This window comes from Columba livia, chromosome 1, assembly GCF_036013475.1.
Source record: "Columba livia isolate bColLiv1 breed racing homer chromosome 1, bColLiv1.pat.W.v2, whole genome shotgun sequence".
NCBI lineage: Eukaryota > Metazoa > Chordata > Aves > Columbiformes > Columbidae > Columba > Columba livia.
Window position 1 is genome coordinate 158,189,029 of NC_088602.1, and position 144,179 is coordinate 158,333,207.

Consider the following 144,179-nt stretch of genomic DNA (forward strand, 5'->3'; position numbering starts at 1 on the left):
GTGGAAAATGGATTGTTTGTGCACTGATTCTATTTCTCTTTTTCTGTACTTCCAACAGGCAAGGGAAGCAGAAAGTAGCCTAGAATCAGGTTGGACTGTTTGAGTCTTAAACTTTCATATTTTCAAATGTGGAGAACTGGAAAGGGACTCTGAACTTTTAGCTACTAGCAAAGGTTATCTGGCTAGAATTTGATTGGAGCTGGAACTAGACGTGTTGGAAGGAGGGTGTTGCCAGCAAGGCAGGAGAGTATCCTTTGAGCTGGACAGTCTTTGGACTAGGTTTTGGGTGAACACTAGGGTAGACTACTTAGATGAATTTAAGTCACAGACTGGCAGGGTATGATGGCCTAAGGTGAAGTTGGAGTTTATTATTTCACTTTTACACATTGAAGGCCAAAGGCTGTGGCTGTAGATAGAAGGAGAGAGTAAACTAGCTCTGAGCTGGCTTAATTTCACTGGGTAGGGTCCGTATACTTTACTGTTAAAACATAGGTTTGCAGAGGGCTCTAGTAGGAAGTTTTCCTGACCCCAAATGACCAGTGAGGTGATTGGAGAAGGGATACAGGCCCTGGGTCAGGCATAGGGATGGTGCAGTAGTCCCTACATTGATCATGAGACCAGGCCAGGGTTTTGGGACCAAAGCACAAATCTCCCACTCTCTTGCCAGGCTTCTGGGAGTGCTGCAGCTCTGGGGTCTGGCCTTGAACAGGAAAGCAAGCGACAAATGAGGGAGAGCAATTTCTTGTATATGTCCCTAAATTTTTGCTCCTTATTCCTGATATCCTCTATTATAGGGGATATTTGGCAGTGGCATGGCCAGGGATGGACAGAGAGAAAGGTCTGTGGATCCAGTTTCTCAGATATGCAGTAGATTTGACACAACTAGAGGTAGGTCAGGACCACAATCTGACAGACTTCTTGGGTTGCTCTGGTTGCCGTATCTTGCTCACATTCCAATGGCTAAAGTAATTGCCAGATCTGGGGTTTAGTTAAGGATTAAGTTTTTCTTTTGTGTCAGATTGGCAGAGGCTGAGCAGCTTTTGCTTTCCTGCAGGGCATGGTGTAGGGTCCATCTGCTAAAAATTTTCCAGGGATGTTTCAGCTAATGGCAGTGTTGTGTGTCTCTTCTGTTCTCTTTTAAAGTGATGCCGTGGTGTAATTTTTGAGGCTTTTTGCCTTTTGGACCAGTGGCCTTGCAATTGTTACACGGTCTCAGAGACTGCTTTATAGTATAAGATATAGGTGGGGGTGCAGGTACTCTGAGAATCCATCTGAGTCTACTGTCAATGCCATCACAGTGTGATCACAGGGAATTGGATTCAATGACCCAGAGGCTCCTTTGCAGTCCCACCTTCTGCCTCACCCCCTGCGAGCTCGGACAACTCATGTGTCCCCCTTTCCATCTAATTTTCCTGTTTCTCTGCTGCTCTTAAATCTTCTTATCTTTAGATATGTTTCTTTATCTGCTTATGAGACTACCTTAAAGTCTAAACAGAATCTTTCCAAAATAAGTGAATACAGTTAATAATACCATCTTTTGAAATTATACTATTCTGATAATGCTCACTCATATCTTCCTATTCATGCATTAGCTTTGGACCCAACATTTCCACAAACTGCTGGAGCTGGAGATGAATCCTTCATATAGCTTGGAAGTTGTGATTATATGTTTTCAGATGAAACATGGCATTGTTTCAAACATAAACCACTTGAAGGCAACGGCCATTTAAGTTGGGTCAGAACCACTGAGGCAAAGTGAGGAGAGAGGATGTTAGTGAAAATAATGTGTTTTTAATCTTCAAAATCTCATGAAACACTGAGCCTAGAAGGCAAACTGCTGTGTATCTTTGCAAAGCTAGACTGGATGACTAGCCTTCTAGTGGCATATGGCATTGATTTCTGTTCTTAGTGATCCTGAGTCATCAATAGTCAATGGTTTTTCAAATCCAGCAAACACACAGGCCTTTTTCTGGACAGGACAGGATGTTTTCTGCATCTCAAGTATCTTTAACCACTTACTGGATGTCATCCAGCCTTGGTGAAACAAGGACTAGCCAGTAGGAATACACAGAACTTTAAATAAAAAGGGTTTGTTCTCCTGCTGTGGGAGAGTAAGAAATGCAGACATAGCTATATAAGAGGAATTGTCTGCATGAGGCTTTCTTCTCAAAGGCTTACATGGGGAGCGTAAAGCTCCTCTTAAACACTCACTTCTTAGGCAATGGCACTAATGGCACACTGTGCACAGAGTCTTCAGTTTTAATAGCAGCTGCTTGGGTAACAAGAAGGTTCTGTTGCCTGATTTTCTAATCCTGCCTGCATTGTTTTTGGAAATGTCCTTTCTGTGCAAAGCCCTGGGGAAGAAAGTAAATTCTTTTCCATTTTTGAGTGCCTGGGATTTGTGAATACTAGAAACAGGCCAAAGCCTCGATACTATTCTTGACATTTCAAAGTCGACTAAGCTGAAAATCAAATACTGCTTAATGACAGAGAAAGAAAAGATTATGGCTAGTATTTCCCTCCAGATGCATGAGACTCTGTGGCTTCCTTGTTCCCTTGCCCAGCCCGCAGGCTGTATACATCTGGTGGGAGAAGATTTAGTGCAACTCGAAAACTGAAGAGCTGTGACTTTGTGATTAACAAACACTTGACAAAAAAGAAAAAAATGTTTCAAGAGATGATGGGTGAGAAATGCCCCTATTCTTTCCCCAGCCACCTCTCTTTTTCTCCTCTAGTACCCTCCTTTCTCTGTGTTTTACTGCCCATTTTAATTGTTTCTTTGTCATTTTCTCTCCTCTTTATTGACTCAGATTCTTTTCTTTCCATGCACGGGTCTTTTTTCTGGTTTCTCATGTAACCCCCACCACCCCGTAATCTACCCCTTCATTTTGTGCCTTGTCTTAGTCTGTTCCTCTTTTCATTTCTCAACCTATTTGTTAAGATTTCTGCCAACTTAAGACAAGGCTACTGGCATAGAGAAGGACCTGGCTTCACTCCTTAGATGAGCTCTGCAAGCAACAAACAATCTGGGACATCAACAGGCTACGGTAATCTTCATGCCTTTGGAGACCGTGTTGGGCTTTATTATTGTCCAATGTAATAAGCACAAACACAGAGTGATAATGTGTCACTGCAGCAAAAGGGAAGGGCAGATTCCCATATCAGAACATTGACTGACCAAGTCTTAAGTAATTCCATCTGTATTCATGGAATCATACTGTCTACATCAGTGTTTGCAAAGATATCCACTGCCCCTTTCTATTAAGAGGTGGCTCCTGCAAATACTGGACCTGATTCACTGCTAATATTGCGGAAGTTTTGCACCAGCAGAACTTCACTGGTCTCTGTGGAGGGAGGCCAAGTTTAGGGATATATATGAGAGCAAGAGTAGCAAATCTAGCCTTTGTATTTTCTCTGAGTGCTTTCCAAATCTTCAGTTGTATTTTGAGAGTTTCTGCATTTTTATTAAAATTCAATTATTCATGTTCGATAGAACTTGCTCTGGTGCTATTGTGCTTTAAAAACTGGAAACTCCTTCAATGTACAGTACAGAAAAAACAAAAGCTGCTATTGTCCTTGAGGGGAACACTACAAGGCTGCTGGTTCTGTTCTTTCAAGCAGACTGACAGTTTTTTGTCCTATTCTGTCAGTACATGGTTGCTGAATGTATTCTAAAACATCTCAATTACTTTCTGTTTTACAGACATTTTTATTAGATCTCTAATCTCATGCCTCATATCCTCAGAGTGTCCTCAGTGCTCTGCCATGGCTAAACAATTATCAGAAGGATGTATTTTCTCCCTGATGGATTCTAAGCTTTTCTTCCAGTGGCTAGACTTTATAGCAGATTTTATGTCAGGACAGCAGAGGTTCATTGTTTCTTCTTAATTGTTCCCACTAGAAGTAAAAAACATAAATACAGAAAGAAGAGCTGGAGTGATAATCCAGGCAAGAGAGAGACCAGGTTTTGATGTCCAGCATTCTCATAAAAATTCATTTCACATTTCTGCTGACCTCCTTCTTGTTGATTCATGATAGATAAGCAGAACACCTCTCTCTTTTTTAGTCTGTTTTGATGCATCAGAGAGGCCAGGCTCATCTCTTACACAACCTCTTTACTGCAGAAAAACAGGCTACAGGACAGCAGATAGTTTTGCAAGCTTTCATATTTTGGCTGTTCTTTCTGCGCAGGCTTATTATCTTGTCCTCTTCATATATTGAAACACATTACCCACCCTAGGTGGTTTTAATCCCACAACAAATCACAAATAATAAAGCATATTAATGCTGTCCCCAGAATATGATAGTTCATATCCATCTCTTGTGCTCTGCCATTTTCCACAGCAAAAAACCCCCACAGGAATATATTCCCAGCTTTCAGATAAAGGTGTAAAATTCATTAATCAAGTCTAACCTTCCAGGCCAGCCTTCGTTTTCTATTCTTAAGAATTCTTAAGTGTATATGAAAATAGAGATACTGAAAACATGGCAGGAAAAAGGTTTCTTTCCTCCAGTCATTGCAGTAGCAGTGTCATAGCTATATGAGACTTCTTAGAAGCACATGACATATTTCATTCATATAGTGGACGTTTTCAAATGGATGTTTTAAGAATTACTTCTATAAATGAATTAAATGCACAGCACATGAAGGAATGAGGCTAGACTTCTCAGTTTCAGTATTTGGGAGATGTCCTACCAGCTGGCTGCTACGAAGTAGCCAACTTGCCAAGACTACAGACTGCTGACATACTTTAGGATCAAAGGAGAAATGGAGAACCTGGAAGACAATAACAGTTTGAGAAATTAAATGGCAGGACTGTCACAATAAACTTTCTTAGCATAATTCCAGTGGGTCCTTACTCAAGCATGTAAGAGAGTAGCATTAGGTTTTCCACTAAAAGGCTAACCACTACAATGATTTTTTTTTCTGATTTTGGTGAAAAAATATTGAGTTTATGCCAGTAAAAGTCCCACAATTTGAGGCTATTGCTACCAAGTTTGTTTCGTGTATTGATTCTGTCATTCTGAATGCCTTTTTTCTGCATGCATTTGACAAGCACTTGAAATACTGCTACAAAACAAACTCACATGAATTCAAGCCAGCATCCTTTGCACAAATATATGATCTCCAGAAACGCCTACATTATTTTGGAGCCAGGGCAATTTTTTAAAATGCCACTCAGAAGAGTGAGAGGATGGAGTGATATCCTTCCCTGGGGGAGTGACATGGGCAGAAGCCTCTGTTGGAGCCACTCACACACTCTCACATCCCAATGCTGTGCCTGTTGAGCTGACGTCTGCACGGTGCAACACCTGTCACAGGGAGGATGTTGTAGGGTCTTTCCCACCAGCCAGAGAAACTGTCTTGTGTCCGCTTGCGGTGCATGAAAGAAGTTGAGCAGGATCCTCCATTAACCACCTGTCTCCCTGATAAAACACTGAGAGGCTTCATTCTTGCCAGGTAACAACAAATTTAAAAAGGAGACAAGTATTTGTGGTCAATAGTAAAATATTTCATGTTTCAAATTCACTGGGGTTTTTTTGCACTCAATTTCTTGCAAGAGTTGGCAACTTCCTGCTTCCCAATTCTGGCAGCTGCCTGTGTGTAGGTGTCCTGGTTTCAGCTGAGGAACTTCGGTACAAATTGGAGTAAAAGACAGCCAAGAGGAATGCCTTATGTTGTCAGTCCAAATCCATCTGGGCTGCCGCATTGTAGTAAGGTAGTGCTGCCCAGCTAGAGAACCTGGTTGTAAAAGTACATTGTGTAAAGCCTCACATACCCAAGAGTCAGGACACTGAAGAACATCGAAACAATGAGCAGGTGGATCAGGCTGCTAAGACTGAAGTGGCTTAGGTAGATTTGGACTGGCAACATAAGGGTGAATTATTTATAGCTTGGTGGGCCCCTGACACTTCAGGTCGTCAAGGAAGAGATACAACATAAAAATGGGTTTGTGATCCAGGGGTGGACTTGACCATGGACACTATTGCACAGGTTATCCATGAATGTGAAACGTGCTGCAGTCAAGCAAGCCAAGTGGTTAAAGCCTATCTTGTAAGGAGGACAATGGCTAAAATATAAATATGGGGAGGCCTGGCAGATTGATTATATCATACTCCCACAAACTTGCCAAGGCAAGGGCTGTCTGCTTACGACAGTGGAAGCAACCACTGAATGGCTGGAAACATACAGAATGCCCTGTGTCACCACCCAGATCACTATCCTGGGCCTTGAAAAGTAAGTCCTATGGTACCCCACAAAGAACTGAGTCAGGCAATGGGACTAATTTTCAAAACAACCTCATAGACACCTGAGCCAAAGAGCATGGCATTGAGTGGGTATGTCACATCACCTGTCATGCACCTGCCTCCGAGTAAATCAAATGATACAATGGATTGTTAGAGACTACACTGAAAGCGATGAGTGGTAGAACATTCAAACATTTAGATATACTTTTAGCAAAAGCCATCTGGTTAGTCAACACTAGGGGATCTACCAATTGAGTTGGCCCTGCCCGGTCAAAAGTTTTATGTACTGTAGAAGCAGATAAAGTCACTGTAGTGTGTACAAAAATATGCTAGAGAGGACAGTTTGGGTTATTCCTGCCTTGGGTAAAGGCAAACCCATCCATGGGGTTGTTTTTGCTCAAGGACCTGAGTCCACTTGGTCGATAATGTGGGAGGATGGGGAAGTCCAATGTGTACCTCAAGGAGATTCGATTTTGGTAGAGAATAGCCAATAAATTTAATTGTATTATGTTAATTGCTATATAATACTGTATATCAGCACTACTATGGTTGCTATACGCCATATCAACAATCTTACAGCAAGAACCATCCAGATTAATGAAGAATGAACTTTGATGGAACCAGAGAAGTGCAGCCATGTTGGAATCAGAACTGACATCCAGCAACTTCCTCAAGATCAGAATCTTCAACCTGCAGATCATTGGCGTGTGTCTCACCAGATACACCAGCTATGAGCTTTGGATGCAGCATGCAACAATCCAACACCACACACCATCTCTTCTTCCCTGAAAGACTGTTATGACAGACAGACCCTAAAGTCATGGACTAAATGAACTCAATGGACATTTTAGAGGGATGACCCACAGGCTAAGGGAATTATATTTCTGTATTATATCAGAGGATAGGAAGGATGTTGGTGGGTCATGAGAATGTATTGGAAAGTATAGGATCTGAGCATGACACCATTTGTATAGAACAACGGGTAGATATTGTCCTGGTTTCATGTGGGATAGAGTTCATTTTCTTCCTAGTAGCTGGTATAGTACTGCATTTTGGATTTAGAATGAGAATAAAGCTGATGATATATTGATGTTTCAGTTGTTTCTAAGTAGCCAAGGACTGTTCAACTTCTCACACCGTGCCAGGTGCACAAGAAGCTGGGAGCGAGCACAGTCAGAACAGCTGACCCAACTGACTAAAGGGATATTCCACACCAGTATATATTTTAGGGGAAGCTGGCTGGGGGAACCACTGCTCAGAACCTGGCTGAGTATCAGTTGATGGGTGGTGAAAAATTGCCTTTTGCATTACTTGTTTTAGATGGTCTATTATTATTATTATTATTATTATTATTATTTTCCCTTTCTATTCTATTTAAATGTCTTTATCTTAACCCAGGAGGTTTTGGTTTTCTTGTTTTTTTTTTTTTTTATTCTCTCCCCATCCCACTGCAGTGAGCAAAAGGCTGTGCATGGTGTTTAGCTGCCTGCCAGGTTAAACCACGACAGTAGGAAAACCCATATCTTGGTAAGAGAGAAGCTCATCAATCACAGATTTGAAGTGCTCAAGCCTGATGAGAGCTAGCCTTCAGATGACTGCAATAATATTGTGGGCTTCTTTTAAAGAGTAACACAGATGCAGCTGACTCCATTTGCTGTGTTTAACATTTCAGCTCTGCCTTCTGTCTTCAGGGTTTAGGATAGGAACTGAATGCCTACAAAGGGCAAACAATGAGCACTGAGTGAGTTTCCAACCAAACAGCATAGTGCTTATAAGACATAGGTTGCTGTGAGTTGTGCTTCTGTGTGGCGGCTCTGCATTTAAGTCTCTGAAGTCTTGTCTTTTCCTCCTTTATGTTACAGACCTGTTTTGAGTTGTTTTCTCTCTCTTAAGTAATCTTGCAAAACCAATACTGTAAAAGTCCTTGGAGCTTGGTTGTGACATGCATCTCTGCTCATGTGTGAAGCTGGCTCTGCGTGGTCCTGTCCCCCAGATGGGTTTGTGTGAACTAACTCTGCTAACCCTGGAGCTGGCAGCTTAAGGTATTGGCATAATCCAGCTTGCATCTGCGGAAATGCTGTGGAGCGCTCCCACTCGGTCACTGCTTCTGCCACTGAACCAACGCGGCAGATCCATGCTGCACCGGAGGGCTGCACTGGATTTCAGGACAGCCTGTGCCTGGGCTCTCTGCACTCTGCTTTATCCTGAAGAGCATCTCCTGTGCCTTCTTGCCACAGTAACAGATAGAGAGGATTTTAGGCAGGTTTTTATTTTTGTTTGGTTCTCTCTTTTTTTTTTTTTTTTTTTAATATTATGTGAGAGGCAGAACCCAACCTTGTGATGACTGATAATTGTCTGCAGAAGGTGCAGATTGTCATTTAAATTGTGTATCTATTTTCTGATCTGCTCCAGTAGACTGCCTTGGGCAGGAATGGTAGGACAATATTTGCCACGCAATTGTGAAGGAAAAGGAACCATGAAGTGAGAAGAGAGGATTTAATAGATCTGTTCAGTAGATCAAGGCAGCACCAGCCCAGACTGTCCCCGAACCTTTCTTGGGGCTTCCCCCATGCTGTCCATGGCCCAAGACCCCATGATCAGCCCCACGGGGCCATCAGCCGGTGCCCCAGTAATGCCACAGCAGGGCTGGTCTCCATCTTCTCACAGCCCTGCCCTGCTCATCCCATCCCCAGCGTGCTGCCCAATGCCAGGGTTAGGGCTGCCCTGGTGTCCCCCCCAGCAGCCACCCCCCACCCTGGCCTGCTAGGTGCCCAGGCAGCAGCAGCTCTGCTCCTTCATCTGGAGATGTGGGAACTATGGGGAACGGTGCTAGGAACAATTATTGGGTTAAAAACTGAGAATGCCAGAAACAGGCTGTCAGGAAAAATAAAGACATTCATAAGACACTAAGCGTATGGCTCCTAGGTCTGTATTACGTTTCATTTCACCTTCATGGAATCAGCCCCTCTCCCTCTGAGACTGGCAGGGACTGGGTTAGTGTTACACAGGGGAGCTCACATCTCTGTAACAGCCAGAATATTCTCAGTTGCAATATGCCAGCCTGCAACTTTGCAGATGAAACTGATTATTTTTGCTGTCAGCCCCCTTCTGCTCTATTAAAATTTAATTTTATGGTGCAATATTCCCTACAGACTTGTTTTGTCATTTTTTTCCAAGACATACTGGAAGCATGCATGTGCTTCTAGCAAATGCTGAAGCCTATGAGAAATAGCTTATAAATTAGCAGCAGCAGGTTATAGTATAAAAAACTGCTTACTTTTTTGTTACCGTACGATATGTGACCATTTGTAACAGTTTTAAAGCCCAGCTATATACTCATTTATTAAATACTATTCTGTGTACCAAACCTTTTAGTTCCACTGTATTAAAGTGCGAATGAGACTTTTTTCTTATTTTTTGGGATTGCTAAATGTATCAGCAGTAAATGAAGCCCAGGGTGACCAAGGTCCTGATCCTAGAACTTTCCAAGTGTTCCCATTTCCCATTCCCATCAAGATGTGCAGTTAGAATGCTGTGAAATCTCTCAAGTGCTGGCACTTTTGAGAACTGGGGCTTAAAGAGTCTTAAACTTTGCAGCAACTCAAGGGAAGTCTGTCTTATCAAGCTGTAGGAATCATCAATGCTATTTTGACTGTGTTACCTCAGCATATGAAGGAAGATAACAGAGTCATTGCATTTAATATGTCTTAGCATTTAGAGACTTTTTTTCAGAAAAGAATTGTGAAAGAGGGTTACAGCACTCACCTATTTCTGGAATTATCTATGTGGCCCTATGTGGCCTATGTTTTGTGATGTTTCTGATCAGACATGGGTTTTGATTTTCATCTTCAAGCTCAGAAAGGCAGACTTGGAATAGTCCATCTGTAGATTTCTGTCCACTCCTAACAGTGATCTTTGCACAGCAGATTGGAGCTGTGTAACAGGGCTGCCAGCTTTAATGTGACAGCTCAGTTCTCCTGCACTTATTCCAAAAATGGTGCCACTGGTTCATTTCCTACAACTCCTTGACCTGATTATACTGCCTATACACTTCCCATGCATTTCAATGTCTTCAGTGATTCCCATCTAAACATAAAACTATGTGAACCCCAGTTTTCTTTTTAAAATATTTAAATTTTCATCATGCAGCATCATGTTTAACATCTTGTACTTAATATTATTGAATGTGTATTTAAGTTTGCAGTTCAGATTGACCATTTTCATCCAAGCCTTCTGAATGCTATATTTTAGTTACTTTTATTATTTTAAAGCCTAATTGTGGGGATTATATCTTCGTTTAGTAGCTTCATTATTCTGGCAGTCGTTATATGAATCTAATAAAGGAAATCCAACCCTAAAACCATGTTCAATCTAATAAAGGAAATCCAACCCTAAAACCATGTTCATTTTTCTCCAGCTGTATCAATGGGTCAGTGAAAGAGATTGCTGCTACCTGTATATCTTTTCTTAGTCAAGGGCAGATAACTGTTGGTGCTACCACACTTTCTCCTTGAAGGACAGCCTAGTTTACATCAGCACCTATGCATAGAGTACTTGCCTGTGTGCAGTGGTTATTAATTCATCATAAATTCAGCAGAATCCTAAATAATATGGTAATTCATGCGGCATTTTCCATCACAATTTTGAAAGCTTATAATGAGTGATGTTGGCTTATTTTGTCTGTCTTTAATTCCAATAATATCATAAATCTAAAGCACCTGCATAACACGATTTAAATACTTCAAACAGCTGACTGTTTTCTACAAAACAAAATGCCATAGAGAAATAAAACGTGTCCCATGAAAAGCAAATGGTCAGCCCTGAAGTGGTGAGGCAGTTGGACTAGATTATTGTTCTAGGCCCCTTCCAAGTGAACTATTCTATTCTATTCTATTCTATTCTATTCTATTCTATTCTATTCTATTCTATTCTATTCTATTCTATTCTATTTCTATGTATAAGAAGCTTTCTGGTTTTAATCTCTTATTTTCTTTCTTATTATTTTGGTGAAAATTTCCTTATTTTATATTTTTTTCCTGTGCTATTCTTTTTTTTTTCTCTCCTCTTACACGAATACAAACAACCTTTCATGCTCAATGAATGAGCAGGGGCACCTCTGGCAATGTGCTGTCCCTGACATGGTCCCTAGATATCCACAATCACGCCGCTAATGACTACAGTTCCTGAAGAGGATTGTAACACCGAGTATTCCATCACCATGCTATTTACAAGAGTGTATTATTATCGTATGTTTAGGCACCACCTCAATCACTGAAAATTATTTGAATCCAGCTATCAAAATGTGATTTATAAAGGGGAAATTTGTTAAACTACCATGTTCCTCTGAGCTTGATTTAGAGCTGAGCAGGGAAAATATTTACTTAATTTAAAATAAAGTACTAAAAATAGTTCATTTATTGGCTTTTATCCAAAGATGGTTACTTAAACTCCTAACTGTGATTTTTTTTTCTTTATTTTATCATACAACCCACTTCAACCTCAGTTCCTGAGGAGGCAATATTTCATTAAAGGGCCACCGTAGTTAAATATAAACTGCTTCATTCTCATTATTTTTAAAGTAGTGGAATGGCTTTTAATTTTACTTTATTGGTTTGTTATTGGTTTTCAGTTTGGCAATGAGCTCCTACTTCAGCAGCTACTTGTGTTTCAGAAGTCTGTTTTTGGACATGTTCTGCAACTTCTCCAAAGTCAGCTGGAATAATCAATGCAATAGATGTAAAGAGAGGTCTGGGAGAACAAATTTGCAATAAAACCAAAACCAACAAAGAATAAAAGTTCATAAAATATAATTCAGTTTTCAGTTTCAAGTCTGTTCACTTTCCTTTATAAATATCAAGCATAATCCAGTATCAGCTGTTGTACAGGGCTGCATCACTGGAGTCCCAGGTTTGCACCAAAGAATGAGTTCAGGTGGATGTGTTTACAGAACAAACAGGTACACATGGCATGTTCCCAGATGTGCTTCATAAAGCACTTTAGGGGGAAACTCAAAGGAGAATAACAGACCGAGATTTAAAAATATTTTGGTAGACCTATTAGACATATTCAGTCTAAATAGAGGTAACACCAAGCAATAGCAACTTTGACTATAATGAACAAAGAAAGAAGAGATGGTGCTTTGACATTAAAGACAGAAGCAAAGCCATGAACATGATATGCTATGGTATCAAGAACAGACATTCAAAATACAATGAGTAAGAAATACACACACATTATCTTAAAGGAAAACAAGTGGGCATAAAAAGTCAACTTACACGAAACCACTCATTTTCCGTACTTTTAACTCTATGAATCAGTGCAGAATTTGTCAGCATGTGGAATTGCATCAGCAAAGGTAATCACCTTGGGAAAGAATCTGATTGTTTTATGTCATTCAGGGACTCTACATATGTGCTATTAGTAAGATTATTTTGGCAGACAAGAAATACACAATAAAATAACAAACCCACAAAAATCTAAGAGCATGGGTGCTATGCTTAATAACAGACTACATTTAGTGCTCTCGTCTCTGACTGTGTTCAAATACTAAATCACAATTCCATAAAAAACTGTATGAAAGAAGAGCAAGTGACTGAAAGAAGCTATCCAGAAAAAGATGTTGTCTTAACTGGCTGAATTTCTTACTGTTTTGAAATCCAAACTTTAATTAAGCCATTTAGGATTCCACAACTACAACTTTTTTTTAATTAAATACATATTTAGCATCTTGCAGTTTCTCACTGTTTTCTATATATGTTTATTTCATCAGCACTATATTTTAATAACTTTACAGGAAAAGCTCCCTGCGTTTGATATAATGTAGAGATTTGGGGTCCAATTATGCTGCTGAAACCTACCTGTAGAAAAGGTTCTCTTTGAATGAAATGAATGACATCTTTCTCTGCTGCAAGGGCATTTCCAGCTTCCAATGGCCAAATGTAGAGAAATAGTAAAGGATGGTATAAATAGACACAGTGTCTGGCTTTCCTCTCTTCACAAGAATGTAAATCAAGATGACCAACATGGAAATTCAGAAGCACATCGCTATAAAACTGGTGTAAGAGCACTGCCAGGCTCTCTGGCATGATCCACAGAAACAACCTACCTAATGTAGCCACTCTGACTCTTCCCTTTTGCCAGATGTGTAGGGAAGAGGAGCCTGACCATGCTCAGTAGCGAGACAAATCACATCACCTGCTGCTCATTGTACTAACAGCATTGACTGACGTGTGGCAGCACATTACACAGCCACACAGTCAAGTCGCTGCCGTCCCCAGCGATCCTGGCTGACAGATGCTGCCATCTCCCAGGAATGACACCCAATCCCCTCTTGAGCCCTCTCCTGAACTGCCATGGCTTTCAGCCAGGAGGCTGAAGACTCTTGTTGCCTCAGAAGAGAGGGCTGGACCCTGCAGTGGTTCAGGGTCTGACCCACAGCGGGATCTGACAGCTCTGCCTTCCAGCATAGAGACCTCTCTCAAGAGGATGAGGCAAGTGTTTGGGAGCAAAAGCAGGTTTAGTCACTCAGGTTTTATTCATGTCCACACAGCTGTCAGAGCCCTGAAATATTATCACAGAAGCAGTGACTGCAGCTACAGGAGGCACTGTATCAACCAGATTCACTATCTTTGATTTCTGGTATCAATGCTGCAAATTTAATATCCTCCTAATGCACTTGCTTTGAGAGCATTTTCAGCTGGATTTTATTTTTAAAGACAAATTCCACTGAGCTGTTTGGGCAGAATGACACAAAATAAACTATGACTTTCACTGAGAAATGACTTTGATTGTCCTTATAAAAACTGGTTGTAGTGTCACTTCAGGTATCATTCCCTGCATGGCATAGGGGAAGAGCTGTTTGTCATCAGTTTAAATATATTCTTGAAGTGGTTAAACTGTGAATTTTGGGGCATCACAGCCTATCTTAACCATAAGAAGGTACGAAAGGAAAACCAGCAATGGTGTCATGACCTCGTTTCAGCTACAGTCATACACAATAGAGACACCTATCTTCAAAAAGAAAAATTGTCATACCAACATAGTTTATTGTCCACATTTTTGTTCACACTGGATGGAAAATGGTCATTTGCAAACCTTTCCCTGTTATTGGAAGTGGATCACTTGTTTCACCTCAGTTTTCCCTCTGGTTATTTCCTGTTATGCTGAGAGAAGACCTAGTGAGAGTTTCTAAAAAATGCTGAGGGCCCTACATCATGGGATTAAAATGAAATTGCTGAAGCAGGTCTCACTGTTTCTGCTAGGCTTGCCTTCCAATAACCAAACCAGAAATATTGATGGAAGTGCAGTATATGAGGTGGGCAATCACAACTTAGAGAGTGAGCTTCAACCAGGCAGAGGTTGGGACAATGAGAAGATGCTGGCCCCCACAGAGAAGAAAAACCTACACGGCTGGTAAATGAAGGTATGTTTCCGAGCCTGATGCATACTTAAACACTCAAGAATATGGTAATGCTGAAGTACTTTGCGCTGCAGAAACACATTATGGAAATGCTTCCAATAATCAGCAGCAGGAGCAGGCTGGAGGGAAGGCCACCTGGGGGGTTTCAGTCCCCCAGACTCATGGGCTTTCAGTCACCCAAACTGATCCAGACTGTGTGAGAAGTACTCTCCATCTAGGAGTGAATGCAGAGAGAAAGCACAGACTTGGATAAACTCAAGCGGAATGACACATTTTATACATTCATTCTGGCATACACAGCTAGATGGATGGATGTAATTTCCAATACGAAAACCACGAGGCTCAAACAACAACATGACTAGAAAATGCAGAGTAGGTAGCAAATAATAAAGATAATTGCTCATTCTGATCATAGCCCCTCTGCACACATACCCAGAGAACAGGAATGTGATATGGCTTTCTCAGATATTTTTGTCCCTGTCAGTGAAGCAACTTTTTGGGTGACTGTGTAAGGGAAAATTTCAGAGAGGCTTCAGTATGGTGGCAAATCCATCTCACGATGCTTTAACTAGACAAGGATTAATGAAAACTGAAGAAAAATCACAGCTCCTTTAAATATATTCATTCTTGTAGGGTTAGGTGGGGTATTTTTGACCTAGCACCTATTTTTGTGCTAAGACATTCCAATATTTTCAGTTTAAGTTTTGGCCTGCCATGAGTGCAAATACTTAGCTTTAATTGCAATATTTTAATATTTTACCTTTGCAATCTTTTCACTGCAAAGGTAAACATTGTTCAGCTGCATTTTTAGCTGGTTTAAGTGGTAACACCACAATACAAAACTATCACGAAAACAAGTATATTAAATGGGTTTTATTTCACTGTCACATTTCACAGCTTAGTGGAAGATTGGAACTAAAATAGCTGCACAGTCATCCCTAGCACTGAACTGTGTGTATGGATGTGTACTCTATAAATGGCTTGTCTCTGCTGAAGTAGTTTTCTTTTTTTCTTCATTAAAAAAGGTAAAATTCATGCTGCAGAATAGTGAATCATTAAACTTTGTGATATTTACTTCCCAGTTAGGCTGTGTTTTGGTTTACCTGAAAATTAAAAGGTGTCTAGACCTCATGTCCTTTTTCAGTGATTAATGCAAAGCAAAACAAAGGAAAGAAAATCAGTGTGTCTGTGGTATTGGTAAATTGTGTTTGTCTTTTGTCTGACTAGAATCTAAAATAATTTTCTGGTGCATGCCATGTTTAGTCAATACTATAGACCTGTCCCTCTTGCACATCTAGTAGGTAACCAGATAGAACCTCTTCAGTCAATATGGAAAACATTTCACACATCAGCTATTGACCATTCAATGTGACCATGCAGAAGAGCATTTTCTGCCATTGATCAGCAATAATTCCTGGCATTTACAAGGTATCTTTAATCTGAGAGCCTTAAATTGCTCTGCAATTATGAGTTCTCAGAGTACCCCTCTGAACTGGGTGACATAGTGTTTGATTTAGAAATGAGCAAAGTAAAACATAGAGAGCAAGATAATTGTTCAAGGTCAGATAGTGACATTGTTGCAGAGTTCAGAAAAATGTGCAACTTTACAGCCTTTTAGATGGTGGAAAGTAGGCACAAAATTTGTTACCCAAGCAGATTATTAGTTTTGTATTTGCAGTACGCTTTGCACAGATGTTAATTTGTCTGTAACGACAATATAGGACAGTGAAGAACCGTATTTGTGTTACAGATCCCAAAACAGGGAATGTCTGAACTGTGGAAAACTTTTTTAACTTCTGAATCACTGCTACCTTTTGAATGAAGAACTCTAATGCAGACACACCTCGGCACGCTCCCTTATTCTAGTTCTGCTCTTACATGGTGGTAAAAGGGACACTCAGCTCTGAAGGATATAATGGGCTGCACATGAACTACATAAATGGACGAAGCCTCAAGTTTAATGGCAAAAATTCTCTGCGCAGATGTCTCTGAGAACAGAAGTGGTTTCAAAATGCATCTACCTGTGAAGAACAGGGTATAAATACCTAGGGAGATGTCAGAATGTGCCTTTACAATCCAGTTCAGAGCCAGGGGATGAAGCATAACTTCTTCAGACTTGCAAGGAAAAATAGTCTGCATAGTAAAAACACCATAAAAATTTTTGGTTATTTTATAACCCTCACTTTTATTACAATGATGAGTGAAGTACTGTAGTGATTGATAAGTCTATTTCTGGGGCTTGCAGGGGGTTGAAAGCACTCTTTTCTGGCAAATCAGATTGCAAATGATGTCCAAACTCAGGTACATTTAGTAATATACACAGTTAAAAAAAATCCCCTCTCCTGTGTACTCTGTGTCTTCTTCTGCTCTTTTAGTACTTCAGTACCTTATGGTTTCAAGTCTGTACTTTTAAACCTGTTTCACACCCCCAGTTCCTAAATGCGATGTCATTCTTCTTGTCAATTTTAAATTTAAATATATTCATAAAGTGAAAAGATATTTATGGTTTAACATTTTAATAATGCTGTAGGCAGATTTTATTAGTGCTTTTGTGCTACATTTTGTATGACACAGGAAAGAGTAATGAAGAGAATATCATTGTGGGTTTTTAGGCTTATGAGCTTAATGTATTATGATACAATAAAATGTATTATCTAAAGGTCCCTTTCTCATAAAGGCAAATGAGAGCACCATAGATATGGCAATATAAAGCAGTAGTCAAACCAGTGATAACACTCTGTAATTGCCAAAAACATTTTTGTTGCACAAAAACGTAATTTATAAAAGAAACCAAAGTTTGAAATAAAGAGATTTAGGATACCTAGTCTTGGTTGTATGTGTATTACACAGCTTTCAAGAACAGAAAACAAGAACAAAACCAAACCCATTTTCCTGTAAGATGTAATTTCACCCCTGAATCTGCAGCCAATAGCTTGGCCATCTGGACAGTGTGTGGCAGGAGGTAAGAAATCACCAGTTGGGTACAAGTGGTTGGAAAGAAACCTTTCCAGACGTCCTCAGAACTGTTAGGGTGTTTCAAACATGCTTGCAGTTGAGAGCAAAAACCTTATCAAAACTCTCTTTGATTTCTTCTTAGTGGGCATGAAGGTAACATATTAGAAAACTGGACAGACATTCCGTAGTCTGGAACCGAACCAACATTCAATGCGCAAAGCAGCTCTCCTTTTGCTTTCATTCCAAATTGTAATGAGCTTAATTAAGCTGAAATATCTCCCAAACCCCAAATTATACTAAATATTCATTTCAGAAGCCGATACTGTTTATCTCCAGAAAGTAACATGCTTCTCCAGACAACTCGGTTGCTTGCAAAAAAAAGTTGCTTTCCCTTTTGGTGTCTGCTGGCTCCAGAGCCGCTTCTGTGGAGCTCTGGGGAGGCCGTAGGTCCCCAGCCCACAAGAGACAAGCCCCCCTGGGGCAGCGAGCATGGGCCGGCTGTGTGAAGGCAGTGGGGCAAAGGGGCAGAGGACCAGGGACCTCTCCCCTGGAGATGTACAAACCAGCCCCCTGTGGGAGGATGGCGGCTGCCCTGCTGAGCCGGCTCCCTGTGGGGAAGCAAAGACATGGGAAAGCAAGATGTGCGGTTCCAGCCACCTGGATGATAAAGGGAGATCAATAGTAACATGGCCATCTGGACGGTCAAAGAAGAAATAGTACTAACATAATTAGATCATAGCAACTATTCAAAATATAAAGGGCCTTGGACAGGTTGTGCTGAAGTACGTTTCTCGTAATTGTAAAGAGTGATAACCCAGACTCGTGGGAATGGTATCTCTGCCCTGAGTACCTGTGATGAGTGAATGTCGTTGGGCCTGGTCTGTGAATGAGTGGGAACGTAACTGAAACAGCCATGAGCATGGTGTGTTTTTAATAACAATTATTGATAAAACATCATCGTCCAGGTCCGTATCTGTAAATCCTATAAACCGTCAGCGGTTAATAAAGAGGGTCTCAGCCTGGCTCGGCTCTCTGTTATGCCCGGCGCTGCACTCCCTCCCGAACAAGATCTGTGTGTGCATCTTTGCGTCCCGGTGCGTGTCGCTCCTCATCGCCGCCGCTCCCCGCCCCGGCGGCCTCGCCTCCCGCAGGCTCATTCCGGAGGCCCATTAAGGCCCGTTGTGTCGCCGCCGGGCGCTCCCGGCGCAGGCGTCTCCCCGGCCCCGCCCGCGCCGAAGCGGCCGGGGAGCGCGGGGCGGAGGCGGTGCCGGTGCCGGGGCGGGGCGGGGCGGGCGGGGGCGGGGGCACCGAACCCCTCCCCGAGCCCCCGGGCCGCCCCGCGGGTCCGCGCGCGTGAGCGAGCGCGGAGCGTGAGGAGCCGGAGGGGGTGTGGGGGGGAAGGCGCGGCGGGCGCGCGCGCATTACCCGGCATGCAGCGGGCGGCGGGCTCGCACCAAGATGGCGGCGCCTCTGGAGGAGTACGAGAAAGAAGCGGGCTGCGTCCCCATCCTGCACCCGGAGGTCGGTGCGCCCCAAGGGCGGCGGGCAGGGCGCGGGCTCGGGGCGCGGCTGGGACGGCGTCCCGTCCGCGGGAGGGGCGGAGGCGAGGCGAGCGGGCGGGCGGGCGGGGTGCGCGGAGGGCGGGAGGTTGCGCCGCCGCCCCCCGCTGCCGGCCTGGGTGTGCGCGGCGGGCCGGGCAGGGCCGGGCGGGGTGGAGGATGCGGGTGCCGGTGGCGCGGAGGAGGGCAGGCTCCGCCGCGGGCCCTCCTGTGGCGCCGTCCCTGGTGGTCCCGCCCGGCAGCGGGCCGGGGGGCGAGGCAGCCGGAGGTCTGGCCCGCCGCGACCTCCGCCGCTCCGCCGCGGGCAGAGCGGCCCCAGGGCGGCACCGGTGTCCCCGAGCGGCAACGCTCTGTGCCCGGCCGGACTTGGCGCCCGCCCCCTCCGCCCCGGGGGGGCTGCGGCCCGGCAGCCCTGGGGGGGCACGGTTCGGGGGAGGAGGAACAAATGTCTCCTCTGGCGTTTGGCTGGCACTGGCCTGCGGGCTCTCTGCAGGTCGGGCCTGGTCCGATCCGGCCCCGCGCTCCCTGGGTGGCGTGGGGTTTATTTTGAAAGCAAACGATCTGTCTTTTGCAATGTACTGGCCAGGAGGTGGGAGGAATGTTTACAGGTAACATGTAGAGGTCGTTTTGTGTCGTATTTTTACCCTTCTTTTGTGCCACCCACCTTTGTCAGCAGCAGGCGCACATTCTTGAGGACTAGTATGATTGTTTTGAAATGTATTTTAAATAGTTTAGAAAACCTTTTAAATGTGGACTTGTCACCTGATACATTAAGGATTGTAAAAATTGATTTTTCAGCCTACGTAAAACATCAGTGCATATGCCAGGCGGCAGTTTTTGCTGAACAGATGGTACGCTTTTTCCTTAAACAACATTTTAAAGATGCTTTTAGTTTTCTTGATGGCTGAAGAGCCTCTATAGGCCTCTATATGCAATTGTGTATCCTACCCACTCTTCTCTACCTCTCCCAAACTGTGCTCTCTTACGGCTTTAAAATATACCCGTCTGTTCTGAAGGTTGAGTAGCAAAGTGCACTCCAAATAAGTGTTTTGATTTTTTTTTTTTTGTTTAGAAACTGTTGTGCGAAGACCAATGTTACGTGTTTCTTCAGACTAACTTGAGAAGTACCTTTATTTGCAGTGTCTGATGTTTTTCAGAAGTGATGAAGTTTTCAGTAATGGTCCTGACCGTGGGATGTTGATGTTCTTTGCAAGAAAATGTTCTTGACTTGTGGAAACCTTAAATGGGCAGTCTGAAACTATGAAATGGAATAAAAAGCATTTACAGGCTGCTAGAAAACCATTGTGTTTTAAAGATTGAAAATTAGCATTTTTTTATATTACCTTTGAGTAATTACTCAATAGTGAACAAAAACATCCCAGTTTAAATTGATGATTTTTCACTAGTTAAGCAATCTAGTAGAATTTTTTACTGTTCCTTTGGTGTGTAAAGTTGGGTGCATGTACAGAAGATGGGGAAGCAAGTTAATATGTATTGTGTGTTGTAACACCAACCTGAATCTTTTAATATGCAATAAATATCACTTGTCTGACTAGTCTTGAGGGTTTTTAATTTGTTTTTTCTGGAAATATGGAGTATCTGACTAGATCTTATTCACAGGGTAGTATTTACATGGATTTCAGCGGGTGTTCTGTTAGTCCTTAAAATCCCTTTGTGCAGATAAGATTTAGAAGAAAAGAATGTTTTTGATGTTGATGGTGAGACTGACTGTTATAAGAGCATTTCTGGAGTGTTTGTTAAAAGCTTGAGGATTCTGTACCATAGCAGAGCTTTATTGTTCAGTGGGCAGGTCTGTGACAATGTAGTGCATCTGCGTTCAGTCATTTTTGAAGGTCAAGGCCCTTAACACTCAGTGATTTACATTTTTTAAGAAAATAGCACCATGTCCTTATGTAAGTGGTGACACTGGAGCATATAAGCAGTTCTTACATTTGTATACATGTAAAACAGATGCTTTTTATAGGTCTGTCAAAATCTTTCCTGATTTCTTATATTTCAGGCTACTGTTAACCTGTCATGCCTCTTAAAAAATATTTTTCCTGTGCTGCCTTTTTTTTCTTTATAGAATTGAGGCATTTGCCTCTTGCTGTTTTTTCGTTTTGGTTTACTTGGATTACTGTTGAAGTATTTTTAAAGGGCTTTTTTTTTTTTAAGATAAGTGTTTACTTTTATAAGGGCGCTATGGCTTTGCATTTTGCCATGAGATATTATGAACACAGTATTAATGTTGTAGGAAAGATGGTCTTGGGCGTAGTGGAAAATTACTTAAATACTGGAGTGCTGGAAGATCTTTTGAATTATTTTAAGCTGAGCCTTTCACAAATAAATAAAGTTATTTTGGTAAGAAGAGGTAGAAACACTGCTGAAAATGTGAATGCTCTAGAAAATGGATGATGGGACTGCTTTGGGTGGGTTTTGTGTAGTATCTTGCTGACTGAGTTCATGGGTCTCCCTCCCTGCCGCATGAATGCAAGCTGAACTTATATCACAGACTCTTGTTTCAAAGGATATTTATGCTTCTTATCACAAGTTCAGTTTAGTGTGTCAGTGTAGATCTCACTGTTTTCTACTAGCATTGTTGTTAAGGTTTCTAGTGGAACAGAGCAGTGTATAAATATCATTTTAGTGGTGAAGTACAACAAATAACATTAATTGCTCATGTAATACTCAAAGAATGTGCTTATAGTATATGATAAATGGATGGAGAGCTGCTGGCTAGCTGATATATCTTGGAAATAGTTGCTAGAGCAAATTATTAGTGAGTGTCATTGTTCCTGAAAGTCTTAGAAGAGTTAATATACTAGACTTGAGACTCTTTTAATGAATGATTTGGAAGTAATAACAAAATTGTCATGAGTGAAACTTAGAGATGGACAAGATGGGTAGGCACTAAGCAGGAAGGATGGAACAACTGTAGAAAAACATCTAGAATTCAAGGATGCTAGTAAAACAAAGTGCACCTCAGCGCAGTCCTATTTGAAGTAATGTGTTGAAGATAAGGAACACAAGCATGAGATTGTATCCTAAAATTTATTGTCTGGTAGGATTTAAATATGAACAAGCAGTTCAGCATAAGCTCTCAGTATAATGCTTTAGTTGAAAAATATGTAATATATTCCTTGATTTATTTTTTTTAAGGTGGTTTACTGATTAGGAAAAAGATAACGATTTTTGGCTGAGTATGTGGTAGTAATAATGATGAATTTTTGTCTTTAGTAGTGATTGAATGAAGAATGTGGAAGTGAAGAATGAAGAGTGTGGAAGGGAGTTAAGAGTTATTTTAATAATGCCTTACAGTGAAAGGCTTGAAAAAACGCTGTTCACGTTATCAGAAAGAGTGAGAAACACCTTTTTTGTCCCGTGTAAATACTTCCTTACTGAGGTGCAGTCCTTTATTCAGTTTATACCTAGTAAAATCCAGCAGCTGGAAAGTGAAGCTGAATCAAATTGAAGGGCAAAAGTGGTAAATGGTGAGGGTGAATAATCATTGTGACAGAGAAGGGAGGGCAATGGTGATTGTCCACCTCTTGGAGTTTTCAGCTTGAATTTGGATGTCTTTCTAGAGAACAAATGCAAGCTTTTGAGTTCCAAACATGGATGACAGGGTGGTGCTTCAAATCCATTAATACAATAGAGTATAGATGACGTTGGGGTGACTGACTGTGTGAGTGATGTGCCATCTCTTTAATATACATGCATTTCTTCAGCAGGATTGTGAAGTGCACGGATGAGCAAAGAGTGAGAGTCCTGTGGGTGTAGATCTCGGGGTGGACATGGCATTGGCTGCCCTACAGTGTGGTGTGATAGCTCCATTATAGCAGATGCAGAACACACCAGGATGGCCCAGTTACACTGGACTTTCTGGTGAGACTCCACCTGAAGTCCTGCATCCAGCTCTGGAGCCCTCAGCACAGGAAAGACATGGACCTGTTGGAGAGGGGCCAGAGGAGGCCACAGAAATGGTAAGAGGGCTGGAACAGCTCTGCTGTGAGGACAGGCTGAGAGAGTTGGGGTTGTTCAGCCTGGAGAAGAGGAGGTTCTGGGGAGACTGTATTGCAGCCTTTCAGTACTTAAAGGGGGCCTACAGGAAAAGATGAGGACAGACTTTTTAGAGGCGCATGTTATGACAGGACAAGGGGTAATGGTTTTAAACTAGAAGAGGGAGATTCAGGCTAGATGTGAGGAAGAAATTTTTACAATGAGGCTGGTGAAACGCTGGCCCAGGTTGCCCAGAGAGGTGGTAGATGCCCCATCCCTGGAAGCATTCAAGGCCAGGCTGGACAGGGTTCTGAGCAACCTGATCTAGTTGAAGATGTCCCTGGTCATTGCAGGGGGGTTGGACTAGATGACCTTTGAAGGTCCCTTCCAACCCAAACTGTTTTATGATTCTTTGACTGAGGAGTCTCTGTTAGTTTGTTTCCTTCTGCCAGTGTTCAGGCTTCTGGTGACAGAGTGGCAAGCTCTGCTTCCTTTTGTACAGTGTAGCCCTAGTATGGGAATGCTGCTCCTGCTGTTTACTTGTACTTGGACCAAATGATTTTAATAGGCCTTCTAACTTCAAATTCCTTGGATCCTCTAAACAAGAACAACTTCCTCACTGTTCTGTGGTAGGTGATGGTAAGCTTGGATGTTTTATTCTGAAATCCAAGAATGGGAATGGGTATCTTTAGGAAATGGATTTTGTTTGTATTGCTCCTTTACGTTTGGAAAATGTTGTTTGTGTGTGGCCCTAATGTGGCCTGAACTGTCAAATGTATTTCAGCTGTTCAGGGCTGCATCTCTTCTTAAATGGTCAGAAATATTACTGAGGGGGAAGCTCTCTTTTGTTACTGCTATCTAGTACATTCACCAGTGTGGTTAGGTTGTATGGGATATGTTTGAGAGAGATGAAAGTTTTTGATTGTTACAGATTTCTTTTGGCGTTAGAAAATCTTGGCTGTGGAAGTGTTAACTTTGTTTCTCTCCCTGTGGTTCAATTTGTAACTACCCGAGAAGTTAGAAACACCCTATTTCCTTGCATTCCTTGGTGGCAGGGTGAAGAAAATAGGTAAACCTATTGTAGACAGAATCATAGAATGATTCTATGAATCACAGGGTGATAGTTTTTGCTCTAATTTCTTCTGTTTAAGAGATCAGTGAAGGCCTGATTTTGCAGTCTGACTCTATTACTTGTGGGATTCTGTTGATATTGTTGGGGCTGTATTCCAGTGCAGATTGTTCTTAATTGTCCTGCAAAGGTATGAGACTTACTCTATAGTTTAGTCAGGATCACTCCAGGGGCTAAGCTTACATTTGTGAGCTCATTCGAAGATAGGTTATTGTTGTTACTTAAAAAAGACGGAACCATGAAGTCTCAGACAAATTAGCGTGCTTAATATTGAAAGTTGAGTCTTACTTAGGAAATCATGGTTACCTTCAGAGTTTGAGGCCAGAGGAGGCTGCAGATATAATCCAACCGTCTAATGCAGGCATTGAGTGGGTTTTAATGAACTAATTCTTTTTATAGCCAGCATACTACTTGTAAAGTAAAAGAAGAAATTAAGCAAAATCCTACAGTAACAGATAATTTTGTATAGCTGGGCAAGTTGCCCCCAAATTTGATTAGTCTGCTTAAAACTTAAACCTGTTTCTAGTCTAAATTTAATTTGTTTCTGCTCATTACATCCTGAGAGTTATCTATCCACATATAAGTCTGTCTATATTTATTTAATATGTTGATGATTGTCAGATCCCTGCACTGGTGTTACCGTCTACAATCAGGCTGACCCTTTTGAGTCTCTCATTAAGATGGGTTCTTTCATTATTTCAGTGTTTTCGTGACATTGCTCTGAGTGCAATAGCTGTTGTACTAGTGAACTTGAGAACAGAGCACTATTCTTACAGTCACACCAGGGCCAGCTGTAGAAGTAAAGCAGTTTTTACATTCTTACTCAGCATTCCTCATTTGTATGGAGGAATTGCACTAGCTTTGTTGGGAACTGCATCACACTGGAAGCTTGTGCCCAGATGACTTTCCACCTCTAAGTCTCTTTAGTGCTTTCTAGATAGTCTTCTGGATGGGTTTTCCTTTTAGATGTGACTTTGCTTCTTTATTTTATTTATTTTTTTTTAAAAAAAGAACCCTTATTTTGACTTGTCTTAACCTTCCCCAAGTAATATAGGCTACATTGTATCAGAAATAGTATTTTTTTAATCTCTCTTTTTTCCCTCACTCTAAACCTTCTAACTGCTGTTTGCTCTAAGGTTGCAGGGCAGCCGTGGAGTAGAGTGGGGTCAAAATACAAGAGCAAGAGCCTTTTTTGGCCAGCTTAGTCTTTAACTAGGACAGTATGTATAATAGTCACAAATTGAATCATAAGAATAAAGCTTGTACATCTCTAGTTTTTAATACATGCAAGATAGGCCACATTAACTTTCTTTATATTCTGTTTCCTTAGTCAAAATATCAGACAATATTAAATCAAACACTTTTTACATTAACTGTGTTTGACCATTACTACTACTTTATCAACTGAAAGTGCTGGGCTTATTTTACTGTGAAGCCCTGGTAATTAGCATTACTAGTCTTTGTTTTGCTTGTTTGTTAATTCTATATCAAATCTAGAAAAGTCTGCAATAACTTAAAGTGGTAACCATTTATAACCCATGTTATCTTTTATCTAGATCACTGAAGTGTCTTCAATCTTAATGAAGAACAGTGTTTACATGTTTTGAACTATATAGTTCACCTAAACAACCTGTACTTTAAATAAGTTTAGTAATATTTGTTGTCATATTAGAAAGCATTTTATCATGGCAACAGGACGTGATTTACATTTTCTGGCTTCTTCCTCAACTGTTTTTGTTCTGGACTTTTTGAATGTTTTCTGATTTTGTTGTGTTCTTATTGACAGCTCTATCATTTTTTATGTTGTAATCTTGACAAATTTTGTCCTTTTTTTTTCTGTTGTTAGGATGTTGCTTTCCTTTCTATAGATAAGGATTACTTGTATCCTTTTGCTTGTCTTTCAGTTCTCTATATTTTTCTAATTTGTCATGATCATTGTCAATGCTTCTCTTGACATTTCTATTTTTTTTCTTTTTTTTTTTCGTTTTGCAGTTGTTCTCACTTCCCTTGTAAACTGTGCAGTTTTTTCACCACTCTGGGCTTTTTTTCAGTGGTAACATTATGGCTTCTCAGGCATCTAGTAAAACACTTAAATAGTTGCAGTCTTTTTTTTTTCTTCTATACATTTTCTCTTGATTTGGGCAGTAATTGATGTTTGACTTTCTGGACCAGGCCCTCTTAAAGCATCAGTCATAAATATCTGGCTTGACCTATATTTGTGTTGTCTCAGTTTGCCGTTACTTGTGAAGCACAGATGCTTTCTCAGATTTCACAGAATTTTAGTCTTTGAACAGCATTTGTTTCACTGTGTTTACCTTTTTGCTCAGGAAAGTAATGAGGCAGTATAAATCTGGAAGAGGTTTACATTTTAATTTTGCAGATTTGGTTTACAGAATTAAAGAATGTTTGCTGTCTGCTTGAAAATTGGATAATATTGTCATTGATACTGACATGTTTAGATGGGAGCAGCCTCAGTAATTGCTGTTTCAGCATGCACACTGTCCTCTGCTGCTTTTCAAAGACATAAGAGATAAAGATTTGACTTTCACAGCATCCCTAGAGTTAAGAGAAACACTGGAATCTGTTATAAATGAGACTGTAGAATGAAGTCCGAAGCTTTTTCTGTAGTCAGAGGGAATCTGGCTGAATTGAACCCTCAGGCCTGTCATGTCCAGTACGTGGTGTAACATTAGACTACAATTTGTCTTGTGCAATTTTGAAATCTAGCAATTTCTTCCTACCCTTGTAGGATGTTATGAGGGCTTTAGAAGTGTTTTCTTGATTGTCACTCTAAGGGAGGAGGTATCAAAAATAGAGGGTAGTGGGAATGCCCTGTTCAGAGCTGGGAAGGCTGCCCAAGGCCAGGGGAAGATGAAGATGACTCAGTGAGGAGAGAGCACAGTAGTAAGAGTGGAAGAACATGAGAGTGTGTTTTGAAAACACTTCTATTGCTGACTTTGAAGGATGTGGTTTTGCAGCTGAGTTTAATTAAGCTGCCCTAAAGCCATGGTGGAACCCATACACAGTCCCCATTCTGCTTCTTGGGGTCAGCTCTTGCAATTGTGTGGCCAATAGGTGAACTGGGATAATACTTGCTTTGTGAGTCTGTGACCTGACCTAACTGAAGAAAGCACTGTTGTGAGAACTGGTAAAAGGTAATGGAGAATGTGCAGCCAGGACCATGAGTGTGACCACTGCTTCTGATGGCAGGGCAGTTTGAGTTTGCCTTAAGCTAGTTGTGAAACCTGCCTTTAAGCACTTGCAGATGCACACGTTTGCCAGTGATGCTTGTCTGGTCCCAGGATGAGCCAGTTCAGGGAAGGAAATCAGTAGAAAATTCATCCCATACAAAAAAAAAAAAAAAAAAAGTGGTGAATAACTTTCTGCCAGTTCACTAAACCTACTTATTGTAGGATCAAGTACACTACAGTACTGACAAAAGGTACTTGTGTGAGCTGGTGTGACCAGTTTGGAACATTGGGAGATGGATAGACTGTGACTGTTCGTAGCTCTCAGACCACAAATTTTGTAAGTGCTCTCTCATATGCTGCAAAAAATTGACTGTCAGCATGCCTAGAAGCACCTTGCATTCACTTCCTCATTGTGGTAGATGAACCACCCTGTGTTTATCATAAGTGGGAATGAGAGTTTGCTTAGTTAGCTATGGATTTGAAGCTCCATTTGCTGGTTCAGGGCTGTGGTGGGAACAGTGAATTCAAGTTTTCCATGAGGACTGAGTGCAGCTTGCACTAAGTGCTAAGGAGAAGAGAGGGTCCGTAGGTGGACTGACTCTTCATTCTGTCATGTACACTTGCCAGTGCTCTAATTCTTGATTTAATTTTTTCACTGTTCCTCAGAGATGACTTAATTGTAGATTCACTAAGCAGCATAATTTACATTTGAGTGTGACTTTGGCAAATACTTAACCGAATAAAGTGGAACCTTCAGTGTACAATTTTTTTAACATGCAAGGTTACAAAGTTTGAAAATTGAATTAAAAGTCTTGATATATAAAAAAGAATTTTCAGATAATCCTTCTCTGGCAATTTTGAAGAGAGTATTGTGTTCTTTTTAAATTTTGGTTTGGTTTTGTGTTTGTTTTTTTTCCTTTCTTTTCTTTCTATTTTCTTCAAATAGTTGAGAATCAGGATTGAACTAGATACATATTTATGTGCTTTTTTGAAGTTTAGCATTTTAAGAGTGAAATGCATAATCAGTTTTGAGTTACTCTTGTGTTGACTGACTACTAAGGCTAATTCTCAGGGATTTTTTATGTTGAGAGGTCTGCAAGCTCAAATACTCTGAGACCTGTTTAAATCCCTTGGAAAAAAGTACAGTTTTGTGTTGAAATCGTAAGATTTTGGCTGAGAACACAATGAAAAGAAAGCCAGAAAATGTGTGTACATTTTAATGCAAGTTACTAAATTAAACAAAACTTTAAGCTTTAAACCATAGTATTTTAAACTTTTAATTTTTTTAACCTTTACAAATGCTAGTAAACACAGCTGTTTTAAATAGCGCTTGCTGGTAATGCTATGTGTGCAAATACAAGGTCTTCTGAAAAGCCTACTTGTGAAGCTATTACTTCCTAAAGTGTAACACTGTTTAATTTAGGAGCATCTGTAACTAAATGACTAGAAAGCAGCAGTCAGTTGTTTAGGGACACTTGCTTTAAAGGAACAAAATTTACTAGTTACCAGCTGTGCCTTAAATCACATGATCTCTGACCTCTGCATAAAGTGGTTGGATTAAGGACACTAGTTGAGCATCTCTAACTCGTTGTTATGTAAAAAAAATCAGATCTACGTTGGAGAGTACATGTGGGATTATTCTCTGTGTGTGTTGGTTGACTTGCTTGTGGGTGAAACTATATCAGCAGAAGGATTACTTTATTAATTTAAGGACTACTTTTCTTAATTTATTTTGCTGCTTTTTACATAAAACATTGTCAACTTAAACTATAACTTGCCTAAAAAAAAGAATCAGTGTTAGGTTCAGATTTTTTTCCATTGTCTATGTATTCTTTAATTAGCCTCTCCAGGGATCTTCATAAATGTCTTTTCTATTATTGTGTCAAGAAATGGTGCAAAGAGGCCAAAAATTTAGGAGGGAAACCAAACAGACTTCACAAGATGCTGTTGAATGTGAAAAGTAATGAAAAATGGTGACAGCATTGGCACTGAATGGAAGGAGTTTTTTGTCATGTCATACTCATTTTGTATAATTTAATGCTATAGTAGGGGGCAGGGAGAATCACAGCATAGATTGTAAAGGTCAAAGTAAGGCAAGTCCAACAGTATGTATGTGCAGGCCAAACACTGAATGGTGGTGTTATATTTTGTTTTTTGTTTGTCGTTGTTGTTGTTGGTGCTTGTTTGTTTGTGTGGTTTTTTTTGTGGGTTTTTTTTTGTTGTTGTTGTTTTTTGTGTATTTTTTTTAATTTTTGTTTTGTTTTTGTGTGTGTATTTTTTTGTTTGTTTTTTTTAATATGCAATATGACCAGTTAAGATGGGATTTACTGTGTTGCAGAATTAGGTGAATTGATAGGTAAGAAATAAACTTCAGAAGCGCAAATTCCATTTAAAAAAACACCAACAGTATCTTTTTTAGGAATGCAATTAATTGATTTGCTTGTACTTTGTGAGTGTTTTTTCTATTAATGCTAACACATGAGTGGCTAGTATTTATGTGTATACAAACTAATGTGGGTGTTTACAATATGCAAATTACTATACATAAATTTGTCTGTATAGTTTCTTACACTTTTTTAAAAGTAGGAGGAAAACTGGGAAAGCTTACTAAAAAGGACTATATTCTAACATATTAAGAACAGATAAATTACAGACACAAATACAGGGGAAGGAATTATTCAATATTAACTTCCAGTAGTCTCTATAAAAATATAACACACACACACACACACACGAGGATTATTTTATTATTTAGCTTTCCTAAAATAGTATGCCTAGCTGCAGTCACTTCTAATTTTATCATGATTCTGCAGCCAGATATGGAAATAGTATAGTCATCAATTACAGAAAATAATTATGATTTCTTCGATTTTCATTAAGAAAGGCAAGAGTATGCAGTATTTTATGGAAGGTAATGCTTTTATTTCTACATTTTAATTTTAGGACTTGTTAGTATTTTCTTGGTTACCATTCAGAATTTGACTGTCTTAACTTTGGTCATGGTATCACTTCCTTTCAGCAATATTGCATAATGTTAAAGGAAAGGCAGTTCTAGCCATCTGTCAGTGCCTACCAGAGCCATGTGTAGCAGCTGTAAGCAGCAGTATTTTCCTCCCTCCCTTATGTCCAAGCGGGCATATTGACCTATTCTTATCCTTCTGCTATATAGAATTGCAAATTATGAAATTGCTGTCTTAGAATAATTCAGTCTTTGGCATTCTATTCTTTCATGCGTAACATTTTTTTCTATGAACACTGCTCTTAGAATTGATCTTGAGCTTATTTCAGTTAGGCTTTTTTTATTGGAAAAGATTAAAAGATTTGAGTATTGAGGGGAAATAAGCATAACTTTACTTGTGCATTTGGTTATGAGGAGAACTGATTCGGAATGCAGGTATTGCTAGTGCTCATTCTTCAGAGCAGTGCAAACTTTTTTCTCCTCTGCACTTCTTCCTTTTTCCTTTGGAGTTATCTTTCATATTTTGCTTTATCTTTTGTCTCCCCTTCTTGTTGGTCCTATTTTCCAGAGGAGGTTCCCTTTTTCTCTGGTACCATGTTGCCATGTTGTTTCTTTTTTTCCAAAACTTTTTTTTTCCCCCAGCCTTAATCTCATTTTTCTGATTTTTTTTCCTACCCTGCATTACTTATGCATCCATGCCAGCAATCTACACATTTCGTGACTAATGAGTAATGACGAACTAGTCACAGATGCATATGAGTGATTAGGGCACTGTCAAAGGATAGACGCTGAAGTGGGAAGCTCATCTAGAAGAGTGACCCTTGTCAGTAATTGAAGAACCCAATTTGGTTTTTATAAATAAGAAAAATCTGTCACTCTTGCAACCTTCCAAGCCAACTGACTCTACAGTTCCTAAAAGTAGCATCATTTTCTTCATCCTGTGAGTCTGACTGCTTTGAATATTTAAAAGCTGAAGTGTGTTGTTCCATGATTACTTAGTCAAATTAAAACCGACAGGTACCAAAATGTTCTTGCTGCTTTCTCTTTACTTGCTCTCCCTCTACCAGTGGTTCTGGAGCCTGTCCTTTCACAGGAGAAACAGATTCAACTTGCTGTCCTAGTAAAAGAAATATTTCTTTCTGTTTCCTCTTCATTTTTTTTTTTCCCTCTAATGAGTTGAGTGGGCTTGATGTGACCACAGCTCCAAGTACCAAAGCTATAGCTTGGGTTAGGCAGCAGGAGCACAGAGCCAAGAGCAGTAGGGGAGAGTGGGCAGAGAAATGACCTTTCTCTTTTAGCAATGGTAAACTGCTAATTTGGCTCAAGTCACACTTGGAAATGGTTCCTTGAAGCAGGATGAAGTGAGTAGAGATTTAGCATTTGCAACCTGCCTGTTGTAAATCAGTGGAATCTGGCCTCTGCTCTACTGCCTTCTGTTTAGTTTTCCTGACTTTCAGCTGGGAGGGAGCCATTGTCAGTAGAGATCAAAATGTCAACAAATAAATGCATTTGGGTTTGAGTTTTTCATCTTTGAATGAGCTGTTAGTGGCTTTTAACAGTGGATTGTCATTGTAAAATTAAACTCCTGGAGTAAATATTTTCATCATAGAAGGAAAAATATTTTAACATGTAGGAATATTGTTGAAGCCATTTGTGAATATGTTAAATGTTCTAGGCTCAAAATGTTAATTGTTACTTTATTATCAATCTTTCATATGTTTAAAAAAATTGTAGTAGTTTCAAGAATTTTAACTATTTTTGTAAAATTTGTGTGAGGGTGTATGATTTTGGAGAAGGCTTATTCTATCCTGTTTTAGGTGAGAACCTAAAAGCCAAATGATGACAATGAAATTGGCAACACACAAAGTTCTATGAAAGGTGTGATCTAAACATTCTGTACATTGTTTTTCACGTTTTTAATGCTTATGCCTATTACTTTAGTAATAGTGGGCAAGTAATTTAGATCAGTATAGGATTTTTAAGCAGAACTTTCTCTTCTGTCCAAGAGGTTGGTGGAAGTAATCTGTATTTTTGTGCGTTTTAATCTTCTGTTAAACTCTAAAAATAGATGTCGTCTGAACGTCATACTTATGATTTTTTTTCTAGCTTAGCTGCTCAGGCAGAATGACTAAGATTGGGCAAATTCACCCCAGATGTCACAGGACTGTGCTTAGTCCTGCTGGGGCTGAACAGGAGCTGAGATGCCCGGGCACAGATGGCTTTGGTCTGTGAGCTACATCTGCGCATGTTACAGCAGCGCTTGGTGGTGTGGCTGCCTTGAAGCCCTTATATTTGGTAGCCATGCACCTGGAGAGATTGTGTTTGACATCCACAGCTTTTTAAATAGCAGTCTTTAAAACTGCTATGCTAAGCATTTAAAAATATAAAACTTGCCAAAGAAGGAGGTGGGAAGGTGTGTTTGTACATTCTTTGGCATGGTTTTGTTCTAAGCCATGTCTTTGACGTAACTTACAACAGGTGAATATGCACAAGCATGTATAGGCTCATGAGGAGTTTTATTTATACAAGATGAGCTTTTTTTTTTAAGTGAGTGAGTTGGAATCCTTGCATATTTAGGCTTAGCTTTTTGACTTTCAAATGTTCAGTTGTCTTACTGCTGGGTCCTTGTTGCAAACTTAATAGTTTAAATATACTGTTGCAGTCCTTAAAATGTATTAATTATCATAGTGTTCTTTGAAGATCCTGACTGCTTTCAGGTTATGTTTTCAACAGTGTAGTGCAGTCAGATGAAACAGTCACCACACTGGATTTTTCTGACTTTCCAAGTAACTGCAGAGACACATGACAGAACTTAACCACTGGCTGGATAGATAGAAAGAATGATTTACATTTACTCTTTTTTTTCGTTTGAGAGATTATTGTAGTTTAGCCCCAGCCGGCAGCTACAACCATATCCTGCTCGCTCACCTCTCCCCTGCCCAAGGTGGGATGGGGACGAGAATCAGAAAACAAAGGCAAAACTCGATGGTTGGGGTAAGAACAGGTTAATGGAACAGCGAAAGGAAAAAAAAAAAAGAAAAAGAAGAAAAATCCCACAAAATCCAAAACACAAACGCACACACAAAACCAAAACAAGCAAAGGAAAAAAAACAGGAAAAAACCCACAACAAACAACACCCACAACAAACCCCCAAATCCACACCAACCAGAAAAACCCCCAAACGAACAAGCATTAAGAACAATACTGAAAGAACCTACAAAAGCGATGGGCCCGCAGCACATCCCGATCCGCCTCCCCCCGTTCCCCCCGGAGCGCTGAGCAGCTCCCACGCTGAAACTCTCCTGTCGCCCCGGCCACAGCTCACGCTGAAACTGCCCCCGCCCCTGCCCCGAGCGGGGACTTGCGCCCGAAATACAAAAGCAGCGGTCAAGAGGGAATCGAGCCGACCCGCTCCTCCCTCTGCCTCCCTGCCCTTATAACTGAGCGTGACCTCACATGGTACCGAATACCCGCATGTCCTGACAGTGAGGAAATTAACCCCATCTTTACCGACCCAGAACAAGATGCAGCAGAAAGCGTGTATTTGTCTGTACTGTAGTATTAGAAATTACAGGTTTCGATTACAGAATTGTTTTTAAGGAAAAAGAAAAATAATATAATTTGAACTTCCTTGTGAGTTTTAAGAATGTGCTTTTGGCTTTCAGCGCTGTATGTTGAACAACTAAGGAGAGCTTTGCACTTCAGTTTGAAGTGAATGTATGGATAGGACCAAATACATGTCAGGCATCAGGTTGTACTAGTCTGGCTGAAATAATTAGAAATCTGATATTGGTATATCACAAGTCAGGACATCTGGGATGGTTAATTCCATTGAATACAACAATTTGTTTCCTGTGAAGTCAGTGTTTAATTAAACTAGTGGGCTTCATAAGCTGAGACATAAATAACCAAATTGTTTTTTGCACACTCATGTTGTGTCAGGAAGTCATATTTGTCATCACCTCAATTTTGACTTTTCAATCACTTTGGCTATTTTGCATTAATATAACAAAATGTGAACATTTCACCTTAAAGAAAGTAGTTCAGAGACAGTACAAAAGGAGATTATTTTTTTTTATTTTTTTTTTTTTTTAGTTAAGGGTATTGTCATTGCCATCCAGTTCTTAGTATATGTAGTAGATAACGTGTAGGTAGGGCTTACAAGAAATAGCCTCTCTCACTTTTTCAAACTTATGTGGTAATAGTTAAGATTTTGCTGTATTCCTGTAAATCCTTTTGTGAAAGCATTAATATCATAAGGTTGTGGTTTCATGGTCACTTCAGGCTGATGGAAGTTTACACTGCTTGTTACTGGGCAGCTCTGTTGACTGGCCAGTGGGGGCTCAAGGTAACAGAAGCCTGGTTTGTGTGCTGAAAGTGATCAGGAAAATGCAGCTCAAGAGAAGTAGTGTTCCCTGATAAATTAATATCTGCCTGAAAAATAACCCAAGTTTCTCAGTTTGCTTTTAATGATTAGATAACAGGAATTGAGAACTTTTTTGCTTCCAGCAGCTGTGGAAGGCTAAGAAATACATTTAGTTACATCTCCTCATTGGGATGCTCCAGGACAGTGACTTTCTTTTGTTCTGGCCTCTGCCTACTTGATTTACCCTTCAGCTTTTCAGGGTCAGATCATTCCAGTTTGACATGTAAAGTCTTAACTGCAGTTGTGTGGTGTAATAGTTGGGGAACAGGGGTGGTATAGATCCTGCTTTTTTTCCTAGTATGATGGAGAAGAGAGAATCATGTGGCACAAAATAAGAGAAGACTGAATTCGTTATATTTTACTTTACATTTACCAAAAAAAAAAAAATAAAAGTACTTTGATATCTTTTCAGGCATCTTTAATCCAGATAACACCCTGGCTTATCTAGCAGCGGGGGGAGGGAAAAAGGTTTGGTTAAGCTGTTGCCTTCTTCAAATACAAAGTGAAGCAAAGTTTCTTGATAGTAAGAGAATTGGTTATAACATGTGGTTTAGAGACAGCAGATGCGCTGTTACTCCTTTTGGTTGTCTCTTCTGTAGAGATGGCAACAGAGCAGCCTCCTGCTGCACTGGCAATGCTTAAGTGGTTAATCTAGTTAGTTTTTCAGGTTTAGAACAAAAAAAAAAATGAGTGTCATAAAATAACATTACAGTCAAGAAAATATGTACTCTGCTGATCATTTAGGTACTGCATGAAATAGAAAAATATATTTTTCTGAAGAAAAGTATGCGTAAGAATAAATCTATTTTGAAATGAAGACTTGTTGCACTAGGTCTCAGTGTTACTCTGTTATGGTTTTAAAGCTCTAAACACTTAAATTTATCAAAAGGTTTTTTTAATGTAGAAAATATCATAAATGTTCTAACTATAAAAATGACTATATTAATTTTGTAAAATTTAGCCCTACAAAATGTACTTAATGCAGTAGAATGTATCTTCTTTCGATTTTTTTTTTTTTTTTTCTTTTTTCCCTCTATGAAACAGCTACGTTGAATGTAATAAATACAAACCTGCTCTACTGAAGTTAGTCTGGAAATGAATACTGAGAGTTTTGGGGATTTGCAACTAAGCTACCTTCTTGATAGTTTACCCAAGGTTATAACTGGTATAAGTTTTTAGACTTCTGCTTAAGTAGGACTTCAGTATTTTGAAATCTGGAAATAGATATTTTAGAAGTAGTTTTCAGTTTTCAATCTTTTTTTTACCTCTCTATAAGAGATACATTATGCATGTAATAATTTAGGCTAGAAATACTTTGTGTACACATACACAGGCATGTCGCAAGAAGAGCCAGAGGCCACGAATGCATTGCAAAGAGCAAGTTTTATTTTAGTTAACTCTCTACTGGGGGATCTCTGAAGCCACACCTGAACTCCCAGTCAGAGGTGACACAAGCGGGGATGCAGGCTCTTGTGAATTCAGCCCTGATGGAAGATCACTGGGCCTGCAGAGCTCGCCTGTATTTCAAGGCTTCAGGCAGGCGCAGCCTCCCGCTCTTTATCACAACAAAGCAGGAATCTCAGACATAGTGATAAGGTGCCTAGAGTTTCTCACAGGCCTATGTTATCTAACACAGAGGTTGTACTCGTCAAGCATATGTGGTCAGTCAAACAATTAGTATGATGTATGTGCTTTTTCTACAGACAGGTGCAAGTCATTTGAGCATATTTCAATTTAACTAATCTCGCCAAATCTTTCACTATATCCCCATACATGCCTTAAAAGTAACTTTAATGAGAAAAAATTGTGATGACTGATTTGATTACTAGCATACAATTACAGGGAAGACATTGTCTTTACACAAGTGAAAGGAGTAAGGGTCAGATTAAGAGCATCAGAGAGCAGAGTTTACTTACCTCCATGCAGCTCGGTATTTAAACTCCCATTGCAGTCAACAGAGAGTCCCTATTGTTGCAGGAAGCTAGAAAACACTTGGGGTGGCCATCCACAACTGGACACAACTTCTGATTGTGACCAACGGCTCCCTTTGCAGATGCTGTTGCACAGCTGAGAGAATGTGAGAAATGGGAGACCTGCTCAAATTGCACTAGGAAGTCTCCCTGGCCATAGTATTGTCTCTTAGTCACTTAAGGTAGGGCGCAACATATGCCGCTTGGGAGAGAAGGTGGTGGAGATCTGTGTCTGCAAATCCTTGTTAAGGTTACATGTATTATGGCATGGTTGTCTTGACTAAAGATACCTTTACTAAAAACCAAACAAATAAACAAACAAACCTGTCTTGTATAATAACAAAAAAAATTTATCACTCATTTTAATAGCCAAGTGGAAGTTGGAACCTTAATTAAATGCCTTTTGCAAGGTGTTCAAAAGTGTTTCTAGGTGTAGATTGAAGAAACAAAATTTCTGCTTGTTGATCTATATGTTGGGGAAAACTGAGTAGAAGTAAATAAACACACATTTTAATAAAATCAATTGAAATGCATTTTCAGAACTTTCAGGGAGCTTACTTCTTTTTTTTTTTTTTGCTTTAGTATTCCAGTTCTCATACTTTTTTATGTAGGTGGCCAAATTGCATGGTTGATACACAGAGGCAATCACCTGTAGTATTTGTAACAAACAGAAAATTGTCTAGAAGCTGTGTAACATTCATCATTTGATTTCAACTTGCTGAACTGACTTTCACATGCATCAGTATGTGAAGAAAAATAGTATGTTGCTGCCCTAGTGATCTGTCAATGCAGTGTTTTAATATAAATTCTGCCACAGGAAGCATTCAGAGTTGAAGTGTTGCCCTTCATCAAAAGAATTAAGTTCGTAGGGAGCTATATCTGATGAAGAACATGCCACAGTCATGACATTTATTTCTGAGACTCATAGGTTAAACATGCAAAGGTCACTTCTGAAGCTGGGACTGGAGCTGAAGAATCAATAAAGTGTCAGTAGATTCTAGTCATTCGTATTAATCATTCTCAATTATTTATTTTCTAGAAGGTATTTGGCTTTGATATTTGAAGTGTAACATTAATTTGTAGTAGCGGAATGAGATGATGTCAGTTTATGGCCAGGAGCTTTCTTTAGCTATGCTATGTTGCATTTTTTAAAAAAAAAAAAAACAAACCAAAAACAAAAACAGAAAACCCACTGAAAAACAAATGAACAAAAAAAGTTGTTACTTTCTATTAGCATTCTAAAAAAATAACCCAGCATAGGATTTGGCAGAACTCTGCTATTACAAGTGGTGTTTTCTGGAAGGTGTTTTAAATCTATATTAGGGAATACACTGGCCTGATTTGCAAAATGTGACCAGTCAGCTTACCACTTACCACCCTCCGATTTAGGTAGCTTTAGCGTATATTGAAGTGGGTACTGCTTTAGTTTTGCTTATAGCAATATCAGAAACTTCAGTGATGCTGATTTTGATGTTCTAATAGCAAGTTTGTCTTTTTTAGGAAATAAAGCCTCAAAGCCATTACAACCATGGATATAGTGAATCTCTTGGACGAAAAAGCCACATTGATGATTACAGCACTTGGGACATAGTCAAAGCCACACAGTAAGTTTCACTGTTAAACTTGTCTGCGTCTGTATTAGTTAAAAACAGTGAAGTGGATTTTTTTCATTTGCGTAAAGTGGAAGGTGAACAGTATTAGTAAATACAGCAGTGGAAGATTTCAGATGTGAACTCTACAAAAATACTGTTAAGACAAATTTATGAGCTTTGTATGAAAATATGTGGGAGGAATTATGGTAAGTTGTAAATACAGGTGGTTGCTGGACAGCTTGCTTGAAGAGAATGTATGGTTTTCTTCCTGTTGGTACTGATGTTTATATTCTGTAGGTGATGATTAAGAGATAAGTGGGCAACATTTATATACAAAAATGAGGGTTTCCTTGATTGTTGGTGTTATTTATAGGTTAGAAGGAATGCGTGTCTGTGTAATTTCCTTGGTTGTCTCTAACTGTGCAGTTTTAGTGCTGCCATGAAACTGAGTTTATTGCTGAGAAAGGGTTGCAGGAGTAAACTGTGTAAATTTCATAATTGTGTCCTTAATGTAGAAATGTAGATAAATTCTACAAATTTGTTTTCTACCCAATCCTGTAGTATGTACAAACTCATGAGACTTTCTGAAGAATTGTAATGACACTACTTTTCAGCTTGTTTACCATTCAGAAACCACCACCCTGTCACCTTTCTTCAAGGGGCTGAGAGGATAGAGAGTTCTGTAAGATTTTTCTTTTTTTTTTTTTTTTCTGTATTGTTGATTTGAATGATTAAACTATTGTATATGTTGCTGAGCTATTTGCCTTTTTCTTCTTAAAATATTTTTTCCTTTACTTTTTGTTTTGAGTGTGAGGAGGTAAACTTCCTGAAATAGATGTTGACTAACTCTCCAATTGTTGCTGTAAATGCTTTAATAGTAATGCCACAACTTGTAGTTCTCATGTCAGGGCATTTTTAGAAATGAAAATATTGGCATAGCATCAAACTATCTGCCTCTTGAAAGTGTGGAAATATGACAGCAGAAGTGGTTTTGCAGGTTACTTGCTTCCATTCTGGTATATTCCTTGCATGTTGGAAACCCTGAAACACATTTGTTGCTGTTGGCCCTCAAATTTAGGTTGATCTGTCCTTTCAGCTGAGTTGCTGTTATTCTCTTCTGATCTCCTCCACCAAGAATCAAAAGGGTTGTCAGTTATCTGTTGTGTTCCTTCCCAGTCGTGGTGAGTTGTGACTTACAGAGAGTGTGACATCTCACCAAAGAGGACTGTAGTTTCACATCATACTCACATCACCGGGAAGGAGGATTATCAACGTGGGTATATGATCAAATTGTGGTATCCAGACAGCACTTCCCTCTCGAGGGAGAATTCACCCCTAAGTATTTACTAGGATTTGAAGGCCACAGCCGTCTTAAAGTGAAACATCTCTGAAGTTTAAGGCAGAAAATAAACTCATCAAATACCATAAGGCTTGCAATAAAATGAATACAGGGTGTTTAAACAAGATGGACCCAGTTTCAAAGATATAGTGATTTCAAATTGGGTCCATCTTTTTGAAACACCTTGTAGTGCTGCTAATATATTAATTCAGTGTTATTTAAAGTATATACAGTTCCTGTGAAAATGATGTAGTGATTAACTTTTGTAGAAATATAACTTCTGTTTTATATGTATGAAAAATAGGTGATCTTATCCTCTACTACTTGTCCTCATAAATCAATATTCACTTATATTGAAATATCTGCTGATTTTGTTTACTTTTAAGTTCTATGCTAATGTAAGACAGATGTCACAGAACGTTTTTTTAAGAGCCACTCCTCTGTCTCCCAGAACTCCCTTCCCCAAGCAGTTCAGTAAGATTAAGCAAAACACAGCAAAATAGAATAAGAATTATTTTTGTTGTCTTGATTCTGGTATGTCTTTTTCCCAAGTCTGGGGATGTAGCATTCAGCAGGGGATTGGCAGCACAGTTCTTTTTTTGCGGAACACTTCAAAACTGCCTCCAAAGAATATAGCAGGTTTTTTAGTGTGATATGGTCAAATGGTAGGTGGAGAGCTTACCATTAGTCAAATGAAATTCTGTTGATCTTGAGAATGGTCTGATAGCTAATTATAATAATAAAGTTGTATATCTTTCGCTGTTTAAAAAAAAAAAGTGATCAAACTGATCTGTCATCCAAAATGGTTTGGCGTTTCATGTAAGACCACTTAAATTGTAGGCTTCTTGACAGGTAGAAGGTGCATTTCACTGTAGCATAGAATTGTTTGCTATTAGAATTGTGATAATCCAAGCAGGAAGCAATTAGTCACTTAATGTTAGTAGCTAATCAGTCTTTTTTTCAATCGTTGTTCTTACAGTATGCAATGTGCTGCATTATTAAAAGTTTCTCCTGTGAAAGTAACTAGTTATATGATTGTTGCAACATACCTGAAAATGGGGAACATAGTTCCTTGGAGATGATGATGAAAAACCAAATGAAAAGGTTTAAAACTCATTTATACTTCATATATGCTGTTTGACTGTAGAATTCTGAGCTGTTGAGTTTATTGGCACTCGATTGCAGAGAAATACAGGGTGTTTCAAAAAGATGGACCAATTTCAAAGCAATATAATTTTACTCTGTAATGTTAGTAAAATAATGCATTTGCTTTTATGTTTTTCAGCAAGGGAAAATAAGAGCTTGCAAGCTCCACACATTTTTTCCAGAAGTATTTGTTCATTGTTTCATATTTTGTTGAACTGTTTGTATGGTTTGTCGTCTTAGTCTGTAAATAGACACTTATTAGATTAACGTGCTCATACACTGTGTGGTACAACTCTAATAAGCTCTTACAATCAAATTAAGACTTTGTACAGAAAAGAGTTCAGCTGATGTTCTCATTGCAGAGTTCATTTGTGCTTTTTCCCCATTACATTTGTGATTAAATTCTCCCACAGACATGGGGGCCTAGGCTTGTTTTATACCAAAAATAGTCTTTCTTTATGTTAACTTTGCAGAAACTTGTGTTGCAGAAAAAATGATATTATTCGATTTTAATATTTATTGATATAAAAGACACTTTCACTGACTCTGTCATAAACATGTCCAAGGCATCTAGGTGGTGTTAAAAGTAGTAGTGTCTTAGCTCTTCATCTTGCAGATGTTACAATGTGAGTGTGATTTCTGGCATTTTCTATTTGGTTATGGCAAAATTCAGTTTATTTAATATAAAGTTTCCACTGTGTTTCTGAAAGCAGAAGCAGGTCACTTGTGTATTTGAAAAGCTGTTTTTAAAGCGGTAGTTAAAAAACATCCTCCATTCTTGCCTTTGCTATTGTAATGGAGGAAGACTGCTTACTAATACTTAGTAAGTACTTCACTTACAACTGCATAGAAAATATTTTAATTTCTTCTACCTCTACGAAATCGGAGGGTGTGCTTTTTTCTCTCTTCTTCTAATCATAAAATCGTAAATAATTTAAAAGTGAAATTTAATGGAGGTGTATTGAGTATGTTTATTTCCATCTCTTCTGGCATCGGCAGCCCTGCATCATCCAAGGCTGAAGTCATAACTCTTAAGATAATGTCTTGAAAAGAGAACTGTGTTAACCTAACTTAAAGTCGCTGCCTTTGTTTAGTTCTAAATCTTTCAAGTCATGAATCTAAGGAAAAGTAGCTAACGTTCACAGGTAGTGAAGTATATGATGGGTTATGACCATGTGAACAAAATCCGAGACATGGTAATCCTTGCTTGATGATTTTCAGTTCTGTTGAGAGTGAATAGCAACCTTCTGCTTGTAGTGAACTTGAGCAAATTCCATCTATTCTGGAAGTGTGTTAAATAACCCTTATGACCATGGATATTAAACATTGATAATAGTAACAAGTGCTTTTGTGGCTTCTAGAAGATTGATTCCTTATACTTGAGTGTTATGATTTCATTATTGCAACATTAACTTTTCTGTTAGTTTTGTTCACCGAGATGATTCAAAATGTAGTCGTGTACATTGTGAAATAGTGCAGCACAAAATACAAAATATGCTGAATCTTGCTTGGGAAAAAAAAGGGTGTTGGATACATTTAAGAACATATTTTTTTTCTTCACTGTTCTCATCATTCATGACATCTAAGAAAAAGAATAGGATGCATATGGAATAATTCAAATTTATGAGGGTTGGGCAAAGTGATAATTACCCCTGACTTTTTTCACCTATCTGGAGAAGAGGATGGGCAGACTGTGACACAGGTAGACGTTCTTTATGTCTAGTCATTTGTGCCCATGGAGTTTAATTATATTCCTGAAAGCAAAATGTATCTGAAGTTCACATGGGAGGGTGGAATTTTTTTTAATAATATAGCCACAACAGTCTAGACTGTTTGAGGCATTGGAATGTATGCAAGAGCTGAATTTCTCTTGTCTCTCAACATCACTGATAACAGTTCATTATGCAGCTATTGAGTTATTATCCCTTTGCTGTTGAAAACAAAAGTGTATTGCTGTTTAACAGAAACATGGGAACATTATGAAAGGCTTCGTTAGTATTTAAGCATCGTTCATGGGAATGAGACTTCAAAAGATAAAAAAGATCATTTTTATTCCGATTGCATTTCCAGTGGAAACAGCTTTGACTGGGGTTACAATGACAGCAAGATGAGGGAGCGAGCTCCTGGTTTGCCTACTGTTTGTTGGCATGGTGATGTGCTCACTGAAGAGATTCCTTCCTAGTATTGTGGCCAAATTTTATGTTAATCATGTAGCAAAGATGGCAAGGTCTATTTCCAAGAGTCGATGTGATTGCAGACAAAAGATTAAAAAATAAACTACATATTTAAAATGCAAAAGGATTCTAGGATACTATTTTTGACATTATTTAACTCAGAATATCTTTACCCTGCGATGACAAAATGTTACAGATTGGTTGTTGAAATGGCTTAGAGACTGTGACAGTGAAATGAACTTGCACAATGTTATTTTTTGCCCTGGAAGAACTAGTCCCATTTCTTTCAGAACAAGACAAGCTTAATAGTATGGTTTAATTGTATTCCATATTGATGTTTACAGCATCACCCTCTAGAATTCATCCAGATGCTGAAAAATTGTCAATACATCAGTGTCTTGTGAGGATTTGAATCTTTTCCTACATTCTTGAAGGACACAGAGCCCTTTATAACAACATTGTAAGCACGATTATGCTGAGTGTCTGAAATATGTGACTTTATTAAGAGTCTGTCATGAACATTTGGAGAAGGCAAGATGAATTCAGCTGCAGCAAATTGTGGGGAGAAGACTGTAGGTGGTATGTAGGAGAAGAGTGATGCATTTCTAGGACAGAGCTCAAGAAGCCATGACTGCATCATATTCAGTGTTTTATTTAATTGTGGAGACCCTATTCTTTTCAGGAAGAGGAACAAATAGTTTTAAATTCCTATTTTTTTTTTTTTCTTTGGCCAGGCACATTTTGTCTGTCTAGTTCCCCGAGTCCTCTTGTGACAATTGAAGAAATTGAAGGGTTATTAAGTTATACCTTGTGTGTTACATCTTTTGTAATCAGTTATGACTGAGTTCAAGGTACCAAAATAAATTGCTAGGAACAGGCAAACCAACGGTAAATAAAAAATTGTTACATACCTCTTTCTCAGTTTATCTTTTGGGAAGCATTTTGTTCCTGGGAAGCCTCTTCTGATGTATTGCAGACTTCATGATTTGTTCCATGGCCAAGCTGTAGGAAATGTCTATGACTTGCAGCTTGTCTTCCAACGGGAAGGAGAAGTCTGTGATGTGTGAAGTCCCAAGAAGAAATCCATTCCTACTACAGGATTCTGCCTCACCAGCCTGCAGAGTTGATTCACATGCTTGCCACAGCTCTCCCTCTTTTTCCTCTGTCTTGAGCAAAGTTCTTCAGAAATAAAGCACCATGGCATTTTCTGTAAGAGATTTGCTTTAAATAAAAACTAAACAATAAACACCACCACCACCCCCACAAACCACAGACACACCCCTTCCCCCCCGCCATGCCTTGCTGTGATAGTGCTGCATGGTTATACCTATTGGTAGTATTGTATAACAAAATCCTGGCTTTCATTTTATTGTTGTGTGGCTAACTTGGTCAGATACTAATCTAAATAAGTTGTATGATTTACCACAGATGACCAATAGTAATGTGGTGGCTTAACTCTAGTAGGCAGCTGAGCCCCATGCAGCTGCTTGCTCATCTCCCTTCCTTCCCCCCAGTGGGATGGGGAAGAGAATCAGCAGGGTAAAAATGAGAAAACTTGTGGGTTGACATAAAGACAGTTTAATGGGTGAAGCAGCAGCTGCACACACCAGCAAAGCAAAACAAGGAATTAATTCACTGCTTCCTATGGGCAGGCAGGTGTTCAGTCATCTCCAGGAAAACTGGGCTCCATCATGCATAGCAGCAGTTATTTGGGAAGACAAACACCTTGACTTCAGATGTACCCTTTCCTCTTCATGCTCAGCAATAAAAGCTGTGGGGAGAATGTCATATGGTGTGGAATATCCCTTTGGTCAGTTGGACTCCACTGTTGTAGCTGTGTCCCCTCCCACCTTCTTGTGCACCTCTTTTTCAATAATGCCCAACTAATTTAGATGCTTAAAAGCTGCAATAGGCTTGGAAAGCCTTCACGAGGTTTTTTAGTTTGAGTCATCTGGGGCTTTGCTATGGGAGCGCTGTCCAGATTGAAGATCCGTTCAAATACATGAAAGAAAAAGTAAGAATGGTAACAACCCTGGAAAAAAGGTCTCAGCATTGGTTACACAAGTGTAGCAAAGGGGCCTTAAGGTGTCCAAGGCTGTCTCTTCTGCAGAAAATAGAACATAGAAGCAGCATAAGGAAAACTTCATTCCAGCTTTGAGAGGATGTTAAAATTCTGCTTTAGCAGAAGTTAGATGTCCCAAGGCATTGATCTTGATTTCAAGGTATGCCTACATGTCAGTCTCCTTCTTGAGACTCGAGAAATCCCTGTGAGTTGTACAGACATTGAAATGTAATCTTTACTTACCTTTCTGCATTGCTTTTTTGACACTAAAAATAGGTGGTAAAACAGCATAAGCATCAAGACAAACATTATTTAATGTTAGAGTTATTCCTACCTTAGATTCCTAAGGGATGTCTATACTGAATTGTTTCAAGTTTCAAAATGCATGCAGAATTTTTTTTCCGATGGCGGTAGCTCACATTTAGTGGTTAGCTTTAATGAAAGAATTAATTTCTTACTGAAGAGTAGAATTTTGAAGTGGTATGAAAAAGAAAATGGTACTAACTTATATCAGGAAAATTGCTATTTGTTGTCTGAGAAGAAAAGTGGGAAGTGTTTGAGCTCTGTGTTCGTAAATGACATGATGATTTTGTTGTCTGAATTTTAGGAAGATACTGTCGAATCAGTTGGCTAAGTTCTTTGGGTTTTGAGGAGATGGAAAGGTGGGAGAAACAAGTGTAGTGGAGTTTCTGAGAAGATTATACTTGATATAATACTGATCTATATTATGCCTTGCTCTGCTCTATAGTTTGCTACAGAGAAAAGTTTTCTGTAAAATCTTAAATTGATAAATATATCTTTTGCCAGTAGAAAATTCTTGTTGCAATAGATCTGTAATCAAATAGAAACAAACTCTCTGCTTCATTTCTGTTGAAGCTTTTGTATCTGTAGTGGTAAGTATGGTGTTTGCTGAATGCTTTTTTTTCCTGAGATAACAGCTTAGCTTATTTCCTTCTTCAAGGTATGGAATATACGAACGATGTAGAGAGTTGGTGGAAGCAGGTTATGATGTACGACAACCAGACAAAGAAAATGTAACACTTCTCCACTGGGCTGCAATCAACAACAGGATAGATCTGGTGAAGTATGTATTACACTTTAAGTTAAAGATAAACTAATCATGTCCTTAAAAATGTTAATTTCTTTTTTTAAGATGTTAAATATTCTTAATTCTCTTAAGAACTCATTTTTGGTCTTGAAATTTGGAGGAAGGGGGAGTAGTCAAAAGACCTAATTTGCATTTTGGCAGCAATATTTTTTTGACACAATTATCAGAAATAAAACCTGTTAAGTGTCCAGAAGTCAAGACACTTCTCAAAGGAGATAAACCTTCCAGAACAGCTGTTCAGCTGTATGTGCAGTTTCTTTATACTGTGGTATACTTGTTGAAATACTCAATTTCTTTTTTTGAGGGGAAATTTTATGCTAGTGAATATTTTCAATAAGCAATATTAATAAGATGCAAGGGAAATTTCTATTTCATTCAGCATTTTAAGAAGTTCTAATTTAAATAACTTATTTACATTTTAAAAACACAGATGTTACAGCAGGTAAGATTGCAGCACCTCTCCTGTCAAGTAATAACAATCTTTAATAGCAGGATCTGTGGGATTTGCAGTATTTTTTTGCTTTTAGGTTTATAAAACCTTGAACATAATATTTGAGACTATCTTTTAAGACATATTATTGTCTTTCAGAACATGGAGAGCTTAAATTCTGAAGGGATAATTCTTAGTACTTGCTGTTTTACAAATCATGAGTGTATATAGTAGATGTTTTATTTTTTTTCCTCTACCAGTAACAAAACAATGAATTAAGTATATGCAGTTAAATCTAAATACGCAAACTATTATTGAATCAGCAAGTTTTAGAATATTTGATGTAAACTCCACATCTTTAATCAGCCCACTCTTCAAAACAGTTCTTATTAATGAATGTGAGTAGTTACACATGAAACCAAATGTAAAACATCTTAATTTAAGCACATTCTCCCCATGTGTGTCCATCATTAGCACCTTCATCAGACCAGATCTTGAGTTTGTAGATCTCAGGTTCACATTTGCCATCTCGTTTTTAAAGGACTTCCCATGTCCTGATGCAGTTCTCTTAAAAGAAGGTTGAATAGGTAAATATAGGCAAATAGATAAAGATTTAGATCTGATGAGAAGGACCTCGGGGTCCTGATGGACAGGAAGCTGTGAACCAGGAATGCAGCCTTGTGGCAAATAAGCTCAATAGTATTTGGGCTTCTTAAACAAAAACATTGCCAGCATGTTGAGGGAAGTGATCCTTTCTCTCTACTCAACTGTTGCAGCTGAACATCTGTGTGAAGTTGTGGGATACCCTTTGTAAGAAACATATGGACTTATTGGGGTGAGTCCAGTGCCAGGTTGCAAAGACAATTGAAGGACTACAACATCTGACATGGGGAGAGGCTGCAAGACCTTGGACTTCTTAGCCTAGAGAAGAAAAGGCTTATCTTGTGAATGTATATGAGATCCTCGTGGAGGATCTTACTAATGTATAAAAGTACCTGGGATACCTGATAATGTAATATGTGGTAATATATATTACCTGGAATCTTATCAATGTGTGTAAATACCTGATGGGAAGGAGTAAAGGAGCTGGAAACAGACTTTTCCTGTTAGTGCCCAGGGGCAAGACAAGAGGCAGAGGGCACAAATTAAGACACACATGAAATTCCATCTGAACATCAATAAACACTTAACTTTACTGTGCTGGTGATGGAGCACAGGTGCAGGTTGCCCAAGAGAGGCTGTGAACTCTCCATACTTGGAGATATTAAAAATCCAGCAAGACATGGCCTAGATAGCATGATCTAGATGCTTTGACCAGGGATGGTTAGACTTGATGATCTCCAAAAGTCCCTTCCAAACAAAAAACTTATTTGAAATAATTCAGTGTTTCTGAAATATATATATTTTAAAATTACAAACAATAGGTAGCACAACATGTTTTATGTCTTTTTTGTGCGTAGAAGCTTATAATAGAAACAATAATTCTGCATTTGGTATCTTTTTTTCATTACAAGATAAGTAAACCAATGTTATTTCTGGCATGCTGAAGCAGACACTCTTGCAAAAGCGACGCTGGACCCTGCTTTACCTGAATAACTTTTTTTATGAGAGTACATTTTAGACTGTTTTTTTTCTTCCTTTTCATTTCATTTTCCTTCTAGGTTGTTTTGGGTCCTTATGGCTAGCATCTTACAACTTGCTGTGAAATAACTGAAATGTATAAAATTTTTTAGATAGCCACTTTAAGAAAAGTACAGCATCTGTAATAAAAGTTGTATTTTGAGCTCACTTTTTATCCATCTTGTATGCATCATGAATTATTTGCAGTGAATTGTTCATCTTATTTGAGCTGTTGGAAGACAGTTGTATTGCAGATATTCCGTCTCATTTGATATGCTTGTATAAGGTCTAAAAAGTGTCACTGAGACAACTAGCATCATTTAAGAACATCAGTATGACATGAAGCATTTGAAAAAATAGGCCTGTATTGTGGATAATGTTTCTATATTAACTTAATCTGTAGATTCTGTATTAGCTTTGCAGTGCAGTGAATCTACCTGTGTGATATTTCATTATGACTTAATGCTTTAGTTCCCTAACATTTTCTGTATTCAACAGCTTTTTCTTTAAAAATCAAAGCAAATTCTGTCCCCAAAAATTTGTTTGGAGACCTTCTGTCATTCACGGAGTAAAATCAGACCACATTTTAAATTCCACATTAGTCCTCTTTTTTCTTTTTTTTTTTTTTTGGTGAAAGAAGTACTTTAGCATGTAAGTATTTCAGGTTGTGTTTTACCTTTTTTTTCCCCTCCAAGCATGTTGCTGACAATTTGCTGCTATAGCAATTGTATTGGGCATAGAGGTAGTTCAAAATCAAAATGTCATACTCAGATAAATGGAAGTCCGTGCTTAAATCTCTTTCTGAATTTTTAGTTAGCTCTTTATTATGTGTTAGGGAGATCTCTCCACCTACATTTGAGTGCTAGAAACTTGTTCTGAGAATATTAATTCAACATAACTTTAATTGTATCAGCCGTATCTTTTTGAAGTTATTTTAGTATGAGCCCTGACAACTGAATGTTCTTAAATCTAATGTGTCTAATTCTTCCTTTTTCCTCAACAGTATGTCAAAGCTTTTGTCCCTTCTTGATGCATCTCTACCACTGTGACATGCTGCATTGCATTTTCTTCCTGCTGTTTACTGGAGTGCATATGACTACTAATGTCTTTAACTGCATCTGAAATTAATTCCTCCTGATGTAGTTCTTATACTCAAAGTTCCTCTGTCTCTAGGGGTTCTTGGCTTATTTTAGTTTATCCAGCATATCATACTCTCTCTTTTGTGAAACAGTGGATTATTCTGTTTCCTTAGAATGAAATTATTCAGTGTTTTTGTTTTTTTTCCTACCACATCTTTTCCCAAGTCCCCACTGTTTATCCCCATTATTTGCAATGCATAATTGCATTAAATATGTTGGTTAGTGAGTTTAGCATCACAGAAATAGATTCTAAGTGTAAGTGGTCTGCTGTCATGATACTAGATCTCAGAGTCTTGAGTACTGGGTGTTTACTATATAAGATCTTGCCAATGAAGTAGCTTAGCAAGCTCATCTGTGGAGAGTGCAGGCTTAGAATTAGACTCTTTTTTTTTAAAAGTGTTTCCTCATCCTGTCTATTGTAAGACTTCAGATTCAGCCTAGATACCAGTGAAGCCTATTGATTTTTTTATTAAGGAAAACTACAGAACCTTTTCTTATTTCTGTAGGATCAGGGATAAGTGTCAGACATCCATAATATAGTTCTCTTTTCATCATGACACTGATCTATTGGTCTGTCTTCAACTCAGTCTTGTAAAAATAAAAAAAAATTGCCTTCTGTCTCTACTGTTACCTATTGACTGCATTTCTCCATTCCCAGTGTCAGACTTTCTCTAGACAAGGATTTCTATTCTATTTTTTCTAGCAACAGTGACTGCATGCATTTTGATTCCATAAGCACTGAACACAAAGTAGGACAGTTTTGAAACGCCTGGCAAAGGCTTAGTGATCCTAATGTGGAGATCAGTGGAAGTATTTTCTTAAGGCAACCTCTTACCAGATCTGCTTGCTTTGAATGTAAGTAGATTGCTTAAATAGGACTTGCAGACCTGGCAGCTTGTGGTGTGAAAGCTTAGTTGAGTCACTGAGAGTAGAGTCACCCAGTTCCCCCTGTTCTCCAGGGACATTCTCAGCAAGCACAAAATTGCTTCCACAAGATCTACCTGACAAGGAGATTAAGTCCTCAGTTTGGTTTTGCAGAAAAATCTCACCATTTATGTGTACTGAAACTGAAATGCAGCAATAAATCTTAACTTAGTCGAAGAACATCCTTAAGCAAACATAAAATGATATTTTAGTGCGCCATCTGGCAGGAGATCTCCGCCTTGTCTTTTCCCAGTTGTCAAACTGCAAGTTCTTCCTTCTAAATAAAATGTACTAACCAGTAAGCCTTACTGCTGCTCAGTAGGATCTGAACATATTCTGTGTTTCTGTGGGGACCAGTGTTTGAATGAAGACAATCTGTTTAATGTTCACCTCCCCGTGAGTCGCTGTCACATCAGCAAGATGGATCCAAGCTTTCACTGTGAATTTCTCTGTGCTGTCTTTTATCTAGACAAAATTTCCTTGAGAACTCCTTCTCAAGATAGACTAAATATCTTCTCAGTACCTTTTTCAAATCTGTTCTTTGATAGTTGGGACTTCGCTTCACAATAACAAAATTACGTTGTCCCTTTACCTTATATACACCTTGTCTTTTTACCAACACAGGATCAATACTTTTCCAAAATCTTTGGTTGTTCTCATTGAGAAATCCAAAAGCTTTACCTTAGCAGAGGGATGTTGCAATTTTGTTCCTTTGGTGTTGGAGGCCAGTGGAGTGGACTGTCCTGTCCTGCATCAATTAGAGCAGAGCTTGTTTGTCATACAAACCAGAGTTTCTATGATTTGGCAAGTCTCCAGAAGTACTTCATTATGTCTGATGGCTCTAAGCAACTGTATAAAGGGATTTTTCCTTTAGATGTTTTTAGTGTGGACATGGATAGCTAATGCATTTTTCAGGTTCCATCCCTGAGTATAACTTCCGGGCTGTTTTTGAAGGTTCACTCTCTGAATCAATAAGCACTGAAGAAAAAGAAGGTAGTTACTTGAAGTTTTTCAAATTGTTTGGCTTGTTGCCTTTCTTCTTGCCCCATCTTGAAATACTTAGGGGAAACTGAGGTGCCAGAAACTCAATGCTAAGGATTTGATGGACAGTTTTGTGTGGGTGAGAGGGCAAGATTCATCTACACCTGGCAGGTATTTTGAAGGTTAAAAAGTCTGTAGGCACAGGTACTTGGAATGTGCAAGCACTTAGGAATCTATAGCTGAATAATGCTTTTCAAAGGTCTGTTAGTAATAACTTTGTTTTCCATTGGCTTAATACAGTAATGAATGAAGAAGTAGAAGCCTTCTGGGAAGGCCTTTTTTAAAAAAAAAAACACATTGATTTTTTTTGTAAGGTGTGCATTTTCTTTCGCTAAGGAAAACCAATATTGCCAGTTAGGCATCTCATATAAAACATCAAGGAAAACAGTTCACAGAAACAGTACATATTCCTATAGTTATGAACTGCTGCCATTAAATATGGGTAACTTGTTTTCTTCCTACAGATAGCTCGTCACTTTGTAAATATCCTTGAGGGAAAAATATCTTCTAACCCATCATTTAGAGTTATATTTTAAATATCCTCATGTTTTTGTCCTTTCATTTATAACAGTTGTGAAGTATGTGAAGATCTTAGTACTTGGCAAAATGCATAACTTAAACACAAGCTCTTAGAACAGTTACTTTAGCAAGGCCATGCCAGTGGTGATACGTGCTGCAGGTTGAAATCACTTTGCCATTTTAACAAAAATTCTCTAAATATGGTAGTTTTCTAGCAGCATATTATTTTACCATGAATTCAGAATTCTTTTTAATGCAGCAGCCCCTAAATATTTTAGCAGAGTCCATTTTGTTAAATACTTCTGTGGTAGCACAGCTTGTACTAATGTATATAGCACTTATTCTGTTTTACCTTGGAATGAAATTAGAAAATAGCATCAAGCTTAAAACTCAGTAAAAAGCATCTCTACTCTCCCAACGCATATCAAAAAGGCAAAAAATTGAATGCATGTGCATGACCTATAAAAAAGGAGGTTATATGAAGGCAAGGAAAGTTTCTGGTCTTCTGATCTGTAACTGCTGGTTTTGCATAACATAGAACATGTTTACTGTGTATCCTTTACATTTAACGAAGACAAGCAGTAACGTATTATTTTTGTTATTCCAGATACTATATATCGAAAGGTGCTATCGTTGATCAGCTTGGAGGAGATTTAAATTCTACCCCACTTCACTGGGCAACAAGGTGGGGAAGAGTCTTCTGGAATTGTATTTTCCTGTGGTGGTGGTGGTTTTTTTTTGCTTAGCTTGGGATCTGCTACTGATTGGTGTATGAAATTGCTGTATTTTGGGAGAATTCTTTGTACGGTAATTAATTCAGTCGTTGATAACGGGGCACACTGTGAATGTGGTATGTTTGAGCTACAGGAGCTTTCAGCATATAGTTTTGTTTTTGTGTTCTCTTTCTGATGTAAAGGAAGGTGGTTGCTATGATAGGAAAAAGAGTAAAGTAAAAGTAGAGTCTATAGTCACCTTGACTTATTCTTATTTTGGAGGTCTTATTTTTGTCATTCTTTCAAAGCCCAGTAACACTTGTGCAGGTGGGGCTTGGGATAATTTTGTGTGAAATTGTCCTTGCAGTGTTCTACTATGTGTGTGGATTTTTTTACGATGTGCTTGAAGTCAGATTTATGGTGTAGAACATGGTCTGAAAGTGATGAATGACTGGGAAAACTGAAGACAGCCTTTGAGTTGTAGCTGCTTCTTCAGACAAATGCTTAGAAGTAGGTGGGAAAGGAACACTGTCCATATTAATAAGGAGACTTAGAAAATAAACTTTTAGAACATTTAATGTATCAACACAATTTTGTACTAAAGATGAGGACTTCCTTGTTAGACTCAGTTAGCTTGTAGCTTGTATGTTTCTTTTTGTTACAGATCACACTCTACGTTCTATGTTAACAGCACAAAAGCTTGATTAAATTTCCTAGTGTTCATAGCTGTAATCTGTCATTCTGTGAAGCATTGTCCAGAGCTGCTTCTGAAAAACTGAAGAAGTCTTTTTGCTCATGTCAGAAACTGTGGGCTGACAGTTAGGCACCATATCAACAAGAAAGATATGCCTACACTCATTATGCTAAAAATATGTTTAAGCTTTTAATATAGTGTGAAGGAAGTATAGGCCTTCAGTTTTCCCTTTTTCACTCCTATTTTTGTTTCACTACTATTTTTAATACTAGAAAGATAAACTGTATGCCCCACTAAAAGTGAGAATATATAGCCAGTTTGACATCTGTTAAAATAGCAGGTTTCATGTGGGGACTGGTAGAAGTTGCAGTAGACTAGACTTCTAAACTAATAACTTGTATTTTTCGTTGACTGGCATTTTGCTATTCAACACACTTAAGTCAATGCATGCAATGCATGCATTGGCTGCATAAAATTTGTTCATATGAATGAGTTTGCATACTCAGTTGCAGAATTAGATTGTGACAGTTGTTGTTTTTGAGGTATGAGTCGAAGTGCGGAAGCTCCAGTAGTGTAATTAACGACTAAACATATTTGTTGTATTCAAATATTCAGATTTTAATAGCTTTTCTGTATATAGTTATTCAGTTGTCTGTTTATACTTATTCAGTTGTCTGTTTTTTGTGTGTTACATTTAGACAGGGTCACTTATCCATGGTTGTGCAGCTGATGAAATATGGGGCAGATCCGTCACTAATTGATGGAGAAGGATGTAGCTGTATTCATTTGGCTGCCCAGTTTGGACATACTTCGATTGTTGCTTACCTGATAGCAAAGGGACAGGTAAATTTTAATTTAATATAATATTTAAATAAATTCTACTCAAAATTAAAATATGAAAACAGTTGTAACCCACACCTATCATTCAGGAAATGCAAAATATTTGCCTGACTAAACATAAAAATAATTCAGTGTCTTTTATTGTAGACTACAGTATTGATGTGCCACCTGCTAACTTCATTTCTTCTGACAGTGGTCTGAGTACTTTGGCTTTAATTCATACCTGTCTAATGTAGTATATGGATATTCTGGCAGTTACTCTTTTACCATTCTTTATTTGTAATTAATGTGATCTTTAAATATTAACAATGACAATGATGACAAATATTTTAGAATTCTTCACAGAATCATCAGTTTATACACAGGTAAAAAATCTAATGCCAAAGAATTGTTATAGGTCATCTCTTTTTTTTTTACACCTCAGTCCACAACTTGTATTTATTGCTGTTACTAATTGCATGCATGTGTAAATAAAGAAAAAACAAACCAACTCCAAACCTTGCTAGCCTCTTATATTACTGCTAGATCTGTAAAGTGTGTATATAGCTTGTGTATTCATTAGTGTTCTCATTGCCTTCCATCCTTCATTCTGTATGCTCAGAAACATGTTCACCTTTTTGCTACTCACCCTGCATTATAATTTGTAGATTTACTCACGCACAGATCCGTGAAGCACAAATTTTATTTACATATAGAAAAGTCAAGGCCCTCCTTATTTTTACAGTCTTGCTACTGCTGTTCAGACTGCTATATTCTCTTTATTCTTTCAAACAACAAGTAAGATACAATCCAATGAGTCAAGTAGAATATGACTATGAAATCAGTAGGTTGGGTCTGTGTAAAACAAACATTAAATTTGCTGTAGAAAAGTATTTGTGCCTGTAAAAATATAAACTATTGCTCCATGCAGTATTCAGTTTATATCTAAGAACTGTTTGGTTAAACAGCATTTACTGTATGATAGAGAGCAGGCAGGCACAAGAAGGGGCTGATCATATATAATCACTATTTTGTAGGAGATAATGATTGGAGAGAAGTGCTTTTTCATCAGGAACAAGTTTTGGATTTTGTTCACAAATTATGTATAATTGTATGTGGGTTTTATGTTACTAGAAAAATCTTGCAGCTGTTATGCATGTGCCAACTTTTTTAAAGCATAGCATTAATGAAGGATAAATGGCCTTTAAAATGTTCTACTGTGATTATGAAATCTCCCTGTAAATGTTTGTTTGCTCTCTTTATCTGAGCATATACTACTTCAGTCCAAAAGAAGCTGTGTGTTTATATGTGTAATATATGTATATACATATATACACACACATATATATACATAAGCACAAAACTTGCTTTAAAATTTAAAACCTTTTATGTTGGAAACAGCTGTTGTTATTAATAACTTCTTTTAAAAGGATAATTCTTATTTAATCCCCAAATGTTGTTAAAGTATGATTTTGGTATCCTATCCATGCTGTAGGTTTGAATTAATTGTAGCAGTTATTTTTGGAAGCACTTCAAAAAATTCAACTTGAAAATTATGGATTGATTTGCATGCTTAATGTATAGTATGTTTAAAATATAGCAATATCAATAGCATTGTAAATAATAATCCCTAAACTCATAGTTCTCTAGCTATACTCCATACAGTTACAGAAACTACATGATTTCTGTAGAAGTTATGGGAAATGCATGATTCTACTTTTTATTCTATTTACTAAGTACATATGAGGGTGTTAATCCCTCCTCCCCAATTTTTTTTTTCCTTTATGGTGCCATGGTCTGGTTTTGGAAACTTGAACTGCTTTTGCCTATGTGAGCTTGCTGTGTATACTACCTGCAAAGTTGTTCTCTTATATTCTAAAAGTAGGTTTGACCTTGTTCTGAATCTAATTGTAGTACCTGTGTGGTAAACAACAACTAAATAAACGTCAAAATAAAGGTCAGTGTAGGCTGTTGTGATTTGTTAGTTCTGATGCCGATGCTTTTGTGGACCTGCATGGTCAGAGGAGAGCCAGTTTTTATAACTGTAGAGAACTGACAGGTGGATTATGAAGTTGCTCCTAATTGCTGCTTGTGCCTTTTTGAGACAGAACTGGAACCTAATTTGGCTGTTGTTGCTTCACGCTCTTCCTGGGCTGCAGCAGCCAATGGTGACATTTCCCATCTGAGGCTCAAGTCACATCCTCCAGCTTCTGGAGCGAAGTGTAAGGGAAGATGTCTTGGTCAGATGCCCTCTGGCCTTGGCTGAAAGTGAACACACGTTCATGCCAGCTAGTGCTACGCAGCCAAGAGGCAGCAGTGGCTGGTAGCTGTTGGTTTTTATTTAGTTGTGCCTCTTCCTGAATTTTGAGAGACTAATACCTGGCTGTATCATAACTTGCTCATGTTGTTTGTGTCAATATGTTGCCTGGGCCAAAATGAAACCTGGCACAAGAACACGATAAAAATATAACCAGGTAGCAAGTAGCAGACAGAATCTGTAGCACAGTACAAGTTTAGGAAAGATCATTATTAAAAAAAAATGTTGTATTAGTGTCCTGGGATTCAGTCTGGTTATCTTTGCATATGCAAAGTTGTTCTTTTTCAGAAAGAAGTGAAAAATTTGCTAGTTGTGGTTCAAGGAGTTCACACTTGAAATGCATACACAGGGCAGCAATTTGTGTGATTTTTTTTTTTTTTTTTTTTATCATTGCATCACTTACTGTTGAAATATTTTGTTCTTGCAGTGCTCATATTGTTGTGCTAACAGCATAGGTACACCTCTCCATGGGCATTATCAGATTGACCTGTCACCAAGAGTTAAACAAGAAATTAATGTTAAAATTGGTATACATCAGAATAGAACAGTCTTCCAATATGTACCTGCTGCTGAAAGGGTCATATTTTTGCTTCAGCCCTTTGGTAAAACGCAGCAACAGAGCTTCCTTTCTGAAATGTCCCACTTGTGTGGCTGTAGTAATGATCTGGCAGAATAACAAAGAATTTTTGATGGGGAGTTTTTTTAGGGCACGGGTCTGCTATCCATCTTTGCTTTATCTATAAAACAGCATGCTAAGGAATCTGAGATCCTTTTCCTATAGTTACAGTTCCTTTGAAAAGGGATCTACCTCAGCTCATGCTGGACCTTAATATGCGTAATAGCTGTAGCCTGCCTAGGTAATTTATGTGCAGAGAACAGTCTGGAGCTCATGTGTTGTGGGTTTTTTTGTTTTGTTTTTCTTTTTCCCTTTAGCTGAGTGTCACCTAGTGTGCAAAGTGCAGTTTTGATTTGTCAGGTGCAATCACTGAAGCAATCATTTTACCTGCCCCTGCTGTTGGTCATGAAGAATTGCTTTTCTATGTGGAATCCAAGGATGAAAGTGTGATTGCTCATGTTGTAGAATCTTCAAAATATGTTGTTCACCCAGTGTGATCTGTGAATCAAAGTCATGCTTCTCAAAGATGAATGACCTTCAGTTTAGGCTTCAGTTCTAATGTCCTTCATGATCTCAACAAGAGGAGGTTAAAAGGAGTGCAAACAGGCTGAGGAGGATGTAGTCTTTACAAGAACTGAGGGCAAACATACTTGGATCCTGGTGTCAATGCACGTAACTCTTTTCTGAACAAACCACAATAAAGTAATGGTTCTCTCTTTCCATCAATCGTGTATTTTTGTTTGGTTTTGGTCTTTTTTTTTTTTTTTTTTTTTTGGGGGGGGGGGGGGTGCTTATTATTATTCAGAGTAAAAACTCAGATATGTAAAGGTATTTGCAGGCTAGAGATGTTTTAACAGCTATTATTTGCAAGAACTGAGTTGGATTTCCTGAAAAACATCTGCCTGAGTCAGGCTAGCAGCACTACAAGTAGGGATCCCAGGGTTCTGGGTGTTTGACAGGCTAATGGAGTGGAAAAGAAGGTTCTAGGTGTGTTTTTCCTGCTTTTGAGTGCAGTATTACACCATCTATTTATATTTTTGATGTTGAAGATTAATAATAACATAGAAACGATTGGTGTTTTACAGCACGCCTGTTCCAAAATATATTGGAATGGTTATATTTTTGCAATAGTGGTATTAATGTCTGTTTTCATTTTTAATACTATTTTATTATGTACTGAAAGCTTACCAGGATTTCTCCAGTTCAGTTGCTTAGTTTTAAAATACTGCATCTCATTGCAAACCTTGTATTTACTGGAACTTAAACATGCTTATTTGTCTCACCAACATTTTTTTTGTTCTCTTTTCCTTTTTTTAGGATGTAGATATGATGGATCAAAATGGAATGACACCTTTAATGTGGGCAGCCTACAGAACACATAGGTAATATCTCACTGCAGTATTGACTTTCTCTTGATGTTAACTAAATGGCGTAGGCTAGTGACTGGTTTTGATTTTTTGGAAATTCTTTTTGACAGTTGCCAAATTATCTTTCTTCATTTGTGATTGTTGTGACTTAACCCCAGCCAGCAGCTGAGGCCCACGCAGCCCCTCACTCACTCTCCGTCATTGGGATGGGGAGGAGAATGGGAAGGGTAAAAGTGAGAAAACTCATGGGTTAAGATGAAGACAGTTTAATGGATGAAGCAAAAGCTGCATGCCCACGCAGAGCAAAACAATGGATTCATTCACTGCTTCCCATGGGCAGGCAAATGTTTGGCCATTTCCAGGAAATGGCTCCATCACATGTAAGAGTTACTTGGGAAGGTCATAATTCCAAAGGTCTTCCCTTCCTCCTTCTTTCCCCCAGCTTCATATGCTGAGCACAAGTCATACAGTATGGAATATCCCTGTGGTCATTTGGTTCTGCTGTCCCAGCTGTGTCCCCTCCAACTTCTTGTTCACCCCCTGCCTACTTGCTAGTGGAGTGGGGTGAGAAGCAGAAAAGGCCTTGATGCTGTGTAAGCACTGCTCAGCAGTAACAAAAGTATCTCTGTATTATAAGCACTGTTTCGGTCACAGATCCAAAACATAGCACCATACATGCTACTATGAAGAAAATTAACTCTTTCCCAGCCAAAACCAGTACAATGACCTATTCAAGAGAGAGGACATTATGCACAAGTACTTACTAATACAAGTTTGCAAAGTAAATCTTCCTGTGGAGTTGATTTGAAAAAGCTGGTGTAAAATGACACTTCTCCCAAGAGCAAATTTGTCTGAATTAGATTCCTGCTCAGAAGAGCCTGTCTCCATCGATTGTTGAGAGGAACATAGGCTAACTTTTATAAATACCTGCCGTCACCAACATTATCATCCTATTGTGTTTTCATCTTTTGGAATATGAAGTAGAAACATAATATGTTTTGAACTTTGGTTGTTATCTGGCAAGTATATAATCGTGTGTGCTTTTACAAACCTGTTTGTTAGTACTGTTAGGTTTTGGTAAACATAAATACAGAATTGTATACCAAATGTGCTTCATGACATCTCAGAACAAGCTGTCTTACCAGCTCCTTTAAAGTCAACAGAATTGTGGTTGCTCTCTGGTGGGAAGGGACTTTGAGCCACTCATAATTGTCAGCAAAAGTCACTTTGCTATTACATAGTGTACCTGATCAATGTCCTCTATAGAAATTGAACACATTAACAATAAGTTGGTATGTATTTGAGTTCGTCTTCTGTAAATCTAATGAGAATTTTCTTTTCTAGTGTGGATCCAACCCGATTACTACTTACATTTAATGTTTCTGTTAATCTTGGAGACAAATATCACAAAAACACAGCGTTGCACTGGGCTGTGCTAGCAGGAAATACGACAGTCATTAGTCTTCTGTTAGAAGCTGGAGCTAATGTTGATGCTCAAAATATAAAGGTAAACACTCAGTCTTTTATTTATTGTGGGTGGTTTGAGGCAGAAGTAGCATTGCCTCTCGAGAATAGTTTATTATTGTGGGTATGGTGGGACATGGAGATGGAGCAAAAGCTGTGCCACTAATGTTTGATTTGGGAATAAGTTTTCCGAACAGTGTTGCATAACCACTAAATCTGCACCTTCAAAATACTGATATAAATAATTTACCAACGGTTATGTGCAAATATATGTCAGTGGGATGTGCAATTATACCGCATGTGTGAAGACCCATGCATTTGGATGCAAAATTGAAAATCTGACCAAATGTCTTCTAGTGAAGTTCTGGGGTGACTGTCTATTTGTTGGAGTGAGAAGTGAGATGTGAGACATCTATTGTATCTCCCAGTGGCAGTAAGGAAGTTGGAGGCTTAAAAACACCAATATGAGTAAAATATTAAAATGGGCTCTTTTTTTTGCATCAGAACTTTAAGTTGCCTGATTATTCTACCAGAACCTCTTAATGATGCAGCTAAATTCCGCACTATCAGAGCCCATCCCCAGCATACATTAGACCAGCCAAGCAGCTGTTTGAATTTATGCCAGAGACTTGAAGTCTATAAGAACTTCTCCAGCAGTGGACGGTGCGCCTATTGAACATGGTTTTGTCCATTGCCTCCAGACTAATCTGTGTATTAAATTAGAAGCACTTCATCACCCAAGGTGTTTCTTCTGTGCTGTCAGAGAAGAATTTACTTTTAGAAAAAAGAATTCTCAATTTCTCTTCAAATATTTCTGTTTTCCACTTAGCATTACATATGGAGCAATTGCACTGGAAAATAGAGCTGTAAATCTACATTTATAAAATACTAAATACTTGATAAAATTTATTTGACCTGTCACCATTTTCCCTGATGATTAAGACGGCCAGGGCCTATTTTGCTTGGCCACAAGTGATAGAAATATGCTAAAAATATATCTATATATATTCACATCTGTTTACTTGAACAGCATGGAACAGTCTTTTTAAGGGTGCAGTCAAATTTTACTAGTAGCTTTTCTAGGTCCTAGATCCACTTTAGAATATCAGAAATACTGATGATCATGACTGAAAACTCATTAGAAAAATCACATGGCTTTTCACGTGTTTAAAACAAATCAACTAGTTTTTTACATGTACTGATGTGATTTTATAACAATTATTCCTGGTCTGTAAGGTCAGTCGTGTGGATGAATTATGCTTCTAGTCTCATTTCTTGTAAACTGTTGAAAAGCTTTTTTTCTATGACACCTAATGGTAAAATTAAGGCATTTTTGTGGAAAAAAATTCAGTGTCGTACCTTGCTTCCCTTGGCAGTCTGACTAGTGTGATGAGAGTTTTAAAGTCATTGCCTTACCTACGTTTCTGGACTCTTATGAAATCTGTAATAAAAATTCCTATGTTTGGCCAAATTAAAAAGTATCTGCTAGCCTGAAGCAGTTCATAGTCTCTCCTTCTTCATTGACAGACAGCAGCAGTCAGTAGAAAAAAAGGTTTTTGGACCTGCTGGATCATGATTATCTTTCCAGTCATGCCAGAAGACATGTGCCTGGTTTCATTAACATGCCTGCCTTCTACAGTGGAGTCTGGGTTTCTTGCATGCCTTCCCACGTGTCTAGGATCTTCAAAGGATCAGAAATCATTCTAACAGTGGCAGTTCTGTCATCCTGCCAGTGACTTTGTAACATGCTGATTTGGGTGATAGTAAACATATAGGAAACATAAGAATTTGGTTTGTTTTTTTGTAGGTATATAGAAACTCAGTTTAGTGCTTCTCCTTTGACTGCTCAGAAAAAAAGTTTTCTTTGAACCAAAAACCGGTTGTGAAGTGTCTGGCTTATGTTCCCCCAGAAATAAAAGGAATCGTGAAAGCCTCCTTTCTGATGCAGTCACTTGGAGATTTCTGCAGCACTATCTAGGAAAGTCCTTTTCTCAGGTAGCTCGTGGAATTGACCAAGAATGATGGTAAGACAGGTCAGGTTAAAGAAATACACTGGCTGAAATCCCTTCATCTTTTTTAAATTCTGATGTGGCCGAAATATAAGGTGCGAGCTTTGACTGTGTTAGAGGCACATGCTGCTGGCCACTGAGGTGTGGGACAAACTGGAACCAATAAGGTGCTCTTTTTACTTTGCCTGACAGTTTGAGGAGTATATGAACAGTAGCACTCTTATTCCAGAATAAAACTTGTAACAAGCAGCGGGTTTGTCCTGTTTGTGTTATTTATCTTCTTTACGTTATGCTATACAAGAGAACAATACTTTTCTTTTGGTAGTAAGATACTTTCTTCTTCCTTTTTGAGAACTGGATTACAACTTGGAGTTGGAAGCTGCTTTTCCGCAGTTGAAGTAAAGTGTGTTGTTTTTTTGGTTTGTTTTGTTTTTTATTTGATTGATTTTTTGTTAAGGAAATTATCTTGCCACACTTGTAGACAGATTGGGCATATGAGGACAGAATTTCACAGGGAGTCAGCTTATTGCTGGGCACTAGGGGGGGAAACCTGTATATTTTGTTTAAATATAAGCAGAAGCTCCTTTTTCACTAGAGAGTGATGGAGACTAGAAAGAGCTTTTGTGATTTAAGGAAGATATATTAAAAAAACCACCCAAATCTGTTAATAAATCATTGAATGGACTTTAGATGTAGTTTCTTGATTTTGCAGTGTATCTGTAGGCTTGTCTGTGGAAGTCTACATGGAAAGTTGCTTATCGTAATGACACTTCAGGTGATTCAGATATATGCTATTTTTGTTTGCTTGCTGACAAACAAGTGTGTAACTAGATTAAGTACTCTGTTTTGTTTTGGTTTCTTTTGTTTTTCTGTCTAACCAAGTCAGCCATCCACCACCCCTGTGAATACAAGGAAAATATTAAAATGGCCAGATGATGAGAAGCATAGTCAAAGACTTCTTTAAAGCTCCCTCAATCTTTTTATCTAGGCAGTTCCTAGGTGTCTCATGGCCCTCTAGTGGAAGGGATGCTCAGCTGGACCCCAAGACAACTTCAGGATTTACTTGGGAGATCAACTCCCAGAGGGGATTGCTTGTCCACAGGTAATCTTTACAGACTGGATATATAAGGGGATATTAAAACAACAGCATCTCTGGAGTTTTCCAGCTACTAGCAGTTCAAGGTGCTATTAAATTTATGATGAAGCAGGCACCATAGTTTGATTTCAGGCATTTCTGTTGAGGATGGAGTTAATTTGTTTCTTAAACATCTGGCTCTAAATAACTTTGTTAGCCAAGTTAAGTCAAAAGGTTATTGTTTTTTAACTGATTTTGCTAGTTAAACTTCTCCCACAGAAGAAGTGCAAGGTCCTGTTAAACAGCAAAAAGCTTCACCTGATAATCTATAGTCTGTGCTGTTTACCCTCCTTTTAGAGATACCAAGAAAGGTTTTAAAGGCAAAACTGGCAGTTAAGTACTCAGTTCCCGTTGTTTTTCTATGGGATATAGGTAGCTGACTGTACTTTAATCTTTGAAATCCCTTCTGTCTATAGTAATTATTGCCCTTTCTGGGTAATTTCAGTTTCTGGTACCTGTCTCACTTTTTTTTTAGGAGGGGGCCGTGCGATGGAGGATTCAGCCATTTTTCAAGCCTCCATGAATGGTTTGTTTAGGAGGGGAGTTAACTCCAGTAGAAGAGAGGAGGAGTCATATGCAAAACTGGAGCTGGAGGTACCTGCAATTGGTTGTCTCTTGCCTCCTCTATAATTTTAGATTCAGTCAGTAACTTTCATTTAGCTCTCTTCCTAAATGTTTAAAAAGCAATAAAATCAAATCAGTTTGATAGGCACCTTTGGCCCCTGTATCTCTCTCTGTCTCTATTTTGCTTTGTCTGTCAGTCCTCTCTGAAAGCAGGGAAAGAGAAAACATGGACCATGCTTAGCACCCCAAAGTATGCGAAGCATAAGCTAAGCGTGAAAGTTCAGAGTTTTGGAGTAAGTTGGACATGAGATATCAGTTTATCCTTTCCTGTTTTCTTCCTAGGACTTCAGTAACAGATGAATATAAGAATACTAAGCTTGTGGAAAAAAATCGTCATAGAAATATTTTAGTAACTTCACTCTGCTGAAAAGGCAGAGAGTTAACTGAGAAGTCAGACTTTAAACTGGGAGAGTTTCCATGATCCAGTGGGTCACGAGTTCTTATTCTTTGCTTGATTTCTGCTGCCTGTCAATAGCTGAGGGGGAAGCACAGCCCTTCGTTTACGGACTAGTAGACTGTGTGTAGAACAGTGAAACACAGATGTGTTATGCCAAAGGCAAGAATTATTGCTATGTCAGGACATACATATTGTCAGGACATACATATTGTCAGGATCACACATTTAATCTACTTGTCCACGCATGTATAGTTATGAGAGTGAAAAAGACCAGAAGGAATGATTGATGTTTGGTGTCAAGTAAGCTGCAGAGCCAAAAGTGTGCCAGAATGTAGCTTGAACTAATTTAAAATGTATCATTTTTACCTGCCAATCTTCTGTTGCAAAAGTGCTCTGAATGCATTTTATTTTTAAATCGGATGTTTCCCACTTTTATACTTCTGTCAGGGAGAATCGCCACTTGATTTAGCAAAACAGAGGAAAAACGTTTGGATGATCAATCACCTACAGGAAGCAAGACAGGCAAAGGGATATGACAGCCCATCCTTTTTGAGAAAACTAAAAGCTGATAAGGTAAGAAGTAGCATCACACTTACATAAATCAACATTACTGCTGCTGTTGGTTTGGGGGTGTGTGTGTTTGTTTAAGGTAAGCAGTTCAGTACTGTGGTTTCCCCACATTTCAGTTTTGGGAACCATCGTTTTGTTAAGGCAAAAGTAATTGCAAAAGACAAAAAGAAAAAAAACAAACAACTCTTTATTCAAAGCAAGAGGAAAGAAAACTCTAAACTTCCACACAGTTACCTTTAGTTTTTGTACTAAATAAACATTAGGAAAGTACTAAATGGCCTGGTATTGTTGAGGATAGCAATGACTTTCACAAAGCTGACTTTCAAGGGACTAACAGGGAGCGTCTGCCACGGTTTATTGCCGCCTTGCCTTAAACCTTGACACAAGTATCTAAAGAAAGAAGCATTTTAGATATTCTGAACTCTGAACTCCTCTCTGATCCTTAGTGTTTTGTGTTGAACAAAAGCAGCAGTAATCTCGGCAGTATAACGTAATATATGAATTTGTGATGTGGAGGCCTTTTTCTTCTCATGTTGTTATTTAATACTTTAGATAGGAGGAGGCAAGAAATGAGGGTATGAAGGGTGACATTGCTCTAGCTTGAAAAACTATCTACCTGCCTGTGGTTTGATAACTTATATAGAGTTGATATTTTCTTACTAGGCTGACTGTTGTGCTGGATATTAAGTATTGCTGTCACTGATTTGTTAAAAGTTCTTGATTTAAAGATACATTGCATGTTGATGGTTAAAGCACTGGCCACAGCCTGTGCTTTTAACCGTGTGGTAATATAGTAGTGCAGTGATTATTGACTTTCAGTGATTTGTGCATTACATTATGTGTACATGTGCATTGTGAATGTGCTTTGAATATCTGATAAGAGTTCAATGCCTTCATCAAGAATTGTACCCACATAGTAGAAAACAAAAAAGGTCCTGTCTTTCTTCATAGATGCTTCAGTATGAATTTATCTATTCGTTACATAACTTCAGTCTTTAAACTTCACCGAGATTGCCATGTGCTGTGTAGTAGTTTATACACTTTGGCAGGTTCTTAAAAAAGATAGGCTGTTACCTTTATTCTGGATTAAGAGTAAAGTCTTTAGAAGACAGTTCTTCTAAAATAAAGGAATCAGTTGATTTGCTATGAAGTTTTAAGGTTTTTGTTTCTTGCCCATACATTGGAGGTACGTAAATATAGGAAATGACAAAAATTTATGAAGATTCCTCCTCCTCTGTCAGTCTTCCTGAAAATTTATTTAAGCTTTTGTGACTGTCCTATTTATTCGAGAATATTACTTACTGATATTTGTTTCTATACAGGAATTCCGTCAGAAGGTGATGCTGGGAACTCCTTTCCTAGTAATTTGGCTGGTTGGGTTTATAGCAGACCTAGACATTGATTCTTGGCTCATTAAAGGGCTGATGTATGGTGGCGTTTGGGCTATGGTGCAGTTTCTTTCAAAGTAAGTTTTTTACCAGGATTCTGTCTGTTTCGTGTGCACACAAGAGGTGTTTCGCTGGGATCTTTATTGGATAAATAATCTTAAATTTCTTTTTTTGTGTGTTGTTTTTCAACATGCAGCATTTATTTTCTTGTTGGAATTTCTAAAATTATATTTCTGGGAAATACCTTGTGCAACTTTTTCTCTTGTAATGCTCTGTTTTCTTGCAAATAGCCGTGGAATTACCTTGAGTGAATACCACTGAGCTGAGAGAAGCTAACAGCAGAACAGAAATTCAGTCATTCTCCAGAGGAGGGTGCTGAATGTCTGTGTACAAAGTTATCAGAATGAATTTTGAATAAAGCAGTCAAGGGAAAAATTACTAGAAAGGAACAGAAAAAAATAAATGTGCAAGCTTGCTTTTTAAACCCAATCATTTAGAATTTAAATACCCAAAGGCATCTGAAGAGATTTATATAGAGAAATGAAGTCAGAGTCAGGTTTTATAGCTTCTGTTGTTGTGGAAAAGGATAACTAAAGAAAAAGGCTGCTTTCTGATAATGTTTTTAATTTGTTACCTCATCATAAAGAGTTTTAGTTGTGTTTGATTATTTTAATTATCTGTAAATGCACATGCATACACACACACACACAGAGGCACGCTCCAATAGATTTTCAGTATCTGTAGACTGCTTCATTTATCCTTTACTTTTCATTTCCATGTGTAGCATGTATAGAAGAACTTATATCTTCATACTTAAGAGTTTTCTGCTTTTCTGGCATCAAATATTATGTTTATTAGAACCACTTGCTTTTCCTTCCTTTCTGTTTAAAGAGGAAAATAAAATATATCTGTTCCTTAAACCAATTTAATAGAATATTAGTGAACTTGGTGCACTTGGAGGGGGGTGGGAGGTCACCAAGCCTTTGTCTCTGCAGGATCTTGGAGATGATTTGTTCAGTCTTTTTGTCATCTCTGAGACTGTGCCATTTGCTGACCTCCTCCCACAAGTAATTTATTTGGCAATGCAAATCCTCAACCATGTATCCTGCAGGAGGCACAGACAAGATTTCTTCAGGTTTCTGAAGACCTACGTTTCATTGAGTTTTATGTTTTTGACCTGCCTGACATGTATTCAGGATTAATAGTATTACTTTCTCCTATCCTTTGCTTACTGTTTGGTATAAATAGTTTTTGAAGCGTTTTTCACAAAGCCCTGTTTTGAATAAAACTTTTTCTGTTATTCTAGTAGTATTTCCTTTCCCTATTGAATTTTAGCTAATCTGCTTAGCTGGGTTTTCCTCCCTGCTCTTTTCACACGCACAAAAAAAAGGTAACTATTGTGTATCCAAATGTATATTCAGTTAGTACTTACACTCTTAGCTCATCTTCCTTGATTTTCTTAAAAGACCTAAGAAACTTCTGTTAGAGAAGAAACAGTTACTGAAAGGGAGTAAAGGAGTGAAATAGAAACTATTCGGTGCTCACATTTGTTTGTTACAGCCCTTGAAGGCACCACCAAAACGAAAAGCCAAATGCATCAATGAAAGGATGTTTAGGCAGATGATGGAAGAAATTCTGTTTCAAGGAATTTATCAGTTAAGAGTGGGACTTTTGATATGTTTAGCAATTTTTTTCTTGAAAATGGAGTTACTTAGTCACTCACCTAGTTTGTCTCAACTAAATTCAATTTTATTCAGAATATACTTTAAAATGCAAGAATATAAGAAGGTAAAAATAATTCTGATTAGCTTATTTTTTAAAAAATTGAAGTACAAGCATTCTGTCTTAGAACTTGGCAAATCTAGTAATACAGGAAATAAATTAATCTGCTTTTTCCCCGACTGTCTATTGGTAACTTCTTGAAGCAATAGATTCAAGAATCTGAAATATTTCAAGTATGTAGAATGGTAACACCAAAGTCTCTCTTAAGCTTTTTTCTTACTTAAGTAATTTTAACATATTATTTTCATTGTGTGAGTTTCTAAAATATCTTTAGTACTGAAATCTCATTAAGTAAATGTAGTTTGCAACCATTATCCATGCTGTAGGCTAGGAATCTCACAGAGTTCGAACTACTTTCACAGTGTAGTCATAGCATGAGTATGTACTCATTCTGCCTTTCTTGTCCAGTTCTTGACATTCACTTCAAAGGTGGATCTATAAATTTTAATTAAATACATATCAGTCATGACCCTTCACCTGGACAGGTTGAAAAATGGGAATTTCTCGTGAACTTTGAAGGTAAATGTGAGGAAAATGGTTTTCATGGTGTATTTTGCGTTATACCATATAATATATATTTTAACGGGAAGTGTTTTTCAGAAACATTAGTTCAGGATTTCCATTTTATAAGTCGAAACTTACCGTGTGACATTGCTTCTACTTTACAGGTCATTCTTTGATCACTCCATGCACAGTGCTCTGCCTCTTGGAATATACCTGGCAACGAAATTCTGGATGTATGTGACGTGGTTCTTCTGGTTTTGGAATGATATCCTTTTCTGTGTAAAACAATAAGTAATATTTTTTTTTATCTTAGTAGTATGGGGTAATACCCAGAGTTATCCTGCATATGAAAGTGAATAAAGTAATTACAATTTTTAAATGCCTATTTCCATTAAATATTGTTTTGGTTTTATGGCAGTTACTTTCTTGCTTTAAAAAAGTGCACATTATTGCTTTGCTTCAGTGAATGAAAGATTTTCCTCAAAACTGGCTTATAGTAGTCTGTGAAACTTCCTGTGCTTTACCAATTTCTTAAGCAACTCTATAAAATATGCTGTGACTTTGAGGTGACAAAGTGTAATTGACATTTTAGACACTGCTTTTCTGAAAAGCAGTGAGTAATTTCATGGTTCCAGCTTTATAGTTAGTTCTTTGAAAAATTTTAATTGCATTTCATTTCATACAAACTGTAAATATATTCACTGTATTTTCAGTTTTTGAGGATGTGTGTATTAACAACACTAATGATAGACATTCTGCATATGCCCATCTTTTTATGGTTTTTGACTGTCTACCTAGATATGAACTTTTCGTACTCACAGGGGTACAAATTTATTCAGAGTTCACTGAAGAATGTCAGTTATCCACCTTAAGGAAATAGATTAAATTTTTTAGGCAACTTTCTTGGGTGTTGTAATACAATACCCAAGAAAATGAAATAGAAAATTAATGTTTTATTATATGTTTGATACAGTTCTTCCAGTTGTAGATAGTTGAAATGAACTTAATATTTATGATGGATGTTGGTTTGACTTTTCTAAAACCCGTTTTTCTTTTCATCCTCAAAGGAATTACCATGAACTAGGAAAGTAGCAATGCAACCCTTTTTTCATCTTATTAAGCTGTTCTCCGACCTTAGCTAAAAGAGCCTGATGTTTTTGGGTTGAGAACAGAGATGAGACCCTGCTTCCATGCTGCCTTTGTCTTCCATGCTGACAGTCTTTGCAAAGGTGCTGCTGTGAGTAATACCAGTCCCACGTGGCTGGAGATGACTGCTATTTCAAACTAAAACAAACAAAACAAACTTAAAAATCTAGCAGCTGTTAAGTAAAAAAAAAATAAAATAATATCAATGTTAGCATGAATATGTCTTGAAAGAGTTACTTAGAAATGCTGGTCCTGCTACCCATCTCTGACCTGATTTCCTGTCTTTTTACTCAATTAAATTTACTAGTAACTGCAGAATGAGGAAAGCGCGTACAAAATGAATATGAAAAGCATTTTAGAAAGCAGTAGTTTAAAACGGAAGTGTATTTTCCAGCTTTTATGCAAGGGAGTGGAGCTGCATAAACATGTCCTACCACTAGACTAAAATTGCTTTTCTGTTCTTTTCATTAAGAAAAGCGAACTTTTGGCAAATAGTAAAATACAAATTTCTGTGGCGGTTATAACTGCGTGATATCCCTTTTGAATCTCATCTCTCTGTACCTTGGAGGTTTTCTTTAGAAAATCACATTTGCTAATGCTGCCCCATGTTTTGGGTTGTGAATGTTGAGCTACTGTGGAATGCTTTTTCATGCTAATGTAACATCAGCTTGAGACACATCTAGGAATGTGCACAGCTTTAAATCAGAGTCCTTGACCATATTAAAATGTCTGCCCAGCCAACACAATTGATGACGATCTCTATTTTGATGTAGAAAGCTGTCCCTTAAGGCTGCCGAATTGTTAGATTTTAATCCTGAAGCTTGTATTTTTCTTCATATTTGTACCGTGTTGCTTAGATTTTTATGTCTGGTAGCCGTTCTGCTTAATGTAACTTGAAGTTAGTTTCTTTTGTTTTTTGGGGCTTTTTCTTGGTTTACAGAATAATGTTCATTGTCCACTGGAAGTAGTAACCATAGACAGTTATTTACCCTAATAAAGCCTAACTTCAGAATGTCAATAAAATAATGTACTGCTTCTGTATTTTAAGGTAGGTACCTCAAAACCTTTTCAACAGCCTTTTTGTACACAGAAGTAGTAGTCTAAAAACTTTGGTTACTAATTGCTTTCATTAGAGCTGACACAATTCTCTGTGACAAGCAGTTTCAGAGACTTACTGCTTGAGGCCATCTTCCTTTAATTGATGATTTTTAATTGGAAGTCTTTGTAATAAGATTCTAAATTCATTCTTCTTCTGGAAAATTGCCCTGTAGCTTTATTGGGGGAAAAAAAAAAAAAAGGAATCGCATGCCTGCTCTATTTTTATAGCATGAGGCACAGCATTGTGGTTGGAGAAAGGGTTCTTTTATTTTTACAGCTTTATATGATTACTTGTGATAGACCAGAGTACTACTTTATACTCTGTAATATTCAAGTGGTGAAACTTGGCCTGGTAGTTTTTACGAATTCTGACCATCTTCTGCTCCGGAAAAAAAGTTTCTAAGCTTAAATAGCTATCACTAATTGCATTATTGAAACTTTGTATTGTAAGTAATACAAAAGTCTTAATTGCTGCAAGTGTTACTTTAGTATTCAGGTGTTTGGTAAGAATTTTCTTGCAGATATTCTGAAGGTGTCTGGAAGAACATCTGGTCTTCCGAGATTAATCCTAATGAGACAGAAAAGGGCAGTTGAAACAATGTGTCATAAAGAACAAACAAAACCAAAGATTAGCAGTGTGGTTTCTTGAATTTCAGGGTGATCATATGAAAACTAAGTATAAATTCTAAGGCTAATGATATGTCTTCTAAAAGACCAAGCTTGAGAGTAAATTCAAACAGTTTAGATAGTTCTAGTGTACTGACTTTTCGTAAATGTTTCCATTCTGTTTGATTTTTCTCAGCAGCTTCTGACTCTGGTATATTTGTTAAAATAGAAATCCTATTCTTGCTGGGAATGAGGAAGTTATGATCTGTGAATTTATAGGTATATGAGTCTATGGTCTAAACCTTCCCTGCCACTGTTGTGCTGCTGTATTATTGCTTCCCCTTTATCTGTATTTTACCCATAAGAAAGGACAGTTATGTGTTGCCCTGTTAGTGTATTCTAATCTTCTGCGGTTTGCAGAATGGGGGGGGAACCCTCAAAAATCCTGCACACTAAATCACCATATCTTAATTTAGTTTTATTTTTCAAGTAAACAAAAAGATTTGAAATTACACTTTTAATAACATGAGACTAGAATTTCACATTTCATTATCTTTCATTAGCCTTTATAGGTAGAATTCTCTCTTGTGTCCTGTAAAAGTCCAGGGCACAAGTACCGAGTTCATATCTCAGTTGTTCACACAGTCTTTTCAGTTCCAGCTGAACAAATAGTGCCTGTTGTGTCAGATGGTTCTTATACTGCTCTGTTTTTGTAAGATGTCAGGGTTTGCTGTAACTCAAAATATTCACAGTAGGGTTGGTTTTTTTTTGTTGTTCTACCATTTCCATTTGGTGCAAATGGGAGTGTGCAGCTTTCATTAATTAAACTTTTTTGATACCGCATACTACTTGCAGTACTGATGTAATGAGATGGTGCAAACCAGCTTATATTTTTAAATAATTTGTTATTGACTAATACTTGATTATCTTATTTCAAATATACTTCATGTATTGATGGCTTTTAGATGAAGGAAAACAAACACTACACACTTTTTCAATTCGGGATCATTGTAAAAATTGGGTGTAAGAGAATTCATGATGATTTTCATGCTGTCACACAGGTGTTACAATAACGTAGTGTTTCAAAAATTGTAACAAGCCAATTGGTACAATTAAGCAGTTAAAAACAAACAAAAAAAACAAAACACATTCATATTACAAAAACTAGATTCATAAACTTTTTCTAAACTAAAAAAGAAAAGCAAAACCAAATATAAGAGGTGGAGGAGGTGGCAGTGAATTATTATTTTTTGCAAGTTAAGGAATTTTCTTTGATAGATTGAAAATGGAGGTAGAGAGCTTTTGCAGAGGTTCAATGGGTGGAAAATGGCTTTTGTCTAATAAATACCTAGTCAAATGAGGCTGCTTCTGTAGTTATCTGCTCTTATCTACCTGGACTCCTGGATCCAGATGTGCAGCTGTGGTGAACTGGTAGGTTCCTTAGTATGTATTGATCTTTGACAGCTTACACTGGATGCAGATTTTTCTCTCTAGGAGAAAAGGACTTAATTACTGGATCTGTAGTTAGTGGAAAGGAGCATCTTTGTATATCATGTGCACTTTGGCTTGGTTTCAGATTCTTGTATGATTGTGTAGCTGTGATAGCAGCAATTTGCATGTGTCTGAGCTGTTCTAAATAGGCTGCAGTTCAGGATGAAAAATTCATTTATCACATGTTTACCTCACTCATGGGTTGTGGAGTGCTTGCTGGGGTTTAATTTTCTTTTTAATGAAATGGTCTTTTTGTTTCCAAGTGGTTTCCTGGAATAATTTTCAGCCTGTTGCACTTGTTATAATAATTAAAGGATACTGATTTGGACTAAAAGTAGAAAGTGTTCCATGGACTTTGCCTCTCACAATGAAAACTGGGGAAATCTCCTAAAAGACAGCAAACTGGTGACAGGGCAGAAGCTGAATGCCTGCTCTATCACGTGTTTTTCAGCTCTTAATAATATGGTAATGTACTTTTCTTTATGTAGTTGTAAATGAGGATGTTAGGACAAAATGAGGGACTCTCTGTGGAGAACTGATTCCCTACTCTCTAACTACTGCAAACCTACAACGATTTCTTGCAAATGAAGAGTTTTGAGAGGTGTCTGGGATACAAGTTGCTAAGATCTCTTTGGAAGTCAACTTCAGAGGCGAGTTCAGCCTAACTTCCGATAGGTCGGGTGTGGAGTTGGTTGTTTAATTCTTCATAGCTGGCGGAGAAAAATAGGCACTTGTAGGGCGTTGCTTCTAAGACTTAAATTAATGTCTTGATATTGAAGATAGACTGGACATACCTTTTTCCTTTCTGTTGTATGTGAAGGCATACTGAGTGATTTAAGGTAGGTGAGATGAATCGCACAGTTGGAGTTGTTTATCTACATCAGATGCCAGAAATATCCTGGAGAGGACAATTCTAACTTTCCGTTCTCCTTCAAAGTCAATTTTTGAAGATACTAATGAAGAATACTGCTGACTTTGCCTTTCTCCATTTACATAGTTAATTCTCATCTGTACTTAACTCTGCTTTCTCATATAGTGTCCTGACATCTTCCATCCTCATCACAGAAGTACCTTATCTGCCACCTTTTACACTGTAAGAATTATACTCGTCTGACATGATTGTGGTAAAAGCAAAACACAGACTTTGCGAGGAGTCTCTTATGCTCTCTTTGTATTTTATAGATAAAATGGGGGAAGGGTAAGTTCAGAAAAATTCTGCATACTGAACTTCTACTAGTGCTGCTTGAATCCATGGACAGCTTCTTTCTCACACAGGTTGTACAAATTTTATTCAGTCAAAAACAATTCCAAAACTTTAAGGTCATAACAACCCCTTTAATGGATAGAAAAGAGTCTTTCCCCCTATCTTGTTTAACAGTCTAGACGTGACGTTTGGTAATCAGGAATGGGTCATATAATTTTTTTCAATTGTACCTTTATTGTTTGTAACAGATATCAGATTAAGATATTTTTAATGAAAAAGCAGTTTTCACTGTTGTGGCAAAAAGCCCGTGATACTTTCAGTATTCTAAAGAAAATGAATCTCTTTCTAGTTACACAAGTAAGTTGAACTATCTTATTCTTGGCAGCAGGTAATTTTAGAAGACAAATATGAAGAAATTAGATTGTATAAATATTAAAGTCAGAGCTTTTCATCTGTGTTGTATCAAATAGAACTGTGAGTGTTTAGGTTATAGTATAGCTGGTAGTTTTTTCCCCCTGTTATAAACTTGCTGGAAACAGCTTTTAGAGGAAAGATTAATTAGCCTTTAGTGAGTTGATATTAACATTCTACTATATAAGGTACATGATTAAAAGTTTTACTTAACTTGCCAATATTTTTTAATTAGAAATTCATAGCAAACTCCTCCCCCCAACAGAAGGAAAACAAAAGTTATTCAGGATACAGTTCACATGAACAATGAGACTTTGTTAGCGTTTCAGAAGTCAAAAAGAGGCCATACTTGTATTTATTCATATTTCATGGTTCTTACATATCACAAGAGCAGTGTAGAAGGATTTGAGATACTTACTGTCATTCTATAGACATTCTGGATTCTTCATTTAATATTGGCCTGCATCTGTACCACGTAGACTTGTTTATCAATGGTTTATGTATTTTTTTCTGAATACTGCCTTCTTAATAATGCCTTTAATTAAAGATTTTTCCAATAGAGTCAAACAGAACAGAATATACATGTAGATATGTAGTAGAATACTATATATTATATATAAATACCAATTTTATGTGTATATATATATATGAGCATCTATTCTAACTTGAAAATCTGATTTTTGAAAGCATGCAAAAACTTTTCTTGTTGTTGTCTTTAAAGTTTTATAAACCAATTCAGTACAGATTGCCACATAATGCTTGTTTGTAGTCTTATATGCAGAGTTTTCTAATGCAAACACACAATATATTGAAATTTAATTACAGTAGACATTCAAATGACTACCGAAGTAGAGAGAAATTTTCATCTAAGTTACTCAGAAGATAGTGTATTTTGGGAGTGCAGTGGTTTGTGCCTGAGTAATAAATGTCCTTTTTGCCTGGATAATGATGTAGAGGCTTCTGTCACTACAGCTTTGTCAAATATAGGATCTCCTCACGGTTATGACTGACAGCTGATGGGTATCTTTAGTCAGGTTGGTCAAGTCTTTTGTAGATTTATCAGAGTAAATAATTTTCCATCTCTTGTGGAAGAGGCATGTCTGAAGTATTTGGTTTTTCAACATCATTGCCAAGAAATGTTTTAGTTCTGTGAAGAAACGTCAAGTGTTGTAAGACTGGGCATGTTATACAGCAAGTCATTCAATACAGGAAGTAATATTTTAAAACTCATGCTTACTTTCTGTTTTTATACAGTAATTGATTTTATAAACACTTCCAGAGAATGCTAAATCCTCTATTTTTTAAGTATTGGATTAATTTCTATGTTAAAAATAACTTCCATTGCTGTGTAAAATATGAGTATTGCCTTATAATACGACCAGTTTTCAGACAGTACCTTTCTTGGAGATAAGTGGTCTTGAGACATGATTGCCACGCAGCCGTAGTCACTACAGCACAATTCCTTCTATGGCCAGAAACAGTCCTTGCTGTCATCTAATGGGAATGTCAAGCCACTGAAGACATGGGCAGTCAAATGTCTATCTTATAAATAGAGCTCTGAAATGTTTATTGTGAAAACAGGAAATACTTCAAAGAAGATAAATTTCATGTGATTTATTTAAAAGGGAAAATAATTACAAAAACTGAACTATCATTGTTCATTCTTTAGAAGGATAAGTGCTTTAGAAATGCCACTTTAAGAACAGCATTATAAAAAGTAAGTTTTTAAGTTTGAGCAACAGAAAATACTGAGTACCAAGCGATGTCTTAAAGCAGTGCTGAATTTAGTTAATCCAGAAACAGTGATTCAAGGGTATTCGTAAAAATTAAATTTTATTTCAACATTATCAGTGGGTATTTTCAAGAGGAAATTTGGTTTTAAAAGTTTAGATTCCTTGACTTTAAACACATCTCAATTTTTTCTTTATACATCTTCCGTTCCTTGCTAATAGCGTTGCACTTTTCTACAATTTTGGAAAATCCTGGAAATCTGATCCAGGAATCATCAAAGCCACGGAAGAACAAAAGAAAAAGGTAAAGTCATGAGATATCTGAAACTTGTTCTTCAACAGCCTTTCACCAGTTGATCAGAGTAGTTTGCTGTTCAATACATGAAATGTCAATAAATTGTTGTGTAACAGAAGGGCTTGTCTTCCAGGTTTCTTTTTTCACATTTGGAACATGCGTTCAAGTTGTACTGGTTACATTTCAGCCATTTTGAGAAACAAAATAAATTGCAACTTAAATTTTCAAGATAAAAAGTTTAAAAAGCAATAGAATGAAAATTAAAATGTGAAGTTTTTCAGAGTTTTGCCTCCTGAAACAAATAACCCATTGTAGGAAAAGTATTAGTTAATCAGATTTCATGAAAGCTTTCCAGACTTCAAAGCACCTCTAATTTTACTTACCTTTTGTGTCTAAAAGTGTTGGACTGACAAACATTTTGAGCCTAACACAACGAAAACCCCTAGGTTTTTGTTTTGGTATAAATATCAGAGAAAATATAGATGGTTAAATGATATCTTTCTAAGACATTATAACACTACTTTTAGTATTTCTGCTTTCTTTTAATTTAAGTGCATTGTTCTCAGCAGCCCAACTGAACATCAAATATACCAAAATTATACAAGCAGCAGAAATATTTTGCCTGTCTCATTTTGGTTGTTTCCTAGAAGCTCACATTCCACCAAAAGTGAGTTTTGAGCTTCTCTTTCATGATTATTTGTGAAAACCCCTGTGTGGATCAACATCGGACCACTTGGAATTATGGCCTTATGTACGAATGAAAAGCTAAGAGCCTGTAAAAGGATGGTTGTGATAGCTTAAATGATTTTTGTGTTGTTACTCAATGTACAGATTTACTCTGCAAATTTCCTTTTTGTATTCCTTCAAGTGGACTAAATTAAATAGAATAGTCAGCAGCCACACTTTGATTTGGATTCAGCAAATTGCACAAATATGCTATTCATTTAATCAACTTCCTGAAGTAGTTAAGTGTTGTTACAAAAGCCTGGCTGAACTGGGTAGAATTGTAAAATGCAGCTTCTTCAGGCAGATGCACATGTCTCTGAATATTTTGGGTTTCTTCCATTTTAGGTAACCAAACTGTAAAATTATCTGTTAGCAGGTGTGTAAACCACTGTAGGGCACGTGTCTTACCTTGGTGCAGTGTAGGGCTTTCTCATGTTTTCATATTTGGTCTCCAGATGTTTAATGTTGAGTTAGACTTCAGCTTTGGAATAAGCAACCAAGCAAATTCTTTGAATTCCAGATGACCAAGTAAAGTATGTTTGGAAATGTGTAGTAAGCAACAATTTCAGGTGTTTATCCTTCTCATATGTCATATCCTTTCTTCTGTGTTACAAAATAATGCAAGTCACTCTTAAAATAAGTAAATAAAATAATCAATAGAATTTTCCAGTAATTCAAAAGTGTGGAAAATAGACCCAAGATTTACAAAGCACAATAACTTGAGTGCTTCTGGGTCTCTGTGTTAGAAACTGACGAGAGTTATATTTAAAAGTGATTTGTCTGCTCTTGTTCAGTTCTGTTCTCCTGAATGTTGGCATCTTGCTTGTGGACAACACTGAACTCCAGTGTTGAACATCACACCACGTACATTCCTTTGTGCATCCTTTTGTTAGACTGTGGTGTAGCGTATACTCCCACTGAAATCAGAGGAACTATTTTTGAAGTCACCCAATATGTATTGTATGAAATTGCCCAAGATATCAAAAGCCACACCAGCAGCATTGAAATCATGGTAGATAGTTGGGGGATTTTGCTTTCTGTTCATCTAGTTTATTTGCAAAAGTTATTCTTGTGAGGGAGGCCCTTCAATTTCACATCCTGTGGTGGGAAATGTTGCTAGAGCTGTGAGGGATGGCAGAGGGGGACGTGAAGAGAATGCAGAGTTTTGGAGTTGGCAACCTGCAGGAGCAACGTGGAGGGGCCTGTGCATGGTGGTGGTTGGCTGGAGTGGGGGTCTGAAGGGTTGCGGTGGTGGGGACAAGAACACTGGGCCAGGAGCAAATGGGAATACAACAGACAGGGAGAAAAAATAGTTTGACTTTCAGAGCTTAGAAGTGTTAGAAAGCTGTAAATATTGTTCTCCATTTACCTGAAACCAGCAGGGAAAGCTTTAAGACACCAATTTACCCCCCTCTTGACTGTAGGTTTTACTAGTTACTTTGAGGAAAAGTTTCCATAAATTTTTCCAAACCAGTTATTATGTGGAGTATTTGCGAGGGAAACTTCTGTGGCTTAAGTGAAGATACCCACTTTAGTGGTCATCATCTAATTAAGGAAGTTGTTTATATTGCTATGATGAGAAAATAGTTGTAAGGACTTCTGTTGCTTCTGCAGTTATAGAAACCACCTTGATACATACGATACATGTGGTTTGAAAGAGAGCAGGCAATTAATCTATTTGCCATTAGATCATCTACGCTGAGTGAATTCCTTCTGATTCAAGGAAGGCTTATTCTGGCAAAAGATGTTTTGAGGATATTTTCCATATGTTGCAAAAGTCATTTAAGCCTCACCTGGCATGATTTCAGCTGCTGAGTTTTTAAAATTGTTGGAAACCATTTAATAGAATAATAGGTTCCTTCTATTCCAACAATGAAGTGGGTACTGAAGGATTGTACAAAATAAAAAAAGCTTTATTTTAATGTGAAGATATAGGCATGCTTTAGCTGATACCTACTTCTGTGTATCACTTGACCCATAAATCTAGCATTAACTCTAAGAGGAGGTTTGGTTTGCATTATTTCTTTTCTTTCTTGAAGCATCAACATCTGAGGAAAGAGTTGAATATAGATTTAAAGGTTTTGATGGGCTACGTCTAGAGAGATAGTCTGGATTTTAGACTAGCTGATCCTGCTAGCTAGTTTTATTTATGTTCGTGTTTGGAGATTCAGCTGTGTTAATTTTAATAGGTTTAACAACATTTTAGTCAAACTGATGCTAATCACTGTGTGGATGTATCAAAATTAATATAAGCTTGCTTTTTCTGTAATTAACTTACACTAAGAATAAGCTAGAATTAATTTAGAGGTAAATGTGCATATTGGTTTAATAAAGTAGGTTTAAAATCAGATTCAGCTGAATTTAAGTTGTTCCTGTGTGTAGAAAGTAGAGTTCACAGCCTTGAGTCTGAGAAGCAGCTATTACAGTGGTTGTCAGCACTTGTTTATAAGCTAATTCTATTTTTGTCTTCTTTACTCTTTTTTTCTGCAGACAATAGTAGAACTTGCAGAGACAGGAAGTCTGGACCTCAGTATATTCTGCAGCACCTGCTTGGTACTATATTTTTTAATCAATTGTAGCACGTTTTTCATTTGGTGGGACTTTTTTTGTTGGTTGTGGTGGGGTTTTGGTTGTGGGTTTTTTGTGTTTGTTTTGGTTTGTTTGTTTGTTGTTGGTTGGTTGGTTTTTGTTTGGTTGGTTTTTGTTGGTTGGTTGGTTGTGGTTTTTGGTTTTTTTCAAGCTAGGCGAAAATTAGATGTTTCTATATCAAACACATTTCAAGGGCTGGATTTATCTGCAGTTTCTAATTTAGGCAGTGTTTTCATTAAATAATATATCTGTACACAAAACTCTCTGTAACAGTAAGAGGAAAAAAAGTTATCACTGTGGAAATAACTTGCCAGTGTCAAAATCCAGGTATCCGATATATTTACCAAGGAGGTTGGTTATATACCTAAAAAGTTATGAAAATCCCGGGTGCCATTGTACCACCTTTGTAACTCCTAGCAAAGTTATGTAGTGCTTCTAGAAATATATTTTTTTCAAAAATCGAAGTATATTTCTCAATTTGACAGTAATTGGGAGGGGAAAAAAACCCCTGAATTTTTGTAAAGCTTGCAAAATTGTGAGCAAATACTTTTCTTGGACTTGTTAATACTTAATTTCACCACAGAAAATCTAAAAGGAAATAACTGCTTAAGGAAAGACATTTACATTGTAAATGTAATATAGTCCTTTTTTAGAAAGTTAACTAGTAAATATAAAATTATCAGGGTTATCAGTGTTACACTATAATGCTCTGACCTGTGTAGAACATGAATGATGTTAATATTCCCAAAACTGAATCTGTAAAATTTTGTACAGATGTGGCACCTTAAAAATTCTGTATGTGTATGTACATATATATCTCAGAACACTTTATGATCAGTTCTTTTTTATTGCCATTTGGTATTTCTTTCAAAAAAATAACCCTCTTAAAAAAAGGTTGAGAGTAATTTAGCATGTTAAGTTCCACTGAGTTCCACTTTTTGGGTCATATTCCTGTATTTAGAAAATAAGCTGGAAGAGTTTATGTTGGAACTCAGTTACGAATGATACTGACAGAACTGTGGAACCCAAACTCATTCTGTATTTTCATTGTTAAAAAGCTGAAATGAAACTGGTTACTGTATAAAGGTCAATAGCTGGAGGCGATAGGCGAACTTCGTATGGAAATAAAAAATCCTTTATATAACAAAAATAGTGTGATAATAATTTCTGTGTGGTTGTATAGATGTTGTGCTAAATAATGTACAGAATAAGCTTAATAGCTAAGATTGCTTTAAAAATTAGCATCAAGCTGAAATTCTCTAAGGGGTTAACAATAGCAAAATCAATTTACATTTAAATTGAGGAGGTTTTTTTTCTATTTAAAATATATCAGGGTTTGTTGCTTTTGTAAACAAGCATTAATCACGGTTACAGATACGGAAGCCAGTGAGGTCCAAACACTGTGGTGTGTGCAATCGGTGTATAGCGAAGTTCGATCACCACTGCCCGTGGGTGGGAAACTGCGTAGGTGAGTAATTTGCTAAGATACAGTGTTGTGGTAGAAGAAAAAGCATTTTCAATATTGAGCTTAATCTTTTTTCTACATGCATTTCTTGGCATTATTCTCATTTGTATTGTTTATTATATACTCATCCTGAAAGTTGTTCTGCATCTAATTCAATTGCCTATGTATATATTTCATTAACCTAAATTCTAGTGACGAAAAGATGAAAAGTTTAACTGCCTTTTAGTGTCTGTAGAGAGCACACATACCGATTCCACAACAGACTATTATCCATTACATGAGATAAAAATTTTCATCTTTACCAATAATTTTTAGTAATTTAATGGGAAAATATACATATTGAAAAATGTAATGGTTATAGCAGTTAGGTATGCAATGACCTCCTGCTGAGGTATTCTCTTTTTCACCCTCCACATAGTCATTTCTTCTCTCCAGTGGTGATGAAAGGAACAGATATAGAACAGGAGCAAAGTCTCTAAATGCTACTATTCCCTGTCATATTTTTTGTGAAACATATTTGAAAACCATTATCATGCAGGGAGCACTGAAGACTTGATAGCTAGGAAATGAGGGCAGCTTGCTTTGCTGGTTTATTTTTTCAGGACGCAAGCAGAGGTAACTTTAGTCTTGGGGAGGAATTAAGACCTGGATGCATTGACAGCTGACAGCCAATAAATGCTTCATTGTAGTTTTTTCAAATATATATAATAATGGGTAGTCATAGTAGTTTGGTCTTATGATCACGAGTAAAAAGAGTCAATGCTGACATTAGAATTGTAATAGAACATCACTAAAGTCTCATCGAGATGGACTTAAATGTAACTGCTCCTACATTTATACAGTCCTAAAATTACATTCGGCCCTTTGAAGGCAACCGTGAAGCTGATGTGGCCCCCAGTGAAAGTGAGTTTGACACCCCTGATTTAGTATTTTAATCAGTAACTGGAAAAATATAAAAAACATCTGGGGAAGGCGAGACCTTAGTTTGTGTGTGATAAGAGAGTATGCGAGTAATGGGATTAAGTTAGGTGGAGAAAATTGTTTTTAAAAAAACAATGCTGATGGAAAAGCAAAGTCCTACTAGTGGGCTCATACAGATTGGGATAACTGGAGGTAAAAGTAAACATTGGGATGCTTGAAAGCATGCTGGGAGAAAAACCATTATAAATCCCACGATGGGAACAGCCCTGAACTGGTGGGAGTGATGGTCTCAATGGCCTTATATGGCTCCTCTGGGTCGCTCAGACTGGGACACGGTGACTCTGAACCCGTTCTTAAAACAGCATTCATGGGATGTTTGCCAAAAAGGGAAACATGAATCACGCCTTTCTGGAAAGGTGGAATTTGGAAATGTTTTCTGTAGCCTTCCTTGGGATGTGTTAGGAGGACAAGAATGTTACTAAAGTTAGAACTGAGAAAGATTGCAAGAGTGTGTACAGACACTCTAAAATTAATCCTTTGGGCATGAAACTTGGCACATAAAGAGATTCAGAGGTAATATTTTTACCATTCTGAAAAGATTGACAAAAAATGCAGACTACTTGAAAAATAAATAAATTAGCAATTGGGGCAAATTATCTTTCTCATGCCCACAAAATTTTAGTTAAAATTACAGTGAGCAAGTCTCTAAAGGTGATTAGACTTTTCTTTTTAATGGAGTGTCAAAATAGCGTTATGTTTTTTTACAGTTGGTTGCTTGAAAACTAAAAATAACAGATTTTATTGAACTTGTATTTACATTTCAAACACAAACTGCAGACTTGCAACAGAAATGTCGTTTTCAAGTTAAAGCGTGAAAGAATCTCTCAGCTGGGTTATGTTGACATTGTACTGAGTTATTGTTCTGATGTAAGATATCTTGTGTATATGATAAATTGTTTTATGGTTTAGAATAATGTTCACTTTTTCCTCCCAGTAAAGGTTCTTCTTGAAGGAGCTAAAAGTAGCAAAAATTAATAAATGAACAAAGGGTCTGAATTATACAGTATAACTCCATCAGTGAAAAATCAGTTTTCTATATTGTGTATTATTACTTATGTATAATATAAGTACAGCCATATAAAGGAAATGAGGAACAATTCTTACAGCATTGTTGTTTTAGCTGTGGGGGTAACTTGCTGTGTTCCTGCCAGTCCAGGGTGAAGCTGTAGAGAGTGGTGCTGTGTTTTGTCCAGTCTTATTTCAAATACAAAAGAAATGCAGTTTCTCCACTTTCTTTATCCGAAATCTTTTATTTTTTTAAGCTGTGACCAAGGTTGTACCTGTCTCATTTGTAGTTTTCAATGCTACAGGTATAATTTTACCAAATACAGAAAGAGTTCCTGTTAAGCAGAATTTGGTTTAGTATCATTGAAGATGCTACTGAAAAGAGCATCTCATCAGCTGCCTCCGATGAACCTCTAGGTCACCATTTAACTTCTGGTTTTGTTTTTGTTTGGTTTGTTTCTATTTGTGTGTGTGTGTGTGTGTTTGTTGTTTGTTTGTTTAAATGTCTTTTATGAAACTTAACAGTTCTGAAATTTAGTATGCAAGTGAAAGTTATACCTTGGGGACATTCTCAACACAATTTCTCACATGCTCTTAGGTGACTGAAGGCAATGTTACAACATATTTTGTGTCTGAAGGAACTTGTTTGATTTTCAAGGAAATGTCTTGTGTTTAGTCTAGCTTGTGTTGCATGTGTATTTTTCCTCATCTCTTATTTATAGAGCCTTCCAGTTCACTTGATTATTTCCTGCCTCCAGAGGATGCTCTTGTTTTAGCAGGCAAAACATTTGACATAATGCAGAAGTAAATGCTGTGCTGGTGCATGATGACAGCCACATCTTTTGTAGCCCATTATCATCTCTGTGGGTTTAGTGTACAGCCTAGAGCTGTTGGAACGTTGCAACAGTGGACATACTTCACAAACAGAAGGAAAGCTGAGTACTTCAGAATTATGTACATGCACAAGAGCCATCTTTTTAGGTTTATTAACGTTAAAAATAGGACAGTATTTTAATAACAGAATTTTCTTGCATTTAAATTCCATCTAAAGCAGAATGGTTTATATCCCATTGATTTATTTTAGCCAGGTTGTTGGGCCTCATCTGTTCAGCTACACATATTTGTTTTACAAGTTCTATTAGGTATGTTATTTTTAGTTAGCTCCATCAAGCAGGCTTAAGCCCAAGTTCTGAGTTAGCTTATTATCAAGGGTCTTTGTATATTTATTCGTATTTTTGTTTCTTTTAAGGGAATGAACTCTTCAGCCTGATGATTTTTTTAATGGAATTCTAAAAATACTTATTGATGTGTAATTCCTGGCTGTTTAGGACTCTGCAACAGTTGTCACCAACATTATTATAAATATTATCTATCAATAATTTTATTAGCTCATGAAACAGGTTGCAAATAAAGTGCATTTGTCTGATTTGTATCTCTGATGTGAAAGAAATTGAAGAAAATAAAGCAGAAGTAAACCAGCTAATTTCACTGTCTTGAAGTTATATTGTCTCATATTTTGGAGTAGTGTTTCTGTATATAATAGTAAGTAGTTCTTCTAAGCAAGCAGTTAAACTTGCTGACGTAATATTGTCTTTCTTCTGAAAGTGTAGTAATTTTTATCGCTGTTGTTCTTGTGCAACTTCAGGAGCAGGGAACCATCGCTATTTTATGGGATACCTGTTCTTCCTGCTTTTTATGATCTGCTGGATGATTTATGGATGTATCTCCTGTGAGTAAATGTGGTTTTTTGGCTTTATTTAATTGCTTATGGATACTTTGTTTATCACCTGGTATGGATTTTGACAGATTACTACATTGTTAGAGGTTTGGATATTTTTATTCTGGAATTGAACTGCATATTAATGGTGGACTATATTGGATATTTTAAGTTAGAAGATGATGTTTTTCTTGTCCTAGACGTTTTTCTTCATCACAGAGCCAAGTATGTGCATATATAATTTATTCAAGGAGTTGGAAATGCAAGGGAGAGCAAGTTAAACTATTTTGGCACATTGTCGTTTTCTTATTTAATTTAATACATACTAATGTGGCATTATGTTGATGTACAGTAATATATTTTAAATCTTCTGTATGGTTTTTGACACTTGTTTTTTTTCTCTAGACTGGGGTTTCCACTGTGAGACGAGTTATGCAAAGGATGGATTTTGGACCTATATTACACAGATTGCTACCTGTTCTCCGTGGATGTTTTGGATGTTTCTAAACAGTGTTTTTCACTTCATGTGGGTGGCTGTGTTACTCATGTGTCAGATGTATCAGGTATGGAGGAGCACTTTATTTGTAATGTGGAGTCTCAGGAGGGACTTAAGAATATCAAATAATTCTGTCATTTAAATGTTAATGTTCGCTGGGCAAGACCAAGATTTCAGTCTCTCTGCTGCACTGGAGGAGGCAGGCATCTGTTGTCTCTGGGTATTAGGCATCATTCACTTCTCATTCATTTTTCTGTTTGCAAGAGGTTAAAGTACCTACCTCCTGCTTTCCATTCTTAGAATGATAGGAAGACAAAACAGACCAGACAAAGGCAATAAAGGCCAGTAGAGGATAATATCTGTGGGTTGCACTTGGAATAATGCCGTATGTCATTAGCAGAAAGAGAGGGGTAACTTTAAAGGGGCTAAAGTGATTTCTTAAATGGCTTCAGTGTGATTTGAGATCACATTACTGTACTGTAATCTAATCAAACCCAAGCTTTTCTTTATCCTTTATACGGAAAGACAAGTCATACTGATAGCCCTTCAGTGTGACTTAAGTCTTTTGGTATGACTTGTCATTAACACACTGTAAGACTTGCCAGTTTAATCTTTCTAGAGATCCTGGAAATAGAAATCATCCCCTAAGGTGTCGGTAAAACTCTTCAGGAGTTTTGCCCTCCTCTTTCTACCATAATCATTTAGAACGTGTATGATTTCAAAATCTTGTATGTGTGAGCAAAAACCATTGAGTCTTTCAGAGGTCCTTCCTGCCCAAGACAAATGAGCAGAGGTAACTACATGTATTTCAGGTGGCTTTCAAAGCAGTCTTACCTGCCTATTCCATACTATAGACTTCTATAGCAGAATAAACATGTAACTTTGCAGAGAGCTTTCTGTCATACTTAAATCATGATCCATTAAGTTCCCTGTTGAGGATTCCTATTAATACAATCTATCTACAGATGAATCTGTGATTTATGCCACTTGGAAAAATACATGTCATAGTCTTTTGTATCATTAATGTAATTAGGCAAAATAATTCTGGCATTTGAGTTCTTCAATAATCCTGGAAACATGAAAGCTGATCACAGTCATATTACTAAATTTCCTAAGAGTTTTACACATAGGAAACTTAGAATTGTTCTTGACAAATCTCTTTGGAGTTTGCTATAATGATAAAATTAATAAAGATATTCTCTTAATTGCTTCTTTTTATTTGCTACTGCACAGCCCCTACTCTTGCTTCTCTTTTTTTTTCTTCTCCATCATAAAGTTTGAACTTGTCCTTCTTATTGAACTGGGCAGGATTATTGGCAAAACACTACCTACTATCTTAGAAGGATAATTTAAAACCTTTACTTCCTACTTCAAAAGTTGGCCTTTGAGAGACATTGATGTACATAGACAACCCAAACTTAACTTTCTCAGTGTTCTTGCTTTTGTAACATGCAGCAGAGTTGACTTTTTATGTTTCCTTAAGAACTACAAGATTTAATATTCCTGCAGTATACAGCTGCTAAGAGAGTTCTCACATTTGTATTTCCAATTGTATCACATTACAGTAAAGTCCAATTTTGTGTAAGATGCCCTTTTAGGCTAACATAGTTGTAAGGCTGTTAAAGAAAAGCATAGCCATTGGGCCAAGTCATTCTGTAAAAACGAAAAAACATAAGGAACAACAACAAAAACAAAAAAAAAAACTTGTTTTTTTTCTGGCCATCTTTTTGTCTTGTAGACAGAAAAGTTTCATTATTGGAACACATTTATGGATGGGGAGGATATATTACTGCTGCTAAAACTGGGATGCCAGGAGGAAAAGAAAGCAGTTCAGACACGGTGTAATATAGCTCCTGAATCTGTTGTTTACAGTGCACTTCAGCTGACAATATAGTAAAGCTGTCTCTTTATTATGGACTAAGAAATCAGAGATTTTTCAGTGACCATAATTTATTTCTGATCACTTTCAAAATTAAACCTTTTGCACAATCTGGTACAGCTGTTGTATGGTGCTTTATGTTCAGACTTTCTAGTTTCCACAAACAAAAATTCATTCTTCAAGAGAAGGAGTATGAAACAGTAAATGGGGTCCTCCTTTTTCAGTCTGTCTCGTGAAGGGCTTGTTTGCTTGTTTTTGCATGAGCTAAATTGCTTAATCTTTTTCCTGCCTTCAGATATCTTGCTTAGGTATCACTACAAATGAGAGAATGAATGCAAGAAGATACAAGCACTTTAAAGTTACGACCACATCTATTGAAAGCCCATTCAAGTAAGTTTTAAAGTGTAAAAATCTTTGTTATTTCTGTAGCCTTGCATACGTTTGTGCAGCTTGTTGAAACAGAATGTAGATAAATACTGTTAAAGTAGTTTCACTGCTTGGAATGCTGAATCTGTCAGCTGTTTTTTACAGTGACACATCTGTCCAGTTAAGTATTAAATGTTTTGTCATGACTAGACAGGGATGCATAAACACAGAAAATAATGCTTTCCATCAGTGGTCGTATTTTGCTGTAGATTTTATGGGGAAATAAATATCCTCTTTATAAATCAGATACCCAAACCAGAGGTAGTTGCTTGTTGCATGGTGTCATTGTTGACCTGGATCTTCAGTTCTACACCAGGCACTTTCTCCTGAGCAATATTTAATGTGCTGCTGCATTTGCTCTGTGCAGTAGGTCCCATTGCTCTCTTTGCTGTCAGTAAGGAGGCAGCACTTCCTTCCTGCTCGGGAGGAAGAGCACGGGCAAAGCTGTTTGTGGGGAGGGGAGCGGGGTGTCCCAGGAACTGAAGGATGTGTTGCATGGGTGAGATGTGGGCGGCTTTTGGGTGTCAGTTGGGATTCTGGTTTGTGTAGTGGGGAGGGTACAAGCTGAGAGAGGGGTTTGGGGATAATACAGCACCTGGATGGCAACATGGCAGCATGGAGCAGCTTGTGGAGCCAACGCAGGAAATAAATAAGTCTGGAATATTGGTAGGATGCTGGATCTCCTGGGGGAGCTGTGGCTTTTTCAGGTGGCACCCAGGGGAGCAGGAAATGGGAGTTGTTGTGGCAGTTTGATTTCTGTGCTAGATGAGAAATTTGTGTGATCTGTTTTTAAACAGGGTGGTGCACAGGATAGGAAAAAAACTGCTGGTTTTGTCTCCAATGTCAAATTCACAAACCATTTTCACTGAAACAGCTGCTATTATAAGATTGACTCCTGAAAATAACACCAGATGTCTAAAATAGTGGACCTGGCATCACATGTCAGATGAAGCATTGACATAATAGTTGTCATCTCTTTGTTGCTTAGGCCTCTTCTTGCATGTATCATAACACGAGCTTCTCTTCCAGAAAACCATGATCTTATACAGCCCGTGTGTAATTAAGTTAAAAAAAAAAGGAGTTGGAGTTCTGATGTAGGTGTCTTAAATATTTGACAATTAGTTGGTTCAGCCACATAAAGCACTTGACTAGTTCATTTAATTCAGATAATACTCTCTTAATTTTGTGTTGTCTAGGGACTTAATTGATCTTAGACCTGCAGCTGGCGGACCAGTATTTATGACAGAAATAGATATTAATAAAAATGGAAATTATTCTAGGAAGACATTAAATTAATACAGTTTTGTCATGCATCCATGTCGAGGGTTAAGATTGCGGGGTGACAATAAAACCCTGGCAGATGTATTGTTAACCCACTCTCCCCCACCACACTTCCCCCTCCCTCTCCCCCCTTTCCACTAAGGAGAGGCGATTGGGAGGAAAAGAAGCACAGAGTAAAGAGAGTTGGAAAAAATTAAAGATGTTTTACTAATGCTACTAATAAGAATAGAGAAAATAATACAAAATATACAAAACCAATCTTGAAAGTCTCAGCAACTGCAGAGCCGGCAACCAAAGTCCTGGATTAGACTCTGCAGCCAACCAGAGCTGGATTCAGTCTCTCACTAGGCCTCAGTTTGCAGGGACGACTAGCAAGGTCCTCTCCTAATGTCGGCCATTAGCAGAAGGGAAAAGGGCAAAGGGAAAAAAGGACGAGATCCTCGTGATCTCCCACTTTTATATGAAGTATTCACGTGAATGGAATGTTATACACAGTTGGTCAGTTTCTTGGTCACTTGTTTCTCGTCGCCCCTCTCGCAAGATGTCCATCCGTGCTTATCAATGTTTGCATTCCATTGCTAGGTTTACCAAAACATGTGTCTGGTTCTCCAGGAAAATGCAGCTAATATGAAGCTTTAGCTGACAGGCAAATTCACTAAAAGAGAAACTTGTTTTTAACAAAACCAGGACAATCCATCTGCACAGTGCAGCTTTCCTCTTAGAAAGGGACCTGAATTATTGTGCTATGCTGCAGGATGGTGCACTACCAATGACATGTTGCATTTCTCCACACAGTTTTGGTAGATAGTCGAAGAAAGTTAGTGTCTTGGTTGTGTCCGAAGGTCAAACATTCGTCAGTCTGGTGACTACTTCTTATTTCAGAACTTGCTCATCAGCAAGCACTAAGATAATTCTCATATGAATTGGTTATCTACAGTTAGGAGCTTAAAGGATGAGGAATAGAATTTGTAGGTAGGCAAAAAAAGATTTGTTAGGTGAACTGTGATGTTGCTTCCTAACATTTTTTTCTTCTGTTTGTAGCCATGGATGTATAAGGAACATTATAGACTTCTTTGAATTCAGATGCTGTGGTCTTTTTCGGCCCGTTATCGTGGACTGGACGAGGCAGTATACAATAGAATATGACCAGACTTCAGGATCAGGCTACCAGCTGGTGTAGCACCACCTTCATCCTGTGAGCATATCATATCTGAGTGGTGCCTGAAAAATTTTCTCTCTCTCTCGAATCCACATCCCTTGAAGAGTAGCATGCTATGTGTAAGGCTGATGATGAATCATAAGGTACCTTCTCTTCATCAGAATTTTATTAACAAAAGTAAAACCGGACAGAATAAACTGCCAAACCTGATAAGGAAGAGGAGGAAGATCAAAAAGGGATTTTAACAGTTCTGAACATGAGAATTACTCGTGACAGCATATTCACAGTATTTGTTGTTGGGTTTTTTATTTAAGGTCCTTCACAATGGAGCATGAGATTATTGAAGTATTGACACAAGTAGCTACGTTGTGCTGAGCAGAAAAAATTATTTCCCAGTATGAATAATTCCACTGAAACAAGAATCTAGGTTATAAAACTAAATTTCATGATGCAGAGGTCACTGATCGTTATGTTGTAGTTCCTGTAATGTGATTTTTTTTTAATACATATTATGTACGTTGAAAAATGTGCTTTTCAATGCTGTTATAAACATCATGTGGTGGGAATCCTCTGTAATGTGTTGAGTTATAGCAGTAGGGCATGTCAGATAATGTTGAGAAAAAATATGTTGCCCACATTTTTTGGCGATTGTCTTTGCCACCACTTAGTGGTACAACTAAATACTTGTAATAACCCTGTTCTGAGATTATATAGTCTGAAATAAACAATTGTGCAAATAAGGAAAGCTCTTCTGTCAAAGCCCTGCTTAAATGCATGATACACCTGTAAAACTAGATTACAGGGTATAATGTTCAGGAAAATAAGTGGGGAAAAAGTCATTATCTTTGAAGTAATTTTATAAGCAACTTACAAACTAGCAATGTTTCAATATTAGGTTTGGTCCTTATACAGTACAATGTGGTGTGATTGGAGACACGTTGGAAGAGAAATTGCATGGGGGAAACCACAGATGTGAAAGCAAAAAACTCAATTATAAAAAGACAAGATAGTTTTAAATTGAAAGCAACTGCAGAAGAAGAACCCAAAGTTGTCTGAAATACGCTTATTTTCTTTGGATGTAAAAGAATGGAAAACGAATTTTAAAAAATCCCCATAATAGCACACACTCACAGAAAATGTAATGCAATGTTCTGAAGAAGGTGGTGTATTGGCACGTGGAAATCACCCTTAATTTCTTTTTTTAAGTTCTCATGCTACAGGTATGTTTGGAAAGTAAGGAATGATCCGAAATTGCATTCCAAACGGGCTTCTCTTGACTGCGATGCACTGATTTTTGTTCTGTTGTTTTCACATATTCATAGTGAATTGTTCACTGCATCCTTAACTATTGTTTACAGAGAGACTGAGAATCAGGTTAGTTCTCTTCTAAGTGCTGTAGCAACCCAGTGGTTCGAGAAACCTGTGAGGGGAGTTTGGGGAGGGACCCGAAAGCAGATGTCTGAGACCAGTGTAAAGAATGTGTATCTGTATATAAATAATTTATCAAATAGTTTTCTCTCCGTGAGTGTGTGTTTAGTGTACTTAAAGCTGCTCATTTTCATTTTATTCAACCAAAAAAAAGTGTAGGAAGATATCTAATGAGCTTTTAGTGATGTTCAATATTGCTGTTAATAGGCATTATGCCCTGCAAATTCACTGCATGTTTGATGCTTGGCAAAATTAGCGTTTTCTGTAATATGCAGATTACAGGTAATATACCAATCTAGTGGTATTCCCGGCCCTTGCCTTAGTAAGAGGAGCAGTGAAACTGTAAATAGTTGATGTTCAGTATTTGCAAGTAAACATTTTTTCTGTAGTTGTTCATTGATCTCAAGACACACACTTAGTTTGCAAGTACCAGATGTCAGGATTTACAGAAGTGCAGCATTAGAGTACTTGAATGTTTAATACTGGAAAAATCAACATCGTCTTGGACACAGTTTTAATAGGAGAGGTTTGGGAGTAGGAGTGGCAAAAAGCTTTTGAGGTTTTTGTCAGACTAAATTTGTAATTGTAATGAAGACATGTTCTGTTTCAGTGAAAAAAGTTGACGTAAGTTATTCATATTTTTTTCCAATCAAGAAAAAGCATGAAGATTTTATGATGTTGTTTATTTTAATCACCAGTAATGTTCTGCATATTCGTTTTGAAGGTTTTTTTGTTTCCTTTTGTTTTGTTTTTCCACATTTCCTTTGGGGGTCGGTTCACTTGAAGAACTTCAGTCCACTTTATTAAATATCGCCTAGCACCAGAAGAGCAGTTCAGTATGTGATACAAGTTTTGGTTTTAGTTGCCCAGTAGCATTAACTGCCACAAATTATGTCATGCAGTCCATGTCAAAAATGGTCACAAAAGAAGAGGTGATCTTTGGTAGTACGTAGTGAGTTCTGCGCTGTTTACTTGTTAGTAGCTCTCTGGTGACAGTTTTGTTGAGACCTGCAGAATTTGAGCAATAGTAGGTGGTTCTGAAAATTAACTTGCATCTATGGATTTGGGATATATGAAGCTTCCAGTGTAAAATGTAACTTGTCTTGAGTAACACTGAATCCTTTGATGTGAAATCATAAAATCAAGCAGGGGGGAGCCAACTGTGCAGCATTTTTCTGTCAAGTTATGAAACTTACATTTCACTTGTTGAACCAAAACTGCAGATCAGAACAACTTAATCTGACATAGGGAGAATAAATGGGAATTTTGTCTTGGCCCTAAACATGTGCTGTTTCTTTGCAGGTTTTCTGTATTCTTTGATGTCCACCTGATTTTTTTTTTCAATTAATGTGTAAAACATCACTACATTTTAAGCTATGGATTTTTTTGTATATTCTTTATTTATAACTGTGCCAAGTATTATTTTAATACTGTTGAGATCTTGATGTATTACATTGTGAACAAAAAAAATCTGTAAAATGTTTAATAAATTAGCTCTCCTTACATAAATTAAATCTGTTAAATTTTGTAAGTTATTAATCAAATAAATATTGACTCTTAGATGCAGTGTTTGTCTTGACTTGGGATATGATTTCAAAGTGTTGTTTCTGTCCAACTTCAGAAGCTGCATCATGAGAAAACAGCTGCTATCTTGCATCTTATTTTAGTAAAGTCTGTTTCCAGAAGGATGTACAAGGTGTCTTAGAGCATGCACCCAATTCTGTGCTGATGTGAAATCCTGTCAACTACCACTTTACTGGGTTTTGGTAAAGTATACCTTTGTACTACCACTCACTAATAAGTACACCTTTCTTTTGAGTAAAGGTGCTGGCAAGATAACATTTCATGAGGGAGAATTGCTTTTAGAGAGAGTTTCAGGTGGCGAAATGTACATATTTAATGATAATGGCATTTGAGGTGTTCTAAAGGAAGACAAGATGTGCACACAGGGCTGGTAGGTATGACCAAGATGTGCATTTCTAGGTAGCACTTGAAGGAGACAGAATACTTTGACTCTTCTGGTTTGTGCTAAAGGTTAGATTCTGAGTAGAAACGAGGTAACCATCCAGGTTGGATTCAATGAGGGTATTTATAACGAGCAGTATGTATTAAAGTATAAGGCTAGGACTTAAGAGCACACCTAATGGGGAGAAGATAAAGTCTCTTGTTTTCTGCTGGGTATGGGTTCAATATTAGCACACACTGAGGATTGCTGGTGCTGTTCTAGGAGGTTCCATCTGAATATGAGGAGAAACTTCTTCATTTCGAGGGTGCCAGAGCCCTGGCACAGGCTGCCCTGAGAGGTTGTGGAGTCTCCTTCTCTGGAGACACTCAAACCCTGGCTGGACACATCCCTGTTTGAGCTGCTCTGATGAACCTGCTTTAGCAGGTGTGTTGGACTAGATGATCTCCAGAGGTCCATTCCAACCCTAACCATTCTATGATTCCCCAAGGAATGGTTCTGGTGAGGCTGGGCCCAAGCTTGCCTCTGCTGACCACCCTTTGACTTGGCCAGTAAAAGTCAGGGAAAAAAGTACTTTCTTTTTTTATAAAAGACATATTCTGTACTGAAGATCTCCAACAGAGATTTGCAGTGCTCTGTCAGAGCAGTTGCTGCTCTTGGGAGGTATGGGTGGGCTCCTAATGACTGGTAACCTGGTTACTTGGTTTGTTTTGTTTGGAAGAAGCCTGCCCTATGCACCCTCATTATGGCTTGATTAGAGTTCACTCCCTCTTGCCTCCCATGAGCTGCCCTTAAGTGAAATCAGATTTTTTTGCCATGAAGACAGAATGCTTGCATTTGCGTTTTATCCACCTTAGGCTACTGCATGGACCTCAGTAAAAACTGCACCAATTCCAGGTTGAATTTACTTGCATTATCTTATAAGCGGAGTGCCCTGTTCGCCTCCAGTCTTACAGGCTACTTAAGTCAAAGTGCTTTTGAGAGCCAGTCTCTCCTGGCATTAGGGCTCCAAACTGAGACTAACTCCATAAGTTAGCATTACTCCAGCCTGGGCCAAGCATTTCTCCATCCATGTTTTGTTGCTGCTGAAAAGTTGACAGTAACCAAGTGAAAGCACTTGAGTGTTGGGTTTTCATTTCTCTTGACAAGTATATTGTCTTTATGGTTACAAGTTTTCTGTTTTCCTTCATTTATTTCTCTTTCTGTGGTTAAATATGTGACTCGTTGGGATGTAGAGCAGTGTGGAGCTGTGAGTTATTGCTATGACTACCTCTAGTAAATGAAAGCCCATGAGTTTTAGTGGTTTAAATGACTTCCAATCATTTCTTCTGTTCATTTTTCTAAGAACTGAAAGCTCTTTCTTGTAGGTAAGTGAACATTATATTAGATGCCCGTTTTTGTCAGCATAAATTGCACCTGCCAGCTCTGCTACTGTGGCGGTTTAAGATCCTCTACAGTAGCTACATCAACTAATGAGGGAGCAATTTCACCTGCTGAATAGTGTGTCAAGAGCATTATTTTGGCTTCTGTCTATCAAATGGTGATGCTCAGCGTTTTATAATGCTGTTCCTGAGAAGATTAAGCACTTCCATCAGGTAACAAGGCTGTGGAAGGGGGATTTTCATGTCCTCGGCTGCTGGGGCCTGGATACTGCTTCTAAGTTAGAGCTTTCCATGTGGAGGTTGGAAGAGTCAGAGGGGATCAGCCCTTTGAACCCTTTCTGGACAACTGTCAAGGAGACAAAGGAGAAAAGTACTTTCTTCAGTAGAAAAGTATTAGAATCATCAGTATGAGTAGTAGGACCAGAGGTTTCTTCCTCAAATGTGTGCTGCTTCTGCCTTGCTGTTGTCTTTTTCAGCTGTTATCTTTCCCTCTCTGTGAGCTGTACAAGCTCTTGGCTCACATTTTGAGCCGTCTGTCTGTTCTTTCTCACAATCCACACTGTTGCTCTGTAACCCATACAAAATGCTCTGTATGTATTATTTTGACTAGTACGTGTTTTTCTAATTAGGCTTTTGGTTTGCACTGCTTCACTACCTCAGATCGCAGTCGTAGATTTTGCTTGAAAACTCTGCTTTGGACAGTGCTGATACATTTGCTCACTATTTTATTGTAGCATTCCTAGTCTTGAATGTATCTCCATAAATTCACTCAGTGAAGTGTTTTTTTCCCCCCTAGAGGTGCCAGCCTCCTTCCCACAACAGATGGTGTTTCAAATCTCATATTTTCTTTAACTAACTTCTATCGGGTGTGATGAGAGTTGAAGCTGAACCTCCCGCCTTCACCCCATAACACCACATGGGTTGTAGCCACCGGGGTGGAGCTTGTGCCTCCCTACAGGTGTGGTTGGCCTCTAGTGATGCCCTCACTGTACAATAGCATGTCCTTCACTGGAAGGGCTGGAACTCCTACAACCCTCTCTTACCTGCTGGAGCTCAGGTCTGCTCCCCTGAGGTACCATTTGTGCTTTTAAGAGGTGTCAGTGCCCAGTTCTCATATGCCTCCTCCCTATTGTAGGCAAGATCAAACCACAAGCTTTGCAAAGGGGGCTTGGCAGGGGAGCCTGAGCTCACTGGTGAAGGTTTGCTTCAGGTGCTCAAGAACCTTAGGCCCAGATTTAAAAAAAAATATTAAAAAACTTGCTAAGCTGTTCATACTAACTGCTGGTTACTTGTTTAAAAATAGAGCAGCTTACCTCAAACTGGGTGATTCCTTGCTTCACAGTTTTAGACTTAAGTACCTCATTATCACGTAATGCCTTTGTGGTGGACTGATCCTAAGAGCTGAGGAGATGACTCCCATTTGCTTCACAAGAAGGGCAATTGCAGGTGCCATCAGCTCAGGCCTCACAGGCTTGTATTGGGGGCTGCTCCAGGCCCTAGAAGAAGCCAAGCTCTTCTGGGAGCTTTCCACTCAAGGACTGGCTAAGGAAAACTAATTTTCTCCTAATTGTAGACCTTTAGGAACTGCTGCTAATGAAGAGTTATGTTAGCAAGGTCAAGGTTTCTGACTATTATGGCTTTCACCCAGCTGGTGTGTTTGCATGGAGTAGATATACACTGAATTTGATGTGTTTAATTGCTATTCCTCCTTGCCTATCATCTTGAGTTGAAGTCACATTATCTACCAGGGTGGTTAAAGGCAGAGTTTTATTCTGCTTGGTTACCATGCAGCTACCTTTTCCAGGTGCCATCCTCAAGAGATTGAAGCCTTCTACCATCTTCGGGGAACTGAGGGTTATAACACTACTGAGAGAAGGTCAAAAGCTGCTCTTAAAACCTGAGTTTGATGTGCTAGTCCAGACCTTGGTCAACTGCTGAGTAGGAATGGTATGAATCTTCAGCTGTCTTGATAGAGTACTCCTGCACACTAAGTCCTGTTCATAATAACATCTCAATACCAAAGCAGGGTACAATTCCACAAAAAATTACAGTGAAAGAGGTTTGGTTTACATTCATGGCAGAGACAGCCAGCTGTTTAGGCACAGAGCTTCTTAACATCTATCACTTTCGGAGCTGTGTCACTACACAGAGCAGTAGATTAGGATCTGCTGCTTCTGGGCAGTAAGCAGCTGGTTGCCTTGCACGTGCATGTGATGGTGTGATACAGGAGGACAGTCATTCACCTCTGAAGGCTGTGACCAGTGATATGTATGTCTGGCTACCAGTCACGCTGGGTTTTCAGTGAAGGGCTGCACCAAGTCTATCATTGCATCTCCACCCATGCACACCCAGAGTACCCCAACACCACTGCCCTTACTTATCTTTGCTGACAAAGCATGTAACACTTGGGTTTAGGATATATCAACAAGCAAAGCTTTATTGAATTGATACTTGGTATTAAATGTTACAGTGTGATACACAAAGCAAGAGAAAAGCAGTGCTTTTTTTTAAAAAATATCATCTGCTGAATGTATGGCCCAAGCACTATGGTAACTAGTATCTGTTTCCACAGTAGTTAGTAACATTTAGGAAACTCTCTTCTTTCTTGTAGCAGGGTCTCAGCAGAGCCATAGGGTGTTTTGAGACGTGTTCTGTCACTGGGCGTGAACAAGGGCACCCGCTCCCTGGCCGTACCCAAACCCCTTGGGGCCAAAGTTCTTCGCGTAACAACCTGTGAGAAACATAAACAGGTAGAAGCTGAGGCTGCTGGCTCGGTAATTAAGAACAGCACTGTCTAGGCTAAACCCCTGGGCTGCTTCCCGCTTAGTCACCTGCACTTCCCCATCAGAAGCAATGCTTGAAAACCTTTTGTTAAGTTCTGTATCTGCCATGGTTAAACTCAGTAGCTGTGGCTGTTTGGTCATAGCTCCCAGTCTGCTCTGTGAAAGTAATTCATACACAGGTTCCAGCCTGAGAGAGTCGGGGTTGTTCACCCTGGAGAACAGAAGGCTCCAGGGAGACTTTATTGCAGCCTTTCAGTACTTAAAAGGGGCCTGTAAGAAAGATGGGGACAGAGTTTTTAGCAGGGCCTGGTGTGATAGGACAAGGGGTAACAGTTTTAAACTAAAAGAGGGGAGATTCAGGCCAGACATGAGGAAGAATTTTTTTTTTTACAATAAGGGTGGTGGCACAGGTTGCCCAGAGAGGTGGTAGATGCCCCATCCTTGGAAACATTCCAGGCCAGGCTGGACAGGGTTCCGAGCAACCTGATCTAGTTGCAGATGTCCCTGCGTATGGCAGGGAGTTGGATTAGATGAGCTTTGAAAGTCCATTTCAACCCAAACTATTCTATGATTCTGTGGCTAGATATTTGATAAGACATACGTTGCCACCAGACCCCTGTGTGGATCAGGTTTATATCCAAGATACCACTCAAGAAGGCTCAGCAGGGTGCTGACCAGCTTGTTTTCTTGCTCCGATCTGCTCTCTGACCCAGGCAGAGGGCACAGGCTGCTGCTGCGTTACTCAGTGTGCAATGTTTTGCTTGATGCAGAAGTAAGCTACATGAGCAGCTTCAGTAATATGTATTTCATTTCTCAGCTCTATTCCTATGACTTACAGAGCATTTCCATCTTGACAGAAGCCTGAAAGTCTCTTACAACAGGAATAAATTCAGCATCTGTCCTTGTAACACGTTTCCTTGAACCACAAACAAATAGTCTTTGTTTCTTTCCTCACCTTTACAATAGATTTCTCCCTCTTTCTCAGTTAGGGTTGTTGATTCGAGGCTTTTTCCACACTTGGCACATCGGAAGCAGTTTTTGTGCCATGGCTAGAGAAAAAACAAACAAACAAGATAGTTTAAATACAAAGAATGCCTGAGTTTGTAAAAAGAAATGCATTACCCAGAGATGCCTGTATCAGTATTGTTTACAGATGACTGGTGCAATAAAAACCAATTCCAATGCACCAGTAGCAGATGAGAGCATCTGCATTTCTGCGAGTGGCCCAAAGCCCTGGATTCTACACAGCGTCCTGCTCAGGGCAGCGTTTTGAAAAGTTTAGGCTTGCTCTAATCAATTCAGAGCAGATCTTGGCTCTCTGTAGCGAGGCAGACAGCTGGCAGACAAATGCAATTTTAAGGTAAGTCTGCCCCGCAGTTTGTTCTCTACTGGAACCCACAGAACATCCCCGGCTCACTTTAAAGTCCATGCAGCAGGTACAAAAGGGCACAGGCAGTTCCTTACCTTTCCAGCTCCTATTACTTTCTCTGCCGCATAAACAGAATCGCCACACCTCGAGCATTTCTCTGCACCGCCAAACTTCTGAGCGAACTTTGAAGGGTTTGGGTTTGTTGTGGGTCGGTGGGGAGAGGGGGTGCTGAAAGAAAGGGGACATTCATTGTCTTTATTCTTCTTACTGAATGACCTCTTGCTCTTCCTAACAATACTAAGAGAGCAGCATCCAACACACAGCACAGAACAAAGTACCTTTTCAAAACTGGAGAGGTAAGTTAATCAGCAAGGCTATTCAATTACACTTGGTAGGGAAATAAAATGAGAAAGGCCATGCTTCAAAGGATAGTGAGTAGCTACTGTAAAATCTAGTTTTTTGAGAAGCCTTCACCTTTTCACTTCTGTAGAAGTGCTGAATTCTGTATTAGGACATCGATTTATCAGATAGCAAGCTACAAGTAAATCTGTTAAATTCCTGTCTGCTGATCATAATCTGGAACCCAAACTGATCACTGAACCTAAGGGTTTGAACTGTTTATCAGTTCTGGCTATGCCCTGGCTGAAGAGGAGACATGATGTAAAAGTCAAGCAATAATTTGGGAACTTGCATGAAGCAAGTTGTGAGGCAAACTTCAGCCTCTTTTCCCATGCTTTGCTTTACAGCAAAGACTTAATCAGACTAGGAACATTTATTATTTAATATGCCTTTTCTTTTTGGCTATAATTAAATACAAGTGGGTTTTTATTTGCCAGTTAAAAATTCGTTCTTCTTGTAGCCCCAAATCCTCAGCTTTCCAAATCCATCCCTGCCAGAACCTATTGAACATTTGCCTTTGCAGCTTATCTAGGAGAGCAGCTTGAGACTCTCAGTCACCTCTGTGGGCTTGTGCAGAGCCACCACCAGCTCCATAACCCAGTCCCGTACGGCTCATGTGTAGGGTTCATGCATCTTTACCTGCACTAACTTCTGCTCACGTGGTGCCTACTTGTGTAGTCACCCAGTGGAAGCTTTGTGCACTGAAGATTAGTCACCCCATGTTTGGTTTTACTGGGGTATTTTGCAGCATTCCTATTCCAGACAACATGAATTAAACAAAATCCAGCCTGAGGGACTCCTCTGCAAACAGTACTGGAGGACAAGGGTCACCCCCACATCCCCCCAAACTCCGTTCACTCACCTCTCAGGCTTGATGCCCAGCCTCTCTCCCCGGTCCATGTTCAGCGTGCCAGCCCCTTGGCCATACCCGTAACCTTTTGGGCCATACTTTTTTCCATAGCACGATTTGCAGTAAACTTCAGCATCATGAATCGCTACAGTTGTGCTGTCCAAGTTTTTCCGACAGACCACTGGAGGAAAAAAAAGAATAAATTATATTGCCTTAAGAGACCATTTCCATCAGCACATGCAGTAAGCCAAATATCAAGTGAGAAGTGGTATTATGGGTTTTCTTGCTCACAATTCTTCCTGTTAGGCTGTGGGACTGCTCAAGATAAGAGGGGGCAGGCTGTCTTCTGAATTAATGAATTATGCTTAGCCTTGTAAAGGGCTCTATTCCCTCCCACCTCTTCATGACCGTGACATTTAAAGCCTGGAAACTTGCTGTGGTTTGATGAATGAGCCTGCTCAGAAACCCAGATAGTGCAGACAGCATTTTCCCTTGACAGATGCCATATAGCACGAAGCAAAAGTCTATGGGTGCAGAAGAGCCCTTCTCCTGCCCTTTTGGGGCAGGGCTGGGAAAAAAACAACCTTCAAGGTTTTCCCCCTGCCTTGGCACTGGTTTGGAGCAGAGCTGGGTCTGTTTCACAGCTGTCACCGGAGGGGCTGTGCTTTTCTGGCATTCCTGCATTGTCCTTCAGCACAATTCAAGCACTCTGCTCAAGGTTACAGTAGAAGGCAGAACTATTTCCTTCTTAAACCTTCTTTTGTATCCCAGCTGGCAGGCTCTTTCCATCTGCAACAGCATTATGCCCATGATAAAGAATTTGGGGAGGAAAAAAAAAAAAGCTTTATGAATTTCTTGTTTAAAGAGAAGTTTAAGGTCTTCAAAATAGAGGGTGACCTTTGCCTATGGCATTCCTTAACTCTAAGGTTCTTTTTATGAGACACAAATATCCAATAAGTAAATCAGCTAATGCATGTTTGTTAAGTCTACAGACTTTAACCCCAGCAGAACTATGCACTAAGGAAAGGCAAATACTCAGACACACTAGAGCCATTGTTTGACTGCAAGTTCCAGGTTTCTTTTAATAGAAACTCCCATAAAAGGCTGAAAATGAGGCAGCTGGGACATCTAATCTTTTCTTGTAACTGCTGTAGAGCTGAGGGAAAGGAGCGTAGGTGTGCCGAGGCTCACGGTGCGCTGACGTGACGCTGCAGACTAACAGCAAAGCGGTTTGAAAGGGCCAGTTGAAACTGTGGCTAAACTGAGGCTAAACCCTCGCTTTGCCTGCAGGTATTAAACACAAGGAAGCAGGACAAAGAAGTACCTCATGTTTGTAATGAGGCAAAATTCTCTGACTCAGACAGATAGGCTGTCTGTTTGCAAAGTAGGAGCCTCCGATTCACAGCGACCCTTTGTTCCCTTCATCAAACCAGAGGTCTTTTCAGCAGAGAAAGTGATTTTCAATGCCTCGCTGGGCTTATTGGTTGGCCTGGAAAATAACGCTTTGGATTCCGTTCATCTGAAAGAAACCACGGGCCCCTGTGCCAAGAAAGTCCAGGCTTTTGGCTGTGCTAAAGCATCGACAACTCAGCTGTGCTCAGGCCCGCTAGTGTCCCGCTCTGTGTGCAGCTTCAGGGCAGGGGTTTGATAACTCTTCCTTCAGCTCCTGCCAGCCCTGGGACCACTGTGAGAAGTCCAGCAAATGAGGCTTTGCCACTGGGCTTCCTCCTCTGCTCGAGCAACACTTTAAGCGAGGTTTCTATCCTAAAGATCCCTTAGACTCCTGAGGAGAAGGATCGGGTAGGGGGGTGCGAATGGAGAAGCATGATGTGCTCTGCTTTGGGAGGGACATCCCCTCCCTCCCACACTGCACAGGTAGGATAATACCTCTCCAGGAGACAAGCTTTCCCTTTGGCACCACCAGGCCTAGGAAGCATGTGGTGAAGCAGAAGTCAAGCCCAATGTGATGGACAAAGCCACCTCTGGCCGCTGCCATCCCCTGTGCATCACAGGTACCAGCTGAGCCTGGGACATCTCCTGTGGACCAGCACCTTGCTGTTGTGACCCCCTGGCTATGCCAGGAGAGGTTTTGGCTGGGTGCGGGAGGGGAATACTTACTGCAGAGGAAGCAGCAGCGGTGGAAGCTCCTCCCGTCACATTGCACCTCTTCAGCATGGTAGACGGTGCGGCCGCAGGCGCCGCATTTGTTGCCGCCTCCCCAGTTTGGCATGGTGGTGGCCCTGTGCACCCAGCCAGGCATGAGGGGAGAAGAGGAGAGGAGAGGTTTGTTAACCGCAGTGTCCTCCACTGCCCCAGCTCAAGGAAAGTTGGGGTTACAGACTCCTTTAAACCAGGTCCGCAAACTTTGTATGGCAGAGCACAAGCCTGCGATTTTGTCAACTGTCTAAAAACGTGACCTTACACCACGTGAGAAGTTTTTGTGATCAGATCAACTTCTCAGTCCTTCAGATCACAGGCCAGACATAAAGGCTTAGGCCGTCTCTCTACGGCTATTTGTAAAAGCAGATGGACTGGCAAGGGGAACAGAGGCTGCTGCTGCTGCTGCTAAATAGCAAGAAAAACAGGGACATGGTCTTCACGAGACATGTCCTTCTGTCCCTGCCCAGTATTTTGAAAGTTACATAAATTGGACATGCACAAATTACAGTTTCATGCACAAGGGCTTTACTGTACCTTGAATGAATGCCCCCCCAGATGGATATAATTTCAGTTTCTATGCTTCATTAACTTTGGGCCCCTTGTCTGATGGAAGAAAACCAATTGTGCCAACAATGGCATTTTGTTTTACTGCAGGGCCTATTATTTTGGATGCAATACAAGCCAAGTTGCTCTCACCGGACAAACAGTTATTAGGGCTGTAGGGACATTCCAAACTCCTTTGAGATCACACCTGCACTTCAGAGAAGTTTGAGGGGGATTATTTTTTGGAGGCTCCACCACTATTACATGAACTGCACCTTTACCAGAGAGGTATATGAGTGAAACCCAACTGCTCCAGGAGCCACAGCTGCTTTAAAATAAAGTAAAGCAAAACTGCCTCCCATGCATTATTGCAATGGACACTCAGAAGGCTGGTAGAGAAGGACAGGTACTATCACCCACCATGTCAAACTACAGTCTTGAGAACAGTCTCCTACATTAAGCCAGTAGCAGCAACTGCCCCATCTCAAGCTGAGCTGCCCCTCCCCACCTACCCTGCCCTTGTGCCATCACCACAGCCAGTTCCCATCCAGCACTACGGGGATGTCCTCTTGCTCCTCCCCATAACTGTCCTGGGTTAAAACACCAAAGCAGAGCACTGCCCACCACCTTTGGCTTTTCTGGGACTTTCCTCCTTCTGTCACCGCCATGAGCTAACACAGCAGTGTTTGCTGAAGGCTCATGTCCCAGTCATTGCTGAACTGCCCTTGAGTTGCAACCATTGTTGGCTAATGGTGGTTTGCTACCCTCCAGTTCACCACCAGACCACCTCTCGTAAGCATGGAACCCAACAGCAGTCAGAGAGAGGGTTATCAGTTCAGCGAGTCTAACCCAGCACAGCTTCTCAGGCCTCATCACCCTCTCCGATCCCTACTGACTCTTGTTGCAGACAGGGTTTCTGGGTGGGAACCATGGGTTTGCCCACTTGAAGCCCAGAGGGCACCTTCTGCCACCCCACCAGCAGCATCATTCCCTCCCAGTAGGCTCCCCAAAGCAGCCCTGTGATACAGGTCAGCTTTTGGGAGGGAAGGGAAGGGAAGGGAAGGGAAGGGAAGGGAAGGGAAGGGAAGGGAAGGGAAGGGAAGGGAAGGGAAGGGAAGGGAAGGGAAGGGAAGGGAAGGGAAGGGAAGGGAAGGGAAGGGAAGGGAAGGGAAGGGAAGGGAAGGGAAGGGAAGGGAAGGGAAGGGAAGGGAAGGGAAGGGAAGGGAAGGGAAGGGAAGGGAAGGGAAGGGAAGGGAAGGGAAGGGAAGGGAACTTGTTGGGAGCTTCTGACTTCCCTCATCACGACCCATCTTCAGTTACCTTTAGAAGTTCTCCTGTGTTGGCCAGACAGGGAGAAGAGACATGCAACAGCATCTCCACACAACACCCACAACCTGCTGCCTTCAATCTGCTTCTGGCTCAGAGGGATGGGTGGCAAAGCTGAGGACTACCAGCCTCCGCTTGTCTCCCTGGCCAACAGAGAGGAACTGGAAGCACTGCCTTGACACAGGGAGCCAGAGAAGAGCACTTTGCTTCAAGATGCCCTTTCTCTAAGGGGCTTTCACTGATGTGTGGGAGATACCTCGGTGCAAACCGAGCGGTCTTGTGGGTGCTCAGCTGCTGCCCCTGCTCTCCAGGCAAGGTAGAACAGACTCACAAATCACATCTCAGAGCAGCAATTCTGACTAAGCCTGAATTAACTGACCCATCTTGCTAGTATTGCTAAAAGAACCCTCCCGCTCAAGCAGCCTGACCACTAATTCAGCAGTTTTCAGAATTCAGGGAAGGTTGTGCAGTTCCCAAGTAAGACTTGCTGCCAAGTAGCTGCTACAGGACCTTTGTCCGAGGCAAGCAGACAGCCATTCATGGCATGTGGGAAAATAAGATTAGTTTATTAACCTAAATTGGGGCATCTTAGGTACATTCTGCAGGAAAGGCTTAGGAAACTTCCTCAGAGTGGCTGAGCCGTGCCATTTGCACACTGACACTAATTACTGAGATATCCCTTTGTTTAATACTTCCATGGGATTAGCACCATTACTGCTCCATGGTTTAGCACTAATACCCTGACTGAGCTCATAAAATTAGTTTTATGACATTTCCCACTCTGCCTTTGTCATTCTTGGCACAACTGTAGAGTCTAAAAATTAAGATTCCATTTCTTTTATTCAAGTGCTTGGCTGTGCTACTGCACAGCAGCTGACATCAATCATGGCAAAGAGTGTCCTTAGTTAAAGGGAATATAGACTGCACAAAGCTTTGGAAAAGGAATGCATGGACTGGAAAAAAAAATTAAAAAGAGATTCCTTTCCACTTGGTATGCTTTCCAAAATGTAAATGGTATTTGGTACAAGGACTACTTATGTCTTTTCCTCTCACCATCCCCACGCTCATGTTCTTTCATGCATTTACATAAGTCTAAATTATTGTCATAATTTTGTTAGCAAATGATTATTTAGTTTCCATGCACACTAGAGCTGAGGACATGGATCAGGTTTCCAGTTTTGCCCCAAATTTCCCATGTAATACTGGGCAACACAGGGTGCAGCTCCACCCCTTCTTCCCAAAGGAGACGAAGTATTAGACAGTCTGGCAACCATTAGCTGACTCAAATCTTCTGATAAGGGCTCTGGGAATTAATTAAATGAAAAGCAAAAAGGAATTGAAGTCAGTACTTCAAGGTGACCTTGGTTTCTTCAACAGAAGATATTTCCATTTATCCTCCCCACAATGTTTCCATGATGGCGTGTGTGGGAAGAACGGCAATATTTCCTCAATTACCCAATGGCAAGGGCTACCCTGAGGCAGGGGTGCCCATAAAGCACTTTATAGGAAATGGGATGACCTGAAGAAGCCCTGCACATAGGACAGTGTACAAGCCTGTGCTCCTGCCCACCAGCTGCTCTTAGCACCACCCCAGAGCTTCACACTGCCCAGGTCTCCTTTGAGAGCTCCACAGGTAGCAGATTCAGATTTCTAGTCCTGCCTTAATCCTCCTCTGCTCCCTGATGACTTTTTGTCTAGTTCAGACAGGCCTTCAGGGAGCTCAAGAGCAGTAATTAAACATTCAGATGATCTCACTACCAGTACCAACAATTCTGAGTTCCAATTGCAGGATTGTTGGCAGCTGCTTTCCTCAAATAAGAAAATCCTGACTTCTGCTAAGCTCATGCCCAATCAAGAGGAGAGCACGTTATTAAGCTAGCATTCACTGGAATGCCAGTGACAAGCCGCGGCAACTGCAAAGTCCTTTCCAACCCGCTTGTGAATGGCAGGTTTAAATACAAGAAACCTAAACCAGTCCCAAGACAAACGCTGAGGAATTTGAGGCAATCCAGTTATCTTGGATTGCTTTTTCAGCCACCCGTTGGGGAAGCCAAGTGTGTTGCTGCTCTGTTCAACGCAGCAGGCTGGAAGCCACAGCTCCTGGCACTTCTCCTTGCCCACAGCTTCGCCTCTCCTGGACACCGGGTCGGTTTGCTCCGGGCCAGGGGTCCAGCACCAGCCCCTGCACCAGCGGCTGGGGGCGGTGGTGATGGAGCAGCCCATATCCCCAGCCTCTCTCCCGCCCTACCACCGGCGCCACCGCCGCGGGACCCCCCGGCAGCCCCGCCGCGCTCACGGGTGGGGCGGGACGGGCCCCACGGGCGCGGCTTCGGGCGGCGGCAGCTGCCACCGCGTCCCATCCCGCACCGCGGGGCTGCGACCGCCTGCGGGGTGACTCTGCCGGCGCCTCTCCCGTTACCGTCCCGTCCCGTCCCGTCCCGTCCCGTCCCGTCCCGCACCGCTCCGCACCTGCGCGCCCGCTGCCCGGCCCGGCACTCACCGCGGGGCTCGACTCGGCTCGTCCCGGCCCGTCTGAGCCCGGCGCGGCCCCGCAGCGGCTTAAAGGGCCGGGGCGGAGCCATGTGGGGCCCCGTCCAGCCCCGCCGGCCCCGCTCCCGCCGCGCAGCCCCGGCGCTGCCAGGCAGCGGTGCTCTCACCCCGACCCATGGGGCCTGAGCCCCTCCCCGCGGGAGTCAGACCCCAATGGGGCTGGGGGAGCCGTGTGTGCCCCGAGCCCCCTTGTCCGTGACGGTCGGTGAGGCATCCAAGTGCGAGGGGTGACGCTGTTACAGCCACCCCGAGGGGACAAGAGGAGGCATCCCAACTACAGTCTCAGATATGAGACCAACCTGTGTTTTTACTCATTTTTAGGATTTTTCCTTAAATTCTAAACTTCTTCACTGCCCGCATGATGTCGATGCAGGCACCGCGATAGTGTTTCACCAGCATGGAGAAAGGTATATAGGGCTTGGAAATACGTTTTTCTAGCCACGAGGAACAGCTGGGGTGGCACCTGGTACCCGGGCATGTAGGAATCTGCAGACACCCCCGGGGAGGAATTGGCAGCGCAGGTCCCTGCTGAACCACTGCTCCAGCGTGGACTAATTAGGAAGGACCTTAACAGTTTTCGAAAAAGGCCAGCGAGTTAGGCCTGTCCACACCAACCAGTTCACACTGCAGAAAACAGCTCAGTGCTTGAGCTGCTTTTTGAAAATGGCCCCATCTCCCAAGTCCTCAGGGCCATCGTGCACTGGCTGAGTCAGTTCAGGATTATGCACAGGGCTCCCTGTGTTTAGAGGGAGATGAAGGTTAATCTCCTCCTCTTTATTAATCAAATGCCAAACCAGCTACTCATTGCCCGGATGAGTGGCAGAGTGCCGATTCAGCACAGGAACCACTTCTTTGTACACATCAGAAAATAAGCCTGGCAAGTTGGGTGGAGGCAGCTCCTTACAAAACCTCCGGCAACAAACACTCTTTGGCAAAATGGCTGTTTGCAGGTGAGGTGCAAAATAGGTCCCGCCGGACCATTAGCGCAGGCAGCTCAGTGACATGCAACCCACATCGTCCAGTGGCCGATATATGGAGCCAAATTGCCCATACTGTGATATTAAAAATGACCTCCATGTCAGGCACGTGAATGAGAAAGGTGAGCTGTCCTCTCCCCTTAAAACATACTTCCAGTGTGCTGCAGCCAGCCTGCTGGCAGCCACAACTCGCTGAGATTTTTTCCTTACCATTTACGATTTTCTTTTCTCATTTGCAATGAATTGTGAATGACCAGATTATGTGCGTTTTGTGCACATCTCAGAGCCCTGCTCCATAAACAAAGTTGGTATCACTTCCTGTGGAACAAAGTGATGTTCGCTGTGAGCAAGACCAAGACTGTGACCTCAGACATCATAGCAAAAATTTTAGTCTAGGTTTTAAGGGAGCACCATGAGAAGCAGAAGTATTAGCAACTGTTGTTTCACGACTTGGAGCTTACATGAAGGGAGAGGATCTCTTCAAGGCAAACAAATAAGAAGGGTATGAGTCACAGCAGGCTGACTCCATTTATTGCTTGAAATGCCTGTGCTCTCTTGTCCAACCTGTCCCACTCCCAGCCCTGCTGGAACTACCTGTGATGATGCTAATTTATTTACTGTGTCTCCTCAGGTAGCCTCCAAAGCTATTAGATTTTTCCCTTTTGATAACATTTCCTACAGACTATAAAAAATAAACAGCAGAGATCCCAAAGGGAAGAGAGTATCTTTGCAGTTCTGGTGAGGTCTGACTGTATGCAAATAAAAGAAATTCTCACTGTGAATAAGGGGCCATGCTGGTGCAAAATAAAACTCTCTTCAGCAGTGAGGCACTGCTAAGTGAACTAGAAGAGAGCCTGATATCCAGTAATTAATTTTCACATGTCTGATATTTAATCAGTCTGTAGGAAGCAGAGTAACTATAAGGGACAGACATAAGTATATTGATAAGTCCGTTACTATAGGAACAATATTAAGGAACACATTATTATGACAGTCAGGAGCAAAGCCTTGTAATGATGGAAAACAAAAGCCAACAAAAAACTTTTCACCACGTACTTTATTTCTGTTGCTAAGGATTATTTCTATCAATACATTTTATAAATGTAGGTATATTTACTGTCTGTGAATACATACTTATTTTATATATAAACATATAAAAACATACTTATTCTACCTTCTCAGCAGATCTCTTCTCTGTCTTTCCTGAGGGCATAGTTCAGAATTTTTTGAAGATAAAGCCTACATCCGACCCTGCCACATTCCTCCCCGCTCTCCTGCACTCCTTCACCCTGTTACCCTAAGCATCCCTCCCACTGTCTGGACAGCCCCACTGTCCCCTTCACTCTCATCCTCTGGTCGTTGGCCCATCCTTTCTTGTGTTCCTGCCATATATTCCTCTTTCCAGTTTGCCCAAAATCTCAAATGTTGCCTCTTCTCACTGGCCTGGGAGGGGGGACCTCCCACCCCACCACCACACCAGGTCCCTGCAGACTGTGGGGCTCCTGCAGCTTGCCAGCTTTTTGTCTGGCTTATGCTGTTTTGTTTTGTTTTTTAAATAATAATTGGGACAGTTTATTTCTGAGAAACAGCATTCAAGTGTATTCACAGCTCCTGCTCGTTTACCCTGCTAATTTGGCAACTCTGTGAGGTGGGAGTTGTGCCTCTGTTTTTTTCTGCTTCCTTGGCCATGGGAAAGCCCGCAGGCTGTACACAAAACCAGTTCTCCTTTCACTTGTAAAAATGACCCAAAGCATGTTTATCACCTCAGAACAAAATTCTCAAAGTTTTAGCTATGCCACAATTTTATGTAAAAGTTATTTTCTGTGTTTCAGGGAGCTGAGTAAATTGTTGGCTTGTCTGACCTGGTTACTTCTCAGAAGACTTGTCACACATCAGTGTTTTCAAGCCTTTTGCATCCACTAAATAGCTTCCACTCACCTGAGATTATCTTATCCTTGTTTGATCTTGTAAGCATGGTCCCACATGTCTGCTTACGGCTGAGTCAATCTGTTTGCTCTGCTGGTAATCCTTGCTATTATTTGGTGAAGGTTTATTCTAGATACTCCAGATTTTACTTTGCGGGGGGTTTAGTCATATTCTGACATCACTTTTGCCAGACCTAGTTTTATCCAAATGCTACTACTGATAGAGCTCCCTTAATTATGTTCTTGAAAGAGCATAATTTAGCTATTTTTTTCCTATTATGAAATATCGTTTTAAAGCTAGCATTACAGCTTATCATTTACCAGCTTTCAAAATCAGCCACCTCACAGTTGTTCCTGTGCTACCTTGGCTATTTTCTCACTGGCCATCCCCAAAATTTCCCCTAGTAAAAGGAATTTTCAAGTGAGCTTGAAATTAATTCATGCCTAGTGTTATTCAGATTTGCCCTGTGCTGGAGGAGCATTGTGTTTAGCTAATTTCCTTATCTAAGTATTCATGCATCCCAGTAATGCATTAATACTTTTATTTTACCATAAATACAACAATGATAACTCAGTGAAATTTGCACAAATTAAAAAATAGGGCAGATAATTCTAGAGTTTACAAAAGCTGTGATTATTCTTGAATCAGCTATTTAAATCTGAAGTACAGATCGCCAAGACATTCAGTATGAGAGTACTGTGCTTTCTGAGCTCATCGATTTGTATATCATTGGTCATATTTATAAATTATTTTAATTCTAGGAAATCTTAATTCTAGGATAAATTGAATTACAAAACCCTAGTTTGCCTAGTGATTATAAGAAATAGCTATTTAGGTGTCCAATAAGCAACATGGTCTAAGCTGGCATAATTTTATGAAACCTGTGTTTTCATCTTTGTTAACCTATGTCTTTGTATCAGTGATGCTTCTCAACATAGAAATCAATAGTCAGATTTGTGACTCTATTTGAAATCTATCCAGATCTCCTTTTTATAGAACATTTTTAAATAGTATACCTCATCATACTTGATTCCTAAGATACAGGGACTGATACCAAAGAGTTCTCTGTTGTCAAGATTTTAAAACTAAGAAATTAAGAAGATTTGAACTGTTGATTGAAAGGATTTGCTTTTTTCTGTCATGGCCAAGGGACATGTGTGTGCTTCAGCACAGGTCCTCAAAGGTATTGGGCTTTTGCAGCATCCCAGGTGTTTCCCACACTGAGAAATTCTTGATCCCGCTTTAAGCACTAAAGCATTTAATATTATTCACAAAAAGGGTTGCAAAGGGAGGTTGAGCATCACCTGTATATATCATTGCTTAGGTTAGTAAATCACCCAGATTATTTCTGAGCAGGGCAGCACGCTTGTGCAGAGATGCCAGGAGAGCACCATGCTTTGCTAAGCTTCATCCTTCATCCCTGGGGATCGCTGTGACCCAGCGCTCGGGGTCTGGGCAAATGGGGGAGGTGGGCACTGCTTGCTATTTGGGATGCTAAGCAATTGCTCCTCGCTGCTGATGTAGTTCATAGAAACATAGAATAATTTTGGTTGGAAGAGACCCGCAAGAACATTAAGTCCAACTGTTAACCTAACACTGTCACTAAACCAAGTTCTCAAGAATCTCATCTATGCATCTTTTAAACACCTCCAGGGGTGGTGACTCCACCACTTCCCTGGGCAGCCTGTTTGAATGACTGACAGTGATTTCCGTGAAGAAATTTTTCCTAATATCCAATCTGAACCTTCCCTGGCACAACTTGAATCAGTTTGCTCTTGTCCTATCATTTGTTACTTGGGAGAAGAGACCAACACCCTCCATGCTACAACCTCCTTTCAGGTAGTTGTAGACAGTGATAAGGTCTCCCTTCAGCCTCCTTTTCTCCAGGCTAAACAGCGCCAGTTCTCTCAACCACTCCTCATCAGACTTGTGCTCCCCTTTTCCAGAGGTTAGAGCTGGAAAGGTCCCATTCAGGAACAGGGACAGAGCCACTCTCCCACCCTTGCTGGGCGCAGAGGAGGGCGGGTGCTGGACATTGAGCAGACACCTGCTGCGATGCCAATTTTTCAGTCCCTCCCCTTGCCGTGAATCCAGGTTATTTCTCTCAGGATAGCAGCACTCTGGGGAGAGGCTGAGGGAACCATTCACCCTATCCGACAACCTTCCGACAGCTAGGGCCATCTTCCACTGCATGGGAGATGGTGGCTCAAACCCCTGCTGCAGCTCAAGGATTTCAATGTGGTTTCCATGCGGCCAAGGCTGACACTGCAAATAACAAGTTATTCAGGAGACGGAGTCATACAAGTCCTCTCACGCCTGATGTGTGACAAATGTGCCTCAGTAGGGCCAAGGGGCAGAGTAATGTTTGTCTTCCAAGTCCCATTTCCCTGTGGGCTTTGCTTTAAGGGTTCCAAGCAGAAATGGAGGCAACTGTGGAACTTCCCACTGTCAGTAATACGGGTGCCAGAGGGATTTTAAGGAGACTGAGCAGTTGGTTTCGACTCAGAGGCTCTCAGATACCTGTCCAGCTCAACAAAGCTTTCTGGACCCAATATTTTCCTGGTGCCCCAGGGAGATGGATCTGGACTCCTGCAGAAAGCTCCCATTCATTCGCAAGGTCTTGCACACAACACTTCAGCCTGATGTGAGGTTTATCTAAACCCCATAATGATGAAAGAAACACATGGTTTGCATCTAATCCCAAATACATTTAGTGAGGTAAAGCACAATGTTGACTGCTGGTACTGATGTTCAGGTGATGGCGTTGTAAAAACTCAGCAAAACATTGAAGTTACTATATTCAGGTTCTGAGGTTTTGAACAGAGGTTTCTGAAAAGCCTAGCAAAACATGAGCTCTATTTCAGATGCCAGCTCAGCAGAATACTAATACCTGCACTGGTAATGATGTCACCTCCCTGGCAAAAGGCATAATTTAGGTTGAAAGTATTGATATATTTTATAAAGCTCAATTTATCCACTGTACACTTACAAGGCCAGGTTATCCCTCACGCCATGCCATGGAAAAACCTGCAGACAAGAGCTTTGGTAGTCTCAGCAATGTATAAGCTCTGTCATTGACTGACAGAATTTCATTAGTGCAGGACAAAATTTGAAGACACACACAGCTTGTTCCAATAATACCATTACTGACTTTTGAGGAGGGCAGGGAAATGTGTTTAATATTAGGTAGCAGGCACAGAGGGGATAGCAAGGTGAAATGGTCTGACTCCGCTGTTTTCAGAAAGCTTCCCAGCTCCATCAGGCTGCTGAGGAAGTTGCTGGGAAGATGTTACCCAAATAGCAGATGGCAGCCTCTCTAAATCCATAATGTGAAAAAACAGTGGTTGGGCTGAAAAAAAGAGCCCATGTGATTTATTTTTATTTTTTACTTTTTTTTTTCCATTGGCCCTTTTCCCAGTAATGGCTGGGACCTTAAACCCTTCTTCACCACCCTGGCACTGCTGCGTGTAGATTCTTGTCCTGGTAAGAAGAGGAAGCCCAAAGGGGAGCCGTGGCAGGGCAGGATGCTTTTCAATGCCGTTCCCTGCCTGCCAAGGAACTTCGCTTTAGGCTCCATTACATCACCTGTGAGCAAACTTCATCAGAGCCACGGGCAGCCCTGGGCCAGGGCTCCCTGCTGGCTGCTGTGAGAAAGAAGAGGGTGGATGGTTTCCAAGTTGCGTTGCGTTCCCCTCGTGGAGTTTTCTGCATCCTCACATCAAAGGAAAAGCATCTCAGACTCCACTGAAACAGCTCGAGGGTGGTCAGCAGTAAACCCAGCAACGTGCTGATGCCTGCTGGAAACCAAGGAACCTCTGTGGATGCTGAGCTGCTACAAAATGTGTCTTTGGTGGCCCTTCCCCTGGTAGCATGACATGCTAAGATGCAATGTTGCCTCATCTTTACCAGGCTTGGAATGTCAGATCTAGGGAGAGGGAGTGGAAGTTGTGGCAGGAAACCTGCCCAGCCACAAGGGGAATAAGCTACTGAGTGTGGTTGGGCTGAAGCTTCTAGCATGTCTCCTCGCAGCCAGCAGTATTTCAATTACCCTGCCTGTCTGCAGAGAGTCTTGGTGGGATTGCAGATTGTTCCTGTTCTCATCTGAACAAAAAAACAGACTCCTACTTTGCAGCTGAATGTATTTAAGTGTCCGCAGCAGGCTCTGCCCACAACAGCGGGGGGAGACATGTCCATTAGCTCTGGGTGGACTTGTTCCTGTCTCTGACAAATCCTTGGCACGCAGGATTCATGGTGGGTATGTGATACAACAGTAACACCTCACATCTACATTTTCCCGTGTGCTTTAGGAAGAACTGAAGCTGAACTGCTCGCCTCATTGCCAAGTGAGAAGGGGAGAATACCTCATAAGTTAAATCAGCTTATGCTGATTATTAATTAATACAGTTATAATCACTGGTTGGAGTATTTTAATTACCTTTATCACTGAATAATTGTTTGAACCAGTAAAAACAGGCAATAGCTGTACTATGGAAATGCTGATTATGCACAGGTGTTTCAGCAAGAAGAGGATGTTGAGACTGAGCGCTTGGAGATGCCTCTGTGGTTGTATTAACATAAAGGCCATCGTAGTGCACAGTGAGCATCCAATGTGAGTTGCCCAGCAGAAACTGCTCACCTGGGGTGTTGCCTTGCACCATCAGCAGAGATATCCATCAGCCAGCACTCGCACTGGTGTTGCCCTGGTCCCTTGGCCCAGTGCTTGCATCCCCATCCATGCTCCATCCCTCTTGTCGGCCGTAGCATTCATCAGGGTGCACAAAGATTCCCAGTTAAAACTAACTTTGCAAAAAATCATTTCTAGTGGCAATGCTGGCTTTGGCTGCTCATATAACTACATCATCAGCAACAAATCATTGTGAGGCACTCTACTTTTCTGTGGTTTATTTGGATAACAATTTATGAGCTCCTTCCACACACAGTGAGTGAAAACAAGCTGTGCTTAAGACCATGTTGGCCAGCTATTGCACATCACACAGTCTTGGCAATGATCCCTCTCTCTTGGCAGAAATCCAGAAGCACTGGTAGACTATGGGGTGTCTTCTGTATGGTGCTGCTGGTCAGCTTTCAGCCCTTGGCTTATTCGTTATCTTTAAGGCTGCATTCAGATTATGACGACCATGGTCCCGTAATGCGCACTCTGTGTTAGTGCACACACCGTCCTGCTAAAATAGAGCAGTGCCTGTGAAATACAGATCTCTCTTGCACAGAAATATAGGTGTAAAAAAAGGAAAGCAAGAACCTGAAGGAGACCTACAAGTATTTTATCATGCAGAAAGCAAGATCTGTCTTTAATAAAAATTAAATTCCATGGTAAGGAAAAAGCCCAAACAAGTTACAATATTTTCTTTAATTGGATTGAAAATGTCACCTTTGGAATAAATTTAAAAATCAATTACTCTTTTCTCTTTGTTGTGCTGTCAGTTTCTTTTTTACACTTCACTGACCAAGGCAATGAAACGAGGCTGTTGTGCTTCTTATTGATTCCACTTTGAGTTCAAACTCAGTTTATCTTTCTAGATGTTGGGCAACAGTAATATCTGTTTGCTTTTCTAGCGCAGATGAGCACAAAATCTGCACAAAATTTAAAACTGAGCAAATTGCCATCATCTACCACAGGATCATTTCTAGTCTTCCTTAGATGTAGATTCTTCTGTAGAATTAATTAAACGATACATTGCAGCATAAAAAGAGATAGCATGGATGGAGGTCAGAAAGACAGCCTGCTTAAGCAAAAAGCTAAAATGGGAAGACATCTCAATAAAGGTTGAAGGGGAGGTGTTTGAGATTTATTGTCTAGAAGACAGGGATTAAACAAGGATTTAAAAATAAAAGGTTATTGAGGTTGTTTTGTAGGCATAAATGGGGAGACAAAACAGGCAGAAGAGAAAGTGTGAAGCCTGGAGTGAGAAAAGGAAGCAAAAAGAGCAAAAATAGTAAATGTATAAAAGTGTAAATGAGGAAAAAACAGTAAGGGAAACTGGAACAGAGATAAGTAGGAAGATAATGGGAAAGGTCCCAGAGGAAAAGGTCTCTGGATGAGGATGAATAACCAACATGCTGTTTGAGACATGAGAGCTAAACAAAGGAAAGAGATGGTCATCAGCATGAGAGAGGTTTTAGTATCAGGTTGAAAAAAATATAATTAAAAATTCAGAAGATTTTAAAATACAAACTGGCTTGTAGATGCAGAAATACATTTTCTGTATCATTTGCAAGTCTCGTGCTATTCTGCTCAAAGATTTTTTTCTTGTAGCAGTCCAGAAATACTGAATTTCTGACATTCATAAGCTTTAATAAACAATTTGTTAATTGAAATTGTAGGAGTTAATGATGATTTTTCCTTACCACCAAAAGGTTTATTCTGACTCTGACTGAAAATAATTTGTACTTCTTTTTCCGCAGACTGAATTTAATGTCAGCAGGGAATATAGACATGTATGTCTGTATGGATATATGTATATGTAAGTATACACATTTCCACAGTGATGTCTGAGTCATTTGTGATCTATGGTTACTCACACTATTGTTTATTCTCCTTGATTTATTCTGCACATTCGAGCTCCATGCAAGTACACACCATCAGCTCAATATAAATCACCTAAAACTTTCCACTCTTGGTTGAAAGACCATCAATTAGCAAGTCACACCCTTCAGTTTAACACTGTCCTTTGTGTGCATGTAACAGCCTGTGTGCATGTAACAGCCTGGGTGATGCGGCTTGGTGTGGGAGGAACAGTAGAAAGGTCCTTTGTCCTTTCTCCCGGGGGCTGGGGTACCTTGTGCTGGAGCAGCTGTGCTGGTGGAGCTCTGATGGTGTTGCTGGGCTGCAAAACCCTCCTAAGGGCAGGTGAGCCCGTAGTCTAGACAAGGCTAAGGCTAAATCAGGAACCCACTAATGACAGCTAAAAGAGACAATGGATTTCAGTAAGGTCTGGACGGGCTTTTGGTCCTTTTCCCTGGCCTTCTCCACCTACCTGGAAAGCGAGGATGACAGCAGTAAATGCTGGGACAGCTGAGTGGGGGCAATGACTTTTAACTGCTTGGTGCCTTATCACCATCACAGCTGACTGCAACTATAATCCTCTCAGTAATTAAAGGTCAACATAATTGTCCCCCTGTACCAAGCACTGGTGAGGCCTTACCTTGAGTCCTGTGTTCAGTTTTGAGCCCTCCACTACAAGAAAGACATTGAGGTGCTGGAGAGAGTTCAGAGAAGGGCAATGAAGCTGGTGAGGGGTCTGGAGCACAAGTCTGATGAGGAGCAGCTGAGGGAACTGGGGCTGTTTAGCCTGGAGAAAAGGAGGCTGAGGGGAGACCTGATCACTGTCTACAACTCCCTGAAAGGAGGTTGTAGCATGGAGGGTGTTGGTCTCTTCCCACAAGTAGCAAGTGATAGGATGAGAGGAAACCCCCCCCAGTTGTGTCAGGGGAGGGTTAGATTGGATATTAAGAAAAATTTCTTCATGGAAAGGGTTGTCAGGCATTGGAACAGGCTGGCCAGGGAAGTGGTGGAATCACCGTCCCTGGAGGTGTTTAAAAGACACGTAGATGTGATGGTTTGGGACATGGGTTAGTGGCAGCATCAGGCTAATGGTTGGACTCAATGATCTTGAGGGTCTCTTCCAAACAAAATGATTCTATGATTCTATGATTCTGTACTAGTCTGAAGATGAAATGCTGGGTGTTACTGATATGGTGCTGGTCATTTAGCAAGTAGCTTTCTGTCTGTCTCTCCTTCACCATACGTGGTTTCAGCCTTGTTCCTGCAGTAAGCTGCAACATAAGTATTTCCAGCATCAAATTCTCAGCTTGACTCAGGCCAGACCTCACAGAAACAACAATGGAGCAAAAACAAACCAAGCACTGACAAATTTCAGGAAGTATTGCAGTATTAAAATGCCTTCATATTAAATTTGCATTCCAAAATCTGACCTTTGTGTTTGCTTTACAACAGAAATAAGAGTTTTGTTTCCAGCTTGTGGCCATTTGATAGGAATTAGGGCTTTCAAGGCCCCTTCCATTGTACACATTCTTCTAAAATCAGCTTTTAATATCCTAAGAATAATTACATGGGCCTGAAATTCACAACTAAAATTTATTCTCATTTATCTACATGTAGTTGCTGTCATGCAACGAGATACTGTTTTTAATTCAGCATTATGTTCCTAGAAAAAAAGGTTAACAGAAATCAGAAGTAATTAGCTCTTTTAAAAAGCTGTCATTTTATGCAAAATGGAAGAATTTTTTTTTTTAATTGCAAAAGACATGAGGTAAAATAAAACTCTTTGCAGCTTAATACAATTTTTACTATTTGATGGTGTTTTCTATGGTCTTCTCTGAAAAATATATACTGAAAAATCAGAGAAGAGGATGGGGTGATTCCATTGCCTGTGGTGTATTTGAGCCTGATGCCAAAACCTATAGGGAAATTAGCTGAGAGATGAAGATTTAGCCATTGGATGAGATTCTTGCTGATGATTATGTATTCAGGATAATGAACACTGGTAGTTTCCATCAGCCTGTGACTGTTTTGCATTCAGGGAGGACTTGCTGAATTCAGTGCACACAGCAGAAAACCTCTCATGTGCAAATTTCCTCCTCTCTCACCACACTTGTGTTGCTCTTACCTGTTTGGTATTTCAGGAAAATGTTCTCAAGGTGCTGTTGTGCTTCATGAGTACAGCTCTCATTTGGAGAGATGTCAGGAAGGCTAGTTAGACACAAAATGAGTTTTCAGTTGTGCAGATTGGACACCAAATCCCATAACTGTAGGACACCTGGGGACCTTGGAGGTTTGGAGGTGTTGGAGATTTCTACCAGTTTCTCTCCTTGCTTCCAGCCCAGCAACTTGCAGCTGGGCAATAAGTGGGCCACTTGGTCAGACATTTTTATAGCCTGTTTACCCACGTTTCCTTCACTTTGCTATTATCTCAGGAGCAGGACTGTATGTGCTCAAGCAGACTCTATGCCAGCTCAGTGAGGCTTTCACCACAGAGGATGGAGACCCTGCACTTGCATATGGATGTTTGGGGCACGCTCAGCACACCATTAGGGCCTTGTTGTTTGAAATGAGCTTGTATAATTGGAGAAGCGATGGGTTGCGTTGTTCAGTGAGTGGACACTCTTGACAGCTTGGCTGAAATGAAGCCACTGCTCTTGTTGCTCTGTACTTGTACAACCAACAAAAGTCCTTCTCAAATGAGGAAAATCAGTGGTCCTTGGAGTTGCTTATTTTAGATAGTGTAACTAGCTAAATGATATTCGAAACTGTGTAAATGTAATCCTTTCCTGGTATTTTCTATACTAATCACCTCAGTAATGTGTTATAGGGCTAACTCGTTTGCTTATTGTCATGGTTTAACCCCAGCTGGCAACTAAGCACCACACAGACGCCCCCTTATTCTCTCCCAGTGAGATGGGGAAGAGAATCAGAAGGGTAGAAGTGAGAAAACTCATGAGCTGAGAAAAAGACAATTTAATATGTAATGCAAAAGCCGCACACACAAACAAAGCAAAACGAGGAATTCATTCACTACTTCCCATGGGCAGGCTCTTTCCAGGAAAGCGGGGCTCCTTCACATGTAATGGTTACTTGGGTAGACAAACACCATCGCTCCAAATATCCTGCCAGTCTCCTTCTTCCTCAACTTTATATGTTGAGCATGACATTGTACTGTATGGAATATCCCTTTGGTCAGTTGGGGTCAGCTGTCCTGACCGTGTCCCCTCCCAAATTCTTGTGCACCTCCAGCCTACTTGCTCGTGGGGTGGTGTGAGAATCAGAAAAGGCCTTGGCGCTGCTCAGCAGTGGCAAAAATATCTCTATATTATCAATACTGTTTTGGTCACAAATCCAAAAGAGCTCCATACCAGCTACTATGAAGAAAATTAACTCTATCCCAGCCAAAACCAGCACACTTATACAAACACTTCCAGATATTCATTTTGATGTTTTCATCTCCCCTCTGCTCCTCCTGCTCCCACCATGTGGAAAATGCAGCACACACCATGTTGCCTAATCCTTTATTTTCCTCTCCGACTGGCAGTCTTTTTGCTACCTCCACCCTATTATCTCACAAGTCAGTAGAGAATGCACACACATGTGCAGACATGCACACACACTTATACGTACATATATATGAAGATATTATTTTCACGTGGACTAGGAGGACAACATGGTTTACATCATCTCATATCTATTGCTCTGATCTTTTCAAATAATTGATGTCAAGTTTCAGTGTTATTTTAGTTTGTCTTAGCAGGACATCTGCATTTGAATTTATGTTGTATTTTATAGTTCGATACTTTTTTCTCTAGTTCAACTATACTTCAGGAGAGAAATGGTGGGAAAATAAATATGAAATAAAATTATTGTGCAATATACCACTTTACTGCTAGAATTTCACTGTGTTATAAATAATTTCATTTATAGATGAGGAACAGACTTTTCATTTACTACTGTCTGTCTGAATGAGTCATATATGGTAAATTTCTGTAAAGGGGTCATGTTTGACCCAAGGTATCTGTTATTGTTGGCTTTCCAGAACTGCTAGACTACTTGTGGCACTGGACCAATTTGTTATTTTGGGAGCAGATAAAGTCTTTGTTTAGCCTTCTGGCACTCAGTGTAGCTCTTAAAAATGGTTTTCTTTGTTTTGCTTTAGGTTTTCTGTTGCTCTTAAATCTGCTCCATTCTATGAGGTTTTGTCACAGGAGACAAGAGGCCTGAGTATTAGGTGTACTCTTTCTTGGATATCTTCCCAGAAGGCTTAATTTTGGGTGGGTGGGAGGGGGACACTTGCAGATAATGTACAGTATTGTACTTGTACATCGCAGTGTCAGCACTCCTGCTTTCATCTAAGACCAGCAGCTGTTACTGTTGCTGATGTTCACTAGATGTCAGATATGATTTTTCTATTATACCATAGCACCTGGAGAACTGAATAATTTTTTTCCATGTGTGTTACCTCATTGTGTGCAGTCTATAGGTAAACAACTTGGAGTCAAATCCGGTAGAGGACTCAGACAGTTAAAGGAGAAGCATGTTTATACCTGACTGCAAAACTTCCTCTGTTCCTGATTTTAAAGTTGCTGGACCTGCATGTTTACACAGACCCAGAGCTGCCCCAGCTCTGGCACAGATGTCACCTTGGTGCATGGAGGCCAGCTGGGATCCTAAGCAAAATGTTCCTGCCCCACAGCCATTGCCATGCTTAATACACAGACTGGATTGTTCTTGCAGAAATACCATTGCCAGCTTGCCTGAAGGCAACTTGTGGTGCTATTGCGTATGATAACCTTGCAATTAGAGCAGTTAACAAGAGTCTGTGAAATCCAGGTTTAGTTCTCCTTCTTGCCAGCAGTCCTGAATGACTGTCCTCCTTGCCTGGCTCCAAGCTGTCCTGAGATAGTGAGGCTGTCAGCTGTGGGTGCAGAAGAGAGGGAGAGCTGTTGGGGTGAGGGGTTATACACCCTGCTCTTCCTTATGCTCAGGGCTGTTTCAGTTCATTACTTGGGGACTGCTCCCTGGAAGAGCACCCAAGCTGTTGTCCAGGGAGTCCAGGGATTTCCCATCAGAGGTGTCCATCCCCAGGGCAGTACGAGCACACATGTCCTCCCTGCTCCTCCATCTGCTCTCCTCTATGAACTTGCTGGAGATCCCCAGCCTGATTCACAGTCTGGAGCAGTTTGCTGGGTTTGGGCTCTAGACTTACAGTATTTTTACTGAAGAGATTCCAAGAATATATTTTTTTTTCAGTTAAGGCTGCATTAAGCTCCCTGGTAAAATGCATACTTAAAGGCATACCTTAAGTCCCATCAACTTGAATCTTAAGGAGAAGTTCCCTAAATACCACTTAGTATCCTTGCAGAACAGGGCCATGACCTTGGGACCTGATTTTGCTGTCTGTGCTCAAACATCAGAGTTGGTGGGATAAACAGACTGGTATTGCCACACCGTAGCTCGGGTCTTGAGGTTGAGTGGGGATTTCAGGCTGTGATTCTCCCTGGAAGCCATAATCACCCATTTGAAGGTATAGCACAGAAATGACACTTTTCTGTGCTCTTCTGCCAAAGCATATGCTCTAGACGGTTCAGCAGAGAGGGCAGACTTAGAACATTTATGCATTTGAGGCTCATAAATTATATTGCAGTCCTCAGCCTTTTGAACTGAAGCACTTCCATATTTTCTCAAAGTACTTTTTTAAAAAAGCAATCAATGAAAACGTCTCCAGGAATCCAGTTTTCCAGGAGACAGCTCCTCATTCATCTTGAATACCAAGTTGTGCTGCAAAAGGCCCAGCTCAGCAAACACAAACCCACAAATCTACCTTAAGTCCCAAGAGAGCCTCACTGAGTACAATTCTGGCTTGCGTTAGTGTATGTTTGAAGAGTCTGAACACAGAGACCTGATACTGGAGATATTTATGACAGTTTGACAGCATTCATTTGGAAACATCACTCCAGCAGCACCTGGATCCCACTCCCACTCTTAGATGAGCAGCAAGTGGGTGTCACTGGTGCTCTGTGCTGATAATGAGAGTTTAAATGATTTTTAGAGGGATGAGAGAGAGCTCCATAGTTCTGCTGTGGACAAAATCACGTTTCAGAAAAAGGTAGATTTTTATCAAGCATGTGTCCAGTCAGTCTGTGTTATTTAGGTGGCTAAATACCAGATTGCTGTGTTGCTTAAAATGTGGAGCTGTACTGTGTAGTCCTTCAACAATGGCTGCTTGAGGCTTGGGCATCTGGGTCTCCTGTCAACTCAGCTGAAGGAGCTGATATGGGTAGTGCTGTGGCACAGGTACCTGCAGTACCCTCATGACCCTGTTTTCCTAAGGCATGGGGTCTTGACCACCCACCAGGCCTTTTGGAGTGCCTGAGAGGGGGGACATACTCCACCATTCTCATATGTAACTCCTTGATCCTGGAGTCAAAGCTTTGAAATCTCAGAGATGTCATTTTCTTTGTGATTCAAGTGAAGTGACAGGACAGAGAGCATTGGGTGGGAATAAATTAGGTCACTCAAAGAGGGTGGCAGTTACCTTGTGGGGATCAGCATATTGATGAGGATTTGAAGGCTACATATGTATGCTATTCCTGGCCACGTCCTGAAGTCCTGACACTACTATTTGCTCAAACAAGCTGTTAACATCAGAGCGTTTCTCTGTACAAGGTGAGGTATGTACAGAAAAAGAGCATCAGTATTTGGTGTCTCATAGTAAGGGAGGGAGCTGTAGAACTTTACAAAATAATATGCTTTAAAAAACAATTTGAAGGGCAAAAGGAGGGTGAGAAGTTGGACAGGAAGCCAGGTCTCTTGCTCTATAACTAGAATGAGTTTTGACACAGAACACTGTGGGTACAAGAAGGCTCAGCTTCGTTTTGTTTCAGTGTTTTGGCCAACTCATCACTTCACTTGTTTTTGGCTGAGTAGCTGTGGTGGCTTGTTTCCATGGTCATCATTGGCTCCTCAGTTTTCCTCAATTCTTCAGCATTTTCAAAGAGCCCAATTAAGGGCAGTTTCTTGAAACTTCATCATTAGGGACACTGCTCAGTTTGTGCACTCCAGTTCATGCCAAATGTGATGCAGCTGTCCCACGTTAGGAGACTTGTGCATAGCTTCCATTTGTGGAACTGGAATTTTTTGCATCTGTAAAGTTTTCTATCTGACTTGAATTTCCCCTGCCCTAGACAGATACCCAAGATGAAATGGAAACCCATGTTTCTTTTATCTTAAATAGATTCTTATTAACTTCTACTATAAAGGGGGCTTTGAATTACTGGCAGCAGGGGCAAACAGCATCCCATTGAGAGCGTGGCAACATTCAGTAACAGGATTTGGGTCTTAATTTGAGGCTTAGCTAAAAGAAAGGTGTCAAAATATTGATCTTTCCAAATTGTATGAAGAGTGTGTTAGAGCTGGCTGCTGAGATTTTACTTCACTCTGGGTCAAGATTGTTGATACAAGTCACGAATATAAATATTACTAAAAGGTTGCCTTTTTAGCTAAATATATGTGTATATATATTTTATGGTGTAGTCAGTGATGTTTATTGAACAAAGCTACAACTTGAGTCAAAGTCATGCCAAACTGCAAGTGTGCATTCTTTATACCTTTTAACAGGAAAGTAATGTTGAAGGAATATGGCTGCTGTCCTACTATACCTGGCAATGGGTCCATTCTCCTACTTGAAGTTTTCCTGGCATCTTGTTTTTGTGGGGAAATTAAGGATATTTCATTTTTTAGATTGGATGAGAGGCGTATGGACATTTTCATCTTCAGTCTGACTATGAACATTACTCCTCAGGAAGTTAGGATCAAAGAGCAGAATGATGCTTCATCTTTGCTTTGCTTCTTAATGAATTAAACAAGTTATTTTCTCTGGTCCTGGGTTCTAGCAGGCCTGAAATGCAGCAATGATGAATGTGGTAATGGGTGTTTTTCAGTAACAGATTCCTTCTCTCTTTTTTCCCTTTTCCAGTTCACCTATTTGTTTCAAATATATCTCTCCATTTCTCTAAGTACTTGTAACTAGGTTTAGTTGCAAATACTGAAAAATTCTCTTTCCAGATAGCAGCATATTTAGGAATAGAAGTTCAAAAGTTAAACTATACAAGCAATAACTGTACTTCTGCTACAGCAAAGCACTTCATTTGCAATATTTTAAACAAGTAAACAACCAAAGTGATAAATGCTGTCCTTTTACAATTTTTTCTTGGAGAAGGCTATTAAAAAAATCCTCAATACATTTATTTTCAATTCAGTGTTCATCTGTGTTTAGTTCCAGATTATGGAGAAGCTGGATCCTACTTGCATCTCTGCTACCCATTTCAGCAAGTTGCCTCAGCCTAGAATGCTAGGTGTTCTCTTGTGCTAGTACATTGATATATGCCCAGGATCACACGTAGCTTCCCCACGTGCTGGGTACAAGTACTCTGTGGTGGATAAACATGGGTCCAAGCATTCCCATCAGATGCAATCATTGGCAGAATGGGTTTTGGATGAGGCAACAAACTTGGGCTTCCCTTTGCATCTGTGAAACAAGCTTTTAGCTTTCAAATCTTGAATAGGAAGCTCATTTGCCAGTAGATTTCCATTGAATAAATGAATGCAGGAGGGAAGGGAAGGTAAGCACAACAGCAGATGTAGGTATGGGGTTTATAGTCCAGAAGGAACAATGAAAGTTTAAGGTTATGGACGTTTTTGCCCACTACAGTGTTATGACCCTCATATATTGTGAAGGGGAAGATGATTACACAGCAGCTGTGCAACTATAATGTTACAAAATGGATGGGATGGTATCTTTCAAGGAGACTATAAAATAATTCAGTAGCATGGGTAGCCAACCATGGATTCCTCTGCATGACAAGACCAAGTCGTAATAACAGCTTGGATATAATGATGCTATATTTTTCCATTAAAGAAAGTCTTATTTCTGGAAGCCTGACAGATTTTTAAAGTAACATAGACTTTTCTTACCACTGAAGCCCACATCTTTATTACAAAGCCAAACTGTTCTCTCCGAAACCACATTATGCATGTTGTAACAGTACTCTCCCACAGATGATGAACACTTAGGACGTATTTTTCCATGTGAATCATCCATTCACTTAAAAATAAGTTCTCTGTTATTAAACAAAACACAACCATGTGACAAGTTCTGTAGGTTTGTATTCCATGCCTCCTTTTCCTTAGGCTGGTAGAATTTTATTGCTCTTTCAAATAATTTTTTGGATGATTGCATAATTTTTCCTTCTTATCCCCCATTTATTTTTTAACGTAATATAAAGCAATTTTCATCCTCTCTTCATTGCAAGCACACCCAAGTGAAATAAATGACCAAGAACGAATCCTGCAGCGGGATGAATGCAAATATATCTGTAGTACTGCTTGAAACCAGTGGTCACACAGCTGTACTTCAAGTTGCATGTCTGCATTTCTGTGCTGGATAAAACCATTTAAGAGAAACAAAAGCATCATTACAATTCCTGATGCTGATCGCTGAAGAAAACAGAGTCTCCACAATTTTTTATACTGTCCTTCAAAACTAGGAGGTTTCAAGGGAGCATGAAAAGCATATGTTGTAAGGGTAGTGCTCTGGGTGAGCATCCATCACCAGATTCTAAATCTCGCCACTGGTGATACAGCTTTTCATAGATATTATCTGTCCATTTTGCAGCTACAGATAAAAGGTACAGAAGATCCCAGGTTCCAGGAGTGATTAGTTTTGATAATTGTTCTGCTGCTTGCTTTGTGCAATTTACTTCTATAAATACACACTAGGGGAATCATTTGTCTAGTGTACCATGGCACAGCAATTTCCTATATAATTTCATCCAATTGCTGCAGGAACTCATTTGAGCAATTGTTAATTAATCATTAACAATCATTAACTTTGGGTAGTAATAATTGCTAATCAAGATTTCCATGCTGCCTTTTTAATCTCTGAAGGTTCATCATTAATCAAATTAGTAACATTTTTTGCTATTTGAGGAAAAGAAACATTATGTAACCCATCTATTCAAAGGAGCTGTTAGTAACGTTTTTGCCTTTAAAATCATTATATGCCCACTCTGGCTTTTTTGCTGCATAAATTACTTGAAAATATTTTGCAGTTTAAATTAACAATGCTTCCCCATTGTTCATGCTGCTGACAATTATGCTGTTATGAACAACCGTGAAAGTAGCGACACCACTCCAGCTATTTTCCACATGGTTAATCTTCTTTGCCTTATACCTCTTGGCTTTGAAAACAAAAAACAAAAACCCCAAAACAAACCAAAACCAAACCAAAACCACAAACAAAAACACCTCCCGACAGCCCCCAGCCACTTGTAAAACTTTTAATGCCACCTTTTCCTCAGTGATGTAGCTAATAATAATCTGTTTTTCTATTAGCACATCCTTATGGCCCATTGGCACCATGGCTGTAGATAAGGTAGATCAAGGTAGATCTCTATTGCAGCTCTGCAATAGAGAAACATTTAAGGCTAATCTTCCCTCACACTGCAGTGACTTTCCAGTGTCCTCTTGGAAAGAAGAGAGTGTCATAACCCATGGATGACAAGCAGAAGGAAACCTTCCCTTGGGAAGAAAAGCTTGCTTGGGGTCTTTGCTCTCCTTCCTCCATGGCTTTACTTGCCGTCCTTGATAGCAATGGTGTCGGAAGGAAGGGGTGAGGGTGGAGCAGAGCTGCAGCTGGGCTCCACAGCATCTCCAGTGAGGACTTTCATGCTGCGTGGCTTGGCGGGGTTGCACCAGCCAGCCCATGTTCTTCCAGTGCCACGTGTGACTTCAGTTGACCACGTAGGAGAAATTGGACATGGGAAGTCAAAAATCTCCCCTTTCTGAGGCATGATGGAGAAGCAGCCCAGAAGCCGCTGTGTGTACAGCAGGATATTTGCAAGCACTAGGAGGATGAGGCCAATGGTCTCCCTAAAGTCCTGGCTCCCAGCTCAGCTCCAACGCCCCGGCCTCAGGCAAGTAACCCGCATGTGTGTGCCTGCACTCCGGCCACAAAAAAAGGGAGTAATAATTAACTCACAGGGCTGTGAAGTGCCTGAACAAGAGAAGAGCAACATATTTGAACAGCACCTCCATGCAGCTGAGCCTACCTCTGTGATGCCTGAGAGAGCTGCAGGATCCTGCCATGCCAGGGCTTATCAGGGTGGGACCCACTAGTCTGGGGAGGCAGAGATTAGCTGCTCCTATCAGTGCACTTACTAAGATAAACTGCTCACATACTCATCTCACCGGGACCTGTAAAGATTAAGATTGGCAAAGTCCCTTGATGGCGAAAATCCTATTGAATGGCACTAACGTTTTATCGCTGCTGCTCGTTGCACAAATACTTGCTATTAGATTTATTATTAAAACACGTTTCCCATAGAGCAGTAGATTGTGAGACCATGAATACTATCGGCCTGAAATCAGAGTGATCTTATTTCAAGGAATTCCAGAGGAATGAACAATAATTTGCCACTAATTGCCAAGAAGCTTTGATAAAAACTCTGAACTGATTCCCAATACCACATATTTTCCAGAGTCTGCCTGGTAATTTTCAATAAAACCCAAGAACAATATGACCATTAACTGTTAATGTTAAATGTCATCCAGATTTGTTAATGTCATTCTTCACTACACTCTATCTTTTCTATGCATGTTTCCATAATTTACGGTGCATGACCATATTTGGGCTCACTCAGTTATGCACCCATGGAAAACCCTCAGATGAAGGTCAAATGAAGCCCACAAGGGATGGACAATTACCTTTCCCATTTGACTTTTTTTTAAAAAGTACAACAGTTATATTCTAGTGCATGGCTTCATCTGTAGGCGGATTGCATCTGCACAGACCCTCTCCAATGCAGAGGTTTAAATATGTGCAGTAGATACTTGCCCTCGGACACATGGTGTGATCTGTGGGGTTGTCATATGCAGGGACAGGAGTTGGACTCAATGATCGTTGTGGGTCCCTTCCAACTCAGGACATTCTATGATACTTGAAACAGACACAGTCAGCAGCAGTGATAGGACTTGGATTGCATGGCCAACTGCACAGTGATTGCTTGTGGGGATGTCTGCAGCACTGTGCATCTGTACCATTTCCTCCATGAGTCTTCTGGAGAAGGATAAAATGATGTCTGACCATGACCTGCTTGGAATTTGGCAGGACATCTGCCCCTGCCCTGGCAAGATCCTTCGCTGCATTAAGAGGTTATCTGTGGATGCACGATTCAAGACCCACACTAAATAACATGGTATGCTTGCTGAAAAAAAAATACCATTTCATGCTTGGCAAGTGCTGCTCATGTTGTTTGATGGTTGCAAATGTTCAGAAAGTTACCAGCTATTTATGAGGTTATTGAAGGCTTCGCAATTTTAACAATATACTGTTTCATTATTGTGAGCACTTATGTAAGGTATAGGTTGGCTTTGCTCAAGTTTGTGGCCATTTAAAATTCTAACACCGGTAATCAATATCAGATGTCTTAAGTTACCAGCCAAACAAGAAGAAGCGTGGTAGATGCTTGAAAAAATTGGTAATATCTCATGGGAAAGTTAATTGCTCAAATTATTGAGAAGATATTGCAAATTCAAAGACAATTAGAAACTCTTCTGTACATTTTGTCATCATGAAACATCTATGTCTTATTATTTTAAATTAATATTTCAACTGGCTCATGTTTAATTTATTCTGTGTAGCTGTTCTGGTTTTGTCCTATTGACAGAGGAAGTAACGAATGAATGTGCTCTGATTTCCCAATTCCCCATTTAATAACATATATTAAAAAATTAAGAACAAGCTTTAAGGCACATCCCGCTGCATGGCTAGTTGTCTTAAGAAGATTAGCAGACTTTATGGTATCCCAGTCCTTGCTGTGCTGGGATCTCAGCTGCCAGTTGCTGAAAGGCTGGGCTCTCCCCTCATGTACACACAAGTCATTAAAAAATATAATTGTTGGTATTTTAATTGCCTAAATTAGGTGATCTTGATACTGCCTAAATTGGGAGATGTGCATGATATTCATTAGGCCAAATCCATTGCTAACATAAAGCCACAGAAGGAGATGGTATAAATGCAACTAACTCTGGTGATCTAGAAAAGCCTTTGATACAAGACTTCTTATTTCAAGATAAAAATATCAGCTATTATCTTCCTGTGTGTTAGTGCCAAAGGATAGCACAAATGAGATTCTCTGCCTCAAACCTTGTAGTTGCAAACCATCTAGGTAAGGTTTCTTTTGCATGGTCTGCTTTAATATGTCTTTTCCAAATCACGACTCCAGTGTGGCAAACACTCTCCAGAAATACATTAGACTGAAGTTACCAAAGAGAAATTTTGAATGTTTGAGTCTCTTTCTAATCATTTAATCACAGTCTAATTTGAAATGTTGAGCACTGTCAGATCCTGATATCTTGTTGCTCAAAAAAGTAGCTTGTTATGTGAGAACTTTGGTATGAAAGAAAATGACTTGTACTCAAGCAAAGCCCTGATATTTTACTGGGATGTGTTGAAGTTAATTTTGCTATGAAACAGAACATGACCAGGTATAGCAGCAGGCTGTACCAAGAGATGACAGTGTCCTCTTCCTGAGGACTGCAGTTACACCTCTGTGTTAAGTTACAGAAGCCAGTTTGAGGGCTGGAGGTGAAAAACCAGGGTATCTCTCTGGTTTCTGAAAGCTTCTGCACAGATGGATGTACCAGATTTCACTGTGTACTTAAATATTCAGTTAAATGGTAACTCAAGTTTCCTAAAATACCTGAAAATCTGGTGTGGACACCCTCTGCACACTAGTCAAAGATGGTAGTTTACCCATGGGACCAGCCAAGCTAAAGACTGAATGTTCAAAAACCGGTGTGAATGTTAGAAACTGGTCTTTTTAAATAGAAAATCCATTATAGATGCAATTCCAGGGTCAGACACAAAGTAAAGACAGCACAGGCAGGACTGTCAGACAGACTCTGGCAAATCTGTCTGGCTGAGAGAGGCAGAACGTGTGCATTGGCTTCCCCTGTTCACACTGCAGCCCGTTAGTAGACCCTGTTGCTGATGACAAATATTCAGTGTGGTACTTATTGAACTGGAGTGGCCAAACTGCAATTACATATTGGTATTTGTCAACTCTAGTTTAATAATAGGGGAAAAAAACAAAAAACAAAAGCAACAAAAAACCCCTCCCCCCACAAGAATACCACAATTAAACAAAACATAGGTTTTCATCTGGAAAAATTCCAAATCTACAACTGAATTCTCCTATAGTCAGAAAGCAGGCAACCCAGAAAATTCTTATCCTTTAAAATATTTATGCTAAATCCCACAGATAGCTATAGTATCTTCATTTTTGATAATTTCTATCCTTTTGTGCAATAAGACATTTCCAAATGACTCCCTCCTGACAACGTTATAAAAGAGCTATAATTTCTTTTCTCCCTCCTTTGCTGTGCTTTACAAAGTCACATTCCACTGCAACATTTGAAGCATGGATAGAATTTGACAGTACTTCATGAAAAATATACTTTTCAAGAACAGAAATAACAAATGCCCAGGAAATTGTTATTTTTTCTGTTACTGTCAATTAAATCCATGGAAAGGGAAAAAAATACACTGCAAAGTTGCTGAAAGATTCACCACCAACAACTGTTTTTTAAATACAGAGAAAACTTCAGGAAACTTCAGTGACATGATTTCTACAAGTAGGAAATTTTGAAACTAAGAAAATTTAATTTAGAAACCACTATTATAATTTGCAACTTTATTTATACTTTGCCTCCTATTCTGCAAATAAGTTTTCCACATTTTTGTCCTAGTATTAGGTGTTCCATTTCAAGTTAGGCAGATGTTGTAAGGCCAAAACCTCACTTTTCATTAAATTTATGAATCAGTTTTGCTACAATGATGAGCTTTAAAAGAAGTGAAGCTATCTGATATTTCCACTATAGGAAACCAATATTCTTCTATATACTCAAAATTTTTATTTTTTTTTTTAATTTTACTCCATGATAATAGATTTTTCTTTTCCTGATTTACACATTTTGGCCCATCTGAATACCCTTCATCTTTCAATTAGTTTCCCTATTACGTGTATAATTAAAGACAAATCAGATTATGGTGATTAGCATATATTATAAACTGTTTTACTGATTTCTGAGGGTATATTTCTACAAGGGATAACATAGAAATTAGAAGCCTAATTAGGACAAAATTACCTTTGCTAATGAATCTAAGCAGTAGTTAAATCCTCTAACAAAAGATACATTTTTGTGCTTTGGAGGTTGAAGGTGTGATTCTTAGAAACCAACATTAGGAATAAAACCATGGAGTTTCAAGATTTACAAAGGGCTCAGCTCCAAAACACCCGAACTAATTATTTGAAAATCTGCAGCCACTGGGTCTAACTGTGGTTACTTAAGACATTCATAATATTGTAGAAGTCTGAGCAGAGAAGATATACCTCTGTGTGAAGTACAGCTCTTCCTATTGTTCTTGAGGGTCATGGGGACAAAGAAGGAGGTTTGAGGAGAGAATGCAAAATTTTACACATGGCAGGAGGGTATGGTCAGGCAAGAACAACCGCACCTCACCAGTGAGGTTGGTGTGCGGCCATGCGCTTACCCTGAGTATAGTACCCAGACAAAGAGACTTAACTTTGCAGTGGATGAGGAGTTGATGTAGGGCCATGGCAAAAGAGTCAAAGGCAGAAAGCTGCAGTAGAGGGATGCCAACACATCTATCTGTCCATGCTGTAACTCCAGTGGTACCACTCCCTTATTTAGCCAGAAAGCACACTGAATTCAGGAGCAGTTGTTGTAACAGAAGAAAGCACCTCTAGGTGTTGAAGCACATGCCCAGGGGCTCAGGAGACCCAAGGTGATTTGCAGCCACAGTGCTGAGTACACAATGCTTGGAGGTTGGTTAGTCCCAAACCTTTATGTGCATTTGAGTTCTTGATTTTCCTGTGAATTAGGAATCAAAATAGCTCTGATGGCTTTGATCTCAGTATCCCTGTCCTAGAGTCCCCTATCTGTAGAAGGGTAAAAATAGTACTTTCTACTTCAGATATTCTAAGTATGCTGAAAAGGGAGGAGTGGTTCAATGGTAGAAATGAAAGGGCATAAAAGTACCTAAAATCCACCAAGTAAGGAGTGCCAGAGCTATTTCAGGCACAGTCCTTCCCCAGACTTGGACCCTTAATGAAGTAGCAGTATTCTCCAGAGGCTTTCTTTCCCCTCACCCACAGTTCTATGCTAGGACAGATATCTGCACTCGGCCTGGAACAGAGCACTTCTTCCCCTCCTTCTTCATTGAGATGTATATTTGGAACATGAGAGTCAAACTGTTCCTCTTTAAACAGCTCTATTTTCAGATCCTAATTACCTGCTGAAACTTTCAGCCTCTGAGGTGAAGTTTTCCAGACCAGGTTTCTGACCCGGATTAATTTCATTCAAGTGTGTAAGTAACAAAGCACAGCTATTCTTGTAGACAGGGAAAATATTCTCCCTTCATCTGAAGGAAAAAAGTGATAGATTGTTTTAAACAGCTCCGGTGTTGAAATGGGTTGGATCAAGAAAAGACTGAAACATTATAGGAAAATAGCCCTTGGAGAGGTGATGAGCCTTTTGGTGTTCCAGTAAAGCTGGCCAGGGTTTGGGGATGATAGTTTCCATATGCATGACTGGTTTGCACAACTATTTCCTCATATTCTGCATAAAATGAGGCAGTGCTGTGCATGGCAATACTGTTCATTGTATGCATTAAAATACCTCACTAATTGGTGAGGCGGGCCATACCTCCACCACTCTGCTACAAGGAAGGGTATGGGAAGAGTGAACATGTAGAAGAGAACAAGCAAAGTTGTCCATTGGAGGTGAAGTTTTGAAGTCCAACAGCTGGGTAGCTTTTTTCCCTAAATAAAAACCCCCAAAACCAAAAAACCAGACCTACTACTTCAGTCACTGAGCATGTGTGTGTACGTTGTTCTTAAATTAAAACTGGCTTAGCTTACTCCAGCCTATGTGCATCAGGCTGTCAAGATTGGGTCAGTGTATAGTATGAGAGAAAATGAACTATATTTTTCAAAAGGAGTATTTGTGGACTTAAAAATGGAAATAACTGCACAGAACAGAAGGAGGCAAAAGGAGTAAAGGAGTTTTTGGAAGATCTGAGGCTTATAAGGGATTTGTATCAGTTTTCAAAGCATATCTGTAGTACTGGAGCAGTGTTGTTTGCAGACCATGGTCTCATCAAAGGACTTGTGAATCCCAACTAGACTGATGGGACTAATTGTGAACTACTGTTTAATAAAAGAAGCAGTTTTCAATGGGTGTCACTGGCAGAACTTGGGGCACTTCATTCAATTTTTTGGCAAATTAACTTAAAATTTTAATTGGTGATTTGGTATTGAGGAGAAGAAGACCATTAAATAGTTAGGAAAACACCTTTCCTTCCCATTCCTCAGACTCAACTTAAGCCAAACACCTCCCGAACCTTGGCTCTCCTTGTTTCCACCGTCCTTCACACTCAGTCCCTCCCAGCTCCTCCAGTGAGACAATAGACAGCGCTGGATGGTGAGTCTGTTCATAAGGGTTTCTTTCATCTGCTTCTCCCTTCTTACTTGTTTTCCTCTGTCAACCAGCCACAGGGTTGTCCCTGCCCCAGCATGGGTCACATATGGCCATGGTCCCTCTGAGGTACCTCCTTTGGCACAAAGCAGCTCCTCCCAACAATGTGTCTCCAGCCATGTTCCCAGCAATGGCCTCCAGTATGTGTTCTTTGCCTCCTCTCAGTTATCTCCCAGTCTGTGATTCCTCCTGTGTCTCCTCTCTCTTGTTTAACCACGCTGGATGAAGACACTGGGGATGCTTGGGTGGCTGGAGCTCAAGAAAATGAAAGGAATCATGAAACCTTTTAGGACGACGGTGAATAAGAACCAATTTTCCTGGAGAACAGGGTGTCCCAGGGTCCTAGTGGCAGTTAAGAAAGTATTAGGGGCACTGGCAGCTGGTGTGTGCTGTAAGGGAGAGAAGGACAAGGTACCAGATGCGTGCAGGAGGTGCAGAAGAACTGGAACTGAGTGCATGAGTTACTTGGCCATGATTTGGAAAGAGGAGGTGTCATCCCTGATGCACAGCAAGTGGTATGTCTGAGACAGCGGTAAACACCCCTGCCCAGACAGCAGTCCAGCGGGGTTTAGGCTGACAGTCCAGCTCTGGGAGCCTGCAGGAAGCCGTCCAAGTCTGCGAGGAGTAGGGCAGTGGGGAGATAGGTTATATTACACCCTTCCTTTAAGCATTTCCTTTTGGCTAGCTCGGGTTTCTGTCTCTTAGCCTTCAAGGTTGGCGTAGTCAAGGGCTGTAAATCCCTCTCTGGGAGGCAGCCAGAGGCAGTCACTGCTGCAGCAGTTCTCTTTGTGGCTTTATGTCTGTCTGACTGTTCAAAAGACGCTACTGGCAGCTCTGCTCCAAGCACAGCTACCCACATGTCCAGGTTTTTTTGAAAAAAGCTAAATTTCAGACAAAATTAGCTGACCTTCCTTATGCACTCTATCACTGGGCAGAGACTAAAGAGCAATCAAAAAAGAAAAAGCTGGGACACTCCTGGGGATGTAAAGCAAAATTGCCTTAAATAGGTTATTGTCTTATATCCTGAGGATTAAATGGATGGGTTCCTTTCCATTTTCCTTGGCCATTGTTGCCATGTAGCACCTGTGCTTCCTCTTCAACACAAGGTCTTCCAACAGGCTTGTACAATAATTTGTCTGCTGGCACCTGCGAGCTCGGCGGTAGCCCTTAGGCAGTGACATGAAACAGCCATAAATCACAGCTCCAGCAGAATCCCCAGAGCAGCTCTCACTGCTCTCCTGCACGAGTTGTAGCGTCTTGACACCAAAATTTCTCTCTCTACTTGGAGTAGTCCTAAATTGAGGCCTGGTCTGACACAGTCCCCAACCTTTACTACCCCTGCCTGACTGGGCTGGGGGTTACCGTTGTTTGATTGATCTTTCTCTTTGTTCTTGTCCTCTGAGGTAGACACTCCTCAGAAAGGTATCCTTGAACTTGAGATAACTTGGCTTTTTCTCATTGACAGTCTATAACCATCACTGTGACACATATTACGTCTTGCTACAACATTTGCTTAACCTCAGGAAGGTTTTCTGTTGAGGTAAGCCCTGATAGCCTGATTAGCGTAGTTTTCTTGCCCTAGGAAGAAGTGTTTCCTGCAACATAACGTGCAACAACTGATAACACTTTTCTTCCCTCTGGCAGAATATATCAGGACAAAGAATTGCAGCCAAACACAGAATTCAAGACACAACAAATTTTAATTAATTTTCTGGAAGAATTTATTGTGGGGGAATCAGTGGGAGGTGAGAAGCAGAGCTTTCCCCTGTATTTCATTTTCCTTAGCTGTATGTGACAGTAGCTGTCTCTCAGCATGACTCTTTCTCGTAAGCATGCTCAGATGCAGCTGGAAGCTGGCTAGACTGGGATGTATGGCGCCAAACCTCTATTGTTTGGCTGAAGATTGGTACTTTAGAATGGTTTTGCTTTAAAAACAACTATCCTCCAAACTTTCCATTCACTGTGAGGTCCAGGAAAAGTTCTTGGTCAGGCAGGAATCATGGGAAAGGAAGTGATGTAATGAGTGCAAATCTACCATCACTCTGAGATAATTTCTTCAGGCTAAAAGATGAAAAAACTCGGAAGCATTTCCATGCCTGGGTAAGTCTTACCGATGAGCCATTGCTAGAACATCGTGCTTCAAGACAGACCTTTCACCAAAGAGCAGACAGACACTGCTGGTTGTGTACGATCACAGCTGGCTGAGAGCTCCAGCTAGGCTTACATGAGAAATGTTGGCTGCAACAGGAATGTTGGCTGGGGCAGAGGCATGTGTTTTAATACAGAAGACCTGTGCCAGCAACAGTTGTAGTGTGGATGCAGTCATGCTAACAAAAAGTGCTCTTGCCAGCACAGCATACACAAAGTATAACAGCAACAGAGGCTCCCTTTCCAGCTCTTGGCATCCATTAGGGGAATTGAACTAGAAGCATCTGCTCTTCCTGTGCAAGCTGAAGAGCTGAGGCCTTGGAGGACTGAGCATAACAGCCCTGCCAGGGGATGGTGACTACTGCCACTATCCTGATCAGCAGTTCCCACTAGTAGAGCAGGTTGCACCTTCAAACAGGGACAGACTTTGGGTGCAGAAGGAGCTGGTTCCTCCTGTGCCCTGGGGATTGCATTGATGTGCTTGTAACAGTGTCTCAAATTCAGGCTAATCCCAATTATCGATAAGTCCTTATAAAAATCCTGCTAAGAACAGTAAATCTTGCTACACAAACACTTGGCAAAAATCACAACTGGCTGGCTCAAGTAGGCTAAGCTAACTGGTACTGACAATTTCTTCAAACTGAGCACTCTCAAGACCTTGCAAAATGCACCCACTTTGATATATTCCTGGGGGTAGCATAATGTGAAAGCCAAAGGGTTCTCAGGGAGATGAGATTTTGGCTTTTCTTGGGAAGGAGAAACCCCATAACAACAGCTTTCCTTGTTAGATCCTAGCAAGTGCCAGTGGGAGGGAATTTTCGTTCATTAGACAAATGCAAATTCCAGAGGGGAGATTAAACCCATAAGAGTCTTACAGAAAATAAACATCCTGGTTAGTGAGAGAGGCTGGAGAACCAGTGCTAAGTGTAAACATTGGGTACTTTAACCTCAGACAGCAAAGAGTGTTAATGGATAACTTGATACACAAAGTAATGAAGAAAACCTCAAAAGTTCATTTGAAAGGGGTTACAGAAACTCTGTGTGTGTGTAAGATAAGGAAGGAGGCCAGCAAACACAGCTCTGTTGGAGGCACTGGGTGTGATTTTAAGAGGCAGGAAGAGGATCCGAAAAGCTGTTAAGGCTGAAGGAGACCCTGCTTCTAAGGGTAATGGGATTGTGATTTTCCCAACCTGAGGTGCAGGATACAGACAGGACAAAAGGAGATCATTCAGACAGTATCACAAGACAGAAGCAACCAGAAACACAGCTGAATTAATTCTACCCATGGAGGTAGTGTGTTTGCTTAGATAACAAACAGTTTATGTGATTAGAAAATAGTATGTTTTAAAAGTGATTCTGTGTCTTAGCACCCAGGATGTAAGCCGAGAAACCTTTCTAGTTCCTGAACTTTTGATGAACATCTAGGTGAGATCACAGAGGGGATTTCAGTGATCCATGTATCTGTCAGAACGGCAACTTGGTATTGTGTAGGCAATTTAGGCAGATCCTAGACTGCTAGTGACATAACATAAAATTGTGCTATAACATAAAATTGTGAAACTATCAACCAGGACAACACTCTTTTGATGTGTCGTTCTCAGAAAGGGAAGAACTGGGGTCAAATGGGGCTGCAGTTTCAATTGCAATGATCACAAGAGAGTTGAGTTCAGGATCCAGAGGAGAGATGGGAATGTGAGTGGTAGTATTAGAACTGGAGTTTAGGAGGGTGCACTTCAGCTCAATGAGGAATTTGCTAGGTAGAATCCCATGGAAAGTGTCACAAATGGGAAGAACCGTGATGTTCAAAGGAAAACTGGAGTTCAGGAAGCCCATGTTGTACAGGAAGTCTGAGCATTGCAGCAAAAGGCCAGCATGGTAAAGTGGGGAGTTTCTTGATGAACAAAAACATGAAAAAAGGAGCATACCAGCTGCTAACAGAAGGGCAGGCAGCAAAGTAGTTGTATGAAACCGTTGCTTGCGTATGTATATACAAAATCCATTAGGAAGAGCCTTGGGATGGCAACAGTCCTGATTTGAGTAGAAGACTGGAGTAGGTGCCTTCTCAAGGTATATTCCAGCCTACATTTTCATGATCCTATAGCTTCAATCTCAACAGCAGCTTAGTCTCTGAATAACTTCATGTTTCTTTTCCCAGAAAATACATATGAAAGACTCCACTGATCTATGTATAAATCAGTGGGAACTTGCAATAGTACCTTAATTTTTCATACAGATTAAAAATCCTTGGCCCTCCCCAGGCAAGAACACAGACCTTGAAATTATAAGGTGGGCAGAAGGTTGTGAATGTGGTGTGTGAAAGCTGGGAGTATGGTCAGATGCATGCCTACCCTGGATGTTTCTGGCTGGCTTAAAACTATTTGCTTCATAGCTTAGTTAAGTGATGCTGGTTGTTATGAATCTTGATAGCTGGGAGGGACTGGGTAATAGTCCTTTCTTGTTTTCATTGCTGGCCTGTATAATTGCAGTTAATAAAAGCGATGATTTATTAAAACGCACTTTATGCATTGCAGCTGTCCTCAGGCAAGGGGACAGTGTGTGCGGTTAAATATTCGGCCTTCAGAGCAATAGCAGAAAGTCTGATATTCTCCTCCAAAACATGTAGAAGAAGAATCACATCCCTTGCTGGGGACAGGGATTTGAAACTATATTCTCCGTCTTGCACTGGTTTCCCCAAACCATTTTGGTGCACTCATCTATACACCCACTGTCTTTCTAAATTGAAAAGGGAATGTTTTGTGCTTTTGGGGATTAGTGACTTGAGCAGAGCTACTAGGATGAGATCAAAGGCTCGTGGGAAAATGATGAGCTAGCTTTTCTGTAAGTGAAAACACAGCAGCAACCCTACCAGGGTTCTGTTGTTGCAGTGACATGAACACTTACGCCCAAATTCATCCCATCGCATCATAGGCACTTAATGAGGCACTTAAATTAAGAGTTGCATTGTCTTAAGATCTCTTATTCCTGTAGACAAGGAACTGCAGAATGCAATTTAGTCCTCCTACAACCTGAATTCCTCTTTCAGGGTGCCTCTCTCTGTCTGGATGCTAAGGAAGCCTTGGGTGACTAACGTAGGCATTTCAAAACTTCCTTTTTGTTTATCAGCTTGAAAGTCAGGATCTAGATATTTTGTCTATGTAAAGCTTACAAGTTGTGGTTAATTCTGTTGGATGAATGATTTGATGTGATGAGTCAGCCCATTGCTGATATACGCTACCCAGACAGTCTAGAGGATAATACAGAGGAAACAGGAGTCATTACCCTCAGTGTCTCTGCTGTGGACAGACGGACAAGAGATAAGCTAAGGGTAAGGTCTGAACTTAAAAACTAGTTCCACAAGCGAGCCAGGACAACAGCCAAATACAGTCAACATGCTGCAGCTGTCCTCCCTCCATTTTCTCCCTTCTGTTTCCTTCTTGGATGCATCAGACCTGCTGTGAGAGCAGTATGGTTTGTTGCATTGGTCTGCACATATTGACGGGATAAATTTCCAAGATTTCCATAAGCTTCTTTGTACAGCCATGTAAAGTAACTCTGACTCCATTGCTAGCTGTTTGAAACTCTGAAACATAAACCTATACATAAACACTTACTCCTTCCTCCAGTGCCTCTGGGTGATCCAATCCCATTGGAGATGCAGGTGAGCATGAGCTGATGGACTCTTCCCTTAGTCTGTGCATCCTGTCAACTGAGCTCTTCCAGAAAGGGTATGAGGTGATTAGGGTAATATCCTTCAGTAATATCCTTCAGTAATATAATTTTCCATGTAGGTGCTGCTGCATGTTAACTGTGTTGAGGATAGAATTCAGCCTTTAGCCTTTTCTTAGACCTGTTGGATTGCCTCCTGCTAAATGTTTCTTTACTTGGAGCTCATCTGGACTCATTTTGGACCTCAGCTGCAGTGTTTGAGAAGGTCTGATTCAATCATGTTATTTCTCAGCACCAGGTAAGACATCTCCAAACACATCTTCTGAAAGATGGCACTGCCTTTTCTTCTGCCTTCTCCCATTCCAAGACATGCAGTGGGCATTTACCATGCCCACCAGGTTTATTTCTGGTCAAGCTGGTTCTGCCATCCTTTAAAAAAGGTATCTATTGCCAGTGCATGGATGGAAACAGAAAGGGAAACTGCAGAGACAAGATTTAGCTTTGACATCAGGAAAAGATTTTTTTTAAACTGTGGCCTGAATTCCTACCTCTTGTCTTCAGGCACTTAAAAGAGGTGCCAAAGAGCCTGTTCAATAGGACTGGTTGCAAGTGGCAGCTACTGTGTTTGTTTGTTTGTTTGTTTGTTTGTTTGTTTGTTTGTTTGTTTTTCTTTTCTTTATTTTAGCTTGCCTCAGGTACCATCAGAAAATACCCATCTTTCTCTCTTGTCCACTTTCCTTAGGTCAGGGCTGGACCATGCTATGACTTCTGAGGTGTTAAAGAAGGTTGTCTGCATCCCGGAAATCCTCTTTCCTGCTGTGAGCCTGGAAAACACATCTCAAACCTCAAGAGTTGTTCCTATGAAATAAAGATGTTGGTACCTACAAAAGATGCTGGCTTTCCTGTTCAGATGTCAAAATACACATTTAACTTTTGTTTCATGCAGCTACCCACTTGTTTGAAGTTATAAGCACATGCTGAGTGTTGTTTTCCTTCTTTCCTTGTTTCAAAGTGTGCACTGCATGCCTATATAAAAGTATATTGAAGCGTAGGAAATCCTTCTTCCTTTCATTGTGCATCTACTGGACCTGACACCCATTTGTTTAAACAAAAGGAGAATTTTGAAAAAGTGGAAAATCCCAAGAGCTTAATTGAATTAACTCATTTTTTGCCTTTCAGTAGATTACATTTACCTCATCTTGCGGAGTAAGACTCCTGAAACTTTCCACATGTTCCTGAGGGGCCCAAACCCCCTTGGGTTTCAAGGCATCTGATTAATTGGGGATGACTCACATGACTGCGTAAGCCTGGCCACAGATGGAGTGGGCTCCATCTCACTGGAAATGATCTGGACGATATGAATTTTATACAAAAATAGAGATTCTTAGTTAATCTAGACAGAAATAAGTTGTGTAGACATAGTTAACTGTTGCAGTACACAGAAGACCTGTTCTACACATGCTCTCATGGCATATGGACAGCCAGCCAGGCTGTGCAGTGATGGGGAGGCTGTCACCACCCAGGTGGTGCTGCCCACTGCAACATCCGACCTTTCAGCAACACAACACACCAAACCTGGAGCAGCTGTGCAGCTTCCAGCAGCCAGAGTGGGGCTGCTCCAGCCTGGGCCAGCACATGGATCCTTGCTTGGTAGGATTACAGCAATGACAGCAACTACAGCCAAGTGTTTCCATATGACTTTGAAGTGCATTTTTCCTTTTTCATTAATAGATAACTATCTTGTTTCCCCAAAGAAGAACAGAGCATGATTTACTTCCCAAGGACAGCCTTGTGCCTGTCCACAGGACGGAAACATCTGTGGAGGTGAGCAGGGGTAGTGAGGACCTTTTCCTCTGTGCAGGTTTGTGGGAATTTATTGCAAGCCACTTAAAGGTTTTATATCAAGCGAGTAGAGTGTTATTGTCCTGGCACCCACAAATATTTCAGGGCTGGGCTTCTCTGTGCATTTTACTTTTTGCTTGCTGTATATGACATGCCAAAGACAATTAATTAGAGGGGCTGCAGCTGCACTGTCACTGAACCTGAGTGATGGCCAGCAGCCTGCCTGGAGATCGGGTCTGTGTCTGATCACACTGGAAAGTGTGCCCAACCTGACCAGGTGCAGGCCACCTTTAAGGGACCTGGCAGGACCTGCAAGGCATCAGTGTTGCATCTACAGCCTGTGTGAAGCCCACTCATCATACAGCACCACTGTGCCGTGTGGCAGGAGTGGTGGGATCCAGGGACTCTGTACATCCCCAGACACTCTAATCCCAAAGGAGATGTTGACACAACCAGGGAATCTGTGGGACAGTGGGGAGCAAGTTCCTTGCAACCCCTCTCCCTTATTGTTACCTACCAACAGTATTAGTGTCTTACGTTTTATGGGAGAAGGTACACAGGTAGTATATAGCCTTTGGAAGGATGGAACAGGTGAATAGCTCAGAGGCTATCAACTTCAAAAAGAGAAAGAAGCTGGAAAGATGTAACACAAAACTACCATTTGAATGCTGGATGCTCGTGCTGATTTTGGAAGGTGGTTTGGAAACTTAAGGGGCTTAAAGCCGCAGTAAACCAACATTAAAAAAAGAAACAGGTTCTCCCGCCCTCCTTATCTGTTAGACTAAGATATTGCTCCAAAATGTTTACTGTGCCAAAGGGCCTATTCATAGCTGTTCATAGTGATAGGGGCTTTGACTCCTGCCTGTCAAGACAGAGTCTTAACAAATGATTCCTTGGAAATCAGTGCTACAGGCCCAATCTGGCAGTCATTGCTTTGGAAGAGCCCAGAAGATTTGTCTGAAAAAGGATGACAGGAGGCTCTTCTGTTGTGTTTCTAATCCTAATTGGTATAAACCGTAATAGGATCTGTAATGCTGTAATGCTTCAGTTGTTCAGATGGGTGATTTGGCAATTGTTTTCTTCTTCTTCTGGCATTTTCCTTTTTTTTTTTTTTTTTTTTGATTAGAAATATATCTATAGGAAAGAATATTCTATTTTATGGAACTGGTCAAAACTGGACAAAACCAGTATAATCAATTACACTGTGCAGTGACTGACCTTATTCTAAAGTAATTGTCAATTTCCAGTTGGTCCTCATCTCCCCATCACTCTGTCTTCTCCAATGCTGGCAGTTCTCTTCATTCCCAGGCATTCCCTTCATTCCCAGCTTGCAATGTCTGAGATGAATCACTATGAAATATAATTAAGCATGTTTAGGAGGCACAATCTGCTACTGTGCTGGTATCTTCGATAACTGAGGCATAGAAAAGGATAACTCAATTTTTTTCAAGTGTAGCACACCTATGGCTGTCAAACTGAATCTCTGTGCCCTACTGTTAAAAATTAGGCATCTGGTATAGTATTCATTTTCAGAAATCCTTTTTTCTAGTGTCTGAAAATGGCCTCTTGCTTTACTGTGTTGATTTTAAAATACACCAGAAATGCATTTTCCTGCATAACTATTCACTCTGCCTTAAGAATATAAAAAAACCCAGATGTGACTCATTTTCTCTTACATAGTCCAAACATTTCAGCAGGTGGGCTATTTTCCTTACCAGCCTTTGGACTCCCCACTGTTCTTAATAGGATTATTTGGATAAATAAACTCATCCAACTTTGGCACTTTATTAATCATACACCTGAGGCAGAACATGCAGAAGTTAATAGAAAGAAAGGATGTTTGCTCTGGTAAGAAATGAGCTCATGTTACTTTGCCATGAAAAGGCATAAAATTCTTCTTGCCTGGAAAAAAATTACATTTTTTTGCTTAAATCTCCAGGTTTATTTCTGCCATAGTTCAGTGAACATCAAAAAGTTATCAGGTTAGAATATAGTTTAGGAAGAGAAAAGAAGGAAGAATTATTATAACTATCTTATGGCTAATTGATGTTCCAGGTAGGCATATGGATGTCACTTTTGCTTCAGAGTTATCCCTGTACTATTTTGCCAATGTTCAAACTCATTTCTTGCTTTCAGGCCCTATCTGCTTTGACTACCATCGGAGGAAGACCTAGCATACAGCAAAAGCAAGGGAAGTAAATCAAACAATGAAACAAAACCAGCTTCCACTATAGAGAGGAAAGACAAATTTTCAAAAAGTGAAATGATGAAACAAAATAGGATGGACATTCTGCTTTTCCTTCAGGGGTGAATGAATTAGCAATGCAAGGATGCAATGAGATACATATATCATGACATATTTCAAAGCCAATATTGAGATGGAGATCCTGAACAAGGGAAATTAAAAGATGAGCAGTGCTGTAAATATACAGATCACAGAAGAGGTGCAGATTAAACTCCTGTCTGTCATCCTAGATGGCCTTCATCCGCTTCCCAAACTCTGATCATCAAGGAGCAGAAAGTATAGTAAAATGTACCAATGGGATGTACCTACCTTTAAGATGAAATATTTTGGTTCTGGGAGTGACTGCCATGACTCAGGTTCTCTGACACACCACCCTGTGTAATGTTTCTTGCTTTCCCCTCATCATCTGACATTGTTGT

At 39.8% G+C, this 144,179-nt stretch overlaps 2 protein-coding genes across 3 annotated transcripts; one reads left to right on the forward strand and one right to left on the reverse strand.

Moving 5' to 3' along the window:
- The first annotated feature begins 18,967 nt into the window (after positions 1-18,967).
- Positions 18,968-93,043, forward strand: ZDHHC17 (zinc finger DHHC-type palmitoyltransferase 17). The gene is made up of 17 exons (XM_065041019.1): positions 18,968-19,144; positions 38,358-38,461; positions 46,132-46,254; positions 52,559-52,636; positions 54,057-54,201; positions 58,428-58,492; positions 59,822-59,984; positions 64,554-64,679; positions 65,999-66,141; positions 68,515-68,615; positions 76,216-76,340; positions 79,548-79,610; positions 81,021-81,114; positions 84,743-84,826; positions 85,220-85,377; positions 87,485-87,579; positions 89,938-93,043. Exons 1-17 carry the CDS (start codon positions 19,082-19,084, stop codon positions 90,074-90,076), a joined length of 1,869 nt encoding a protein of 622 aa, XP_064897091.1. The 5' UTR covers positions 18,968-19,081; the 3' UTR covers positions 90,077-93,043.
- Positions 93,044-97,238: 4,195 nt separating this feature from the next.
- On the reverse strand, positions 97,239-106,897 carry CSRP2 (cysteine and glycine rich protein 2). Of its 2 annotated transcripts, none has more exons than XM_065041027.1 (6): positions 106,759-106,897; positions 102,348-102,469; positions 100,242-100,410; positions 99,076-99,208; positions 98,567-98,660; positions 97,239-97,559 (listed from the first exon to the last, which is right to left on the reverse strand). In XM_065041027.1, exons 2-6 carry the CDS (start codon positions 102,457-102,459, stop codon positions 97,483-97,485), a joined length of 585 nt encoding a protein of 194 aa, XP_064897099.1. In that variant the 5' UTR covers positions 102,460-102,469; positions 106,759-106,897; the 3' UTR covers positions 97,239-97,482. The 2 variants fall into 2 exon arrangements, with proteins under 2 accessions (XP_064897099.1, XP_064897094.1); XM_065041022.1 differs by having other exon boundaries at positions 106,728-106,843.
- Positions 106,898-144,179: the final 37,282 nt, after the last annotated feature.

What these genes read in the sequence shown, in the direction of transcription:
- CSRP2 (XM_065041022.1), bottom strand. Translation starts at nt 106,840, where the DNA reads ATGGCTCCGCCCCGGCCCTTTAAGCCGCTGCGGGGCCGCGCCGGGCTC. An exon ending in CTGGGCATCAAGCCTGAGAG is followed by an intron (nt 99,209 to 100,241) that starts GTGAGTGAACGG and finishes CCTTTCTTTCAG; the next exon opens with CACCCCCTCTCCCCACCGAC. An exon ending in GGGAGAAATCTATTGTAAAG is followed by an intron (nt 97,560 to 98,566) that starts GTGAGGAAAGAA and finishes TGTTTCTCACAG; the next exon opens with GTTGTTACGCGAAGAACTTT.
- ZDHHC17 (XM_065041019.1), top strand. Translation starts at nt 19,082, where the DNA reads ATGGCGGCGCCTCTGGAGGAGTACGAGAAAGAAGCGGGCTGCGTCCCC. An exon ending in GACATAGTCAAAGCCACACA is followed by an intron (nt 38,462 to 46,131) that starts GTAAGTTTCACT and finishes TCCTTCTTCAAG; the next exon opens with GTATGGAATATACGAACGAT. An exon ending in ACCTGATAGCAAAGGGACAG is followed by an intron (nt 54,202 to 58,427) that starts GTAAATTTTAAT and finishes TCCTTTTTTTAG; the next exon opens with GATGTAGATATGATGGATCA.